The 128,980-nt window shown below is 41.4% G+C and overlaps 4 protein-coding genes, 2 long non-coding RNA genes and 1 other non-coding gene across 10 annotated transcripts; 1 reads left to right on the top strand and 6 right to left on the bottom strand.

Annotated features, from left to right (window-relative positions):
• Window positions 1-9,343: 9,343 nt before the first annotated feature.
• Window positions 9,344-23,886, bottom strand: LOC129784169 (uncharacterized). Its single transcript, XR_008746605.1, has 2 exons — window positions 20,958-23,886; window positions 9,344-9,459 (listed from the first exon to the last, which is right to left on the bottom strand). It is a non-coding gene; the product is annotated as an uncharacterized LOC129784169 (long non-coding RNA).
• Window positions 16,467-19,978, bottom strand: LOC129784167 (uncharacterized). Its single transcript, XR_008746603.1, has 2 exons — window positions 18,803-19,978; window positions 16,467-16,679 (listed from the first exon to the last, which is right to left on the bottom strand). It is a non-coding gene; the product is annotated as an uncharacterized LOC129784167 (long non-coding RNA).
• LYN (LYN proto-oncogene, Src family tyrosine kinase) lies at window positions 20,380-73,817 on the top strand. Of its 4 annotated transcripts, none has more exons than XM_055800272.1 (13): window positions 20,380-20,640; window positions 42,094-42,167; window positions 43,649-43,697; window positions 43,787-43,892; window positions 44,230-44,328; window positions 44,431-44,534; window positions 46,051-46,200; window positions 47,446-47,598; window positions 55,180-55,362; window positions 56,292-56,368; window positions 65,273-65,426; window positions 66,949-67,080; window positions 72,199-73,817. In XM_055800272.1, exons 1-13 carry the CDS (start codon window positions 20,391-20,393, stop codon window positions 72,399-72,401), a joined length of 1,734 nt encoding a protein of 577 aa, XP_055656247.1. In that variant the 5' UTR covers window positions 20,380-20,390; the 3' UTR covers window positions 72,402-73,817. The 4 variants fall into 4 exon arrangements, with proteins under 4 accessions (XP_055656247.1, XP_055656246.1, XP_055656250.1 ...); XM_055800271.1 differs by having other exon boundaries at window positions 20,382-20,640; window positions 42,094-42,230; XM_055800275.1 differs by lacking the exon at window positions 20,380-20,640 and adding an exon at window positions 20,648-20,873.
• On the bottom strand, window positions 73,675-100,028 carry LOC101914293 (kinesin-like protein KIF20A). Its single transcript, XM_055800276.1, is given in 21 exon segments — window positions 73,675-75,966; window positions 75,968-76,095; window positions 77,250-77,369; window positions 79,049-79,113; window positions 79,197-79,317; window positions 81,496-81,661; window positions 83,057-83,196; window positions 83,867-84,040; window positions 85,284-85,449; window positions 86,036-86,182; window positions 88,227-88,301; window positions 89,857-89,968; window positions 90,048-90,242; window positions 90,694-90,790; window positions 90,999-91,016; window positions 94,022-94,117; window positions 94,214-94,398; window positions 94,497-94,635; window positions 95,552-95,671; window positions 98,441-98,515; window positions 99,634-100,028. Coding segments are annotated over 21 exon segments (2,808 nt in total). The 5' UTR covers window positions 99,964-100,028; the 3' UTR covers window positions 73,675-75,827.
• Window positions 100,029-102,623: 2,595 nt separating this feature from the next.
• RPS20 (ribosomal protein S20) lies at window positions 102,624-105,336 on the bottom strand. The gene is made up of 4 exons (XM_055800409.1): window positions 105,171-105,336; window positions 104,089-104,188; window positions 103,259-103,332; window positions 102,624-102,847 (listed from the first exon to the last, which is right to left on the bottom strand). Exons 1-4 carry the CDS (start codon window positions 105,171-105,173, stop codon window positions 102,665-102,667), a joined length of 360 nt encoding a protein of 119 aa, XP_055656384.1. The 5' UTR covers window positions 105,174-105,336; the 3' UTR covers window positions 102,624-102,664.
• Window positions 103,421-103,485, bottom strand: LOC114013053 (small nucleolar RNA U54). Its single transcript, XR_003555894.2, has one exon. It is a non-coding gene; the product is annotated as a small nucleolar RNA U54 (small nucleolar RNA).
• Window positions 105,337-120,171: 14,835 nt separating the features above from the next.
• Window positions 120,172-124,846, bottom strand: MOS (MOS proto-oncogene, serine/threonine kinase). Its single transcript, XM_055799950.1, has one exon. The coding sequence runs from the start codon at window positions 121,287-121,289 to the stop codon at window positions 120,240-120,242; it is 1,050 nt and encodes a 349-aa protein (XP_055655925.1). The 5' UTR covers window positions 121,290-124,846; the 3' UTR covers window positions 120,172-120,239.
• Window positions 124,847-128,980: the final 4,134 nt, after the last annotated feature.

The raw sequence follows: 128,980 nt of genomic DNA, 5'->3' as shown, positions 1-128,980 counted from the left end.
CAGCTACAGTAATTACCATTCTGAGTGTGATTCTGCCACCTTGATGGCTCAAAGAGCTGGAACTGGTTACCGCATACACAAAGCTCTTAGCTCTTTTCCATAAATAGATTATAACCTCCCAGTTTTAACTCTTGGTGTCCCAAAGACCATCCTTTCTGCCTCTGGCTTTTCTGTGGCTTATTCCTGTCACTTTTTTCAGAGGTTTTACCTCACTAAATGATGTATCTCGCAAAGCAGTGCCACTTTTTGACTGAAATAAAAATGCAGTCCCTAAACAATTCCCATCGTGTTGCCGTACAGCACATTTACTCCAAGCGTCCCTAATGAACAGCTTCCATGTTAGCCTCTCCCAGGCCACTTTTACATTTCCTACCAATTGTGCACGCATTCCCCAGCCCCAGGAGGGGACACTTCTGATCATTGCCAGGCTACAGCCCAGAGCAGCCTGAAAATGCTATGTGTGCCCATCTAGCTGGAAAAAAAAAGCTTGTGAGCAGTAGGTACAGCTGAGGAAAATCTTGCTTTTAAAAACTGCCTTTAAAAAAAAATCTGAGTCTGACCTAAAAAGAAGCAAAGAAGCAGAGCAAGTCAATAACAGCAAAGAGAAAGGAGGATTCGATAGTGTGCCACTGCTGAATGCAATGACAGCTTAAGGTATGTTATTAAACCAGAAGAATGTTTTCCTTAAAAACTTACAGTATTTTACTGGAGAAAGCTCTGAAGGGGCATTTCAAAACACAATCAAACCAAAGGGGAAAAAAAATAATCCAGACCAGATGAAACCTTGAAAGATGGTTCACAAGGACTTGTATTAAACTGAGGGAAAGAGACTAAGTTACCTCACAGAAGTGACTGAATTTTTTTTATAAGCCTTGTTAGGAGGGTGTATATTTGTTTTATGGTCCGCCTCCGGTCTGGTGGTGGACCTCAGAGACAATCATAATCTAACTTTTTAAAGACTGGGAGATACTTGAAGCCCTGAAACCATGGCACAGCCAGCTCTGTTTAGTCCAGTAAGCTGTTTTTCTCCTCACTGGACTAGACTTGCATACCATTCCATTCAGAAGCTAAAGGCTGTTTACCTTGTTACGCAGAAGTCTGCTGCTCTCCTATTACCAGACAAAGCATCTCAGCTGGCGTTCTTACAGTATGAAGGTAAAGGAGCTGCTGGCAGATATTCATTATGTCAAGTCATGGGGTTTGAAGCTCACTTCACACCTTGAGTTTGCCATCAACCAAGTCCTTTCACTTTCCAGGCCCACTACAAAGCCCGTGTTTTTCTCACCGCTGATATGGAGGTTTCTGTCTGTGCAATAGCTCAAACTGCCCAAAGAGCAGATGCATCCTCCATTTAACTGCCAACACGGGCAGAGATGAAATGGCCGTATTGGAGATCAGGACAGAACCAGGTCTGTTGATCACTGCCTGGGTGTGTTTGCACACAGGACATCTTGCTTTGGCTGCAAGATAAAGCTGAGAACTGGTACGTGGCTTTACTAAAGTGCAGAAAGAGCCAAACTGACTTTTTGTTAAAAGTGACGAGGCTAGAACGTACTGGGTTTAATTTTAAGGAAAAATAATATACAAATGCTCCTATTTGTAGCACATTTATCTGCTTTCTAGCAGTTCAATTTGTAGTGAGTGTTTCCACCGACACCAGGAGACAGCTCCCTAACCTAACCTGCCAGTGGTCCACTTACTGTGTGCAACCAACACATCCTCCTTTCTGTGGTAATTGGGTCTAATAATAAAGCAAACAGCCACCAGATAATAAAGCTCAAAACCCTGCTCTCGGCTGGGCTGCTGCCAGGAGCCACATTGTACATGTGCTGAACTCAGGCACTTCCTTTGGTGTTTATGTGCTGGGGACACCTGTCTTGAGGTGCCAGAAATGCCGTGGAAGCCTTTTAACTCTTCCCTGAAGGCTTCACCCCAAATCAAGCCCCTGTCCTCAGGAGAACAGAACCCATTATACACTGCTGCTGGGAGAGGTTGTAGCTTGTTAAGAGGCAATGAGTGAGATGTTTGAAAATGTAATTAAAATGTTTTTCAATCATTTGTGAAAACTCTTTTAATGCAGTGTAAAGCTTGATAATGTCTGTGGTTCTACTTTGACCTGATGAAAGCTCTGAATGGAAACTATACAGTAGGTAGTATTTACTCTGGCAGTGTGTCAGTAGGCAATGTCTACCGCTTTTATTGCTCTGTGGAATAAAAGTTTTGAATTTTGCTCTGTACTGAACCATTTATTGTCTTGAAATTGGCAGCAGTAACACCCAGCTGGATGCCGGTATGTTTTGTGTTTGTGAATAGGCTGATCCATGGGAAACAATCTAGCAGACAAATCAACTTCTTTATGAATTAAACAAAATCTTTACTTGGGTATGAGGCATTTGAGCCTGAGGGAGCTATTTTTCTGGAAAAGGCCCATAAAAGGACTTTTCAAGACATGGACTTTTTGAGTCTTAAGTATGATACACTTAGATTGCCTTTAGTTATGCTTTGCTTTGCATAACCCAGTGGATTTTTACAAAACAATATCTTCTATGCAAATGGTGCTGGAGTCCAAAGCTCTGAATTGAGAATCAGAACAGAGCACAGTGTCTGGCCAAGCCACTGAGCTCCTTAAATTCTTCTTCTGCCTCCCACCTTTTTTTCTGCCTGTCTCTGGGACAGGAATGCGATTTCCTATCTGTTTCTCTATTGCATAGCACCAAAAAGTTGGTGCTTATCTTATAAGCAAAAGAGAGACATACAAAGTTTACCCAAAAATAGCCGAGTGTTCAGTACCAAAAATAAGCATAACATGTAGAGATAATTCTGTGTGCTTTGAGCCAGTCTTATCAACTCTCACAATCTTGTGAATGTCATGGGATCTGATATTTTCTTAATTCTCCGGCTGATAAAAATTGAGGAAACACATGATAATCTTGAATCCATTAAAACAATGAAAAAATCACATGTAAATTTCTAGCTTTGTGGTTGCTGAGAAAATAAGAAGCAAGACGGTCGTGAATCCTGAAGGTAAATAAAATCATCTGATGGTCATTCTGACCCTTTATTCATTCCTCCTGGGTTAATGTGCTTAATGTTTCTTGGCTGTTTCTTTGACATGACCACACAAAAAATTAGTTCATCGTAAAATATCCTGTAACAACCTTTGTTCTCACCACATCAGCCACCTTTATGATTTTTTTTTTCTTCTTTACAGATCCAAGTGTGTGCTAGCAGTCAGCCCACAGCAATGTGCATTGGATATGCTCACAACTTACACATGGCTTGTTCTCTCTGTAACTTTAATAACGGGCTCGTGTGCTTTTCTTCTTCCTTACATGCTGCGTGCTCAGGCTATTACACTGGCACTCAATGGAAATAGGCTCCATTCTCGCAGACTTCCCACATGACTTTGGGAAAGTCACTGTAACAGTTCCTCCATTTTTCCTGTATGACATGAGGATAATCATATTTCCTTTCCTGGTCTGTTTTGGACTGCAGAGTCTTTTGGACAGATTGTTTCTTAGCACAGGTGCATATAGGGCCATACCCAACCAGGCTTTATAATAAATCTCTGTTTACTTTATGCATCCCTTGGAGCAAGGACTGGGATTTAGGTTTCCCTCCTCCCAGGCTGGTCCAGAGGAGATGTAACAAAGGGATGAAGCCGACAACAAGCATCCTTACAGCTATGCTCAGGCCACGTGCCAGCAATCTACACCCTGGACATTCATAGGTGAGTAACCTTGCACTGGGTTCCACAAAACATGGACTAGGAATAGCTTAAGGTTGTTAATGTTGGTGTGAAATGTGGCTGGCATTGACTAACCATTCATGGATATTTTTAAATTAAAAAAAACCCCAACAAATAAACCAAAAAGAATCAAAAAATTCAATATGCAGTCCATGTCAAAGAATATGCTCTGGGCACGTCTTTTACCAAAGATCTAGGTGATACCGTTTGCTTTCTTGTAGCACAGCTTTCAGAGATGGGCAGGCACATTTTTGTCACGTGATTTAATCTGGACTATGATAAGCTCCAAAGACAAACTCAATTTCCTTACTCTTTCCTTGAATTCATATAGTTTTAAGATGTCACCTTTAACCATGTTTCAGAGTTCGAATGCTTGATATTTTCAGGAAGAAATGTGAGAAAGAAAGAAAAACATAATAGTTTCCGATCATCAAATATTTTGGATGAGTCATTCGCCTGCATCGCTAGATAAATGCAACAGGACATCCTGTAACCGTTGTGCAGTTTCTTTAACTTCTACTTTTTTTCCCCTACAACGTAAATAATGAAGTAGGGAAGAGAGTGGCAGTGGAGTCCTGTGAGGGCATTTGTCTTCACTTGCATCGTCTCCCACATCGGGAGAGGCAAGTCAGTCACCTCCTGGGGTGACTACACCCCTCAGTACTAAGACACACAGACAGATGGTGGTCTTCTCCTGGCCAGCAGCAGGGAATCCAAAGGCAAAGCCTCCCGAGGGAGGTTAGAGAAGCTGATGTTATTTTCCTGAGGCTTTTGCCTTGTGGAGGGGTTTCTAGCATCAGATGGAGACCATAGCTCTAAGTATTCACTAGAACTTTCCTGGAAAAGACCTGGAAGAGGGGCTTCTGTGCCACCAGTCCTTTCTCTCACCCAGTCTCAATATTAGTTGCCTCCCAGCTATTTTTTTAGCTCTTGCATGCCAGTAGAAGAATTTCTAAGAGATTTCTTTCTTTTGGATGCTCATAAAGGGTTACAGCTGACAAGAATACCAGTAAGAGTAGCATAACTGAAGTAAAAAAAAATTCCTGCTCCTAAAAAAAAGAAAACAATAAATCAGAACACAATAATTCTGATCCTGGAGCTGGCATACTTAAAGGTAGCAGAGAAAGAAGGAAAAGTTGAAAAACTGGCCAAAAAAAAAAAAAAGCTTTCTTCTTTCTGCTCTTTGTGCAAGTACAAACAGAGCTTTGAACCTTAGATCTATCAAAAGTTGATCTGATCTTACCCAAAGGCCTTGGGACAAAAATATCTGATATCAAGTAGATAAACATCTAGTCAGAAATCTTAGAGTAAGCCTGAGAAACAGTTTGCATGTGTGTGCGTACACATATGTAATCACCAAAAATTAAACAGACAGCTTTATGGTGCCAGACAAAGTGAAAGAGAATTAGTGGAGAGATAACAAAAGAATAAAGCCTAACTTGCAGCAATAATTCCTGACAAAATTTCAGAGGCATGACTTCACATGAAATAACTGGAACCCTCTGAAATTCGTCTCCTCAATATCCCTTTTCAAGACTTGTCCCTACTGTGACACTTAGAAGCTGATGAAACTGGAATGGTTGTGTGTTACTGAGGTGCAGAGGATTTTATTTAATTTTTCATTGCCACTTATGTATTCCCTTTACTTAGTGTCAAGCAATGCCTTTTTGTGTTTACACAGTAGGTAGCACAGTGGTCTTCAGCTGTGGTCGTGGTTTCAATAAACTCCATTAATAATTACCAGGAACCAAATCTGTCAATAAATGTCTCATAACTTCATGACCTGACAGCAAAATGAGGAAAAGTCAGTGTCTAACTGCTATCATGCATGTTTAATTGTGGCACAGTTCTTCCTCTCTCTCCCATACACATACAGTCTCAGGAGGCAGAACAATAAAGATAAGGCTCCTTGGTTTTGTTTTCTGTTTACATCAACATATTCTCCAGGGTGAGAAGTTTGTTGTAGCTCTTTTAGTTACCTCTTATCTTCACTTCTCCCACTGCCTCATTCTTTGAGTTTTTTCCTGATCTGGTCACAGGTGTGTTGGCAGCAGGCATTTTGTTCTTTATATCGGCAAACTTTTTTTCCACTTGCCAATCACCGATTCTCCTGTCCTCTTCCAGTGCCATCTTTTTCACAACAGTTTGTGTCAACAGAACATCTTCCACTCCCTGTCTGCTTTCCACATCAGATTAATGCTTTAAGTCTAGACTGAGAAGTCTCTGGGGCAGGGACTGTCTCTAGATTGACTTGTATGCATGTTTACTTACCCTCAAAAAGCCCCAGCTCCAAACCTTGAAGTCCTATTGCAGTAACTAATGCTGGTGTGGGTGGAAAAGCTTCAGCCTCCTAATTCCAGGAACCACTTTAAAGATTACTTTCTAGCCCTGACCAAAAGGTAAATGTTGATATTGATTTCTCAACAGCCCTCCTAACCCTTGAGCTCTTCTTTCATCCAGCTTCAGGTTCTGCAACCTCTGTTGAGGCTGTTCAACACTAGTAGTATAGAGCCTTTTCTTTTTCTCCCTTTTAATTGCAATAACTTTCCTGAATAATTCAGGTTTTCCCTCCTTTTCTTCAAATGTTACCTGAACATTATCTTCCTCTCCTAATTGTTCTCACACTATTGCTTTCTAAAACCTTTGGTTTAGTTGGCTTGGTAAATCATGCTGTGAAAAATGCCACAGGAAAGAAAGTGTTGCTTTGTTCCGGATGCTGTTTTAATTTCTGTAATAGCTGGGAACGCTCTTTAGTTTACCCACTAACCTGCCTTCAGTGTTTGTCATTGGTGATTGCAGTATCACTTTTCTAGTAGGTTCTCATCACCTAGTCTGGTGTAATCACTGCAATCCTTTACTTCTCTTTGTACTTCGGAGCACGCCTAACAGGGTTGTACTCGTTTCCTTTAGCTTTGATGATTGACACAGTTGAGCCAGCTCACAAAAACAGTATTTTCTGACTTGTTAATTGAAATCTTTTTTTTTTAAATTGTCACAGAAAATAAATAGTGAAGCTAGGAAGGGAGAGTTTATGTTATGCTGCTGTTTGTTAGTTTTTACATTTATCATTGTGTTTATATTTGTAAAGCCTGTTTCAACCTAACCCACATACTGGTTAATGTCAAGAAGCACGATACTCACAAAGCATACGCAGCAGCGTGTTCAGAAGCTGCATGCTGGTTTTTTGCATGAGAGAGTAGGTAATTCTCCACCCGCTGTCCCAACCTAGCCTACTTCAGTCGAGCCAAAATGTATCTCTGTCAGAGAACTGGTAGATGGCTTAAATGGGGGTCACCACTGTCCCCTTCCTGAAATACAGCACAAACCATCCTCAGGGTTCACATTGTCTTTTTTAGACAATGCAGGAGAATGATAAAGAAAAGGAGGAAACTGTCCTTTCATGGCTTGGCTTTGTCCCAGTCTCCTGGGGCTGGATGTTTTCGGTGATGGAGCCTGTAGCTGCAGAGCGGCAGTGTCCAGGGAGGTGATGCATTGTTGCCTCCCAGAAGCTGTGGCCTGTGCCTGCAGTTGCACAAGGCTTTGGCAGATGCTGTGTGACCCCTCTGCACAGAAGTTTGATCCCAGCTGATGCACTCAGCCGCAGAAGGCTGTAGGCAGCTGCTGGCAGAGGTAGGCGCCTAGTGTGGCTGTCCTGCGCAGGTGCTTCCTGACCTCCTTGGAGCCGAGTCTGGATTGCACAGCTCACCTCTGCACAGCCTTCCCTTCACCCACACAGCCAGCCGAACGATAATCATCAGACTGTTCTGCAGATGGCTCTGTGCCTCATGAACACCTGCCTTCATGTCCTGCCGCAGGACAGTGTGGCAGTCATACTCCCCCTCACGCGTGTGATACCCAGGAAAGCTGTCCTGGGAATGGGGCTGGAGCTTCCCGCCATAACTGGGGGCCCTGGCTTCCCCTCAGACTTCAGCACATTCACACACTCCCCATCTGAAGGTCCACAAAGGCTTGGGAGCTCCTGGTCAGCTCCCTCCCCGCATATGCCACCGAAGTCTGGCTGCTTGGTGGAGAAGTCCTCTACACCACTGAGTCCCTCTTTCCTGTGGCTGTCTCGTTCAACCTGACAGTTTCATTGAGCAGTGGGAGTCACGTGGGACTCCTTCACAGAGATTTTCAATGTTTTCCTTTTTAAAGAAGTAGCCCTCACTGGTTCCTATTTATCTTCATTTGTTTTCTCCACTGCATAGATGAGGGGGAAGCCACGAGGTCATGGTAAATGGGCTGCTTAGTCCCTGAAGACTTTATCTGCCATGCCTGAGGGATCTGTCTGGCCAACGACATTTCTAAGTGCTATAATTTAATATTTTTATTATTCTTAGCAGTTTCTGTTCTGGGCTAATTCTTTCAGGAAGCATCAGCTTGTTAGGTTTCTCTGTGTGCTTACAATTAGCAAGTAGTCTTAACTTCGCCCTATTGCAGCTTTTTGCTGTAATAGCAAGTTAGTGTCGTTGTTGGTAGTCAAAACCAGATTCTTACTAACTGCAATTCATAACTCGCCTTTCAAGAAACAATATATTACTGACTACAGCTACCAAGCAGTTCTCAGATACTTGCTATTTTGATGTTTGATTTTTAAATGCCATTCAGCCTTTGACTTTAAATGGAGCACAGAAACTTTGCTCTGGCAGGCAAGGTTAACCTATGCAATTAATTAATAGCATTTATTTTTCATACACTTTGCCTGATACATAAGTAATATACCTGGATGAGAGCAAACGTTGTTTAATACCTTTGTTAGTATTTTATGTTTTTTCATCAGGATTTTGCTATTCTTGCCATTATACTAAACTGGATGTTAAGAGCCTTATTTCTAAATCTGGCTTCCAAATATCAAGCAGGGAAACAGCTGCACACAGTGTAAGACAGTGCTGTCCTGTGCCAGCACTGGATATAGCATCTGGGTGCAATCTGGATGGGTGGGCTCAACCCCGTGTGCAACAAGCTGGGTGTGACTCTCACAGAACTTTTCTTATTGTTCAATAGATTTCTTCCAGCCACTACCTGCAGAGCAATTAAGAGCTAAAGTAACTTCCTCCAGTTGAAAGACAACAGGGGATGGGAGAACATGATGAAAAATCGCTGAGTGGAAGGTGTGCACGTGAATCAAAGTGTGATCTCCCTTTGGGGCCAGCGTTGCTGATAGCTGATGGGGTAGGGCAGAGGGCTTGAGTGGGGTGGGTTAAAGGGAATCTTATCTGAGAAGGTGGCCTTCAGGAAATGGAGATTAGCAGACCAGAGATTTGAGGTCAGAATCGCAGATTAATTTACATTGGACTTCAACTTCCCACTCAAATCAGGCTGAGCTTCCAAGTTAGATCAGGTTGCTGAAGTCCCTGTCTAGGAGTTCTGAGTATCTTCCAGGATGAGCTTCCTACGGGCTCTCTAGGCACCTGTTGCAGGTTTAACCACTCTCATGGAGAAAATATTTTTTCTTAGATCCATCTAGAATTTTTGTTGCTTTAACTTTGGCCATTGCCTCTTGTCATTTCACTCTGTACCTCTAAAAGTCTGGCACCTTCTGCTCTATAACACATCTTCAAGTAGCTGAAGACTACAATGAGACCTTCACCGACCCATCTCTTCTCCATGATGAACGTGGGACTCAGCTCCTCCTCATACGTCATGTGGTCCAGTTCTCTAATCATCTTTGTGGCCCTCTGCTGAACCTACTCCAATATGCAAATTGATCCCTGATGAGGAAAAGGGAAAAAATAATAGGATGGGAGAAAAGTTAGGAGACAAAAGAGAATGAGGAGGGAAACCTTCAAAAAGCAAAGCCCAGAGCAATTAGAATACTGTACACAAAAGAAAATGGAAGGTAGGCAAAAAAATAGCATGAGGGAAGTGGCCACGTAGTTCCAGCTGTGCCCTGTATTAGCTGTTACTAGAGCATCTGAAGAATTTGGCCCAAAAAGCTTTTATCTGAGTGCGCTGTTATTCCACTGATTCATTTTAAAGGTTAATGTTGACATGGATTTCTTTCAAAAATGGCTTACTAAAATTCTAATTAATTTTGCAATACTGTGTATAAATTATGGAGAGTATGAAATGGGAAGTTATTCACATAAGATAAGTTACCCAGAAAAGTGAGTGATACTGGTTTTTGCATTACACTTATTCTCTCACAGACACAGATGTCTGAGACAGACAACCGTGAGACACAGGTGCAGGGGTGGCAGATAGTGACGCCCAGGCTCTGATTCCTTGATTTTCTTTATTACAGCAGGCATGGCCATGTGCTTGCTGTGCAGTCACATTCCCATTTTGAAGCATCCTCATCTTCTGAAAGCCACTCTCTAGCTTAGTGGCGTAAGAGCCACTTGGCAGTTTTTGCTCAAAATGGTTGTCAGAGCTGTAGCTGTCACTAATAGAAATTTCTTCTACTGCTTTGGGACTGCTGCAAACCATTCCTCTGATCATGATCTTGACAAATCAACTGGATGTTGTTTAATGACCTCATCACCACAGCTGGCAGACATTAACTTGACACATCAGGATAGGCAGCTACTTTGGAGGCCAGGTAATGTCAGTCCCTGGCAATGCACTACATTTGTGCAGAGCAGAGCAGCATTTTGAGTAATGTCACTCAAAGAGCAATCGGACAACACCTATCACTTTTAAAAATGTGTGCACATATGACTTTTTACAAAAAACATTTGTGTAATTATCTACAAATCTAATCCACTATATGGTTTTAGGGGTTGTCTGATAGTTTTTTTCTCATTTAGTGTATTACTTGGTCAAGTAGATATTTTACATTTGCAGCTATATCTGCAGATTATGAAGCATATATCTTTCTCTGCTGTGGATGTTTTTTTTTCCACTTCTAAAATCTTTTTATGACTAATCTGCTTGCTTAATCATCTAAATAAGTGTCGAGTTATCTAAAACTGTGATCTATATGAAATAATAATGTTAACAATAAAAAGCATTAGAAAATTTACAGAGAGCACTAAAATCTTCATAGCTCTATAAACTCTTATTAAGTCTAAATGCCAGATTGAAGAGGGTATCAGAAGTCAGAGGTGCAAGAGAACATGCAGAGTCAGATATGGTCAGCTGTGTCCTATCTGAGCCCATTTAAGAGCCTGAAAGAGATAGAATCCAGTTGAGCTCTTTCGGTGATGATATCTAAGGTGCTGGGAGACCCTTAGCAGCCACAACTACTTCTGCATGGTTCTGATACCCTCCGCTCTCCTTGTAGCTCCCTGTTTGGTGGCTTTCCTAGGCGGTGGAAGACATGGAAAAGATAAATGAACCTTTTGATTTCTCAGGCCCAGAACAATGGGTTTTTCTACCTACTTTCACCAGCTTTATTTAGCACAAATCAAAAGGTTTGAAAAACTGTCTGTACAGTAATTTGGGTAGTAGATTAGAATTAGATTAGAATCTACTGCGTATCACATATTTTAGTTAAGAACGTTAAAGACTGGGTTCCTTCAGTTTATCTCTGAGCTTGCACATTTCACCAGCACCCTCACAGCCGCACCTGAAGAAATGCTGATTTATATGATATATACACACAAACATCAAATTGGCCACACTTATCATTAGGCAATTTGCATGCCTAATGTAATGTATAATTTCTGTGCATTGGGGGACTACACAGTGCACCTCTGTGTTTCTTTTTGGAGGCAAACTTGATTTACTTCTGAGTACCAGCTCACTTAAATTTAACCCTTTCTGAGCAAGAGGGCTGCCTTAATGAGAGCAGTAGATGCATATGTGTGGAACCTAGTTGCAGGTTGCACTAATATCCTTACGTTAGTAATGTGAACTGTCTGATTTATTCATGAAAGCTATTTAATAACATTTTATGTCACAGTACAGACCACAGGAAAAAAAAATGTCCATATGCTTGCCATTTTACCTCATATGAATGAAAATTAATTTAATTAATCAGACATCTCTTAACATGCATGCCATCTACAAGATTAGCCTAATCCCCCCACAGCTCAGGCTTAAATTGCTTTTGACATTTGAGTTGTATTTATAGTGCCACCCTTGCCTCTAAGGCTGTGCTCCAACACAACAGTAAACCTCATTTTAAGTACTACTGGACCCAAATTACAGTGGCTGTCTAAGACAAAGCTCTGCCCTGATACATACAGTAGAAAGTTTTGATGGATTAAATTCATATCAATGAATTTTAAGCTGGCTTTGCTGTAGTATAAATTCAGTGGGTCTCTCTCAGCTAGCACCATCCCAAGAGTCTGCCTCAATGCCCTCTTGCCTCTGCCCTACTCATTCTATTCAAAGGTAATGATCCTTGGATGTTACTTGCAATCTACATGTGTTGGCCATCTCTAATGGACACTCACCAGTTAGGCTTCTTTGTCACAGATCTTATCCTAGATTCCTGCCTTTCATCAGATCTTTCCTTAACCCTTGCCTTTGCCTCAGTGTTCACACAACCAATCTGCCAGCACACTCACTGACCCACAGCCAAGCTAATTAAGGTCAAGCCATAGATCTAGCTGATGTGCCTCAAAAACCACCCCTTACACTGCACCGTGCTGCAGATGTGGGCAACACGTATCAAGATACAGTTCATCATTTCCCACAGATGCTTCAGTGGGGACATCAAAGGGAGCTGGGAAAGTTAAGGGCAAAAGACATGTCTCAGAAGTTCTGCAAGGTGGTTAGGGGCAACAGTGGAAAGGAAAGAATGGCCCCATCTATTCCCAAATGCTCCAAGGCTTGCTTTTTTTTTTTTTTTTTCCTGGGTTATCTCAGCAATTTTTAAGCATTCATTCTGGTCCCAAGCACTTTACTAACCAACTAACTGGTACCTGAGGAATGCTGCTTCCTAACTCTTGCACGCTCCTAAGTCTGTGCCGGCGGCTTCTGCCTTGGTTTGTCCCAGGCTTGTGCCATATGGTACCTCCTCTCCATTACTACCCAGAGTGTCCCTCCGATCCCTGCACCACCGTACTTTGGTCAATAGTTAGGTTGAACTGCATGTCATACTCCTTCAAGACTTCCAGGCCTGTGATCCCACTATGTCCCAGCGGCAGTCCCCTCCTTTGGAAAGAGCCACTTGCCAGATAATTAAGCGTTAGGCTTGTCTGTGAAGTAGAAGAGGTTTCACCACTGGAGCAATCTGCCTTTACTGCCCTCCATCTTGTTGCAAGTTGGTTTATTTTCTGTCTCAAAGCCAGTAGATCATGCCACACATCGCTTCAGAAACGTGTATGCTTCCACTCATCTTTGGAGATCTCCTTTTCCCCAAGTCTAACACCAACATAGGCTTGCCATCTCTCACTGACTCCAGTCCACAGTGCTTCATGGCTTAGGAGCAACCCACCCAAAGAATATGCACATGGAAGCTGCCAACAGTTGAGCTCATCCAGGCAGGGCAGAAGCTGCTGGTGTACACCTTCAAATAACCTTTGGAAAGGTTAATGACCTGTCTAGCTAAGGAAGGAACAAGGATTATTTTCATTGAGTAACTAAACCAGTTCTGCTGACTGTGGCAGAAAGCAGAACAGCAAGCACAAGGTGCGTATGATAGCCAGTAAGCCTGGTAGTTCTGTGACAGCAAATGTGTGGATGGAGGAAAGAGGTGGTTGTGATGATAAGAACAGACTCTGTCCTGGGCTAAATAAAGTATCCTAGGACATCCAAAGAGTGGAGCCAGGTGATAAATGCAGCTGCTGTTGAGATCACAAGTGTTAGCATAGACTCAGAGTAGGTTGGTAGTGACCATAACAAGCATCAGTCATTCCTACTCCCTCAGAATCTCCTGCTACCTCAGACAGCCTTCCCAACCCTTCATATCCTATCCTAAACACCTCCACACCAGATAACTTACCCAAGGCTCAGCAGCTGCTAAGGAACAACTCCTAATAGAGCGGGCCTCACCTGCAGGAGACACTGTATGAGATCCATGCTACAACCTGTTGCGAGTCAACTTATTTTCTGTCTCAAAGGCAGTAGTTATGCCATGCACCCTTTCAGAAATGTATATGCTTTTTCACTGCACAAGGACTCAGTCAGGGCCCATCTTCCACACTTCAAGTAAGTCTGGAAATAGTTGCTGTGTCCAGTTTTGTCCAAGATTTTATTTTCTTTTTGCCTTTGTTTTTCAATTACCTCCTACTTTTCATTTGTTTCCAGATGAAAGCATTATTTGGGGGCTTTCACAACAGGGCTGGATGGCATCAGAGATGTTAAGGGTTGACATTTTGAACATTTCAAAGCCTGGGGCGAAGAGCTGCATTGCTGCAGCGGACAGGATGGCGCAGCTGGGATTTCAAAGCCAGTAGGGCCTGGCTCCAAGAATGGGATACAAAGGGCTTCAGGGGGAAACAGCAACTGGGAACAGGAAAGTCAGAGAAAAGTTGATTTACTGCTCATGTCCAGCATAGGCTTGATTTCAAGTTACAGCAAACAGCTGTCAGCCACTCAGCAGAAAACCATTAGTCAGGTTGTCCCTGACAATGTGACCCTCCCATTTTTCACAGGAAACAAGAAAGCTGCAGCTGGTAGAGGGACTGGCTGTAGTTCCACTTGTTACACTCCTACCTCTCCACCATCTGCTGTTTTGGATCTCCAAGTTTCTGTGAAGGACACGGCATGCAAACAGGAGCCTGGCTCAGAAAGGCAGTTCCGTAGCTCCCCATCATCCCTTCAGACATACCGCACAGCCATTTTGCAGCCCTACCGTGAGGCCGTAATTCAAGAGGTTCCAGCAACAGCGATGTTGCTGCTAAATGCAAGAGGATGTAAGCAGGCTCACCCAGTATGAGGGTGATTCAGCAGCTCCATTGCTCTAAATGGGCTCAGCAGCAGGTTTGTACTTGGCATGGCTGCACAGCGTCCGGCTGGCAGGAGATATGAAAGATGTGAGTGCTAGATGCCTCGCCAGGCCAGCCAGCCTGAGCTGACAGCAGTGAGGTAACTGTAATGATCCACGATGGCTCCTCTCAGCATTTCTACTGATGAAAAATTGTGCCAGGTCAGGAGACTAAATAAAAAGACCACTCTACCATGTTGCCATTACAGGTAGCAGGGCCTTCCAACATGTCCTCCGTGTCCACAGAGGATGCGTGCTGAGAACTTTATGAGTGGCAGGTGTCACCTCCTAACTCACACAGGTAGCTGTCACCTTCCTGAGCCCAGGCTGATGGGTAATGCACCAGCGAAAGTTAGGTGGTGTCTCCAGGTTTCATATAACCGAGGCAACCTTCCTGTTAATGCTCAGTGGTAGCCCAGTGATCACTATCTTCTGTCCCAGATAAGAGCTACTTCTTACAAACCCTGTGCAACAGGGGGAGGGGGTTGATAACTTTAATTCATACCAAATGTTTTCATCAGTGCTACTAGCTCTGACTTCATTAACTCAACATCCACATACATTGCCTGATGCTCTGTTCCTTACCAGAGGAAAATGAAAGCTGCACTTGGCACATGGATATCTGCTGTATGGCTGTGACCAGGAATGGGACTGCCTGCCTACCACTACTGCAGCTGTTCAAGGGCAGCTTGAACGCTGCGCTGCTCTTGCACAGCGGCAATGCTCATGACAGTCCAGTGCCTCCCCGTGAGGAAATTTTCCGTAGCAACTGGCTGATCTTCGAAAAGGGAAAGCTACCCTTTGAGAACAGCCCACTCCAGAAGCTGCCTCCAGAAACACCATGTTGCTTCTAAACTAACAATTCACCTGTCGTTGCTTCTAAACTAACAATTCATCTGGTGCAGGACAGGCAAGATACAGGCTGGACACCCATCCAGGATGGTGACACTAGGTGTAATCCCCAGAGTACAAGGCAGCAAACAAACAAACCAAAAATATTACCACTGTGTTGCTAATTTGAAATGACCATACACCTGCTCCTGAACTATCTCAAATCTGTTCTTTCAGGTAATTAAATCTCAGCGATCACAGAACGGTGTACCAAATCAAGTATAAATTAAACACATCCTTTAATAGTGTGGGCAGCCTCTTCAGACCAGTAATAATACCTGCAAATGGTCACAAATCTTTGAAAGCAGAGGGCTCCTGGACCCAGTTCTTGTCAGCTCCTCTTAACATTGCCTACGTGAATGAGCTGTGAAGAACCCCTAAGTCCAGCTGGTTTTCTTGGATCTGTGAGTAAGATGATACCCATGAGAACCAAGACGAGTCTTTATTTGAGCTATCATTTCTACAGAAAGGCAATCAGAATATTCTGTAGAGTGCACATAGGCTATTTTCAGTCTCCATCAGGATACTCACCAGTGCCATGCCACCAACACAACCTAGCTCATTGCAACAGATTCTCAAATTGGTTTCCAGTGTTGGGCACATTTTGATTCGCTAACGGTTTTTCTGCTCACAGCCATGAAACAAATGAAAATAAAATGGGAAAGATACCTATGTATAAAAAAGGGTAATGGCAGGTGAGTAAAATATTTAAAATCAGCAAAGACGCAGAAGAAGCACCTTTTATTAACTTTCAGAATTAGAGTACCTCAAAACAAGCACACTTTCTATTATATGCTATATTATTATGGGACGTTCATGGGCATTAGAAATAACAAGATTAAATAAAAAAGGGTGAATTTAGGAATTATGGCCAGAAAATATCAGTGTAATAAAAGGTAAGCAGCTGTGCATTAGGCAGACCACTGTCTACAGGAAAGATGCCAGTTTTCCCTAATTTAACATGCTGAGTATGTGTAGTGTTAGTCTGAATGAAAGGTCAAACGCAGGTTGAGTCAATATAGGGATCTCTGCAGTATTCCCCAAAGTGTCTTAAAATAATTTCCAAAATTTTAGCCATAAAATTAGTCAAGATTGTAAATTAATGGGATACATTTCAAATAATCTCACAATGGAACTACAATTAAAATTAAGATTTCTTTGTTGTTGTTGTTGTTTTCATTTTTCTTCAGTGTTGCAGAACTTATTTTCCCAGGCTCCAAACTGGAAATAAGAACAGGAACTGCTGTATATCCACACATAAGAGTGCATTAACTTGTTGCTTCATACTTGAAAGCAACATGTATTTCCTATATTACTTTTTTTTGAACAAACAAAAGCAAACAGTCTTTATCACACAGAGCACATTTCTTTGAATAAAATTTGTAAATATTCTTCTTACATAGGTCAATATGGCTTTCTCTAAAATCGTAAGTCACAATAAGAAAAGAAACAATGCAAAATGAATGCCAAAATATACTGCTTTTATTTTCTGAGGCTTTGGTGGTTTTTTTTCTCCAACAACATTGTGTGAAGAATGACTGTGTGACTTGGATCTCATTTTTTATAATCCGCTCTTCACTATTTGTTTAAAAATTGCTACATTATTATAAAGCAGGTTAACAATTTAGGCTTTAACTACTTTATGATAATCCCTTGAGGAAGAAATAAAATACAGGGAAAACAATGCAAGCAGTGAGCATGTAAATACTGGAATTTCTAGAGAAAAGACATTTTACTGTGTCAACAAATTGGGAACAAGTTTCCAAAACTCTGGATCATTCAAAAAAGCCAGATGTCTCAATGTTTTAGTTTTACACGTATCTTTGCTCTCTCTTTCCCTGTTTTTCTATGAGGAATTTAAATCCTTGTAACCTAGTTTTGAACAAAGTGATCTTTTCCATGCTTTTTCTTTATTAAGTGAACCCAGGTGGTCCTTGGGATCTCTCTGAAATTACTGCTCTGGCTAAGCCACTTACACTTTCATGACTAACTAGCATTGGTCTATTAGTGCTCTGTTTTTGGATTCAAGCGTACTGTGGAAAGTGCTCAGCAATGATGAGATTAAGGAATGTACAAAAACAAGAGTGTGAAGTTTGCTGCCTGTTTTCATTGTCCGTGACAAGGTTTCATTTACTGCCCAGAGCCACTGTTCCTTACAGTTTGTGCCACTTCATGCTCCCAGATCCAAAGCCAAACAATGATCAGCAGCTACTTACATGGGTGCGTAGCTGGACTGGTCTGGAGTCTACAGGGCTATGTATAGGCCAGTAATCTATGGCGCCCAAGGGAATATTCCTGGACAGTCCTCTGAGCCTACTGACAAATTGCTGAATTGATCCTTGGCCCAGGGCACTTGGCACTTACCACTCTCAAAAAATTTCCAGAGCTGATCTGGAAGTTAACTTGGGCCAGGGACTATTCAACCACTAGTTTGGTGGAGTCCCCATGTTCTTGATGCTGAGAGCAGTGACACAGACTGACAGCGTCCCAGGACTCAGCTGGCCCCAGTACTGAAGCACTGCCTTGCAGCCATGCTTAGTTCAGCAGCGGAGACGTAGTCTGGGAGTCAAATCTGACTAAAGTGGAAAATCAGTGGCTGAGCATGAACGCTAGCTGGCTAATGCATGTGACTCACAGCCCTTTGTACAAGGACTTCCACTTCAGTGCCAGGCTTGAAGTTTCTTTCTTGCCCTGTTTTAAACCACCCCCAAATTTCTTGATCTATACGCAACAACATCTAAAACATGTAATGAACAGCAGATCTACAGATGTAGGGAAGCTGGAACCAGCTTTTTTCCCCTTTTGGTGAATATGTAATGAGAGAGAGTTCCTTCCCTGCTTATGCTTTCTAAGGTAGATTTTGTACATATTCCTCTTACCCATGGGAATGAGGATGTGTAAAACAGTGACTTATTTCAGATGATACCAACAACTTGTCTTTGTTTTTTCTTCTTATCAAGTACAGTGTACTTATTTTGCTCCAACCTTACTTCATATTAGTTCTTTCAGGGCAGAACTGATGAGTTTGTGCTATGCCTCCTCATTCCACTATTACACAGCAGCCTATTTAGGGTAATTCAGCAATTTTTTTTTATTTTTCAAAATTATTCACATTATAGGTAAGATTGTATTTTAGTAGACTGCTAGACTCTATTAAGCATTTACAAAATTAATTTTTGTTTTATTTTCAGTAATGCTGTGATAGAAGAAGTTGGATTCTAAACCCAGCAGAATACTTGATAATGAAAAGAAATAGGGAGGAAACGAGGGAGGCCAAGAGAGGTGTGGGATCTGTGCACCATTTCTCCTCTCCAAGAAGAAAGATACAACATCAAGGTACTTACCATATAGAGGAAAATGGAAACATGAGGCACATGTCCCTTGAGCCTGTGTGATAGCACTTCCAAACAGAAATAGCTCATTTTACATAAACTTTTGGAATCCGAACTTCCAACCAAAGAAAATCCGTAAACCTAAGACAATGTACATTAGACCAGATCTTTCCTTTTTGTATAAACTTTTCATAAAGAAAAAGGATGTTTTGTAGTTTGGTTGTGTGGGGGTTTTGGGTTGGTTTTTTTCCCTTTCCTTTTAAACACCTTTACACAAGTTAGGGGAAGGGAGGAAATATTTACTGACTTTTTATTAATAGAACTGGAAGGAATCCCTTACTGTCTCACCCTACAGTATTTTTAGAGGCTGGTACCTACATGACATGATTTTAATCACTGATGATATCATGCAAAGAAGACAAGCAACTATTGCCCAATGCTTTTCAGAGCGGGGACACCTGGGACTGATTTAGAAATGTGACAGGTTATGGTCTGACTGCTTCTATGGACCGAGTCTTCTAGGGGATCAAGGCAGTGGCCCGTGTGCTGGAGTCACAGCCTTGAGACAGGACTGTAGCACATACTAGAGTAAAGTGATTGTGGCAGTTGGACATCCCCACGAGTGGCAGGCGTTTACATCAGTGCCAAAGATCTGTAAATCATACTGATGTGAATCAGGATTGCCTCTTTAACCCAGAGGCTGTGGGCTGCATTGAGCCATTTTTAGCTATTCGGATGCCCTGCAGAAGTCCTCGCCCGCTCCCCAGCCTGCTTCAGCTCAGTTGGGCCTCACTGGTGGACTTCAAGAAAGGGTATGGAGGTACCTTTGAGCATCTTGCACCTTGTACCCAGCATCACTGGGTTCCACAAATATGTTCTGCTGTCTTCAACGCTTTATACGGAAAGCTTACATGCTTTTCTTTGGAAATTCTGCCTGTGGAATCACAGTCGCCCAGGCAATCTGGCAGCACGCACACCACACCTGACGCTGGTCCCTGCAGAGCTTCTCACCTGCATCCGCTGGGCGCCATAGCCACACATTCATATTTCCTGCGTTGCTGACCTACAAGATTCTATTTCACATTTCAACAGGCCAGTGAATCAATCTTAAAAAATAAAAAAGTTAACCTTACTTGTTCTCTGTTTTCTCCCAACCCAGCCTCCAACGGACCTCAGAAGTTGCTGTAGCTGAGTTTAGAAGCTCACGGTGTTTATTTAGGCTGCTGGTGGCACAAGGCCGCCTTCTCTGTTTTGCCTCTGGGGCTAACGCGCTTTTGTTCAGCCGCAACCGTTACCAGCTGCCGGTTCACCTCACGGCGCTTGCCGCGGGGCACAAGGGCACCCGCTCCCGGGCCGCAGCCGCCCCGCCGGCCCCGAGGCGGCCCGGCACAGGCACGGCCCCGCACAGCCCCGCCGCGGCCCCCCCTGCGCCCGGCGCCCCGCGGTTCCACGCCGGCGGAGCTGCGCCCCCCTCCCCGCCGGCAACCGCCGGGGCCAGCGGCAGGGGCCGGGGGCAGGGCCGGTGGTGGCGGGGGCCGGTGGTGGCGGGGCCGCTGGCGGGGCCGCCCCCCCGCGCCCCGCGCTCCCCTCGCAGCCCCGCATGCAAATCGCGCCCGGCACCAGGAAGTACAGCCGGGCGGCCGCGAACCAACCGCCGCCGGCCGAGCCGGGTCCCTCCGCCGGTGCCCCCCTCTCCCGGCCGGCGGGGCCGCAGCGCCGCGCCCCGCCGCACGCCGAGCCCAGCCCAGCCCGGCCCGGCCCGGCCCCGCCGCCCCCGGGACAGCCCTCTCGGCGCCCCGGCGGTAACCGCGGAGTTCGCTCGCTGCCGCTCAACTTTCGCACCCGGGAAAGTAAGTGCCTTCGCCCGTCACCCCGCCGGGCGGCAGCGCCGGGAGCGGCAGGCGGGGGCGGCGGGGGCGGTGGCCCCGGCTCTCCCGGCTGCTCCCGCGGGGGCGCGGCGGCGGGGGGTGCCCGGCCGGGCCGGCTCCCAGCCCCCGGCACGGCGGGTACACGGCGCTTTCAGGGGCGCCTCGCCCGCGCTTCTGCCTCCCGGAGGAGGTGCTGCCGCCGCCTGACCTTCCCGGTAGGACTGGATGGGGTCTTAAAGGAAATACGGCGTTTGGGGGAAAAAAAAAAAAAAAAGGTCATTCTCGAAAGCACGGCTTACCTGGATGCCGCTTTGCCCGGCTTCTGCTGTGGCCGTGAGGGCTGGGGCGCTTCTGGCTGCTTCGTGCCCGAAAGCGTGTGAAACTGGCTGACCCAAGCCTGCCGTCGGTGCTCCAAGCCAAGCCGATAGCCTTGGCTTAGGAGGGGCAGTGCGGCCTCCGGGTATTCCTTCTTAGGCAGCTTTTTTTCCAGGAGAGTAATTCCTGGAGCATCTTCCAAGTTAGAGCTGCTTTCTCTTAGCTGTCTGTTCAAATGTGCTTTAGCTTAAGAGGAGAAAACGGTACTGTGGTGTTCCATGCACAGTGTTTCTTGCTGACTACTGTTGTAACGGTACAGTGTGCCTATGGAACGGACTTGAGGGGTTTTCTCCTTCCAGTTTTAATGTAGGAGCTGAAAGTCAAGCTAGATCTTCCTAGGTGATGCCGTACCTTCAGTAAAGCAGTTAAGACTTTTCTTTGAAATTGCATCTTTTATGTGTTTGCAGTGAGTGGCTTTGCAAGAACTCATCTTGCTGCCTCACTCCTCTCTGTTGGCAGTGAAGACCAAAGAGATTAACACTTCACACTTGTTTGGTCAGATCACCTTGCTGTGGGTATACACAGGGAGCACAAAGGTTGGGTTATCCTTCTGTTGTTTCGTCTGAAACCCCAAATCAATACCCCACCTCTTGGCTTTCATTCCCACCTTTGAAAAAAAATGGTCTGATCAATCTTAACGTATTTTAGCACATTGTAATACAAATCAGAAATTACATTTTTTAGCTTGATCCCATAAAGTACCTGGAAGACTTTTGTAATTTAGAAATCTTAATATTAGTTGCAAGTATCTGCAGATGTGAGTGCCACGTAGATCAGTCTGCACTCATCATACTATCACTAAAGAGTTAGTTAAAAAAAAAAAAAAAGGATGAAGGTTTTTGTTGGGAAATTGCAAAGCGACGTTGGGAAAATGTAGCTCGGTTTTACCAAAGGGAATGTCAAATTGTGTTTCTGTGAAACTGAACACAGAGTAGGTGTTACTTATCTTTTATGTGTTGGGACTTTGTATCTTTATAATAAGTACCATCAAGAGCAGTGAAAGTATCGAGAAAAAATTGAATAGTTTTCTCTGAAAAAGCAGTAACAGGCTAGAAATAAGTTAGGTACTGTTAATCTTGGGCAAGGATTAGAATTTATGAACTCTGAGATCACAGATGTCTCCTCCTATGGATCTCTTCTGAGATTTATAGCTTTATTTCAGCTTTGTGAAATACAGACTAGTTAGAGAGGAATTCTTGATTTAATAATGTAGTTAAACAAGTTCGGTTTAATTGTGTGCTGTTGAGATATTTATTTTTTTTTAACTGTAAAGTTGTAGAACTGATCTTCTTTCTTTGTGTAGTCGCTGGCTGGCTTGGAGTTGTTCTGCTTTTCTCCTGTAGTTTTTTTGAGTAAAAAGTGTGTTTTTTCCTGTATAAATATTCAGAGGACAAGGTACGGCTTAGGCCTTTCCTTGTAAGTTTCTTGACTGGTGGAGTTACTCAATGACTTTCTCTGACAGTGGAGTTAATCATGAAATTTCACAGACAAAGTTAAACTCCATTGCCGTTAAAATGTTTAATATTCTGGGTTTTAATGTTACCTTTTCAAGACAGTTTCCGTAAATGTGCAATTCTTTCTTGCATGTATTTATGAATATGTAAACATTTATGAATACAGAACTGTCATAATACTTTCTCCCCACCTCCATTTTATCTATGTAATTTATAGTGAGCTTTCTTCCTATGGTCTTGTTGACTCTTGTAAGATAAATGGCATCATAGAGCAGCAAGTGTTGCAGGAAGCAATTCTTGAAATGGGCAGTGAAAAAGGTCGAAGGTCCTCCTGGCTCAGCTTAGTACCTGATCTTCAGGGGGGTGGCTCACAAGACCAGAGATGCTACACCTGACCCTTCTTGTGCTGCACATCAGAGAGCAAGCGTTTGACCTCTCTGTAGCTATTCAGGGAAGTTTAAGAGCTGCAGTTATTTAATCTCAGATGCGATTCCATTTCTGTCAAAAAAAGGAGATATTTTCCTATCTGTACTTTTGCGTGTTATTTGGAATCTTAACGGGCATCTTTGTGGTTTTTGGATGGAAGCATGTTGACCGTGAACCGATTTTTATTTTTCTCAAAGGGCTAGGTGATCTGGCAGGGGGTGTGGGTGGCTGCGTGGGTGGTCTTTCCTCCTTCCCAATATTCTGAGTGACTGAGGGACTTTAATTCATGTGTCCAGGGAATTGTAGAGCCATTTTTACTCTTGGGGTTCAGGGAGCCCTTTGCAAAACTGAATGAACACAGAAAACAAGCAGATAAGGAAGAAAGAAAGAAAAAGACAGACAGGCAGGCATGAGGTGGGCATTAGTTGTACTCTGGAATTCCTAGCACCCTTCTCTAGTAGCATGGCTCTACACAGAGGTGTATTTCTGCAGCACCAGTGATCCCTAAAGGATGTGAGCTGCCACATGCTAATGCAAGGATTGACTGGGGATCTTGAGGGTTTTTTGAGCTTTTTGTGCAGTAGGTGATATAATTCCTTCTGAAGCTATGGAGTTGAGTGTGTAAAGAATTACACCAAACCATGCGGATCTGTTACGTAGTATTTATTGTTATTTTACCCCTATGGGATTTGTATCTCCAAGGATAACAGCTTCCTTCTGTAGAAGAACCAGTTGCCCAGCTAAGAATTAGGATTTTCCTCCTGCTGATCATATTCCTACTTCCTATTTCTCCCATTTATTGGTGTCCCCTCTTTCATGAGAGGGTAGGAGTGCTAGAGATGGTATAGACAGAAAGGCTTCCAGACTTGCTGGGCCATGCCACAGGAAACTATGTAGATAAAAAATGTCAAATGATATTTGTATTGAAAGCAGTCTTCAGTGAAGCATACAAGGAGGAGGAGACTGCCATACTGTAAACACTAATGGCACCTTCTCAAAGAAGTCAGCTTCTGCTAATAAAAGGTAAATACAATCTAAATTTCCTTACTGTGACTGTTCCTAGTTTTAACTTAATTGTCCTTCAGGGAAGGATGGAATGGTCTGTGCTTTCATATTTATTTTTGCCTGATTCAAATACATTTCCTGTTGACATTGTCATTAAATGCTGTAATTTCCGAGGGTGAATCATTCATGGTTGCATTTGACATCTTTCCTGAAAATGTGGGTTCACAGAATGAAATGCAGAGGCAGATTTCATCTTGTGTTGGAAGTATTTCCTCCTACTATTAATGAGGTAGTCATATTTGTTGTGTGCCCTAAAGAACTAATAGAGGTAAATAGATCAGTTAGTTTTGTTGTCAGAATGTCAGAGAGATGGCATTTTAACAGTAACACTTTGCTGGGGAGAGAAGGAGGAAGACACCAGGGAAAGGTGAAGGGGGGAAAGGGTAGATCTCATTTCTGGGGGGGGAAGAGGGCAGGCTAGCACCATTCAGGCCAGCATTCACTATCCCTTAGGTCAGCATTGTCTATCTTTTTCAAACTGCTGGCATCTTAAGTATCTACAATTGGTTCCTGTGTTTGCGCAGCATACTATCTTACTTCTTCAGTTCAAAGGACGCAAATGATAAACAGCCTGAACAATGTGTCCTTCTTCCTCTATGGTCTCAGCTGCGTGTAGCATGAGGCTACTTCTTCCTGTCTGAATTGTGGTTGATATGTTGTAGAACTTGCTACTTCCATTTGCAAAAGCGTTCTTTTTACTTGTGACCAAGCTATTTCTTGAAAGTGCCTGTGATAGCAAATTGTGCGTGTGATCTTAAACTGGAAAATGTGATAGCTCACCACCTCACCACAGGAGTCAAAGTATGGGATGCAGCTACTCCTCTGGAATGGTGTTTTCTGCAGTTTTCTCTATTTTAGAAGGCTACTGGAAGCCTGAACGTGATACGAGTTTGGAGGGAATGGACTCCCTCTGGCATGTGTTCTTAACTACTCCTTTGTTGGTTTAACAGAAAGACGTTTCAGGAAGTTCATCAGCAAAAACCTACTCTGTTAAGTGGGCTTTCTGATGTGGCACCTATAATATATTGCTTTGCCTTTCATGGTTCCTTCCCTAGTTTGTACAGATAGGCGTATACAAACCTGTTTGATCAATTGTTTAACGAAATCTTATTCAAGCTTTTTTTGTGGGCGTAAACTAAAACAATACGGTATTACAGGGCTTAGTGCAGAAATATATTTGGCAGCTAAGAAGGTTTGTTCTTTCCATGTATGAGTGTACTAGAGACTTAGAACAAAATTAATATTGAAAGGTAAAAAGTATGTTTGAGTGAATTTCTACATAATGATAACGTATTTATAAATCAGTAGGTCTGACCTGTGACTAAGTTTTACTCTGTTCAGACAAAGAAAGTATTTCCCAGTGGTATCAACTGAGTAGGAAAAGATCTGGGTAGCAGTGCATCTATTGCATTTAATGAAATTGCCTGCTCGAGTATCCCTTGCTAGCATCAAGAGGCTTATATTCATTAGATCCTGTGGACGGCAAATGGTTTTCTCCAGGGCAACCCTAGCCTTACCATGTGTCTTGATGGGATTTCTAAAACCCTTCAGTACGTGCTGAATGCCCTAGGGTAGTTGTGATTTAGGTGTGAGTGGATGAGAGCTGGAGAACAGGATTAAGTGATCACCAGAGCTGGTGTCGGTACCACTGGGGAAGTGAAAGTTTTTCGTAAACACACAGGAAGGGGATGGGCAGGAGAAAGAGGAAATCCTACGTTGGATGTTCTGGGTTCAGCTTGTTCAAAACACATTGCAAGAATCATTTGAATGTGCTGTCATGGCGTAGCAGAGCATGCAAATGGGATTAAAAGTACATTTTTGTAACTACAGACCTACTGTTGCAAAAGATCTGCTAAACTATGCAAAGGCTAGAGAGAAGCATTGCAGCCCACGAAGGGTGTAGGAGAGTTTGCCTTTTAAGCAACTCTTCTGCTGGTGTGGCACTTTGTCTTCCCTTTTCTGTCTTGCAAAGCCTTTGCTGCATCACTGATTTCCAGCTGTACTAGCACTGGCTGCAAGAGGGATTGCGGCAGCTGTCCTGGCACCTATGGAGAAGCACAGGGTTATACTGAGGTGGATGTGAAGCCCTTTTCTTTTGGGATGTAGATGGCCTGACTGATGGTTTCTGCTAGGCAGGCGGTGCATAGCAGCACTCCTGCTAGGCAGCAGACCAGCAGAGCTTGCCTCTTCTGAAAATCTCCCACTACATTTCCTTGGTAGCAGTTCCCATCCCTCTGCCATGACACTTACCGATGCGTCTGAAAAAATCTTTGAGCCATGCTGCTTCAAATGTCTTCATTAGTAATGATGTGCTGTTTGTTAGGGGCTTTTTCTCCCCAGGTTCCTGGAAATAGCCATGTTTCAGTCTTTATCCTGCTGTAACATTACTCCCTTCCTACCGCCATTTCTTTTTTTCTTCTCCCATCGTTCTTCCATTTCCCCAACACCATTCTTTTGTTTCTTTCTCTCCAGCTTTGTCTTCAGGACTGTCAGTGGTATAAGCTGTTTATTTAATCTCCTGATTTAGAGATGTGTGCGGCAACTTTTCTTTTTCCCCTTCCAGAAAAATAAACCTCAGCACCTTTCATCATAAAATTATCACTTGTAATCTACTTGTGCTACCTTATCAGGGAACTTGTGCCCAGGAATATGTACCCCCAGTCTTTTGAAGAGGTATAAAGTCCAGTGGAATCCCAACCTGGCAGTACTAACATGGTCTTCACAGTGTTCTAAGGAAAGCCTACGCCTCTTTAAAGGGCAGCTTTGTACTTCTGTAGATGGCCAGCAAGACTCTCCTATCTCAAATATGTATTAGGTGTAGGTGTAATCTATCTTTCCGGACAACTGCCACTGTTTACCACACCTGATTTAAAGTGGTGACCTCAACCTGACTTGAAACAGGTTACTTTCCATCTTGCAAATTGTTGGCATGGATTGTCAGGTACCCCTGTGTTGTTGCTTCAACCTTCTCTGGTCAAGTTTCATTTCTTCATTTGTACGCAGGAGGTTTTTCTGTGCCGTCTGCTGGCACATGTGAAAGGTTTTTGAGCCAGCGTGGACTATCCCTGTAAATACACCTGGTTTGGTGAAGCAGAGCATGGAATTACTGGCATGTGTGCTGGCCTGTGAAAAAGAAACCAAGGCTTGGTGTTGTGGGGGTGTGGTTCTAAGGCAGCAGCTCTTGTTCCAGGATCTCCATGCTGTGCTCCTCAGTGTCAACATGACCCATGCGCTCTGTCCTCACAGAAAGTGAAACTTAAGAAATGAAGCTTTGAGAGGCAGTACAAGCTTTGAAGAACTGACTTCAAATTTGGCTGGTAGAGTGAACAAGCGGGAGAAAGGTGCTTCAGGTGAGATGTTTCTGCTCTCAAGGGAGCATTTAAGCAAGGGTGAGGGCATTGGACACAAGTGCCAGAAAATGCAAAATTTGGCATTTGGTTAGCTTATTTGAATCAGAGATCAGAACAGTACTATCTTCTGTTATGTATTTGACTGTGTACATTGGCACTTTTTCCTCCTAGGTTTAGATGGGTAGGAAGTCCTTTTACTTGCTCCTGCAATAAAAGCAAAAATATCAGGATTCTTGTTTTGGTATGACACAGGAAAATAATTTCTCCTTTGAGCACAGAATACAGTTTCAGTGATGTGACTATATTATGTTTATTGCGTGTTTTGTATCTTGTCATACTGATTGAGAAAATAGGCTCTCCTAGGGACTGTAATTGTCTCTACTCTGTTAGTTAACCATCCTTTCCATTCGTATTTGATTGGTTATTCTCCTTTCATCTCTCTGCTTCTGCAGTCTTCTCTCTTCATTTATTTCTCAGCATCAACCCCAATTCTGACTTCTCAGAGATTTCAGCCTCCTGTCCTACGCCTTTTCTAATATGGTTTGTGTTGTCCTAAGAACTTCCCATGCATGCCCAACAACGAAGCAGTCTTACTGGTTTTTGAGGCATCTTCTTTGCACAGTGCTTAATTTTGTGGAATTCAAATGTCAGTTCATTGTGGACTCATTACAGTTCTCCTGAAACAAACTCAGGTAACCATTGTGACCACTGATTTATTCTTGGTTCTTGCTTGGAAAATGAACTGTGTGGGCCATGAGTGATGAAATCATATATAAACAATGGGGCTTGTGCACAGTCTAAGATGATTCTTTTAGATACAGTGTAATCAGATGGCCTGCCTATGAGCTATATATTTGATATTTGAAGTTATAAAGGTTATAAACTTTAATGAGCAGCCAGTATGGTCATAATAATAGTGCTGTGAAATTCTTGTAGGGTGCAGTATGAATGTGAAAATAGTTCTTGTCATGGACGTCCAGTTTACTGCGAGTCTAAATCTGCCAAAATTGTCATGCATGCTGTCCTGCTTTTTAAGGTCTGTGCCCTGAACTTTGTGCAGAAAGTCCTGGTGTGAGTTGCTCAAAGTCTGCAGAGCTCCTGCAAGTTGTGGTCAGTCAATTACAGGATCAGAGCCTGGTTCATGGAACTTGCTATGACCATTAAACAGAACTAGGAACAACAGAAAATACTAAATGCTGTGCAATTCAGTAATGATACATTGTGATTACAGAAATTTTGGTTGTTTTTATAGATAGAAAACAAGAAATATCAAGGCAAAGTCAAAATAGTAGCAGCGGTCAAAGTATTAATTGGTTTCTGAAAATGAAATAAATTAACCTATTGAGCAAGTGCAACTTGGTTCTTCAAATCAGTTCTCTACTCAGAACTTCTGTTTAGTGTAGAAGAACTTCTCTCAAATATAAAAGAACTTTAATCAAGTTAATATTCTTGCATTGCTGCTGTCCTGGTGATTTGGGGAACTCTGTTAATTCTTGCTCTTGAGAAAGATATACATGTGTTTAAAATCCAAGGTCTCCAGTTCATCTTTAGAACGTTTGAGGGAGGAAAATCAAGTGAACTGTCACACCAATGATTCACAACCCTCCCTCAAGAGGATTTCTGAATTCCCACTCTCTCTCCTCTCTGAAAATGGAAAGAATGTAAAATATTTTTAATTTTGGTTAACTGTAGAGAAACTTCTCATGCATGCAACAAATGTGGAAAGCTGCTTAGAAAATTGTATGTGAATGCTTACTCCATGTTCATTCAGTAATGTATTTCCTTTTACACTCTTACTGTCACCCCAGCTTGAGAGTGTAGTTCCCCAAGACTTCAGCTGAAGTGTGCTTCTGTCTTTACACTCCTGGCTTTCAAACCTTGATCAGTGGCAGTTTGTAGTCCTTCAGGATATGTTTGGTAGGCTTGTGCAGAGCTGCTCGTATCTATTAAAAAAAATCTTTTCTCAAGGACTTCATCTAAAAACCTCAAAAAATTGCTCATGATCTCATGATACATCTCTTTTTAGTTCTATTTATCATATTTGCAGCAAACTTGTTGGTTCGCATAATACTCTTTGGTGCCCTCGCATGTATCCCAAATTGCAACAGTTGCTTGGAACAGTTTACTAAGCTGGGTGAGAAATCAACTGGAACACGCTTGCCCTAGATTCATGCCCTCAAAGGAATATAATTAACACAGAGTTTAAAATTAAGTAAAATAAACCATTTATAAATAGACCTCTGTGAAGTGCCAGAACCTAAAGCATGATCTTACAGACTTGGAGTTGAGGGAGGTTCTGCTACTTGCATCAGTGAGGACAAGACAAGGTTGTTTGTCACATGAGTACTTACACAGTTAGTGCTGAATGTTCTTCTAGTATCCCTGTAAAGATGAAATAGCGCAAGACTTCATTTCTGCTGGTGTAATTTACTGGCACCCGATTCAGCACTGCCTGATTTTTTTTGAGAACTCTTGCAACTTCCTCTTGCAACTTAAGAAAACTTCTCCAAGATTTGCAAACTTCCAGGAGGAACCAGATTCTGAGTAAGAGTGTTAGCCTGCATCAGCATGAATGATTTAACCCCAGATTTTCATCTGAGCTTAGAGTTCACTCGTAAATCCATATCCTGTACCCCAGTACAATGGCCTATGTTTCAGGAGGGTTCCTTTGTGTGTATGCAGTGATGTACAGCTAGTCAAACACAAAACAGTCTGCTGGAGAAGTAGGTCTTTATTTGCATCTGAACTATATGCTGGCATGTGAAGAGGGTGAAAAAGGAAATCTCCTTTTCTTTTGTGAAAGTCAGGGCTTTAGACAGGTGCCCAAGGCATAGTATGATGCTGTTATAACAAGAATGCTACATTTAAGTTGCAAGTTTGGTCATGAGTACATCTCAGCATATAAATGTGGAGATGACAGCAGATGAAGAAGCCCTCTGAGCAATGGAGCAAAGTGGTAAATGCAGTGTGGTGCAAAGTAATATGATTTATAAAATGACTGGGGTAGTACAGAGTTAGGATCCATTGACACAGAAGTCATTCTGCACTAATTTATTTGTAACTATCTTAATGCATACTGAAAGCAGATTGTAGAATGCATAAAACCAGGCAAGGTTTATAATAATTCATTTGTTCCATGGGAATATGGTTACCTGAATTTGAGAGAACGAAAGCTAATATGTACTAATGATCTGGTCCCCCTTTCCCTCTTTTATTATACACACTGGAAACAGAAGATAAATCCAAAGGAGAAGTGCTATACTTTCTGTAAGGCCACTCCCAAAACCTTCATCAGGGCTTGTTGGCTGTGAATTTGCTCTTCTCCATTATGTTTTCATTGACATCTTGTGATAATTTCATGATCTTTGAGTTCTGTTTACAGTATAGCAATGGGTTTGAATTACAGGCACATCTCAAAGCAAGACCACATCTGCAAAGGACTTTTTATTGCCAACAACATCTTTAACTAGTGGAAGGCCACATTCATAAATAACCATCTTCTCCCTTTAGTCATAGTAGCTATTGATGATTCTCCCTAACACACGTCCTGTCAATACATTCGTTCAGGGATATGGAAGCTGAGCGTTAGGCCGCCTTACTTGAATGAGATGAAGGTTTCAATTATCAGCTGCTGCCTGCAAATATACCTTCATGTGCACCTTTTTTGGGGGAGGACACACAGAGTGACAAATTTGAGTTGAAGAGCTAGTTGGGGTACAGCCTGGTAATGATATTGAAAAGACACCTTGATTTTCCCCAAACTCACTACATGTTAGCAAGCTGCTCACTTCATCCTGTGTTGTCTTCTGAGGCTCACTGAAACAGGGAGAAGCTAAATCTCATTTCTTTTTTGCGTATCACTTAGTAAATGCAGACATTGGGTACTGCACAGTAGCTCATGCAGGACCACTTGTTATTTTTAATTTGTTTGTGTGCCTGTGCCTTTGGTTTCATGTACATTGATGGGTATGTTGAAATCAACACTTGAGTAAGACCACCATGTGTATGAACTAGGCCTTTTGGACTAACATAGGAAGCCCTGTTGCGTGCCTCTCAGTTGGGCTTGTTTTGGGAGGCGAAGTGGGTGGGTGGGTGGGGGTGGATGTGAAGGAGAAGGGGAGAGCAAGGAGCTGTGTGAGTGCTGTTGGAGGTGAAGAAGGATAGGTCCCAGATCTGGGTTTTCCAAAGAAACTGTGTGAAGCTTGTCTTGCCCTTCTGTCACATCATGTGTTGTGACAGACTGGGCTACTCCTGGAGCTCTGTCTGACACCTTGTCATTTGTATGGGTCGTTTCTCATTTTCTTATGCCACAGTGATTGCTCTAGTCATTAAAAAGGGAGGGGAGAAGGAGCCTTATACTACTGGCAGACATGGACATCTATAAAGCTCAGGGCAAATCTTAGACTACTGAAACTGTAGCACAATGCCATTATTGGCCAAAGTCATCAATTTAAAGGTGAAAAACCCATATGTTAGTCATAGATACACTCACTTTGGAATGTAGATATAACCCTTGGGTGTGCTAGCTAGAGTGGGACACTTGCTAATACTTAGGGAAAATGTTGATCCTCTTCAGTGTAGTGGTTTGGCCAAATTTTCATCTGGAAATGGAGATGCGGTTATATGGAGCTGCTGTTTGTCATTACTGAGGTTTTTTACCAGTAAAGAAAATGACATTTACACTTGCAGTTTGCATGACACTTTTAAGTCTGTAAAGTATTTTGGGAACCTTCCCTTTAAATTGGTTAATATGTTGGTACGGTTTTTCTCTGTTTCGTTTCGTATGATCCCTTTGAAGAATTTGATAGAAGTAATTATTCTGTTTTGTCAAATTAAGATGTAATTTGACCTTTCCCCCTATCTTCAAAAGGTATAGTACAGTGGAAAAAAGCTGAGGAAATGGAAGATGTGGTTGCCTGAGGGCTGGCAAAGTGAATTAATTCATTGTTGATATTGATTCAAAATTCTGGAGGATGCAGTTGAGGCAAATGATTGTAATAAAATGAAGCGAGTGTTATAAGGTCAGAAAACAGATGTTAGCTTAATTTAAGACGTGGTTTAAAATTAGTGCCAAAAATACTAGCTGCATGAATCTGGAACATTTTCATAATATATAAGGTCTATTATGCAACATTAACAAAATTGCAATCTTGTGTGGATTAACTTTCTTGTGTTTCGGTATTTTTCTTCAATTGAATAAACAAGGATCAGTAGTTTCTATAAATTATATTCTGTTTCATTTCAATGTAATGTTTTGTCTCAGAAATTTATTTTCATCCTTTTGCAAGCATAGCATTATTATTCTACGACGCTGACATTAGTTATTTTCAGTGGGTTTTTTTTTTATTTTTGTTTGGGTTGGTTTGTTGGTTTTTTTTTACACTGCCAAAATTCCTGTATGAAGCCAAGCTTTTAACAAATCTGGGCAAAATATGTCGTGGATTTATAGAAAAATAGAAGATGCTTCTTTCTTGGTCAAGTCCCCCACCCTTGTTAGAGCTACCTTTCATGTCATCAACTATGGTGATATTTATTATATATTTTATGCTAGTTTATGAGTTCCAGCAAAGATCATGTATCATTTAGCTGAGGACTGTATAAATTTATCCTCTCCTCAGAGACTTAAAGGCAAGGCAAGCAAAGGTTGGACTGTGGATTAGTGTCATTTGAATATAGAAAACTTTTTTACCTGAACTGATAGGTAGTTTTATCAAAGCACTCCTATCTCAAGGGCTGCAGAGGGAAGTACGTAATCCTCAAACCTCGCCTGACCACACCTGATTTCTGTACAGCTGTATTGGATCACTTCATACTTGGAAGCTTGAGATGTGATAACTGAAGTCACTTATTTTCCATTTAGTATAGCAATGTGTTGATTGGTGTTGGTTATTGAATAGCTAAAATGCCTGGTCTAGTAAGTAAAAAAAAAAAAATATTAAAAAATAGGGGCGGTATAGAAGAAAAGGTTTTTCATTGTACAATGAGATTGTGCTGCTCAGAATGGGTCTGCCTTTCCCAGAAACACATCAATACAGCATCAATACAGTAACTCCGGGCGTTTTATCTCACCAGAAGTTTCCTGTTCTTACATCAGATGTTAGGGGATTTTTTTACTGTATGATGTAATAAGACAGTCCACTTCCACTGTAGTCAGGTGGCAGCACACCTTTCTTCTTGCCTGTTGTAACTTTAATTTTAATTTAATAAATGTTTAAATTAGGAAGTGGACTTGAGTTATAAATATTGCAGAGTCCTACCCCTGATTTCAATATAAAGGCCAGTGTGGGAGAGGGAAACAGGACACCAAAGGGTCGAAGAATGGGCATGGGGAATGTCAGTGGGAACAGCAGCCAGCTTGGTAATGAGTTCAAGAAACTCATTTTCTTCAGAAAGTGTTCAGAAAACAATCTGCCAACCCAGACTGGTTTAGTTGGACTGAGATATTTGTGCAGTAACACTGGGAACCTGGGCTCTGAAGAGGAGGAGGAGAGATAGTGGGTGCGGGGCTTAAAACTGAATGTTGCAGAGAAAGTGGAAATGTGACTTATTTACAACTGTAGCAAGAATGCAAGTGTTGGAGAGCTTGAAGGTGATAGGGTGATACTTTCTGTGACTGATGTAGGAAAACCATAAAAAATAATCTGAAATAACATGGGCAAAGTAGAATTTGTCTTGGTCACAGCTGTGAAGGAAGAAGTTAGGAAAGAAGCTGAATAGGATAGCGGTGCCTGTCTGCTGCACTTCCCCAAACTCCTGGCAAGACCACTCTCTGATGCCTAACGTTACATTAGCTTTACATTGAGACTTTTTTTTTTTAAATACTTCATTTGCAATGAAAAAACAGGAGACTCCTTGTGATATTAGGAGGCATTAGAAACACACAAGTGGCTGAGAATATAACGCAGTAAGAATGGTCTGGCAGAATAATGGGGAGAAATTTAATGTGTATTAATAGGTAAGGCCAGGCCACTGGAGCTATGGAAGTCTGCTGTGACAACAGTTTGTCATTGTGAAAACTGAGACAAACCTGGATGTCTTAACAGATTGCAAGACTATTATAAAAGACTATTGTGTGATGAAAATGTAAAAATAATAAAATAATTTTAGGGATTTTATTGCCCAGAAATTGCAACATATTTCTGTAGATGGAAGAAATATTTATACTGTTTGCTGCAAGGCATTGCTGAAAGTCTTCTTACAACACCTGACCAACTCCAGCCTCCTGTCCTTAAGAGGGGTGTGTTCAAACTGAAACAGATGTGGAAAAGGGATAACCAGGCGAAATAGAAAAAACAGAGAGGGCTTGGTCTTTAAAGCCTAGAAAAGAAGCTGAAAGAGATGTGATTTCTTCCCAGTTGCCGGAGAGGCTGAAGGGCTAAATGCCATTATTGTCCCCAAAACGTGCTTAAGACTGGGAATTATGATACAGCTTCTAAGCCAAGTGGAGTGAGGTTCTGAAACCTTTCATCTATAACTTTTTGTTCTTCACCACCACCACCTATTAGCCTGGCAAACTGGCTTCTGAGCTTGTACAATAGAATTGTGCTGCTCAGAATGGGTCTGCCTTTCCCAGAAGGTAATTTTTAGTCTTGTGCTCTAATCATGAGTGATAAACTAGATAGCTGTTATCTTGCTCTGATAGCGGTGCACCCTTGGAAAATTTGAGGGTTTTGCTTAAATGAGAATAAGTTTGAGGAAATCTCACAGTAACATGCTTGTTGCGTACTTTTCCACTACAGTAATATTTGCATTTTGATGGTTACACTGGGTATTAACTTGTTTCTTTTCTTTGCCTCTTTGTATAGATATGTATGCCAAAATATTATTTTAGTTTTGCCTCCTTTTCCTAAGAAAAGATTGAAGCAGCTAAAGAATTCTCTAAATTTCCTCCTTTTTTTAAAATGCTATCAGCTGGGCTACTGCATCTCACATCACGCGAACAATGGGAATCTACACTGGGCGAGTCTGTCATAGTGAAACACTGAGCAGATTTAGGCTATCCATGTTCCTCTTTACATACATTGCAGAGAGCACATGGTCATTTATGCCTGTACCCATGCCCCTGTGTGTGTGTATTTATATATCTGCTCATAAATATGTGTATCCTGTGAGGGGTAAATTCAGTTTGGGACACATAGAGATGATGCAATCTGGACCCAGAGAAATAAGCCAAATTAAAAAAGAAATTGAAGTACATGAGGTGAGGAGTGACTGAGACACATAACCATTTCAGCAGAAAGGCAAGGGAAGAACAAACTGCTTAAGTTCCCCTAGATGGTCTCCAGTGCAAAAACAAGATGTAGGAAGTGAAACAAGACCACAATGAAAGCTGACCCAGGATTTCTGTGTTTGCAAGAGTCTAGTTTGATAGGCATTCAGGACTTACAGTAATATTTAATGCATGTGTGTATATCTATAATATTATGTATAATATTATTAAATATATGTGCACACTTTTTATATATTATTCTATATATTTGTGATGAATTACAGGTATAAGAACAAGGCTGAACAAAACTAGAACCGATCATTTTTGAGACAGGCAAAGAATAGGAATCTACTTCTGTTCAGTTACTCTCCAGTTTAAATCTTTCACATTACTCCCAACCACAGATAATTTATTTTTGTCATTCTAACTCCGGTCTAGTAGCGCATCTTCACTGGCACAAATATGTACGGAGCAGTACTGATGAGTCTTTGCTGAGCTCCACTACCTCAAATGAAACTTCTCTGTGTTCCCGGGAGGTTGCTTTGCCATTCTGCAGCATGTGAGGAGGGGTCAGAACTGAACCCAGGTTTCCCAGGCCCCTCAGAGATGGTCCTCCTCATAGTCCTGCTAACAGAGGTATAGAAGGTGGCTGCAACCAACACTCGGGTACCACAGATGATGTGGAAGCAGACCAGCATAAAGTGAAAGTCGGTAGTAAAGGTTAAGAGAAATTCCTTAAATTTAAGGTTTTTCCCATTTTTTTTCATGGAATGGGAAACTCAAGCAGTTGGTTTAAGTGATGTAGACGGTTGGATGGGGTACAGAGAAAGCAGGTGCTTGTGTTCTCAGGCAGACAGGGTTTGTAATTCTTCCTCCTCAGCACTTCTAAGTTGATCACACTGAATTTGTTTGTTTATTGAGACACTTGACCTTGAGGGTAATCCTGAGAAGTCTCACATTCTCAGTTAATCAGGAGATCTGATAAAGGCAACGCTTCATCACCTCTGGCTTTGTAACTTTTGAAGTAGTGGTGGACCAGCTGGTATTGAAGGCCAGGATGACATATCTGAAACAGAGGAGGGAAATGATATTATTTTCAATTTTTGAAAGAGATGCTGAAAAAGAAAGTTATGTACACCTCTGCTGTCTAAGCTGCTCTAAAGCCTAGAAACTTTAAGTTTTAAAGTTTAAATTCCAGGTTTAAAACCAGTTGTGTTCTGTGTATATACATAGGTGTGAACGATTGCTCCCTGATCTTTGATTCAGAAACTTAAATATAGAGCAGCGTTCAAGACTCAGGATAATTTAGGGGTCTTGATTTCCCCCCCCCCCCCCCCTTTTTTCTTTATACTTCTTGATTTACTGTCTTTTATTTGTACTGCTAAGGAATGCCTTTTATATATATGCATGAGAAATTTTGTGGCTTAAGTCAAGAGTTTACTGCTTATAAACCTTGCAATTGCATACAAATTTATTTTATTTATGTACCTGTTAAAATACATATGTGTATATCTGTTAAAAGCCTAATCTACCCATAGAACTGGTGTTAGTATACATGATTACCGACCTTTTGAACGACAGACATTTATTTGATAAAATGAGAGTTGCTCGTATACTCAGTGTTGTAGTTCTAGTTCTCTTAGAAGTTATTTTATTATTGGAAAAGCCAAAGTGTAGTGTATTTTAGTTGCTTTATAAAGGTTTGCATTTTCTGCAAAAACTAATATTAAGCCACTCATGAAAAATCTGTGAGGATTTGAAAATCATTTTCATGAAAACATGACTTTGATCAAGGAAAGCCCAGACATTTCAGGTGGATTTTTAGGAAGTGGTTTCTAATGTGTACCATAAATAGTGTATGTAACAGAATCACAAGGAGAAGAATAGCTGTGAAAAATGAGATCATCTTTGTAGATGGTACAAAGGATAAGTGCTGGGAGGAAATGAAACCTCGAATGCTGCTGATGGTGGATGGACAGGTGATGGTCACAGGAAGCTTGACTGCTTGCAGAAGTGGTTCTTGTGTCTTTAGACACACAATGCTGCTGGTTATGTATCAAAAGGCAGATAAAGCAGTAGTATTTTGGGGATAGACAGCAGTTTTTAATCCTGGAAAAAAGGTTGCACTAGTTTCTGACCCCCGCCGCTAATCCATTTTGGAATTAAGACCCAAGTGCTGCTGTAGCAAAATGAAATAGGGGATTCAGAGTGAAAATTCAAGGCAAATACCTCTGTAGACATCAGAATTGGTGTCTGTGGAGCAACCTGCTGCAGAGTGTGATGGTTCTTATGGATACTGCTGTGGCTTTTCAAATGGTGCCTGAACTTAGATTCTTGTCACTACACTGCAGAGGGTAACTGAATTACCTGTCTTTCCCTCTTTGCCATGAAATACAGCATGCTGGTTGCTGGAAGAGCAGCTGTTACTTTTTTAGACACTTGTTTATAAAAGTTAGCAGCTATGTTACATAGTTTCTTTTAATTAAACGTTTATCTTTCATGTCTAGAGGTGTGGACAGGACACCAAATGAAAAGCATGGATAAAAAGTAGTGAATCCTGTATTGCAAAACTGTTGGAATGGGAAATATCTGAGCAGGGCCTGACAGTGATGCCTCTGATGTCTAAATTATTTTAATCTCCGATGAACAATTAACATAGTCTCATTTGTAACGATGCTGTGCTCTTTGGATTCTCTTGATATCTGCACAAAACGCTTTCTTGAAGCCCCTTGTGATATGGCCACAGAGCACTATGCAAATAAACATTTTACACTGAGTGAAATATTTTATTTATGCATGAGTGAACTTCCTTCCTTCAGATTTTCCTTAGGACTACTGTTATAAACTGAGAAAAGTGTACACTGAATACACATTTTGTATTTCAGAGCTTCTTTTTTGTATGGGTAATTTGCTAGGGTCAAACATTTGTGAACTTTGACAATGATACAGCATTTTGTATTTTGAAATCCATTACAATGTGTGTTGATTGAAACTTTCCCATCAGCGCCTGCTGTTTACACTGGCCCTATGAATCTTTACTTTGATACCACTCTCAAAACCCTGGGAAAGACCCGGATCAGATTTCAGTAAAAATGTGTAATACTGTACTGGAAGCAAATACCTCTGGCATTGCAGATGAACTGAGCAGGCATTGAGCAGAAGCTTTTGAAACCAAGACAGTTACATTTGCTTTGGGCACAGGACTGATCTTATGGAATTTTAAATGTGCAGTCTGGAACCCAGTGTGCACAGCTTTACAGAGGGCTAGCATGTACAGAAATATAAGATCTTGTGGCCTTTGAAGAGTTCAAAAATCTTTCATTTCACAGTATCAAAAGAATGTGTGCTCATTGATCCAGTTTCTACTGCTTAAAAACTATTTTTCAGCTTTGTTTATGCTTTGTCTCCATTGTCTGCCTATACTTCTTTAGAAATAATGTAAGGTCAGAAAAATGAATGTTAAATTATGTATCATATACTTAACTATATTGATACATATTAAGTGTTTAACATTTGGTTTATGTTACTCCATATTATACATGTTTCTTTTGCAAGATTTAAGAGGCTTGTTTTATAAAGAAGCTAAAATTCTCAGGATGTGTCTATATCAGCATGTTAGATTGGTATCCCACTCCTGAAGCAGTTGCCCCCACTTGCTAGGCTGTAGTTCATGTTGTGGAGCAGAGTTGGAGTGGAAGAACGAGACTCCTTTCCGAAGATGCAGTGTGGGGCTTACCTTCAGGTAAACCCTTGCTATGGTCTTGCTCCTTACTGGATGTTCAGTCCTTGGAGCTATACTGGAGTGAATGGGGCAGTAACCCCCCTTGAAGCAGATATGGGCTTCAGCACCAGCTGTGGGGGCCATTTGCTAGTGTAGACCTAGCTAAGTCCTGTGAGGACCACGGGCTTTCATGTCCCCGAGGAAAAAAACCCAAAACCCAATGCTTCATGATGAGGCTCAGGATCTTCTCTTTGTTTGGTGCCATCACGGGTGTCATCTCACACATTGTATTTGTGTGATTTCACAGATCATCAAGCAGGCTTCTGTGGGATTACGGGGTGGGGGTGCCCGCACATAGGCATTACTGAGCCATTGTTGTTACTGTCAGGAACAAATGCTAACCTTGAGTTTAACCGCACAACCTCACAGCAGGCTTAAGTTACAGCTGTTCATGTGCTTTAAGATGCAGGAAAAAATCGGAATAAAATTGCTTTTTTCTGAGTTTACACTGGCACTGGGCAAGCTGCAGTCTCTAAAGATATCTTCAGCATTCTTACAGCAATAGGGAAAGGGATTTTTGGCTGACAGCTTAGATCAAATTACAGATGTCCTCCACTTTAGCTGTTTATTCTGTAGAAGCAGAACTATTCAAGAGCAAAAAGGTTAGCACTTAGGTGGCTAAATACCTGATCTTGCAGATGCAGCAGGTAATTAAACACTGGGCTTCCTGATGTCTAGGGTGAACTTGCAAACACCAGCCTGCCTGTGGGTGTACAGAAATTTCCTAGGAACCATTAACTACAGAACAAGAATCATCTACATATCCACAATTATAAATAAAGAAAATATTTGTAAAAAAACTTTCTCGGTATTTTAAAACAAGTATGTAACCCATGTAAAGCTGAGAATTTGGAAAAATCTCCCAATGGGTATTTTCACAAACTAATGTTAAGCATTAAAGATGTTTGCTTCTAAGGGAAGACCCTGGCTGAAGGTGCCCCCCAGTGCCTTCAAATGAATATGGGAGCACTGAAATATTGGCACACAAGAAGAGAAAACTCTTCTCTGCCTCTATGGGATGGTGATGCCTGGTCAGTGCCTATTGATTTTCTGTACGATTCCTTTTATTTTTATTTCAAGAGAAGACGAGAAGGGGAGCAATGAGTTCTCATGCTGCTTTTAAACCAGTATCACAGTTCACTGCATCACTGCTGAAATCTTGTGGACACCCCATATTTGTTGGCAATAGGTGACAGATAATTTGCAGAAATGGTAGGAGAGGAGGTACTTTCCTCTCCTGTTCAGAAAAAAATGTTCAGCCCATGGATAGGAGAGTGCATCTGTCATTATGTGGCACTTCCTTAATGGCACGATGGGAGATTAAATGCAGGTGATGTGGGAAGTTAGGAACTGCATTGTGGGAGTGAGTGCTTGTGGCCTTGGTTTGTTGCTCTAGTCAGTTAGGATTATGATTATTATTGGTATGGCACAAAATTACATCTTAATATGAAACCAGACCGATCTGGCTAATTTTCCTACCTGCACAGGTAGGGTGTGCAAGGCACCACCCCACTGAAACAGTTGAGTCTACAAGTGCACACCTCTGCTACCTTAACTGTTTACTGTGATGATCTTTTATATACTAGAGATGAAGGTGCAAGTGAGATGTAGTGTAGGGTGTTACTGCCTGCTTTAGCTTCTGCAGCTGCATTTTAGTCAGTGCTGGTTTACTTGAGCCTGTATATGCACAGAGCTCTTATTTTAGGTTTTACATTGTTCTTCAAAGAACTGGCTTTAAAGATTAATTAGGGTGGAGAGGGCAGCGAGAGTGTGTGCCTGCAAGGGAAAACATGACTGTGAACCTAGCATTAAAGCACTGACCTGAAAGGAGGGAGAGGGGAAGGCAGGAGAGGTTTGAAAAGCATTCATAGTGGATTCTTGGAAGAGTAAGTATAATTACTGTCCTCTGAGGGAGGAAGATGGAGATAACGTTGTATATCTGCCTGCTGAAGTACTACGTAATTACATCATGGGATTTAGCAGTCAGGTTCCAGTCATGTAGATGCTAACAGCTGTATCTCATCTGATTTAGCATGGATGCACATCCTGAGAGAGGGATCATCCTTCTAAATTGTATTGAAGAAGAAATACTTGTATGGTGATTTGCCATCACTGATACACACATCGGCTGTTTTAGACTGCTGTAACAGACCTGTTTGAACAAGGCAATTCATTACTGAAGGTCACAGTAGCAGCCTATCTACCATGGAGCTGGGACTGCCCAAGTCATCAGCCTCACGTGAGATGGGGATTAGAATCAAATGGAGCTCCCTGCTAGACAGGCATATGTAAAACGGAGCGGGGACATACAGGCATTGCTAACTCCAGCTGCAGTTCTCATCATTTGGACTGGAATTTTTTCCCACATCTTGCAAAGCAGCTTTTTCACTAAACCACACAGAAATCAGTTGTCACTACAGTTATTACGTTTTTCTTGTATCTATTCTGAAGCTCACAGAAGTATCAGAAAGATACAAGGGGGTTCAGGGGCGGGGGCAGATTGGGGAGAAAAAATGGTAAATCTGAAAATGTTGAAATGGTAAATAACTATTCTGAAATATTTACTTCATCTGTAGATGGAGACAAGAAATCATTTCTTTCATTTGCAGCAGAAAAGAGCTTTCAGCATGTGTTCCTAACCTTCAGTTGTTCTCCTCCTGAGCTATTGTGTATGGAAAGGAAGCACGTTTTTGCTGCATAGCCCAGATGACTGCATGGGAAATGGCTTGGTTTATGGCATAATGTTTTTGTTTAATACCTTTTTTATTCCAACAGGAAATATGGGATGTATAAAATCAAAAAGGAAAGAGAATCTGCATGGAGATGGGCTAGATGAGAAGAATGAACCAGTACGTAAAACTGAACGAACTATTTATGTGAGGGATCCAACGTCCAATAAACAGCAAAGGCCAGTAAGTAGATAGTCTCAGGGGAGAATTCCAGTAGCAAGATCAAAGCATGACTGGCATAACTTAAATTTCAATCCAAAGCACATGCATGGAGAAATTCAAATGATCATTAGTCCACAGCTGGGCTTTTAGTGTTGTGCAGTTCACCCTCAATAAATAAGTACTCAAAGAAATAAAAAATAAAAATTGGCGGTTTGTTACTTAATTATTTTATGTTTGTCATAGTTTTCTGCACAAAAACAGTAATCCTTGGCAACACTTGATTTAGATATAGCTATGTCTGTAGAAGAGTGCTAGGTGACTTTAGAAAACCTGAAGTAATTTAGATCTTTATGGGTCCTTATGGGTCCCGTCCTTATGGGTCCCTTCCAACTTGGGATCTTCTATGATGCTATGATGTGCAGACAGGTAGAATGGTGAAGAGGTTTCGATTGCATCTAAACACAAAACCTCATGGATGCAGCTGCAACTACTGCATTCAATTTCTGATGCAGTTGGGAGCATCATCTCTGGTCAACATTCTCTATGCTGCTAAAAGCATCAACCTAGGGTTTTTAATAGCTATGGGAACCAGGTGTTGATTATTCTGTTTAAAAAGGCTGAAGTAATCATGGGCGATTCTTTACCAGCTCCAGTCTACTTTCTTTTTTCTCAGTAAAGGCTACTCAACCTTGCACGAGGTGCGTAGGTAAGGACAGGAGCAGAGCGGAGGGTATCGAAGGGAGCAGGGCTGTGCGGCAGGAGGAACAAGCTAGTGGCAGTTCTGTGTGTGCTGCCTGGCATTAGAAAGGAAGGGTGCTGTGAAGGGGAATCCTGTCGGATACCAAGTTGGTTTGCTGTTTTGCAGACTGACTGGTACCTTTTCCCCCACCCTCTCTGCCGTGCTGAGGAAACCATATGTCCTGACCACCCTTACTCAGGGACCGTGCTCTCTGCGGGTGTGCACAACACCCTTCCCTCTCACCAGCTGACACAGTGGACTCAGCACACTCTCAGTCAATGTACACACGTCACAAACTACCATGATTTTTTTTTAATTACTCTTTCTTTTTTTCTTGCACGATCTTAGCAACATAACTGTGCTTGTAGTTCTTCAGTGTGACAGCTACATGTTAGTAACTGCCCTGCTAAAGTGCCCTGCCTAAAGCCTCATCAGCAGAAGTCACAAAGCTGTGAACTTCCTCCCCATGGCTTGCGTCACGCCTTCCCAACATCTGAGCTGCTCAATTAAAATTCTAGTGAGGACTGACTATATTTTATGTTGTAATTCACTTTTGAAGAATGGCAGGAAAAGATTGGAACATTTCCTTTTAATTTAAGACATATAAGATGATACCAAAGCAACTGAGTAATATGTGATTGTAATGTAAGTTTGTCACAAAGATCTAAAACTGCTTAATTAAAGACATATTTTATTGTAGGCAAATCCAGAAGCACAGCTTTTACCAGGACAGAGGTTTGCCAATGAAGGTACGTTTTCATAGGAATCGTTGCTGCGTGGTATGCCCTGTCAGCCTGCAAAATAATGGAAACATGCCTTTGGCTTTCTACCTTTGTAGAAACAGAGGAGCATGGAGTCATTGTGATAGCTTTGTATCCCTACGATGGCATTCATGAAGATGACTTGTCCTTCAAAAAAGGAGAAAAAATGAAAGTTATTGAGGAGTAAGTATGACAGTACTGATTGTATTGTAGTTTTTCTTTGGGCTCACCTAATTCCCTTTACCATGTTTTCATATCCTACTCATAACACAAGAGTATGAATGATAAGAGAGTACATATGAAATACAACTGCATGTGGAAATTTTGGTAGGACTTGGCATCTGCCCTTGGTGACAGTAACCTTGATCTGATGGAGCCAATGGCTTCTTAGGGGGCTTGAGTTCAGAGGAAAGATGCTTCCTTTGTCTCCAGTGTGGGCAATGTTATCAGCACAATAGGACCCAAGTAATGCTTAATCATTTTTCTTTCCTGTGGATACTACTGTTGTTTCTATTTTCAGGCTGGGAGAATGGTGGAGAGCAAAATCTCTTATCACAAGGAAGGAAGGCTTCATTCCCAGCAACTACGTAGCAAAAGTAAACACCCTGGAAACAGAAGAGTAAGTTCTCCTAGGCTCTAGCAAACTTCTTCTTCACCCTGGTGGTGTATCCTTTGTGGTTGGGGGAGAGAAATAGTTCTGACTCTTTGAAATATTTTTCAGGTGGTTCTTCAAAGACATAACCCGAAAAGATGCGGAAAGACAACTCCTGGCTCCTGGAAATAGTCCTGGAGCTTTCCTTATCAGAGAAAGTGAAACATTAAAAGGTAAGCTTTGAGGTGGGTTACTTTGGAATTAATAATAGTTGAAGACTGTCTTCACCAAAATTGGCATCAGGTGGCACTGGGTGTGGAGTAGTCCCAGTGTGTCCTATTGTGTGAATTTTCTGCAGTTCTGTAGGAATGAGAAGGATCAGAAAATTACCAGGAAAAGGAGAGAAAAGAGTTACAGGTTAACACCCAAAGCTGAGATAGAAATAAAAGAAAAAAAGTGTGTGTGTGTGTGTGTGTGTGTGTGTGTGATTATACTGACAAGAAGCAGGAATGAAGGAAGTGAGAGGTCTTTTCTCCTCCTAACATTTGTGATTCCTTTACTGCAGAACACTTTTCACTGTAAATAGTAGATGCTGCATTTTATAGTCTTCTGTTATTGGGTCTGTATCCTTGCTACAAGTTTTAAAGTTTAGTTATTGCATAATGAGTGTTTACACTTCTGCACTACAGTGTGATTTTTTTGGCAAAAAGCTTTTTGCTTGAGGTTTGTGCTGTAGACAGAGCTCTTGGTACTGAAAAGCTTAGTGAAGTTTCCAGGCTCTTCAGCTGGAACTTTGAGAAGAGAATCTCAGGTTCTGCCCCAGCATCTGGACTCTGACGGCAGCCTGGCTGGATACTCTAGCACTGGATCCTCCAGAAGAAGATGCATGTATCCCTTCAGAGGATCATGTCTGTTCTCTCCTTGGGGTGGCTTTTCCGGCCCTAACAGATTCTTGATCAGGCAGCACTCTGTAATGGGCCCATATCATTATTTCTGTGCTCTCAGATAAGACTCCTAAATGAAGTTCTCGGAATAAGACTCTGAAATTCAACGTAGTCTGCTGAAAGTAAGGCAAAGTGCCCCCAAAACATTTTTTTTCTATCCCCTTCTGTCACTGGATCTGTGTGTGGGGAGAGAGACAGGGTGAGGTGGTTTCTTATCCTTTGAAAATGGATGACAAGAATCATATGAGTAGAAGAAACAAAGAGCCCTGTAGTTAAGGGTAGATGCTGTGCTGCCCAGTCTGAAATCCCAGCTGAGGTTCGGCTTCCTTAGGACTGACAGGTCTGCTCTCCCTCCTGTATGTCTCAAGCCATCTCCAAACTATCCTTTTGCTGGCTGGCCCACCACGTCCAGCATGGTTTTTTTTTTCCAAAACGCTGATCTCCAAATTTCAGCGTCTGCCGGAGTTGTGTGAGAGCCCTGCCCTTGCTTTCCCAGCCAGTTCCACTCGAGCTGGGGGCACTTTCTGCAGAAGTGGCCATTGGATGTGGAGCTGCCTGGATTATGGAACTCCTGAGTTTGTTGAATAAAACTGAAAAAGAAAATGTGATTGTAAGCATTTTGGTGACTGGTTCAGGACTGGCTGTTAGCTAACTTCCTCCTGTTGATTGCAAAACGCTTTTTGAGGAAATAAGGGAGTAAAAAAAAAACCAGATAAAAAGGTGATTTTGTTAGGCTCAGCTGTGTATGTGGTGGACACTGTAGACTTTTGCTATCTGTTAATGATCATTCTTTCTTTATCCACAGGCAGCTATTCTCTCTCCATAAGAGACTACGATCCACAACATGGCGATGTTATTAAGCACTACAAAATTAGGAGTCTAGACAATGGAGGATTTTACATCTCTCCAAGAATAACTTTTCCCACCATCAATGATATGATCAAACATTACCAAAGTAAGTTGAATCAGTTAGTGGTTTACTTAATAGAATGCGTCAGTATCTATCTTTTTTTTTTTTTTTTTAAATAACCCAGGTATGCGTGTTATCAAAGATAAAGTAAAACTGGTTGGAACCCAAGTAATGTTGTTATCATAATCAGACCTAGTGCTGCTTGCTCAGTGGCATACCATTGTGAAATAAAGAATAGTTTTAAAAACACTTCATCAAAGTTATGATGATGGGAAGCTATAGTAAGAATTGCCTGCACTGTAAATAAATTAATTCTGTATTTGAAAGTAAATTTGTATTCACAGTTAGCGGAAATACCTATAGACTTTTGAATGTCTTCCTGTATCTGGTGTTGAATGTGGAATTGTTTTTATTTTTCCTATACAATTATTTATTTATTTATGTATTGTTAATGGCATCTTGAAGGAAGTAAAAGCCCATTGACTTCAAAGAAATAAAATTGTACCCACACAGAATGTACATATATTTATTATAAAAAAAGAAGAGGGGGAGGGGAGGGGTAAGGGACAAGGTTTTACAAATGTTTTTGCTACAGAATTGACTTTTCATCCTGCATAACCTCCTGGTGGGTAGCTCTAAATTATGATTTTTTTAGTCTTTACATTGGGAAGACAAAGAAGAAAAATGTAGGATAGAAGATCATATAGTGACTTTTCAAAGTCACACTGAGAACTTGGCCATGAGATTACTCTGAGTTGTTAGACATATGTGGTAATTCTTTGGCACAGCTGGAAAACCCGAGAATTATTTGATATTTGTATTAAAGTTGTAGCTGGTCAGCGTCTAGAGAAAAAATAATGGTGACCTACTTATGCGTGCATGCACATGTGTCTGAAACCATGCTGCAAGAAAATTTCATGACAAATTCAGAACACAGGTCCCAAGCCTGACTCCAGTGTGTATGTATCTTCATCAACATACTGTCAGTAATCAGATCTTGTACTGTATTTATTTGGTACAAATTGTACTAAACCCCCTTAATAATCTGATGGTAACCAGATGCATATGGCACTTCTTCATTAAATTTGCCCCTGAATACCAAATTTCAGTTCAGAGGCATTTAGTTATGTGAAAGCACCAGAAAGGTTACATTTTCATCAAAGCATCTATTTAGTCTGAACATTATTTTGAACTGGTTAGGGCACACCTGCAATGAAATAATATTTGTCTCAAGTGGAGAGGCACATAAGTGTAACAATTTTTATATTTTGTTTTTCCTTTGAAAACCAGAACAATCAGATGGCTTATGCAGAAAGTTGGAAAAAGCTTGTATTAGTCCCAAGCCTCAGAAACCATGGGATAAAGATGCATGGGAAATTCCAAGGGAATCGATTAAATTAGTGAAGAAACTTGGAGCTGGTCAGTTTGGAGAAGTCTGGATGGGTAAGTTTATTCCTTTGAAATGAGTATTTAAATCTGCTGAAAGAAGTGTCATAGCAGAGTCATTCAGAAAGAGTGGTTACGAACCTTGCTCCAAACTTGTGAAACAGCAAAACCATGGAATCACAGAATCACAGCATGGTTTGGGTTGGAAGGGACCTTAAAGATTACCCAGTTCCAACCCTGCTGCCATGGGCAGGGACACCTTCCACTAGACCAGGTTGCTCAAAGCCCCATCTAGCCTGGCCTTGAACATTTCCAGGGATGGGGCATCCACAATATTAGGCCCAGAATATACCTTCCTGTGAGGCGAGAGGGTTTGTGAGAGGAAAGATACTCGATGGAGATGTGGAACAAATCCTTTGGTGTCTTTTAAAGGAAAAAAGTGAGTAAGCACTGTAATTTAGAAGGCCAGACAACAGGGTAGATTTTGGTTGTGCTTTGTGGGGGAGGTAGAAGGTTATAGTAAGATGTGACTCCTGATTCTCAAAATCAGTGGGCCTCTCAGAATTTTGTTTGAAATCAGAAAGTAGTAAAGAACATGAAATAAAAAGAAATTGTGCATTTTAGTGATTATGTACAGAGTTTTCATTGTCTCTTGGTAAAGAAGATGCTGCAATGTGATACATGGGACTGCTATACTGGGTGAAAAAAGGGGACACTTTATCCAAGATTGCAGTCTGCCAGCTTGCTGCTCAGAAAGTAGGTGACCTATGTAGTGAGAAGATTAGAGACTGATCACCCCCTACCTTGAATTATCATACAAGTCCCCAATAATGAAAGTATCCTAAGACTTACAAGTTGTAAATGTTAATATATACTTGGCAAAAAATGATACCGTAAATTATTATAACCATAATTAGCTTTGTTTGCTTAAAACCAATATTTTCTTAGACTCAGTGACTTCCTGTGGCAAGGGGCTATGACCAGTATCTAATCATATTCTGTAAAAATTATTTGATCTTCTTGCTTCTGAAATGCTGCCTATTCGGGCATCTGAGTATCCTTTTGGGTTCCATATTGCATGTTCTATGTACTATTCATTACTTACACACTTGTTACCTGTTATCATCTTACTTGAGATAAACTGTACCTTCCTCCCAAAGTCTTCATTAGGGTGTTTTTTCAGGCCAAATCATTCTCTTAAACCTTCCCTGAATCTCCCTTGGATGTTATATTTAAATGTTACAGTTATAATAATAATAGATCAGGTGACCATTATTATTATCATCATCATCATTATCATCATCATCATTATCAAGCAAGATTCTATAGTCAGGACATTTCTGAGCAAGTTAAAAGTGCACCTGAAAGCTTTAGAAGACACAAAGCTATGAAGGGGCTCTGATAACCCACAGGACTGTGGCAGTCTGGTGGGAATGTCATTGCTTTGAAGAGATGCTCACATTTAGAAAAGTAAATCACAGAGTGATGCTGTTTGAGTGGCAAATCCCACACACAACTACGGTGTCAATCAGAAAGCTCCAAATCAACCATACATGCAGTCTTTGGATAGAAATCACATAAATAAAGCAAGCAACACATCTCTATAACATAACATAGGCAAACTCGGTCTTTCATCTGCCTTCGTAAGAAAAAGCTTCAGAAACCCTCTAGCTATGATACATGTGAGTGACAACTTAAATACTAATTAAGACAAGTGTCAGCCATTGTGCAATTTTCTCTATCTATATATACCAGCTCAAGAAATGTTTAACTGACACTGAAACACTGTGGAAGACTTTGTGGCAGAAGGTAATCACCTGCTTGAAAATGTAGATAGTTTTGGGAAGCAACTACTTCTGCACATACGCACACAAAGGCATAAAACTTTAAAAGGGTGTTTCTGGTTCAAGATGTTTCCCCTTTGTGTCGTTATTTTAACATCTAAATTGGGCCTAACCCCTGCATCTGAATTGCTGCACTGTGAGAAAAATTAATGTTCTGTGAAAGCAATTGCTGTGTTTCCTCTTCTCTGCTTCCTTTCTGAAGCAAGAGAAGCTGATTTGCATGGCACAGATCCTCTCGAATCAGGAGCACGGTTAATCTTAGTACCAAAGAAGTTCAAGCTGGAAAAGACACATTAGGTCAGCAGTGCAGTGCAGGGTGTCAGCAAACACTCTGTATTTTAATGGTCGAGCAGGGGCATCAGGAGTTAGGGGGAGGTACTGAGGAATAACCTAGTTGTTACTAGTTGTTACGCTATTCCTGATGAAAGAGCTAGTTGTTATGTTCTCTCCTCATATAGAACAAAATTATTTGTCAGCCATAGAGTGAATTAGAGAGAAATACTGTTCCATGATTTAATACTAAATAAATATCTTCTTGATAAAGGGTACTTAGAATTGTGGTTTCAGAGGGAAGAACATCCCAATCAGGGGAACTAGGGTGCCCAGTAAAGAGAGATGCAGAGCTACTGGAGAGAGCCCAGTGAAGAGCCACAAGGATAGTTAAGGGGCTGGAGCATCTCTCCTATGAGGAAAAGCTGAAAGAGCATGGACCATTCAGCCTGGAGAGGAGAAGGCTCATGGGGGACCTCATCAATGTATCTAAACACCTGAAGGGAGGGTGCACAGAGGACGGAGTCAGGTTCTTCTCAGTGGTGCCCAGTGACAGAACCAGAGGCAACGGGGACAAACTGAAACACAGGATGTTCCCTTTGAACATCAGGAAACACTTTTTCACTGTGTGAGTGACCAAGCACGGGCACAGGTTGCCCAGAGAAGTTGTGGAGTCTCCATCCTTGGAGGTATTAAAAAACCAACTGGACACAGTTCTGGACAACCAGCTCTAGGTGACTCTGCTTGATCAGGGAGGTTGGACCAGACAACTTTCCAAACTCAACTAGTTCTGTGATTCTGTGATATGTAGGAAGATGGAGATAATGCTGTTACTGCAATGTGAAGATATGCCACCGTATCTTTTATAGACTTTTTGTTTTAGTTTTTCCATAAGTACTCTTTGGGCTTCCAAGCTGACATCTTCCTCTTGCACATTCTGGAGGGAGTTAGCCTGGGGGGGGACTAAGAAAACCCTATGAATATACAGCAGGCCCATATATCCCAAGCACTCGGCTGTGCTCCTGTGTGACCTGTGCAGGGAATCTGTCACTTACGAAGTGGGCAGGAGAATCTACTCCAACTCTGAAGAGTTTTTTTTTTCACACAGAGAAAACTTGCTATAAAGGACCATCAGTTTTCCATTTCTGTCTGTCACCGCACGTGCATTTAATTTCTTTCTTCATTACAGCTCTGTGTATCTTGATATGTTTTATAAAGACTTTCTGGTTTTAGGCTATCAAGTTAGTGTATATGTGTGTGCTGGGCATCAGCTGTGCTGACACGATAGATGAAAACAGCATGGCAGAGTTGTGTTCCCATGCGATGCCCTCCACCGCTGCAGTGGTTGGAAGGCTGCAGCCTGGGCTTTCTGCTTTCACGTTTAGTGGGTGGGCTGTGTGGAGATGAGCTAGAGATAGAACTACTGTTGCATTCCTCTGTTCCTCAGCTGAGTGATGGCTGTAGTTAGTGAAGGGGGAGTGATGTGCTCACATGAAATAGGATGCAGAGAAGCTGCTGTTCCTCAGTCTCTTCCCCAGTACCTCCTGCAGTCGTAACAGCCTGACACATTGTCTGGCTTCTATAGTGCCATACCTCCGTAGCTCAAACAAGTTGTTCCCAGTACAACTTTGCAGAGAATTACTGCAAAAGCAGAGGAAGGAGAAAGCTGCATCTTGGAGGCTTGTTCACAATGTTGCTCGTCTTTAGTCCTGGAGATCTGGTCAGATACATTAGGCTCAACCTTATTACTGTCTGTTATGAATTCCTATCACAGCTTGGCCCGATTAAGCCTGGGCAAGATTCTGGGGGCAACCTGGATGTCCAAGATACCGCTCTGTCAAAATAACTGTAATCAACTCCAAAGTGAATACCTGAAACACTAACAGTTTTTGGAGTATTCTATTCTGACATGTAGAGAACAACATGGCTCTCTGCGTAAGTGATCATAGCATTTGTCAGACTTGCGTACTATTGCTTGCATCACGTATCATTTTTAACAGAAGTCTAAACTGCAGAGAGACTTGCTGCCTGCTGTGGTAGGAAAGGTTTTTGACCACAGAGTTCAGTGCATCTGGGCAGCTTCTTGAGTGATGCGATGAACCAGAATAGCACTGCAAGAGCAGGGTCTATGTTTTATGCATTTTTGTTCCTAGTGTGCACTGATATGATGTGAACCATAATGCTCTGTGGTATTAATAATCCATGAAGAGAATTCTCAAGCAGGGCTAAGAGAAAAGTTAACATGCCAAACGGAGCCATTATGGTGTATTTTATTAATGAGGCACATCTTGCTGGCATCTCAGGTGTAAAAGATTCTCTCATTCAGTAACCTCCAAATTAGAATATAAGTAATATGCATTTTGGAGGTGTATTTTCTTATGCAGCTGATGGAAAAATCAGAGTAAATCACGCCGTAGAGGTACTGTTAGTAAAATAAAAGACATCTAAAATGAATCAATAAAACTTGCCAGTATCAGAAATGGATTCTAGCTGTGAAGAATCTGAATTTTATGTTAGATGTTCTGGGTGTAAGCAAGAATTTCATTGCTTATCTATCTTTCTGAATTTGTGTTTAGGTAACAAACTGACCGTATGTTCATTCATATCATACAGCAAGGAATACAGTGACTCAGCCAATGCTGGGTTTACACCCAGAGCCGGGTTCGGTTCAGCCGTGGCAGACCTTAGCGAAGGGTTCAGAGCCCCAGGTACTGTAGGAAGTGGGAGTGATGCAGTGCTGTAGCTACCCCTTCCCACAGCTCCCCATCTATCACTCGAATCCTTCTGTGATGTAGATTGAACCTTAAATCTGCTGTTGCTGAAACGCTTTGAGGTCACCAGTTTTCTGTCCGCCTGCACAAAGCCTGGAGTTTCTTACCTGTACAGTAAGACTGTGCTTGTAAAGCAGATGATCTTTATGGAAACTACCACAGAGGTTCTCACAGTAATGGCAAGTAACCTGGCATGAGGACTAGGACTTTGTTAAGCTTTAAAAAGATGCTGCTTGCTCCAGATTTGATGTGGTGCTCAGTCCGAATCAAGCTAATGCTGGTTTTGCTGCTAATGAGTTGGCAAAAGAGGTGACAAACAGCAGCTTTGCCAAACTGTCAAAGGTCTATTTTCTTACAGGTGCCATTGTGTGTGCTCATAGAGTTCACAACCACCTTTCCTCGGTGTGTTGGTGTCCCATCCCTCCCAATACCTGATGAAATAAGTGATCATGGGAGACATCAGTATCAGTTATCTCTAGAGCTCTCATCACCTAATTTGCTTTGTGTGTTACCACCAGAGGGTCAGAGTAGGCTTTCCTCTGGCAGAACACCTCAGTGTCACTGAAGTATTGTAGTAAACTTTCTGTAAGTAGAACCCTAGTTTGGTTGATCTCTTTAGTGAATGTGAAATACTGTTACATATTTAATGTGAAGTTTGTTGGTCGCAATTACTTCACAGAAATAATGATATTAATTGGTGTGTTCAATAGAGTATTCAACAAATTGGGAGTGGAACTCATGCTGTGCTTTAGGGTGTGGGGTGGAATAGTAGAAAAAATACAAATATGCTTTCTGCTTCATAAGCAGAAATATATTTAACATCTGGTTTTCTGGTAGATAGAAATTGTATACCTGAGCTTTAAGAGCAGATTTGACCTGTAGTTGTCATTTCTTATTACTAGGTCTTTGTTATGCTTCGACATGATCATGTTTGGAAAAATAGATTTTATAATCATGCAGGTGAATATTTTGTCATAGATGTAGTGGCCTTTCTCAGGTGATGATTCTTCTTTTAAAAAGGTGATAGAAGATGTAGTGGTTAGAGCAATCCCTTAAGATCTGGAAATTAGTTCCTTGCTTCGCCACTGTTTTCTTATGTTAGGATGATGTCATGGTTTAACCCTGGCTGGCACCCAAGCCCCACGCAGCTGCTCACTCACTCCCCTTCACCCAGTGGGACGGGGAGGAGGATCGGAAAGGAATGTAAAACTCAAGGGTTGAGATAAGAACAATTTAATAGGTAAAGCAAAAGCCGCGCACGCAAGCAAAGCAAAGGAAGGAATTAATTCACCGCTTCCCATGGGCAGGCAGGTGTTCGGCCACACCCAGGAAAGCCGGGCTCCATCACGCGTAACGGTTACTCAGGAAGACAGATGCCATAATGCCAAATGTCCCCACCTTCCTCCTTCTTCCTCCAGCTTATATATTCGGCATGACATCATATGGTATGGAATACCTCTTTGGCTAGTTCGGGTCACCTGTCCTGGCTGTGTCCCCTCCCTATCTCCCGTGCCCCTCCAGCCCTCTGGCTGGCAGGGCCCAAGGAACCGACAAGTCCTTGACTTAGTATAAACATCACCCAGCAACAACTGAAAAACATCTGTGCATTATCAACATTGTTCTCACATCAGAGCCAAAACACACCATTGTACTAGCTAAGAAGAAAATTAACCCTATCCCAGCTGAAACCAGGACAGATGATAAATAGTGTAAGGAAATTGTGGACTCTCATTTGGAAGTGTAGCCATTGTGGCAATACTGGCTGGATTGTTGCTGAATAAGGAAATGAGTCTATTTCATTGAGTCATGAAAGTTTTACCTCTTCCGAGAAATACTTTTGTGATGTTGAAATGGGTATGGTGGGGGACAAAAGGTGCATTTGTATTCCTCAATCTTACTCTCTCTCTCTTCTATTTCTTTTATTTTTCAATTTAAATGACTTCACAAGATAAACTTTAGGATCAGTGCTTGCTACTCTTTAATGATATTTCAACATTTATTTAATGTTTGGAAAACATTAAATCAGAAAATAATTCACTGCTTTTCTCTTTACTGATAGTTGCTTTTTATATAATTAGAATATTACGTTAGAAGGTTTGATAAACAGAGAAATGAAACAGCCACAGTCTCCTCCACTCTTGGCATGGGCTATGTGATAAGAAGTTAATCACGTTTTAAATCTTGTGCTGAACACTGCAGGATTGCAGTCCTGGCAGCATATCTTTGTTGGTCATGAGAACGCTTGTGTGATTGCACTTTCCCGCAATGCCCTGTTTTGAGTGCTGAAGGTTACAGAGAAGGTTATAAGCATGAGACTGGCATGCATAAAATGGCTATAATCATGGGATTTAAAGATGCTCCAGAATCTTGCAAACTATCCATGGAGCCTATTAAATTCTGGGACAATATAAGAGGACATTCATTAAAACATCTCTTGACTGAATATTTTATGGGCAACTTGTAAATGAAAGCTTAGCATGAAGTAAGACAATTTGCTTGGTTCTTTTTTTTTTTTTTTTTCAGATACCTGATTACTGAAAAGAGGGAATGGATTATTTTTCACTGCAATGTTGTATCAGTTGCAAAATAAAAAGGAATTCTAGCATAAATATTTGTGATACATCTGGCATTTGCTCTCAGGCTCTTGGCTATTACTGGAATCTAACCTCACCTGCTTTACAAATTCTTATTAGTCGGGGTGCTGGGCAGCGCAGAGTAACTTCAAGTGCACTGATCGTATTCCCTCCTTTTAGGTTACTATCACAATAGCACAAAAGTTGCTGTGAAGACTCTGAAGCCTGGAACGATGTCTGTGCAAGCATTCCTGGAGGAAGCCAACCTCATGAAAACACTTCAGCATGACAAGCTTGTTAGGCTTTATGCTGTAGTGACCAAAGAAGAGCCTATTTATATTATAACAGAATTTATGGCAAAAGGTGAGAACAACATTGGATCTGCAAGACACGTTTTAGTAAACTCTTCTGCTTCTCCTCAATTAGTCCCTTTTCTTTAAAAAGGAAGGCATAAAAAAAATGAAAACTTGGGATTTTAGCATTATTTTTCTGAGTGCTCTGAATGCAGCTGTCCTAGAGGAGGGCTGGGGCTTTACTTCTATGGCTCATTGCTGCATTTGTGGAAGAAACTATTTTTACAGTTTTCTTAAATGTAGCATTTTTTAATTGTTTCAGATGCAAGAGCATAATGTCCAAAACAGGTCTGGTTCCTTTGGGCTACCGACATAACTTTTTTTGTCTGGTGTCATAGCAAGGCATTTAAAACAAATCTTAGAAATTGCCTTGATCTGGCCCTTGAATTGATAAAAATCTGTGTAATAAAGTGAACGATGAGTGGTCCTGCAAGGATGGCTGCAGTATTAGAAAAAGACAACCTTTTATTAGAGCGTTACTACACAAAATAAGTGGTGTTTCCTTCTCAGGTTGCCTTGTGTAGTAGCTTTTCTTGTTTTGTTCTGTTTTCAAGCAATTCTGCTGGTAACTTCACAAGTGTTGAGCTACTTATTCTTTGTGACTTGGAAAGAATTGATATGTGTGATTCTTCTAGACAGCTTTCCTGATAGTCTGTAGACTAGGGTACTTATCAAACTCAGCACCGCTGAAATAAGGTATGGTCTGATGGGAGTTTCCTACGTCCAGGAAAATGGCAAAACTTGGATGCCTGACATAATGTCTTGGATGTTACTGTTGGTAAATCATGTAGATTAAAAGAGACTGCCTTACTGTAGTCAACTTGAAAATACATCAAAACATTTCACTGTAAACTTTTGTGATCCAGAAAACTGGGAACCTGGCATGACCTTTATTTTGGTAATAAGCTCCACTGACTTAATTTTTCTCTCTTGTAACAGGAAGTTTGCTGGATTTTCTGAAGAGTGATGAAGGAACTAAATTGTTGCTTCCAAAGCTTATTGACTTCTCTGCTCAGGTACATTTTAAGAAATACATTCAAAATTAATGGCGTTTATTTCTCTCTAAGTCTGAAACTCATGCCGGGCAACTTTATCTTAATTTTTTTTGCATTATAAAAGAATCTAATTTTCAAGTAAGTTTTGTTCTGAGTAAATAAGGTTACTTAAAAGGAGGGAATAGATAAAAAAGGTTTCAAAGGGAATATATGAAGTTAGGCTTAAGTCTTAGGTACTGCTGGTGACATGCTCAGGTGGCAGTGATACCCTACTTAGATGGCAGTGGTATGCAGCTGCTTTCCTTTGGGGAAAGCATTCAATTCAAGTGGCTGTGAGTTGAAAGTGTAAGTGCAAGTTTGTGAGTTCGTGCTTATGAGATTCCTTCAGTGTTAATAAATGTCCCTCTTTTACTTTTTAAGTTGGGTCAACTGGTCAAACTGCTGTTAACCTCAAGGGACTATTGTTGGTTTCAGAGTCTGTGTGTAAATTACTGTGAAACAAATGAAATCTAATTAAATGATGTTTCAGGTACTGGTACCTGATTTATGAACCAAGGTGGCTGTTTCAAAATTTGCAAGTTATCCCATGTCATAAATGAAATCTGTAGAGAGAGACTCCAGAGTGATTTGTGTGTCAAAGCCAGGATCAAAGGTGCCGAGCCCAGTGTTTGGCCTCGGACAGTTGCCAGCATTAGATGTCCAGGGAGACATATAAGAAAATAGAGTAAGAATTATGCTTAATGAAGGCATTGCTGGTAGGTTATTGTTTCACCAACCTTTTAGGGTTTTTATTATGCATTAGAGTTTACAGACTGTTATACCCTATTACAGTAACTTGTTACAATTCATGAGGAAAGATGAGAAAACTTTAAAAAGACTTAATAAAACATTAGGGATTTATACCAAAAATTCACTATAAGAATATTATATGACTGTTTTATATAATTATTGCTATATAAATAAATATAAGATTAAATACTAGGAAACATTCCTTCACTGAGAAGGTGGTCAAACACCAGAACAGGCTTCCTAGAGAGGTGGTCAATGCCCCAAACCTGTCAAGTGTTTAAAAGGCATTTGGATGATGCTTTAACTTCTGGTGAAAGTGGCCTTAGGTGGTCAAGCAGTTGGACTAGATGATTGGGAGACTCCTTTCCAACTGGAACTTTTCTATTCTATGGTATATTATATATCACATATTGTTATGTAGTTGTTCAATATATCAAATACAGATTTTTATTTAACAGGTTCAATGCAGGAGCTGGTTTTGCTATAATTGTTAGTTCAGTGTAGCTATAGGGCTTTCTAAGTTTTTTGAACTGTTTGGGTAACTTGTCCTTAAGAATTTAGTGGGGCAAAAGCACTGTAGATGTGGAAAACCTGCGGGATCCCAGGTCAGTGTCTGGAGGGTTGCATAACAGTGGACAGGAAAAAAAATGTAGCTTTGAAGTTAGTGTGTAAAATTAAAGGGAAAGAAGAACATCTGTGAGGAGTGATATGAAAGGAGACGCAGGATGTAGAGGGGAAAGCACATGAGGTTTTACAGCAGAGCTTTTTATTGGAGTTAGGGATGTTGTGTTCATTTTAAATGAATACCGTGTTTTCAGAAATTTAAGGCTTAAAAAGCTTAATGAACTAGAGGTCAACTTGGAACTGTGTACAACTTGGGTAAATCACTTCCAAGATGACAGGGGTCAGCGACTGTCATTTACAGAGCTTTGAAGGTGGGGTCACTTGAAATGGACGTCACTTTGTCACCCTGACCTGACAGCAGCCTCTCAGAGCCAGTTCCTGCACTTGACCTCAGAGACCTTGTGCAGCACAGGTGATATGAGAAGTCACTCTCTCCACCTAAGATGTAGGCTATCGACAGAAATTCCTGAGAGCGAGCCATGCACTGGGTTGCAGAGTGATCTGAAAGGGATGTTCAGAAAGGCCTCTCTGAGGATTTCTAGCTGCAGCCCAAACCAAACTTTACAACAGAGATGCTGGGATTTTTCTTACGGAAAGCATTTGTAGTTTTTTTGAGCACATTTGTAAAGAGCCCTTAATGCCACTGGGTAATAACAGGACTCTGTGGAATACACTTGCAGGCTGCCTGTGGTTCTCAGACCAGAGATTTCCCTCTGACCATCGCAGATGCTCTACTGGTCTTCTCTGATTCTTGACAGTCTGAATGTTAATTGATGGGTCTTTAGGACAAAAGACAGACAAAAATATGTACAAACTCTGTTGGTCTACCGCTAAGGTAATGGTAATTCCACCGCAGACCTGTGGGTCACACTTTTCCAGAATGTAGGCTGTATATAAAGAAGAGAACAAAATGTGTCTATTATTTTTGGTATGAATCTGGTTTGTACAAATAGAACACTAATTTATTCTTACAGTAGTGATGTTAACCTCTCTGTACAGCCTAAGGGGAAAGAAATTTGGAGAGCTATGTTTCAGAACATGTTAAAAAAAAAAACAAAACCAAAAACAAACATAGAAGGAAGCTCATGGTGAACTACTTAAATAAGATCAGACATATTTTGTTTTAAAGGAAGTTGAGTTTTGCAAACGTATCTTCAAGCACGTACTACCTGCTTCAGGCAAGAGGAGAGCTGTGGCATCTCTCATAGAAGTCAGCAGAATTGTCAGTATGTCGGACATGCCAGAAACAGCCAGGAATACAGAGAAAGCAAAACCTGAGCCTGCTTCCCTGCCTGTGTGACGGCTGCCGGTGCATAGGTCCGCAGCATGGCAACCTCGCTGGCTGGGCTTGCAGCTGCTGTGCATCCAGCAGGCATCAGCTGACACAGCTGCCCAGCAGTTCCCCTTCCTGGGGCTCTGCAGTCAGTGGGTTCAGGGAACCCGAAGGTGCTATTAATCATTGGTTCCCAGCTAAGAGAAAGCAAATTCCATTGCTTTGTCCATGAGCTATACCTCCAAGTCTTGCTGATGCAGCAGGCCAAGACAGTCGGCAGGGGCACTGCCCATATTCCCCTTGGTCATCTACAGGCAGCAGCCTGCTCCTTCAGCACTAAAGTGACTGGCAAACTCTGCATTTTACTAGTTGGTTTTTGTCTTGCCCCGGAGGTAATTTACCCAAAAAGCTCCTGATTCTTTTTTTCAAAGTTCTTATAATCGTACTTGTTTCAGTTTGATGAGATCTGCTGAAAAAGTACGACACAAATCTAGTGAACCTTTTGCCTGTTCCTGCTTTTTATACAAATCTGTTATCTATCATGTAGCACACACATGTGTGGTGGCTGTGGTGAGGCAAATGATATCCGTTGTTACTGAACGTACTCACATCATAACTTTCAAACTGGTCAAAGCTTTGTCATAAAAAAGAGTCTGTCTTCATTCAAATGCAGTGCTGGTACTTTCATTAATTCATCTATGATCTACCACCTCACTGGCAACTCTTCTTTGTGACTTCTAAGGCTACCATTCCATTAGAATAATACTAAACTTACAATAAAATTAATAGAGATTTTTGGTGCAGTGGTTTAATCCCTCTCTCCCCTCTCTTTTAAGGGGAGAGGGAAAAGTCCTAAATTAGAATAAATTTTAACCCCTATTTGGCATTCAGAGATTTCCACTGCAGTTTCACCATATTTCTTTCTAGGTTTCTTTCATTTTTAATGATACTGTCTAATGTTCCGGAGTATAATTATCTACGTTACTTTAATAATCCTTTTTTTATCCTGTGGGTCTGCTTTGACTACATAGCTGCTTGACTGGAGCAAGAGGAAAAATGTTTTTGTAACCTTTCCTGACTTCACCTTTAAGATAAGCACTGTTGCAAACTGAAAATTGGTATTACTCTGATATATCACTTGAAGATTAAAATGTGATTATTTTGGAACAGTTTTCAGTTGCCAAATACAAAGGGCCTATACCCTCTTCATAGACAGAGAGTCAAGAAGATAAACTTTCTTTTTGAAAGTTCTGTGATCAGGAAGTGTATTTTATTTTATGATGTGTCTGGACTTTATGAAAGGAACCTGGTTTTGGTTAATGCCAGTCCAAAGACAGACCTGTCTAGATCAATAACACGTGTCTGCTTCAAACCTTTCAAAACTTCAGCCTGTTGTTAGTGAAGCTTTTCCCTAGGAACTGAGAATTATCGAATTTAAGGTAGTGTGAACCTCAGGTTATGCTCCATGATTTCCTCTGCCTAAAATTCACCAGCAGGATGCTCCCTCCCACCCTAAGTGCTTTGCACTCATTTCCAGTCTGTTTTTTCTATCACTTTACCTGCTTTGGCAGAAGCATCCCACCGAGCGGTGGGCCTGAGCAGCCCAGGTGGGCAGCTGAGAGCAGCTCTGAGGCCAGTGTCCCACACCTGCCGAGCCAAGGACAAGGGACGTGGCTGGGATGTCCTGTTCACAGCTGGACTCTCGGAGGCACCCCAGCCCTGGCATGGCCCGCAGGCAGTGGATGCGGCGGTTCAGCCTCGCTGGTCTCGCAGGCAGCTGTGACAGAGGTGCCTGTATCAGAGGTACTGTGTGCCACTCACAGGTACCTGCCATCACTCACAGGTCCCTGCCTTCCACTGCCTGCGGTTTCATGTGTAGTTCATAGTATGAATCCTGAAAAGAGTAAAAGCCGCATCTGACAACATAAAGGGAAATTTTTAAAAGTGTACCTGAACAATCTCTAAGTAATCATTTCTACATTACTTTGGTTTAAAATAAGGCAGGGGAGGGTTGGAGAGGTTCTTAGCCAAGTTGCTTCTTCAAATTTTGGAAATGATAGGTCATGCTCTTTTGGGTTTTTTCCCAGTTGGCTTCATTTGCAACCAGATAAAAGCTATGCTCAGTTTTAAATACTGATTCATCACTTGTATTTTTTTCCCCATTTTGCTTGCCTGCTTTGCAGGTGAGTGAGGATGTGTGAGTTTGGATTTACTGACAGTTTTCAGTAACCACTCATATCCACTTAAACTGTCCTAACCCAGTTCTTCCCTTTTCCATCCTGTGTTCTTACAGTTTTGTCATTCATGTTAACCACATGTGCATCCCTGGCCCTTTCAGTGGAAGCTGAAGCAAAGACAGGCATTTAAAAACTTCTCTGTAGCATTTGTATGTAGTCTTCTCCATCTGTTTAATGTGAATGTTCTCCTTGGTCTTGTCCTGTTACTGATGCACCCCTACTTACACTTACTATTTGTAGCACTTTTTGTGGGTGGGCTCCTCTGATTTTTTTCATATTGGGGTATTTTTTAGTAGTTTGTACTTTGACTTTATGGTGTTTCTGACCATGTACGATATGGCCAAATTTTTCTCATCAGACACTGTCTTCGTGGTAAGTGTGATTTACCCTTGTGCTTATACATTTTTTTGATGGGGTAGTTGTTCCTGAGACTTCTTTCCCATCAGGTTACACTTGTCAGCCCTCCAGGTTGTTAAAACTTGCTTTCCTGGTTTAAAAAAAACCTTCATATTTTGCCATTCTTTCATTCCCTTTTATCTTCATTCCACTCTGTTTCATGATCCCTGTCATTTATTTTTCCTTCTAATGTGATGCAACAGGTTCTCAGCATGATGTAAAAACATCCTATCAGGTTGACCTTAAGCAAACCTATCTGGCCTCTAAAAAGCATCCCACATTTTACATACAGCTTAGAAATGCACCAGCAGAATCCATTACACCTGTTGCCATAACCCCCCTCTCTGCATGAAGAAACAGCATTGCAAATTATGTGCAAAACACGGCTGGTTTGAAATAACTTTTGCAAAAATGGGTCACTGACGTTGGAATGGAAGTGGAAAGCAAACATGTCTTTGAGTAGAAAAACAGAGCTATGAAGGAATCCAGTTGTCTGGTTTTGTAGGGAAAAAAAACCCAACACAAAAAAAACCAAACCACTAAAACAACAACCAAACACCAGAAACCCACTAAAACAAAGCTGAGTTTCACCTTCTGAAAAAAAGAACAGCACAGGACTGCTCGTTCCTCTAAGTGCTGCTTAACGTCAGCTGTGATATTTCACCAAGGAAGGCTGTGGGTTGTGACTGCTTTTGCTTTTCAGGTGTAGCTCTTCTGTGACAGTACAGTGTCCTCTTCTGAAATGCTGGTTTATTAGGTTCTCCCCTCCCTGCTTCAAAGTCCTCTGCTGCTTTTTCTGCTCTCTTCGAACACCTTCAGAAGCTACAAAAAATAGGTGAGAAAGTAGGAAACGCGTGTTTTGAAAGCAACACTCTTTGCTCCATACTTATGTTACCATTTTCTTTCAGGATTTTGAAAGAGGTTTATACCTATTTGTGAAATGACCAACAAGTGTTACGGAAAGTTAAGTAATTCCCCTGTTTCACAGGTAGAAAGAGGAGAAACATGGGTGACAGCTGCACGCAGAACTGCGGCTCCGAGTCATTCATTTATTGCGTGACTTTTAGCTGAAGCTTTACAGTATGGAGGCTGCCTTGTGGAGTAATTTATTTCTTCCAGAAGGCCTTTCTTCCATTGTTACCCTTGGTGCATAGTTCCTAGTATTTAGAGATTTGTTGGTTGCTTGTTTTTAAAAGGATTTAACTTGGGTATTTCTGTAAGTATGTCAGTAGTTCATTAAAGGCGAAGGGGAAACAGCTCCCTTCCTGGTAGTAACACTTGTGCATTGTGGGCAGAATCCTCTCTTAAAGACCACAAAATGTATTCCAGAAGCCCCAGTTAACTGTCCCATCCTGCTCCTGAGTAGCAGCTACATGCAGCAGAACAGTCTTGACAAGTACCAGTTATCATTAAAAGAGCAGGAAAAAAGCTTTAATTTTCTTTTGTTCCCATGAATTTCTCTACCATATCATTCGGCAATGAAAACCCAACAATTATCATAAAGAGTTATCACATGGGCTCTGGCATGCATTCCCTTGATCAAAAAATCCTCTTTTTATTTTATTTTTTTTTTTTTAACCACAAGCAAAGGTTTGACGTGACCAGATATGTGAATTCAGTTGCCCAGTTGCTGTGTTTCCTCTCCATCTCTCATTCAAAATCCTTGCCCATTGTTCTTTTCCTACTTGGGAATTTTTTGCATGCCCAAGTGCTTGCACATATGTGGCTTCTTTGAATTTCTCTGATACAATGCAGTCAAAACCATTGTCCTGGAATTTCACTGAAATGCAGTCTGTATTTGCTGAGAACATAATGGATTATTTGATGTTACATTCTTCATTTGTGACTAATCAGCTGATGACTTCAGTGAGTCTGGCACAAATAAGAGGAAATTAAAAAGGCTTTCCAATGGCTTTGCTTGGTTGGGCTTGGACACTTAAGTATTGCTGTCACAAATGTCTCTTTTTGTGAAGTGGTTATTCATTCCCCAGCCGGCAGTTTGCCCAAACATTAAATCTGTGCACAGGGAAGTAGGAAGAGAGTTGATTCCTTTGTGATGGTTGATGTATTTTAGGTGACACTAGTGGGCCTGTCTGCGTGTTGGTCATATCTGCCAAGAGGGCCGGTCCAACCTCAGCACCGATCTTACAGCAAAACCTTCTCTTTCGTCTCTCATTCCTCCCCAAACCCAAGTTGGGCATGGGGAGGAGAGAGAGGCAGAGCAGGCTCTGCATCAAATACTGCTCTTCTCTTTCATCTGTGAGTCTCTAGTAAGGCTCTCTGCGGCAAGTATTCACTATAGCTGCTTCCTTCATTATAAAACATCTTTCTTCTAGAAAATATGAAATGCAGGTGTTCTTTATTCTCTTCATCATCGGAGTTTCTTTCTGGTTTAGTGTGAGTACCCCCCTGCGTTGTACAAGGGCACCGTAATGCTCTGCTCTGAAGAAGGTATTGGTTTGTAAGAAGAGGTTTGCAGTGGGTGGGCAAGTGGCTCTATTTTTCCATTGCCTAAACCAAAAAAGAGGAACAAAGACCATGTGGTTTTGTGTTGTAAGTGGTGACAGCGTGTGCGGGGACTTTTTAAAAATGGATAAGCAGAAGTTATGTTAATGTTTTCTTAAAACTTGGTCAGGTGCTCCTGCCTGCTTTACTTGCAGAGCTGAAAGGAGCTCCTCTGGCACTGAGAAGGGATCCGTGCACTTGCCTTCTCCGGAGGTGGGGAGGAAAGAGCCCAAATATGAGTGTGCTGGGGACTGGCACTGGAGAAGGACCCCTAGTGCTGCTTCTTTAGCAAATCTGAGAGCTTGTGCATTCCCCAAAACCTGTGGCTGAGAGCAAGGGCTCTGCCAGCCACCCACACGTGTCCTGGAGAGGTACCTGCGGCACAGGCTGGACCGTGCGCCTTGCCTGGGAATGACCCGTCACCAGAGTGTCACAAGGAAGAGGAAAACTGACAGCTCCCAAGCACTGGGAAATTAAGTTGGGCTGCTGGAATACAAATGAAATTTACTTACGATAGTATCTGAGAGCTGGCTGTTGCCAAACACTCCTCATGTATGAGCAGGTACATGTTACTGTAGAAGAAAGTAAAGGTTTTTTTTCCCTATCTTACTAATTGTTTCCTTACTGCCCAGGCCTGTACTGGGTAAATAGAAAGCTGGGTTTTTTTAACTCTGTCTGCGCTGTTGCTTCATCAGTCTTTAAGAGAACACCTGTATCTTGTTTAACTTAATTCTTTCGATTTTCTTAGTATTTAGGAAATAAACTGATGAATAATTTGGACAAGAGATTATTTTAGTAGAAATCTTAGGAACATTCTAATTGTTTCAGGAAATGTCTCTAATACACGTCTCTAATCCTGCCAGCTGTTACTCACCCAGACAATTCTTTTGAAGTTGCTACTGTAAAGTTTTGCAGGACTGGATCTACACATAGGTTTTCCATGGCAATCACCCTTTCCTTGACTCCATCTAAAAAATGCTCCAAAGATACTGGTAATGGATAAATGAGTGCAGCTTTCTTGATGCCTTGAAAGAACAGAGGTCTGACGTGCTGATGGTGATGTGTGGTGTTGAAATATCAAAATTGTTGTTTTGGTTGCAGATTGCAGAAGGAATGGCATACATAGAAAGAAAAAATTATATCCATCGAGATTTGAGAGCAGCAAATGTTCTGGTTTCAGACTTACTGATGTGCAAAATTGCTGATTTTGGATTAGCGAGAGTCATCGAAGACAACGAATACACAGCAAGGGAAGGTACGTATTCTTATTTTGTCTTTAGAACTTCAGCCCCTGGGAGGCACTGAGGCTGTATCTAACAATAATATGGTCACCACAGACAGCAAATGCCTTAACAGCTTCCTAGAGGCAGCATTCTAATGCAAACAACTGTGAAAAAGAATAACTGTGAAACAAATAACCCTTTCTGTGCTCCCCAGGCTTTTGGGAAAGTTTATTTTAAATACATTTGAAGAACAAAGAAAACTGAAGCGTACTTAACTGCACACCATTTTTTCTAAATTAAACTAATTAATTGCACCGCCACAGCTTCCAACCCGCTGAATTAAATGTCAAGAAAATATGATCTTATTTTCTCTTCACATCCTTAAGTGCCATATGCACCTCCTTGCACTTAGGGAAAGGAAGACACCCTAGCAGGTGTAGTTGCTGGTAACAAGAAAACCTTTAGCAGAACAGTTTATTTTTTGAAGCTGCTTTAGGAGCTGCAGCACACTGATTTGCATGTTCAGTGGCATTGCTGCTACGGGTAGGGACACTGGGAGACTGGGTCACATCCCTGTTCAGCACACGGATGGGAGGCAACATCGCAGCAGGGCCGGGACTGTCAAGAGGGGAAATTATACTGTTAAAGATATTTGCCTGGGGTTTGCTCTGTGTGTTTTGCTAATGTTGTCAAGGATCCTTTCAAGAAGTGCGTAGTCAGTTTGTTGTAGTGAAAAATTTTTGTTTATGCTCCCATGCACAGATTGCATTAGAGTAACTTTGCAGAGCTGGTTTGCTGGCTGGCTTTCCCCCTCGTTTTAAAGACACTACCTCATATTTTCACACAGTCTGGGTGGAAACTGTGGTAATGTAGGATGAGAAGGGAAGAACTGAGGTACGAGGAAGAAAAAGAACAATGCACTACAGTTGTGATTAAAGGAAGACGAGCTATTCAGCAGCCACTAACAGTATGCAATAGATCAGAGGGAAGGGGCTGATTAAGCACTTTTCAGAGGTACAGAACCCATATCTGTGGGTTTTAGCTAGATCTAGACATTGTATATTGATTAAATGAATCTTTCAGGTTACAAATTCTTTATGCTGAGTTTTCTTGATGTGTTTTCTGCCATTCAGAAAAGTTTCATAGCTTACCTGATATTTTGTGCCAGAATGATAGAGCAGGCTAAAAAGTGCACGGAGAGAATCATTAGTATTACTCTTCGTTGTCTGAAGAGCTAATGTAATATTGCCCAACAAAGACTGTTTGAACTTTTCTTATGTAACTGGAAGGAGTTTGCTTTTATGTGCGTTTTTTTTAAAATCAGTTAATTATACATGAAAGACAGTATTTTAAGGTATGACTTGCTACTGCTTTTGTATGTAAGGGTGAATGTGAAATGCAGAAATGCTGATAACTCTTGGACAGAAGGAGATGCTGGTAACTGCTAACGCAGGGGTGTCATAGGCAAGTCATCTAAGACCTTTCAGTGACGACGTTGAGTGCTTAAATTTGCCTTTGACTAATTGAGACTGTACTGTTTTGGGGTTTTTTTAGGCGCAAAATTCCCTATTAAATGGACAGCACCAGAGGCAATTAACTATGGATCTTTCACTATTAAATCTGACGTGTGGTCGTTTGGGATTCTTCTGTATGAAATCGTTACATATGGAAAGATTCCTTATCCAGGTATGGCGTGTGTTTATACCGTCACTCTGTATTTATACTTTGGCATTAAAACGCACAGAAAATATGCAGGGAAAGAGCTGGCATCTGACAGTAGCAACAGCAGTGATTTGGAAAATGTCTTGTAGGTAATGTTACTGCTTTGAAAAGTCATAGCCACCATATGTGTAAACCACATGCCTCTCTGGGGTCAATTTTAGCAAACAGAATAATGGCACCGTGAACACAGTCATTTTTTTATATTTAAAAGGTGTTACAACTGCAGCAAATGCTGCGTTGTCACAGATCCCAGCTTTATGGTCAGAAGCACAGTCCCATAGTGAGGATGCAGTGCTTACAGGTTCTAATGGTGCTGTGTAAGCTGCTGGGGTTTTTAATATTGTAATATGTGAAAGTACTAAGAAAGCGTGTTTTCACAAGCAAATAGGCTGTAATAATTTGTCAGTGTTAGCTAATCTAAACAAATATGAAAGCAGAACCTAAAGCAGTGTCGATGTACTGCTAGGAATATTTACTCTTTTTTGTTCCATGTGGTTCAGGTGCAAGACCACAGAGGACTACATCAATTATGGTCGCATTAGGTAGCTGTGAAATGGTTATATGCTTCATGTTTCATTTTTCTTTCTGTAAAACAAAATACATATTAATGTTTCCAGCACACTGAGACAGCATGTATGAAGGGTATTTTTATGCACACAAAATCGCCACATCTCAGGTGTAGCTGATAACTCCGGGCAGCAGACTGCATTTATTTAAGCTTACTGAGGTCATAGAAAGTTGACCTAAATTGTCTTATCTTGCGGGCAAATGGGGAAAAGTACATATACTTACATCTCATAGAAGGAGTAACTTATGAGAAGAACCCTTAAGATCCTGCAGTTTATAGGCAGTAAAGGGAGAGAAGGTATTTCATCCAAGGAAAGCTTTCCCAGTACTTCCAGTGCAGCAGCTCTTGTTGTTTAAACAGTGAAAACATTTTCACCACCACTTCACAAGTAGCTGGAATTCTGCGTCCTGAACTGCCAGAGATGGCAAAGGGGCAGACCCAAGTCCCTGAAATGACAGTACAGGGCACAGGGAGACCAGAGCTCCCCTGAGGCTGGGACAGCAGGGGAGGGATGACGGCAGCCAACTTTTACACTGTGTTACAGAAGAACATACCGACTTTCCATATAAGAGGTAAAGCCAAACCAGACATTCTCATTGCTCGGTAAGGCTCCAGTCCAGAAAAGCACTTAAGCTCAAGAGTAGCCCCCTTAAACTTCAAGAGGTGATAGGGCTGCTTGCACAGCTAAGCGTTTAAACATATGCTCTGGGTTGGTTTTTAGGTAAGGGCTATAAAATATGTGACTGACTAGCAGGTCCTCCCAAAGCTATTCCTAACACTGCTGATGTCCCCAGGAAGGATCAGATGGGCATTACATGCAGCCAACTAATGCATGGTTCTTCCCACAGTTGGAGTTCTATTTTTTCCCCACTAGCACATGCCTACGTATCCAGACAGTTGCCTACGCTGAGCTGGGCTCACAAGGCTATTTCTGGATGACTTGAAAATTGTCCTTCCCTGAACGAACCTACAAGCTCACCTGGAAACCAGCACTACAGAAATACAAACCCCAATCCAATACTTAATTCTGCAGCTAAGTCTGCTTTCTCTTTACCTCCATAAAACATACCGTATTTTTATTTCAAGAACAAAATCAATCTGTACAGCAGACACAGTACTGATGTGCTACTGTGGGAAAATACCTCTTCTAGGGGAAGTCTGGGCAATATGTTTTTCTAAATATGGGAGCATTTTATGAGCACCATAAATAGGCCATACACGTTGGATTCATTAGTCAACCAGCAATTAGAAGCAGAAGCCTCTTGACTGCATACTGAAGATTCCAATATTTTGCAGGCATTGCTTGCATTAAACTGGAAGAGGGATATATGTCTATTTTAAATAGAGGTACAAATTGAAATAGCCTGTTAGACTGAAGGTTGATACTGAAGAATCAGAAGGACAGCAAAATAAATGGGTGAGCAATTTACTTTACATATAGAGAGGTGACAGATTTGGGCAAATTACCCCGGCATGGCAAGAGTAACCTGGTGATAGGCTGTACCCAGCAGCCACTGGAGAGAAACAGTGAATTGGTTTTTCAGTTCTAATGGCAATGCTTCAAAATATTATTTTCAATTATTAACCAGCTCCAGCAATTAGAGAATATTCAGCATAAAGCTACTTATGAAACAGTTTGAGTTGAAACTGGCAAGTAGTTAATACCTATGAAGAAAATCTAGGCAGGCAACTTGGTAGGAAGCATTTCCAGCCAAGAAACTTGGAGCTTTTGTGATCTTTGTTCTTAAATTCCAACAGCTGTTTCTCTTCCTGAGAAACTCAATTAGTGGGACCATAGTTTCAGGAACTACTTCTGGAATATGAAACAAGTATCTGATTCTCTGGGAAAATAAGTTGAATTGGTTGTTAAAACTAATTTCCAGGTGATTATCTAGTATGCCAAATACTGGCAACATCTATACTTGCATTCCAGTTATGTCCACTGCTTTTCACAAGATATGCTGCTTTCTGTACAGTGGGATTCTTCCTCCACACCCCTGTGTTCACATAATTTCTCAGGCTCTAACATAAAGAAATAAGTCTTTATCTGTGAAGCTTAACAGGTACCACAGCACGAATTAACAGACACGTATCAAATCTTTAGCGCTAATGCCCTTTGCCAGAATTTAAGAGGGTGTAAGTGTGGGATATATTTATTTTACTGATTAGGATGTAGTTTTGATGAGCTAGGTAATTAGCCACAACAACAACAACAAAAAAAAAAAAAAACAAAAAAAAAAAAAGGGAAAGTTAAACCAGTAGCTATTTTGAGAATACTGTTTGGACTGTGGGGTAGACAGGTAAGCCTTCTTGTTTTGAGTAAAACCCCAAACGTATGCAAGTATGTTCACGATGTATTTACTATGTAATACTGATAAAAGTATTTTCATTTTTTGTCTCGCGAACTTACTTAAATGGTTTTCCTGCAGGGTAGCTGAAGCACAGGCTTTGTCCTAGACATTCAGAATGTAACAATCAGTCCTACAGACAGTAGATCTGACCAGAATCCTGTAAAAACATTTAAACCCACAGAATCAGCCCCATTCTTCACAAAAACCCAGTAGCTGCAGTCCTCATGTAGCAACACACAGTTAACTAAGAGTTTGCAAAGTATAACTATTTTAGTACATACTTTACATACAATCCATTTCTTTAAGCTCAAGCAGTCAGATCACTGTTTTCTGTAAAATGCTTTATTGACTTTCTTCCTCTATTTATTTTGTCTTTATATAGCAGTAATTCCTTATTCTGTGACAGCATGCCATTCCACTTCAAATATACTTTTTCTACACATGTGGGCAGGATTAGCTCAGGAAAACTTCACTCCTCCTTCCAAAGAGGGACAAAAAATATAAAACATGTGCCCAAAGCAAGCACTCCGATCCAGACTCAGATTACATGGCTAACAATATTTCTAGAATAGGTTAAAGCCAAAAGGCTTGAACTGGAGTCAACTATATGAACTATAGTAATCTTGAATAATCCAAGTAGTCATACCGGATAAAGTTGTCAGTGGTTGTAATTCAAATGTGTCCTTACCTGCCAAGGGGCTTAAATCGTAGCTTTAGTAGTCAGATAACACAGAAAAAGATCCACATAGTAGTCTGCAACAACAGAGCTACACAGTCACCAAGTACTCGGGGAAGCTCCACATCTGCATCTCCACTGCTGACCTTGCCTGGAGCAGGACGCGTCCTGCCTCCATTCAGCAGAGCGGAGCTGCTCTGGCCATGCCTCTGGGGAACTGGTGTATATGCAGGAGCAGTCAGTGTCACGCTGCTCCTGACCAGAGGCAGGGTCATCTGAGAAAACCATGAGATACTGTAGTCTTAGGCAGAACTGCACCACGTGGAGCATTTAGCCTAAGGAGCAGCCACTGGCTGTGGGGTCTGGAATAGCTTTCTCAAAAGAGAAAGTCTTCACTGGTGCTTCCTGCATGCCCAGTCATCAGAAGGAACAGTATTCACTGGAGTACAGAAAGCTTAGATTTTGTGTCCCGGAGAAGGTAATCCTGGCACAATTACTCCACTGGGTTGCATAAGATTTGCAGAGGAAGGGACAGGCTGAAACCTACCAGGTTTCTGGGTGGGAAGCGTTGGTCCCGGCATAGCTGGCCTTCTGAGAGTAGAGGTCGAAATCGCTCTGTGAACCAACCTCTCAAGGATTTTTTTTTAAAAAAAGGGGGGGATGACACCAGAGGTGAGAAGAGAGGAGGAGGAGGATGGAGCCCAGGGCAGGCCTTTCTCACTTGACATTAGTTGGCATGTGAGGCTCAGGATGCACTTCTGGTAGTTACAGTTCTTATCCTCTGAAAGAAAAACATTAACGGAGAAACAAAGCAAAGCTCAACACAGCTGGCAAGATGGTTTCACACAATAGGAATAGGATGATGAAGGGAGAGGAAATTGCCCGTTACAAGTAATGGTATCATGAGTGATTATGTCCAGGATCTTGCAATCAGCAGCACTTTCACACAAAAGCTGATGTAGAAGACAATCTGGAAGCGCATTACTACACTGTGCAGGATGACTGGCAGTCTGGATAAGCAGGTAGGCTGCTGTCTGGCTCAGGATGGATGGGGTCTACAGCAAGCACGTTAGAATTTCCACAGCTAGAGACAAAAGCTGATGCCAGGGTGGGCTTTTGCTGTGCGTATTAGCACTGCTGGAAGCAGAACAAACGGTGGCGGGACCCCTCAGAGGAACAGAACAGAGCTGGTTCTGGAGAGAAGAATTATGATCGCTCCCACAGTCATCTTAGACTTGGCACTAAAGAGATTGTGACACTCAACAGGGGAAACAAATCTTCCCCCCTGGCTTTTCAGAGCAAGTCCCTTGTTGCTAGTGCAGACCTCAGCCTTGTTTCCTTGTTTATTAAACTCATATTAGTAGCTACTTTTAATAAGCAGCAACAGTCTTGTATTATTAGGTGAAGATCTTTAGAGTGAAGTAAATAAAAATGTTTCTTCAGGAATTTAAATAATTTCATCAAAACTTTCTCTTTTTTTGTTGAAGGTATGAGCAATTCAGATGTGATGGTTGCTCTTCAGCGTGGGTACAGAATGCCACGCATGGAAACCTGTCCAGCAGAGCTTTATGATATCATGAAAACGTGCTGGAAAGACAAAGCAGAAGAGAGGCCAACATTTGATTATCTACAGAGTGTGCTTGATGACTTCTACACAGCAACAGAAGGGCAGTATCAACAACAGCCATAGAACAAAGAACACTTTTTCTATTGACATGGCTCATTGGCACAGACTATTATTTGGACAGACTGCTCAAACCAATTACTTCATGAGTTTGGATGTCTTCACCAAGTGTGGAAGCTGAAATACTGAAGGAAAGAGTAATTCTGCAGAAACAGAATAATGTTTTTATTTGGTTAAAACAGTTTCTCTAAAGCATCAAGTTCTCCTTAAATGTTTTGTTTTGCATCTGCAGAAACATCCCAAAACAAGCAGGCTTTTTGGGGTGGGGAGAGAGAAGGAAGGAAAGCAATCACACACTGGTACAGCTTGACAACCCCTTCTTAAGATCCAAGCCAGGCAATACATTACAAGGAGACCTTTATAAAAGGGGAAAGAAAATACAGGAACAGCTGTTTTCAAAAGAAAGTCCTGAAGGATAAACATACATATTTAAGATGTGGTGATGTCTTATTTTTATATCCTTGTTATTTCACGTTAGTATCTGGAGTACTGTCACCTCTTGTAAGGCTTTCTAAACAGTATCATGGTTTCCTTTAAGGAAGGTTTGTGTATGTAATTCTTTACACCGAAGATGATTCCATTTTACTGCTGTATTACTCATACTAAACTTAAAATCCTTTCCAAAGCATCGCACAGTCATCACAGATGCAGAAGTGCAATATGAACACCCATGATGGCAGAAGCAGCAGCAAACCTAGCTCTGTGTTCAACCTTAGTTTCCCACAAGGCTAAAGTCATCATCTGAAATCTATGGGAAAGCACAGGATTTTGAAGGAAGTTAATACTTTCATTGCAGTCACTAAGACTGTTACCAATGAAAAATATCTTAATCTTAATTTTTAATCCTCTGATTATTCAAGAATATTCCTTATATTTTTGCTGCTTTAATTAACTAACCTCAAATCTGTTTTAAAGCTAAAACCAGCTCTAGCACTATCAAAAACAATTTGTGGAAATATGCAATAGGATATCAGGTTACATTGCAGTGACACTACAAGTTTCATTGCTCAGTAATCTAATTCATAACAGTGAATGTAGTTTGCCAAGCTCTACATATTGAAATGTTCTATCAATTCCTTACCAAAACAACTGAGCTAGTGTAATTGCAATGTAACTAGAGCAAAAAGTATTTTTTTTCCCCAGTGACAGTGGTTCTTACAGCTGAAACCCTGTACATCTTTGCCACCCCTCAGCCCAATTGTTTAGGCAAATGGTACTTTGCAGAAGCTTAAAACCCCTTTTGATGTAGCTCTTCAGTGTGCCTGCACTGCAGTTGAAGTTCAGCAGCATAAATATTCATTGCTTTTCTCTTCCATTGGCTTCCTTCAGTCAAACTGTGCAGTTTAGGCAGACTATCAGTTAAATATGTAAATAGTTTCTATTGTATGGTGATTTTTAATTTTAATAAACACTTAATCTGAAGCAAGTTGTATGGTAGTAATTTGAGATAAAACAGATGGCTGATGTTCTATCTAGAGTGGTAGCTTCGTGTGGAACAGGGAAACATCTGTTCATCACCACTAACAAGATTAATGGATTCTGCTTTCCTTATACCCATTCAGCTTTGAGAAGCTGAAAAGGACAAAACCAGCCATTTCTGAATCCTTTTGAGTGTTGCTTTTTGGTCTGGAGGGCAGGAAGAGAAGCAGTCAGCCCTCAGCTGTCCTTAAAAACAGCTTCTCAAAAGTCTTTAATGTAATAGCAATACAGTCCCTTGAAACTCTTTGGAAAGTATTACAGTTAAAAACTGGTCAGTACTTCGCTACAGGCTTCATTTTATTTTAAAAAAAATTGATAGCTTAAGGTAATGTAACCTTGTCTTTCAAACCATTTCCTGTAGCCAGCCAAAGTGCTCTGGGAAGTAGGAGGGAATGTGGAAACAGCAGTTGCTCAGGGAATTAGAGGTTATAGTTAGCGTAACAAACTTGCCAACATAAAACTCTCAGACAAGTGACAGACAAGCCATGGTATAGCACTAAATCAGTTGAAATGGTATTATAGAAAGTTTCCAGCATTAGCCTGTTCTGATGATTTTATTTTTTTAACTTCTGTTTGAATATTGCTGCTGTTAGATCAATTTGTACATTTACAGCTTTCTTATTCAAGGGATCAACACTGGGTGTATTGTATCACTCCACCAAAATATTTTTAATAGCTAGAATAGTTTGTGTAGGAGTAGAATAATATTTTAGAAATTCTACCTGGGAGAGATTATAGGCCTTTAAGAACTACTAGAGCCGGATAAGCTATATTTAACAGAAACAGTTCAAAATATGAGAACCAGCACGGCTCAAGTGCTACATCTCCAGCCCGATTAAAGACATATTAGAGAGATTACTTACCACTGCATTTCCACAGACAGACCCAAAACTGGAGACCTGACAAGAGTCACACCAGAGAAGGGCTGTTCTGTGTCACACAGGAAGGCTGCACCACCTAGTGTCTCCACAGGGAGGGTGAGGTTCTTGCTCTGAACTGGGTCCCCTTCGGCCGTGAGAAATAGTGTTACAGGGACCGATCAAAACTATTTACTTACAGATTCTGCCTTGTTCTAAAGCAATTCTCCAGCAGTTATAGGCGCGGTACTTCACAGTAGTCAGAAAAAAACACACACTGAAATTGCTCCAAGAAAGCGATTTCAAATTTTATCATGCTCTCATCTTCCTTCCTTGAGTTACTAGATAAATGTAATGAGGGTTATGATCCTTTCAACTTAAAATCATCATATGCCAGTCACTATGATCATTTGGCCTCCAAATTTATGATCTTTCCTTATCTTGATTTCACAGTTTCTCACTGGTTTTATAAAATGAACAGTCAGAGCTTAGTTTAGCAGTAGAAAAATTTTATTATAAATAGATTTTTCAAAGTCTAATGCATTATTCTTAGTGGAAATCCAATTGATATTAAAACAAGTTCCTTTATAAAACCATTATCTGGCATGCTATTTTTCAGCTAAGACCTCATTTTGTTGCCTCTTCCAGAAATTTGCTCTTTCATCCCAGGATGGCAGTCTCCAGGTCAAAGCCCAAATATTAACTGAAGAACCAAGCTATTTCATCTACTTGATATTAAGTTTACAAGCCATCTGATTTCTAGGAATCAACAATGAAATTAAATACTCAATTTAAAAAGGTAACAAGCAGCAGGAGGAACATCTCACTGCATGAATCACACATCAATATAGAAGACCATACATTTACTCAAGAATTAAAAATATTATTTCTCAAATCACAACACTATAACAGTAAAAGCACCAGTTTAGACTTAAACTTAACATGGCTCTATATTCAACCCTGATTCAATTTAAGAAGTTCTGTATTAAACATTTTGCTCTCAGTTAACATGACAGTGAAGATGGCATTTAAGAGTGAGAAAAAGCTACCAACAGTTTGATTAAGCAGCCCAGTAATTGCATACTTTAAACAAATATTATTCTTTTGCTTTATGAACCAATAGTAATTGTTTTCTTGAAAAGGGTGAAGCATCTTCATACTTCCCCCAGCCTTTTCCAAGAGGTGTACTAGCAGTGGCTGCTGCTGTGGATTTCAGGTTAGCCAACAAACTTCTGGGTTTGTTTTGACTCCTCTATAGAGAAATGTTTTTTCTGTTCATCAAGTTCTTTTTGCAGGGAAGACACTGTTTCTTCAAGCTCAAGAACACGTTTAGCCCAGTTCTGAAGACTATTCACTTCCTGATCCTATGAGGATAAAGCTGCGTTAGGTATGTGAACACTCCAAGGGCATTTTCATGTCGTTGATTTTCTGCTTCAGACTATTTTACTACAACAGTACACATCTTGTTATTACTATGCCAAACGGTGATTCAGTACTCACTTCTTCTGAATTACTTTTATGTAATTTAGAGGACAGCAAACTATGGGGCCATTGAATTAGTTAGAGACCAAGTCTGACTAAGAAGCTGATGCTTAAATGCTTAAGCACACTATGCAGAGAATTGCTGTTGTTCTAAGAACCAACTAGCGAAGGTTTTCCTGTCCTAACCTGTAATTAGTGAAAGCAAAACTGGTCAAATCAAAACTCTTACCATAGTTCTAAGTCCGCTAACTAGGACTGCTTTGAGTGGGCAGAAGATGCTCTCTAATCCTTGTGGTTAACAAAGTCACCTACCTATGTCTTAGAACCAATTAAGAAACAAGGTTCAAGATGAATAGTTTTCAGACTTAGACCAAGAAGCACATGAAAGGTAATTCAGTGTTCAAAGTAAAACATCACTAAGCAGTCTTACACCTGCCTTGCTTCACTTGCAGATTACAAGTGAGGCATAGATGCAAAGTGTCAACAGTTTAAAATTTTCATTAATCTAGTTGATATCTAAGGTTAGATGCTGTCAATTTTATTAAATCCCTGCTTTTGAAGGGAAGCTTACTTCTAGTTCAGTATTAAATAGTTTACCTGCCCATATCTCTTATCTAGCTTTGTCACCTCTACAGGAGTATCAGTATAGCTTTAAAACCATAGATCCTTAAGTCTCGTACTAACATTTGTGCACTGACACCTTGCTTGCCCTCAACAAAACACTTTGTGACTAGAGTTCTGAGCAGTATTTACTTTGCTTGACAGTAATTGGTGGCATCTTTAGATTAGCAGGTTAACTCTGTGCTGACAAGTTATAGACTTGGTCAACAGGGTAAGTTAAAAAACTATTCTTGTCTTACAAGACAAAGTCAGGGGGTGAAATGCAAGGGCTCTGAGCTCATAATTCAGGAAAATGCTAACATCAAAAGAATTTAGTAAGATTAAACTGTGTTTTTACACATACAACGATGCAGAAATAGCCAGTACCAACTACAGATACAAATAGATTAAAGTTGCTTTTAAATTGTTGACAAACCTTGAGCATGACTGTATGCTTCAGTTCACTGTTCTCTTCTGCCATTTTTCTGTAGCCTTCAGTAGCTTCTAGCAGCATTTCATTTAATTTCTGTATTTTAAACTTCAGAGATTTTATAAGCTGAAAATAAACCCCATACACACTGAAGTTCAAGACAGCATGTTTTACATTAATTTTGTTTATGACTAGAACTCAGATACTGTAGGTATTTCCGATTAATACTGAACAGTGCAAACAAGATCAAAGCCATGAAGGAGTCTGCTTCTCTCAAGCTCTAATGTCCCAACCTCTCATTGCTAGTGATAAAATGGTGGAGCATTCATGTGCTATTGTGCTGAAGCTACTACATTTACAGAGACCTGTCAATCAAGAGACCAGCACAGACTAAGCAACTTCTGGAACAGTCTGTTCCTTTTCAGTAAAGGTAGTTAAAAGAATGCTCTTGTCTCATTGACACTATTCACATAGTGAATTGGAGCACAGTTACAACAGATAACCTCACCTTTCTGATGGGAATATTGATGGATTAAGTCTTGAGAGAGAAAAACTCTAAACCAGCAAAATTAACATTATAACTATCACTAATTTACTTCTACAAGGTTGGAAGGAAAATATATAGGTTGCTAAAACCCCACACACTCTTTGTCCATATTTAATGGCTGAATAGGAAGGGGCGGGGAATGCAGGGAAAAAGTAGTGAACTGTTCACACATCAACAGATGTGAGGCAAAGCAGCAGACAGGCACTGATGGAATCAGCTGCTCTAAACTGCTCTCACTTCAGTTATTGCCAGGCAGCAATCCCATCATTCTAACACTTCCTAGCCACACAAAACAATCAATATTGTATCCCCATATCAAGCATAAAAGCCAGACTTTCAAAGTTTGAAATTGACATAGGAAATGGAAAATGATGTAGAGCTCTCAAGAACAGCATTACAAAACAAATGCCAGGGCCATAACATGAGACATTAAACTTGGTAAGGAAAAAGTTATTTTTGGAGCACACTTTCTCAGCAGAAAGGGATTAAGTTCACTTTCTATTTACATGGTTTATTAGAACCAGCTGGAACTATTTCTCCAGCCCCTACTCCTATTTGTCTCTAATGAAAGGAGCAAGGCTTCTCTCTTCCCTCCTCCTCATACCCTTTAAACATGGGAAACTAACTGTAGCCTTACAAGAAGCTCATCCAAGGTATAAATTAAAAATGCAATACCTAAAAATTTGTTTTCCATAACACAGCCTAAAGCTTATAATTTCTGCCTCTATATGTTATTCAGAACACAAGGATCTTGTTTGTTTGAAGAACAGACATTACCTTTTCCTTACATTTAAAAGGACAGTGGAATTCAAAACTTACAGAAAGGACTGGTTTAAGGCACTATTTTAGCTCTAGGTCTAAACTGTTACCAGGTTCTATAACCGTTCCCTTGAGCACAAGCAGGCAGCATTTCAGGAAGAAAAGCACCGAGGCCATGGCAGAAATGTTTGCAACAAATTCCAGTACAAGGCTATATACTTCCCCACTTCCAACTTGCATCGTGTTCACAATGTGACTTGTTACAGTAGTAGGTACCTTTACAAACTAGAGTAAAGCCAGAACACAGCCAATCTCTCACAAGAATAATCTACAATTACACAAGGGCTTTTTTGTAGACTTGATACCTATATGCAGGATTCTTCATGCTTTTGTCTACAGCATGTTGACCTTTCGCCTACATGTCTACCTTTAAACATTGAACCATGCCAGAGTTTAGGACCATTACCCCCACATTTGTTAAATACTAAGCAAGAGCTACCTCTTCTTTCTCTTTGCATTGTTTCTGCAGTCCTTCATTGGCTCTCTTCATCTTGTTCATAAGATCTGTAGTCAAAAGAAAAGTTTTCTTGTTTATATACAATACCAAAAATAAATTGAACTTTGAATATCCAAGATTAGATTCCTACCTAGTTCCATGTTACTTTCAGTAGTCAGTACATTATCTGAATTCAGACTTCCCAGAGCCAACAGCCTCCCTGACTGTTCATCAAGTTGCCTCTCCAATTGCAGTATTCTTCTCTCTCTATCCTGAAAAAAAGGCACATGGTAGAACTAGTCTAAATTCCTGCTTAACCTGATGCACTACTGTACATCCTTCAATTATATTACACATGTATACGCAGATTTAAAAATAATTTCACAGGTGGAAGTTATGATGTTATAGTTGAGAAATTACAGTAAGGAATAACACTCTGATTGCAAGACCTTCTAGGAATAAGTTACTTTACACAGGAGTCAATTCTTCAAGTCTGCAGATTTCCAAACTGTAACCATACAAGTTACATACAAGGTACAAGTAACCATATGGCAGAAAGGAAACTTTGGTGCATCTGTGTTAAACGCTGTTGCCAGTTAGCTTCCTCAATAAGTAAGAAAATATTTTATAGAACTGAATTTTAACCTCAGTCTTTTTTCAGTACCCATCAGATTGCTAGGGTGGTATTTCAGAGTGAGAAATCAGACATGTCACCATCAAGTTATTCATCTAATTCTGGCTCTCTGAAGCTGCCTACTCAGATTCCATGTTGTGCTCTCCTTTGTCAATTAAGAATTTTATATCTTAGGTCAGTTTATCATCTGACTTGCTACCAAGGCCATCTGGTTCTTTAATTCTTCCTTTATGCACCCTCATGGTCAGTGTGAGAGGCAGCCATAAATACAGAGAGCCCTATTAACGCTCTTTTCCTCCACCCCAAAATGGTGTATACTAGGGGTTAAGTGAACATAAAAACAGAGCCTAAGCGGGGAAAACACACAAGTGTTAAGGAGCTGGAAAGCCAGAGGTCATTACACAACACAGTGTTACTTATCACCACCTGAATGGAGAGCTGCAAAAGCAGAAATGTTTAAGTATCAGAATCAACAACAGAAACCCACTTCCCTCATGTCTTGAAAGGAACTTGACTACCAGTGGAGTGAGACAACTTGTTGGCTCCTGGACAGGAGAGGGCAGGGAGAAAGCACCTCTGGCATACACGGCAGTTCTGTTCTTCCACTACAGACCTTCTGAAAAGACTGAGACCCACAGGCCTCATCTGTTGCCTGGATACACTGAGCCATCTATGCAGAGGCTAGAAGTGAAGACTGATAACAGCTGCACATAGCTAACAGCTCAGTTGCAAAAGGAATAAAAACTTGCTGATGCCAACTTTAAGCAGTTCTAGGTGTAAGTACATTCAGGAGATTAAGTTCTCCCCTGCATAAAGTTTAATTTCTCATCACAGTTTCTTATCCCACAGTCCTCCCTCTAGACCTTCAGAGGTGAGATCCATTATATTGAGAATACCTACCCTGTACTAAGTTCCCCACCAGCTTTTCAGGCTAGCTTTTTACTCTTGTCCTGGTTTCAGCTGGGATAGAGTTAATTTTCTTCCAGGTAGCTGGTACAGTGCTGTGTTTTGGATTAGAATGCAAATAATATTGATAACACATGGATGTTTTAGTTGTTGCTAAGCTGTGTTTACACTAGGTCAAGGACTTCGCAGATTCTCACACCACTCCACCAGCAAGTAGGCCGAGGCACACAAGCTGGGAGGGGACACAGCCATAACACCTGACCTGAACTGGCCAAAGGGATATTCCATACCATATGATGTCATTCTTAATATATGAACTGGGAAGCTAGCCACTGGCTGCTGCCCAGGAACTGGCTGGGCATCAGTCAGTGTGTGGTGAGCAATTGCACTGTGATTCACTTATTTTGTATATTGTAATTATGTTATTATTTTCCCTTCCTTTTCTGTGCTATTAAACTGTCTGTCTTGACCCACAAATTTTACTTTTCCCCAATTCTGTCCATCCCACTGGGGTGGGGGAGCGAGCAAGCAGCTGCATAGTGTTTAGCTGCCTGCCAGGTTAAACCACAACAATTTTATAGCCTACAATCCCAAGGATCTCCACAAAGCCAGTCTGCTGTATACACCATCACTCTAGGTGTTCCAGTTATTGCACTACAGAGATAAAGATGACTGATTTAATTGAAGTGTGCCCTCAACATCAGGATGTTTAAGCATACGCTACAGGTAGCATTAGACAGAATGACATCTCTATCCTTGGTTTAGCATTGGACACCAGAACAGCCAGGCTGAACTGCTAGTTATTTTGACCATTCAGTGTTGCATTTAGGATTCCTGAATGACTGTTAAGGGAAAGCAAAATTTACAGTTAAGAAGGTAGCACATTTTTTTAGCAGCAGTCAAGTCTTACCTCAACTTTCTCTTGTTCAGCTAGAAATTCTTCTATGGAAACATAGTGGTCTTCAATTTGTTCCATTGCGCACACATATGCATGTTTCTTAATGGCCTCTTTATACATTTCAAATTTGCTCTCCAGTTTTTCTTCATAACTGTCTTTCATATCTTCCAAGCGGTTGCTGAGGAGAACACGTTAGTTTTATTTAGTATCTTAGCATTGCAGCCATTACAATTTGACTACATGTGTTCAACTAGCAATATCAAAGATAAATATCTAATCATAAACAGTTAAGAAATCAAGAAGTATTTTTCTCCTTTTTATTCTCAATGATCACAGAATCATTTAGGTTGGAAAAGACCTTTGAGATCATCAGGTCTAACTGCTAATCCATGACTGCCAAGTCCATCACTAAACCATGTCACTAAGCACTGCCTCTATGTCTTTTTGAAATGCTTCCAGGGATGGTGATTCTGCCACCCACACGGGTAGCCTGTTCCAATGCTTCACCACCCTTCTGGTGAAGAAACTTTTCCTAATATACAATCTAAACCTCTCCTGGCATAACTTAAGACCTACAGACTTGCACCAAAGCATAACCTGCACTTGGCATATACCACAGAAAGTCCTATAGAAGAACACATACTTAAGATCTGTCAAAAGTTTTATAGAAAAATCCACCAACATCCAGTAATAGATACAACTACACCCAATCAGACCTGGTACTTGAGGCATAATTCCAGGGAGTATCTTTCACATTGGGCAGGTTGGGTTTGGGGTTTTTTCCATTAAAGATAATAAAATCCAAATTCATTTTGCCTTATTTCAATACATTAAACTATTCCTGTCACAATTAAAAAATATTTCCCAGCAGTGACACAAAACATCAGAGAAGCATCACTGCTGTTTCATGTGTTTGGCCAAAGGCACCCAAACAATTTTAAAGTCAGTGCAGGTGTTAAACCATAGCGTGTTCAGCTGGAAATTTAACTTGGGGTTCGCTTCTGTTAGCAACTAAAACAGCAGAAAACTGATTTCAAGAGAACAGTTACGAGGAAGTGAGTTCAGCTTCAGCAATATAGACACTTGAAAAACAAAATCCCCAAGTAAGTAACATCAGTGCAAGCAGCCACCGTAAGCTACCAACCAGATCATAAATCATCCAGGAGGAAGAATTCAGTAGAGCTCAGAGAGATACAATTAGAACTACCTTAAGCACATGCATGCATATTAACATGACCAAGTGTAAGTTTTGGAACAATCACAAGCCTCAGCAGGGTACCTGTAACAATCTTTTTCATCTGCTAAATACTAACAGCTAGTCAGGACAATCTCCAGTAATTACAAATTAAACAGAGAAAAGGTCAACAAAAAGCAGCATTATTTTTTCATTGTACATGGGAAGAGGCTGAACTGTACAAGTTACTTTAACGTTCTTCCTTCCCTTTTCATCAGAAGCTTTGAAACTGTCCAGCCTTAACTTCTCTAAGTAACAAGAGTATGCACGCCTTGAATATACGTATACATTTATATATGGGGAATTCTTCCAGTTGAAGCCGACTGCAACATGACTTGCCTCCAGGCTTCCTCTGTCTCCAACAGCTGTCGAAACATTGCTTCTGCCATTTCTCTACGTATCTTCACCTCCAGAAGGATTTTACTTTGCCTTTCTGCAACTAGCTTCTCCTTCAGATTCTCTGTAGTTTTCAAGAGATCCTAGATTTAACATATTTCAGTTCAGAAAACAAGCTAGAAATACATATTAATATGCATGTCAAATGAAGTATTCACACAGCCAGCTATTTGCAGGGCACTTCTATAAGCCTATAATTTGCAGGGGGACTGCACCAAGGGTTAAGTATCTGCAGTGGAAATCCACATTTAAAAGAACCTTTCTCCATCTTGATGGTTTCTGCTATCAATAAGTTTACTACTGTTTTAGCATTTAAATATTAACTTGTACAACTGTTTAACATAAAGCCTACTTACAGTTTATTATTAATAATAACAAACAAGTTTATTCCTATCAGATTGTATAGTTTCATTTTCAAAATGCTGCATCTTAACTTGTTCCTGCTATTCCCAAAAAAGCAATCAACTAAATGTTGTTTTAAACACATATACTGCTTCCCTACTCTTCTTGAAGAATCAGTTGAATTCCAAATTTAGCACTTGACCTAACTAGAAAGCCACAGGCAGCCTTCCACAACTACAGTTGTTCCCTCAGAACCAGACCACTTTAAGCCTAGGTCTGCCCGACACTGAGCGGAAGCTTACAGTCCTCATTTGATACAACTTCCAGCACATCTCTTATGGTAAAGATTCTAATATTAGAACTAGTAGCAATGATTTTCTTGGGTACAAATTTGAGTAGATTCACATCTACCTCATGACTCAGAATGGTGATGTCCACTTCCTCTTCTGCTGCAGAGGTTTCAGTGCTGCCAGGAAAGTCATCTATAGATGTGCTAGCATCAAAGTGGATGATAGGTTTGCCATTGCCTCCAACTAGCTTGGGTGGAAAATAACCAACATTTTTGGGTAGGACTGTCTGGATTACCTGGAAATTGATTTATCAATGCCATCAATATTGCAGATATCAGAATACTGTGAAGAAGTGGCATGAATGCATTGTTGTATTTAGATTAAAATTTTGTTAATGTTCTTGTGATCATTAATTGTACATGCCTTTTAGCAGACAAAACCATTTATCAATACAAATATAAGACTTCAGTACTCTAACAAAGTGAAAATGGGAAATACTATCCACTAACAAACTTAGTGTGCTTGTCTAGAACAGTGTTTTCTCTCCTCCTAAAATACAAGGGTTTTTAGTAAAAAGCAGAAAATCCCTAAAACATTTGTTCCTTCCTGAAATACTGTGACCAGGATTCAGCAATTCATGGTAGTTATGTAAAGATTTTATGTATGTCATAGGACAACGTATCAAAGAAGCTTGTCTCCGCAGTGCACACTTACCTTAGGATGAAATTTGCAGCTGAAGGGAATTAGAAAAATCTTGCTCTCTGAGATCATATTAGAAATGCCATTACAGGCTTGAAACCTGTCAGAGCTAATCCATGGTTCCAGGCTAGAAAAGGACTTAATTTCTGCCATGAAACACAGCATAGCCCACCATCCCACCCCTTGCAAGCAGCAGCTTCCAAGGAAGCTGAATAAACTGAAGACCAAACACATCAACCCCAAGTCTTGAATTTAATGGGCTGACAAGCAGAGCTAGCAGAAAAAGCATGAAAACATGTAGATTTAGCAGCGGGGGTTTTGCCTTCAAAGGAGAAGAATACACTACCTTCAAGCACTAACTTACCAATAAAAAGTCTTCCCTTTTATTTGTTATTAATTACTTGCACTTAGCCAAATAGGAGCAATGCAGACACAAGGGATCTCATTTAAGACTACAAAATAAGAAAGCAGCTGCTACTTTCTGTCCAAAAAGTTTTGAAGAGCTGTCATCTTGTGCAACAGATGCTTAACCACACACAGGTTAAACAATTCATTAAAAGCTTGATTCAAAATCTTGCATTTGCTCAGACATATGGTATAACTGCTCATATCTGAAAGTGCCCCAACTACACAGAATTTCAGTCATGTAGAACTGAACCAAACCAGACAGCTGCAGCTATCTTAACTTCTTACCACAGGCAGGTTTGAGGATGGGCAACTCTACTAGGAACCTTTTAGAGGGAAGCCACATGCAGAATATGTGTCAAAAGTCCAAATCACACTCAAGTTCATACAACCTGACAAAGGGCAGAACAGCAGGGAGAGGAGTATGCTCTTACCTGTTTGGCTAAAGCTGAAAATTTCATTACATGTAGTGTTTCACCATATGTGGAAGCATGCTGATTAATGTTTACAATCATACAAGCTTTGCCTTTTCCACAAAAGAATGGCTGAAACAGACGAGTCAATTTGCTCTCTCTGAATGGAATATAGCTTGGCTTCGTCCTCACAGAGAAAGGAATAAAATTGTGAAACAAAAAAATTGTAAAATTGTGATACTTAACTTGGCTTAATAATCTTCCTCTCTTTCAGGAAAGAGACCCAGTAGGATGCTCATATTTAAGCCTAAGCTATTTCACATCAAAGAGCAAGTTCTTTCCTAGATCTCATGAGTTTTCCAAAATCCAAACTGTTTAAAAGTAGTACCGCACCACAGTTTCCTAGTGTTACAAAGCAGATACTGGAACAAGTCAAAAGCTAAGTACAGGACATATGTCAGCTGTCTGATGAATCCACCTGTATAACTTGGAGGTGGAAGGGAAGAGGACAAACCAGGAACTCTGTACACAGAGTGTATTGCTCATACACACACACTAAAAAAGTGTGGCAGTTGGCTGCTAGTTGCCCTTTTTTATTTTCCACAAACAACAGTTTTAAAGAATGTTCATTTCAGGTATTCCAGTGACATCTGTAATAAAGAATTTTGTAGAGTTCCATTTTCCTCAGACCACACAAACCCCTTGTAGAAACATAAAGGGATGCTTAGGTTTCAACCCAAAACTTGGCATGTTGTTTAAAACTTATCACTTACTTTGGATTTTGATTTTGCTTCAATGCTGCAATGCATTTTCCAAGGATATGAAGAGAATTATTAATATTTCCTGCTTCTTTTAGTCTGTCTCCAAAGGCTTGTGTTTTATTGCACCTCTCTGATCCAGCCAAGTCACAGAAAGACAACCTGCATGAAAGAATTATCCAGAACACACATATAAACTTTTTTCTAAACAGTATGAAAAAAAGAACATGTCTTTTTATTTATGTGCCTGAAGTGTAAATGAGTGACTCATTTCAGCCTTCACAGAATAAGTTGTACTTTAATGTTGACATTTTGTCCAGGAGACTATGCAAGGTACTTGGGATAAATGCACTAAACTACCTATCTTCCCATTGTATATAAAGGTACTGGAACATTCAAAATTGCTGCTTCTAATACAGCCTCTTTAGCACATTCAAAAGAAACCTGCTTGTAAGCATTCATACAAAACTCTGCAGGCATTTTTACATAAAGAATTCAGTTTAGGAACCCAAACTTTGTTGCAATCCTAAAGTATTTCCAGACAAGATAAGAGGAATTTCTGAAACAGTTTTACATAGCAGTACTATACTACAGAAACAGTTTAACAGCCACCTTCAACAGTTCCAGCACTGAGAAGACTGCAAGACAGTAGCATGCTTCACTACACGGCACTCTGCCTCTTTTGGATACAAAGCCATTTGTTCACTATTGCAAATAAGGGGCCAGAAGTCCTTCCCAGATCACCTCAGAGGTCTTTGTTTGGCTATACACCTCAGAGGTTTTTGTTCAGCTGTAGCAATTGTGTACTACTAAACTCAGGCCACTGAATTGTCCCTCACAGTACAATAGGTTACTGTCAGAGGCAATTATCCTGGATAACCAAGAAATTTCATCACTTTAAAAAAGCCCTTGAAATACAGGAAACACTGCAAGTTAGATATTTTATATAAATAATTGTATGTATCAGTGAGTAATAGTTCAGTTACATAAATTAACACCTTTGTAAGATCATAGCTGTTTACACAGCTGAAATAAGCACATATTAATACTATATATATTAAGGCACACGTTTCAGCTGCGTGAAAGGCTATGACCTTATGATCTTTGTCTTTTTCATTACACAATGAAGAGCTTTTTTCTTCCTTAAGCAACATACAAACTGTCATTCAGGTAACAGCTGCGCTGCTGCAAGCTTTACCAGGGGACTACACCAAGACAGGGAATGGCAAGGAATCTCCTCAAATTATCTTTCCTTAGATTATATACCTCACTGTCAGAACACCTCTTAATATCAGATCTTATAGTGATAAATATATTCATTACCACCTCTGCTTAGCAGAGGCAAGTGAGAAAACAGCAGGAGCTAGGACTGAACTAAAACACTGTTACAAGCTGTCCTCATTTTTCCACATCAAGCTAAAATGGACAGTTAGCTTTTTTATTGTTTGGTTTTTTTAACTATCTAAATGACTTCAAGCCAAAAGATTAGGCCACTTCCTCTAAACTACAAAAGAACCGAAAGGTGTAAGGACTTAGCACTACTCTCACAGGGTACACCTATATTAGCATTTTAGATTAGAACAGTTTTTAAGCAAATTGCTTTGCTCCCTCTTACTGTAGATTGCATCATAGAACAGTCCCAGAGCATGTCGTCATCTACATTCTTTTTGGATGATAGACTTGAATTTGCATTCCAGAAACTCATCAAATGTGCTGCAATAAACATTCAACCCATAAACTCTAGCCTGATGCCAAAGTAGAAAGATATACTGGCACAGCTTGCACCTGGAATCTTCAGCACCAGGTGCTGCACTCCAGTGTCAGAGACTGGCTTCTATCAGCCAGCCATTGGAATTCTGCTCACCAGAACATACAGTGTGGTATTACATCGTATTTCTCTGTCCCCACCTCCCTGTTACGTCAATCAATATATGTGTATTTCCCTCATTTTATGTACTACTGAGAGTTTTAACAGGTTCCTTCAGCCAAACTTTAACAGAACCAAAGAGTCAGGGAAGCACTTCTATGCCTGTCCCTGCTGGGCTTCCAGTCAGTTTTATGCAGCCAGTGGAGATGCGATTTTCTTCTCAGCTCTCAGAGGGTTTGTTTGCTTATTAAAAGAAAGTTCACTGGTTTAGCATGCTTACACCTTATCAACTTTTCTAAAATATTTACATTCTGACAAAGAGCTGAAGCATTCACTTACTCTGAAACTCCAAGAACACGCGGCTGGTGCTCATCAGCAGTTAGCTTTAGTAGCCTGATTGAAAATATACTGTGACTGGAATGGAAAGAGGTCCTTTTTAATAACCACAATTAGGAAAATCAAATTTTACTTCAGTGACTGTTTAAGGTACAGAAAGTCTAATGCTGAAGAAAACAAGAATTAATTCACTAATTTACATTAGTTACCTTTACAATGCATTCATTCAGCAGCAAAAAACAGCACTAAAAGTTGTATTTTGTGACTTTCCATTTTTTTCAGTACAGCAAAGGGCAAAATATCACATGAAGCCTACAAGATGTCTTGGAAAGAAAAAAGCCAGTTCACTTAAGTTCACTAATCATAAGACGAGTACTCAGGTAGCTACTTCTTACTCAAACTGCAGGCAATATCTAAACCCAGTAAGTCTGAAAAATTAACTCCTTAGAAATAAATAGGTGGGGAAGGGAATAAGTTGAGGACCGATAGTCCTGTAGTTTTGCCTACTTCAACATACAGATTTGTTCAGTTTTGAAGTTATTCTGTTTTCTAGAAAGGTTGAATTTTTAACACATGAAAATCCAGTTATTCCATTTTAGACAAAGGTACAGTCAACACACTGTCTGAAACAAAAGAGAAAATCCCAGACCAAAAATGCCCTGTCCCCAGTTTATCCAGTAAATCAGGAAGCACAGAAGAAGCTTCTCTAGTATATATTTAAAGCAGTGCTTTACTCCTCAGCACCAACCCACAATTTAAGAATGAAGTTTCAAAAAAAAAAACCAAACAAAACAAAAAAAGCCCAACAAAACCAAACCACACACAAACAAAACATCCAAACCCAAACAAAAACAAATTAGAAAACAAGCTAAGTAGAAGAAGTCAGCATGAAACTTAACGGCAGCTGTCTTCAGCCAATACAGAACAGCGTTAACTCCCACTTTTTAGAGAAAAAGCAGGCTTAACACTATATTCACTAAATATGCAACAAGGCCCTTTCACACTTAAAGGACGAATTCATAAGAGGCCTTCTTACTTGATTTTAATGTCATTTTCCGCAGAAGGTATGCCACCTCTATTTCATCTCCCTCCAAGACAGATCCTCCCTGATCCCTCTCCAGAGCTAGCAGCTTAATTCTTAGGATACCAAGTAAACTCTGTTAGATCTTCTAGATTGCTGTCCTCTAATCTAGCAGCACTGAAGGTACTGCATGACTCACTCCTTCCTGCATCCCCTACTGACAGGCTCCATGTTTCCAAGAATTATACTGCCAGTGCTGAAGAATTATCCAGCTTTTCCTTCAGCATCCTTGCACAGCCATTCCCACTCAGCACCATTAGCATTTGCCAAGATGTATAGCCCTGCTGGCACTCAAAAGTGAATACGATTTGGTCTTTTTGCTTGTCCAATGCCATGAATAGCAACCCAAGTCCAGCTACTGTTGAAGTCATAGGGCCTTTTCTAGCTTTCTTCCAGAAAGAATGTCATAATAAAACCAGAATAATCACAGAAAGTCTTGAACTATTATTGAAGCGGTTAATTTCAAACATTCTAAAGTTTTCTCCTCCCTTCCCCCCCTCCCTCTCCTTAAAAGAAAAGGAACAGAGTATGCTTATGATTAGAGGAACAAACCTCCTACTTGATTGCTCGTTCATTCTAGTACAAGCAAAGCTTCGGTTCTTGTTTCCTATTTTTAGTATTTTGCGGGCTTCTTCAGTGCTCTGAACGTTAATCCACTTCAAGTCTGTGAAAAGAGACCCTTTACATACACTTCTTATCAAAGCAGTTCTGTGAAACTGCTGAGGTCATACAACTGTTATTACCTTTAATGTAAGAATTTCCTCCTTGATCCTCACAAATTCTTAAGACTCTGCGCTTCGGAGTTTTTGATGTAGATAATACATTTAATAGGTCATACACATATTCATTGTAAATTTCACAAAAGGAAATCCACACAGATGCTTGTGTTCTTTGGTGTATATTAGTCCTATATATCTCAAGTGGAACAAAGTTCTTCTCTACCAACCCAGAACAGAGAAAAAGTTCAATCAAACTCATTGATAAATTTTATTTACAGTATACAAAGCCTTCTAAAAGGAGGAGGCTTGTGTCTGTTGTACAGTATCTTGGATTAACTTCTGAATTTATCAAAAAACATTCAAATTTCTCAGCAGTCACCTGCAACCAGACAGTGCCCAAGTTCTAAGCCATTGCCTCCCTCTACCACAAACTTCCAGCAGTCTACACATGAGCTTTGCAGAACTAAGCCTCCCTTTTCCACCAAAAGGAGCAAAGCTATCAAAATATTTTTACATACTCTTTCTCCAGAGCTGAGCCATTAAACTTTGGTTGAAAACTATATACAAGTTATATAATTTTATATATATACACTTTGTAGTATAGTAAGAGTTTTTAATCCACCAACAGTTACCCACTTACATTCCTAAATTTCTATTCACTTTATTTTACCTAGTGAATCAGAAGGAAGATTTTCCGAAGTACAGTTGGAAGAATCCGACTCCACATCACACATATTTGTTATATTACTTGAGAGGTTTTCTGTCTCCTTGAAAAAATAAGAGACCATTACATCCACATGAACAGACTACAATAAGAATTGAAGCTAAAATTGACAGTAACTCCAGTATTTGAGATTTAAATATTGTAGTAGTATTAAGCATTAAGCTACTCTTCCTCTGGCTGCAAATGAAATGTTTTTAACAATACTGAACTAAAATCAATAAATGCTCTTTCCTTCATAAGAATTATCACACTCTGCTACTCCCAGCAGCCTGTTCTGAAGGCAAATTGTTGCTAACTTAGGAGACTTACTCTACAAAAGAAGGTCCTCTGTCAGACTGCAAATGCACAGAATGCCTTTATGAACTACTGGACAAATCTGAGTAGTACTTCAGTCAACCAAAAGAACTGGAGAAGTAAGTTTCTTTCAGGGAGAGATGGCAGGGTGGTGGGCAACGGTGACACTAAAGCAGCAGAGATTCCTAAATTACTTTTGCAAATCACAGGCTTGTGCCAGATCTGTGAGAGTATGAGTCAAATTTACTTTAAGGCCTCAGACAGAGTGTAACAATAACTTCATAAAGGACTTAAAGACCTGATAAACTAACAGTCTATGTTGGTTTATTTCACACCAAATTAAAAGGCCATTAAAAATCCTGTACGGATAAGAGCACAGTTTAAGTACACACATTTGCCAAATTTCTTTAGATCAAAAAAAACACAAATGCCAGGACTTGTCAAAGCATAGGCTTCAAATTACCCCTAGGAAAACTAGTGTAACAAAGTAGAAGCTTCCACTGTTTAGAGATTCCAACCACACACACCTCCCTCCCCACATTTTATACACCAATACAAATGTTCATTAGGACATTCACCCTGATTTCCCAAACTCCAATCCCAATAGAGGGTCATCCTAAAGAGGAAAGGGGAACAGATTCAAAGTAGTTTAATGTTCCAGCTATTTGAATGCAGTGCTAAGTTCATTATGGATTGTCTACCAATGCCTCTGTTACTCACCTGCTACATCCAAACCAAAATGTTTTACAAACAGAAAAGTCTGAAGCCATACTTTCAGATCTTTCATCTTAAAAAGCATAGGATTTCATTGTCATTTATAAGTGACTGTTTTTCAAAGACTGCACTGTCTATACATTTATGTTCTTGAGTAGTTACAAGTATAGCCACAAGCAAGGATTCTGCTCATTCTGTTTGTGAAGTATAGAGCAGAATTCTAAAGCAAGGTATGGGACTGACATGCATTATACATCCATGCATGTCAAAACTAATGGAATGTAAAAAAAACCTCAATGAAACAGTACTTGTGCATGTGATAAGTTTTTGTAAAGGTATTTCAAAAAACTAAGTGTTAGCTGTGAGTGAATCGCTAGCTGTGCTGCTATACCGTTCTTCAAACCATCTTCAGAAAAGAACATGAAGATGACTGCTTGAAAACAAGTGGGAACAGGAACTGACATTGTTTGCCAGCAACAGAAGCTGACATTTAATAGCAAATACAAGGACAGGTGGTAACAGGAATGCAAGTAAAGAAGCTTTTAATCCAGTAAAAACCAGTATTTAATCCCATGAATGGAACTAGTAGGGGGAAGGAAAGAGCGGGTGTTAACCACTCCAAGCAAGCATTTTTGCAGCAGTACTGCATACAGAAGTCAGTAAAAACTCTGAGCAGTTTAAACAGAAAACGAAAGGAACAGCAAGCTCTTTCTGTATGACACATAAACTGAGCCTGGGAAAAGGGCCTACAAAAATCCACATAAACTAAAACCAAGCCCACCAAACCGTATCTGCTCTCAGATTACAAGCTTGAGTGAGCATCCAAACAGTGATGCTATTCATTCACAGGCTATCAAGAAGCACAGCTTCAGTGCTGGGGATAGCTGAGCTATCACTATAGAAGCATTGTAACACATAAGCAAGGTCTTGTCACGTATTAGTTTCTAGGTGCATTTTTCACATTTCCTTGCTGGTGGTGAAGTCTTGCTTGCTTTTCACTGTGGTGCATCAGCATCTAGATCACCTACTGCAACATTCAGTAACTAAAAATCAGACTGTGATTTAACAGAAAGGAATATTTGTAAAGTATAGACTTATCTTCAAAATAAGATTTGACCTCCTGTTCTAGGCCTTGAGGTCTTGTGTTTTCCTTCTTGCAAGCTTGTACGTTCCATAAAGTTTGTAAAAATGTTTACCTACTATCCTCCTGGTAATCTCAATTTTTCTTTAAAACCCCCACCCCCTGCACATGCACACACATACACAGTGTGACTGAGCTTCTGAGACACTCAAAATAAATACGCAATCTTTAGCACCTTTTAGATTTTTCACCTGAGATCTTTCCTCAAAAGTTAACCAGACTCAGACTAAACAAAGTTTGGTTTGCAAAATTTAAATTAAGCAACAGAATGTAGACCGGAACTTTACATATGAATTTGATTCATAGAAAGATATTCTTTCAGAGCTAACTGGAGTACTTTAACACTAGTATTAAAGGCCACAGAAAAAAGAAAACCTAGCCAATCATTACTTCTACACTTCGCAGAATTCAGAGTTGCTTTGAATGACAATCAGCTGAGCCTACTGCCTTTTGGGATTAAATGTACAGAATCACAGTTTGGGTTAAAAATGTTCTGAACAAGAGGAAGAAGCCAGACACCTTGTCACAATTTGCAGCTTGGCTTAGAAGCCTAGAACAGTCACCCACAAAAGGGTGTCCATTTTCTGGTTAGACCTATTTCTTATACTGGAAAGAGAAATAACTAGATAATGAGAACAGGAGGCTGCCACAGTAAAGACTCCTGTATTTTACATACAATCTTTAGAGACCAGAGTTAACAATACATACAATTCTCTAAAGCAAGCTGTAATCCTTTCACAAAATTAATTTTGTGGCATCTCACTTCACTTGCTGTATCATAACAGTTTCTTTATGAAGTTACATAAATCACAGTTTAAAAACTTTTCAATATGCCCTAAGACTGCCTTCTGCCACAAGGGACTCTTCTGCCTTCTTTGCTGCCCCTGCTACTACACTGCCATCCCCTCTGCTAAGCTAGTATTGGAGTCTGAACAAGTGCCCTGAGATCCAGCCTAGGAACTTGATCCAAAATAAGATTCACTTAACAAGCAGGCTTTTGACAGGTCAGTTCTCAGAGACTTTTCAAGGGCTAGTGTTACCACAGCACCAGAACTGCTCCTCTATAAAGATCCAGGCTTTGTCTTTGCAGTGGTTTTTTTGTTTGAACTGCGCACTGCCTGCTACAGAAAGTTCTTCTAGTTTACCCTGAGCTCCAAAGACAGCCAGTTGCCTTATTATGCCAAGGTTCACCAAGTATTCATACTGTAGGCTTATCTAAATCTAAAGAATCAACAGTGAAACAGATTTTATTAGTCTGTTAGACAGGAAGCTTTGAAGAAGTTTCATTCAGTAACAAGGAAGTATCTTGTCACTGACCTCTTTCAGTGACGCAAGAATAGCGTTTTTTATGGCTTCTTCTTGCTTAACTTGTGCATCTTCTAGTTTCTTAACATCATTACTTAAATATGGTTTGAAGTCCATCTTCAGGTAATGTCTCCCCCTTATGTGGTTAAAAATCACATCAAGTGAGCGAGGTAAAATACCAGAATCTTTTGAAGTCCCTTGAAAATAACGAAAGATAAGATGTGGACATTCATATAAACTTCTCATTGGATTTTGACTTGGTTGTTATATATGCTTTTTAACAAACATTTTATACCTTGGATAGTGAATGTCTTGCCTGCATTTGTCACCCCATAAGTAAACACCAGTCCACTCACACCATTAACGTACGCTCTTACCATCTCTTTCATTGAGCCTTCAAAAAATTCACTCTGAGTAGTTTCTGGTCCAAAGACCTTGGAGAAGGGGGTTAAAAAAATAAAAAGAAAAAAAAGGAGTGATAAATGGCACAAAGAGGTTTAATATATCAAAATATTAAGCATTGATTAATAGTGACTAGTTTTTCAGAGCAAGCTGACTAGGAGATACCAGCTTAGTTTTGTGTCTTGACTGAACCCCTTCTGGTTCAACATTTTCCGTTGGGTTCTCACAGGCCGCCTGCTTAATTCTGAGAGGCACTCAGGCTTGCACTTATTTTGTAATATTTTCCTACTCCTAAAATAAACTGCTGAGAATGCTACTGAGCACGTACTGTTTAGTAGATACTTTCAAGAGCTCTGCTGGTGATGCACAACTCCCTCCTCACCAGTCACCCACAACTGGCAAGAAGATCAGCATTACAATGGGCTAAACGATTCAGTGCCTGGAGCTCTCTATCTTTTGATACTGTGAGAACAGCATTTCTTGCAGTATGTAACAGAGTTATGAAATTTACTTTCAGTATAAAAAGTTTAAGCAGTTAGGCTGCTATTCTTTCAAAATAAATGTTCCTAAATACATGCTTACATAAGTCCCTTTAAACATGTGGTTTCCTGTAACACTCCCCAGATGAGGGCATCTGCAGGAACAGCACAACCACAGTAAGTCTGTGCCTACAAGAAGCTTCTATAGCATCTAATCAAAGAACACAGAGCTGCCACAGAAGACTCCTAGTCTCATCTAATAGGCACCTCCATTGTAATACAGCTTTCTTGACAGTCTAACAGTAAATAATAAGCAAGCTTTTTCTTTTTTTAAGGCATGTACCACCACACGTAATTCAAAAGAAGAAAAATCACATTGCGTGGTATAGTAGAAAATTCATTTTTTATCATAACAGTGGGGAAAAAAACAAACTATATCTAAAAATTAGGAAAATAAATATTTGCCTACCTGAGAAAAGGTGAACCTGTGTACAGGATGACCAATCCCTTTTTCACTGTTTTTTGTTGCAGAAGACTCTTGGGGCGCATTAAGAATTACTGTCTGGGCATCTTCAATAGCTACACAACCCTTAAAAAAAACAAGACAAGGTAAACCAAACCACCACATAACATTATTCATGAAGAAAGCTATCTGGAGGGGGGAAAAAAAACAACAACCAGAACAAACAAAAAAAAAACCCTAGTGTTTTTATCTATTTACCAGAGCTACAAAGAGTTGCAAAATTTACATATAATCTCTCAAGGCATGTAACAACTACAGAGATACCCATTCCATATGAAAGCCAGTGCGTAGACAAAGTTAAGGCAGTTGTCTGGAGTTTTCTAAAAGGTATAAGGTTTTTCTAGGATTTTTCCAGCATTTTTTTAAATACTTTTAAACCCTGGTATTTTGTGATGGTGGCTTGCACAAACCTAGCTATGAAAACAAAACTATATAGAAATCTACTGATTTCCCACTTCAGTCATTTTCAGTGTGAAACAAGCTGTGACCAGCACAAACGAAGTAAAATATTAGGTCTGAAGCATTATCCTTTGACCGATAGACAGCGTTACCAGTAATGAAGGAAACTGAATTAGTTTCAAATAATTTGATTGCTATTTCTCAATTTATTAAAGATGAGATACAATTACCTAGCACTCACTAATTAGATAGATATAGAATGCAGTATCACAGGAAAATTGACAAAAGAGTTATTTTAGACCAGACAGGTTACCAACAATACAAACTGAACTACCCGTATAGCTTAAGTGTCTTGAAAAACCAGTTGCAAGGACTGATTGTAACTAAATCTGACATTTATGTTTAGAGGCTAGCCAGGGCCAGTAAAACTAATAATCCATGTGTAGCATGTACATAGGAAGTACTGCTCTTCCTAGGAGTCTCAATTAACAGGTCTGTTTATCAACTGGTATAGAAGCTTTAAGAAGCTGCATACTGAACTTAAACCAACCGCTTGCTTGCTGTGCCAGGCTTCAAACCCACATATTCCTCCCAGATTACCAGGAACAGGTATGCAGGTCAGATGTACTAAATTCTAGAGAGCTACAGAGGAATGCAGTACCTGCAGCATGTGCAATCAGCTTCCGCTGGCCTCATAAATGCTCTTGAGTACAGAGAGGCCTCGAGGTAGTCAGATCTGCAGAGCTGGAATCCAGCTGGTAACATGTCATTCTCGTTGTCTCCCCCAGCTAACCCCACAGGTAAGCTGGCAGGAGTTGGACTATTTCTGGCACTGTACGTAACATTTATGTCCAAAGAACACAACTTCCCGCTCTCCAGCGGGTGGCTCCAGAGAATCACTTGGCATTTGTATCGCGCATACAGAATTTCATCCAGAGGTCTTAAGCTTTACTTGCGTATATCATTACCTCTATGAGCAACAACAGATCAGTTAACCTGCTGATTGTCTCTGCGTAGAGCATCAATCTACAGCTATAAGAAAAAGGGCTTGGGTTTTAAGTTTTTGTTTTCTTGTATGTATTTGGAACAAAGATACTTTCCTGAAAATTATGCATGACAGGGATAGAAAAAGGACCTAAAAATTAAGTTGATCTCTCATTGATTATAGAGACGGGAAGGGTTTGTTGGTTGGTGTCTTTTAGGGGGGGGTTGGGTGGTTGAGTGGGTTTTGGTTTTTTTTTCCATTTGTTACCAAGCATCTTCCTCACAGATTCAGGTGATAGTTAAGAGTAGAAAACACTGAATACATTGAAGACCTTTCAAACATTCATAGTTTTTGGAGGCCAAGGAAAAGCCTTCATACCACGCAAAGCAAGTGACACAGCTAGTATGGTGGAAGATCAAGGTTAAGACAAAAGCTTTAAAAAAAATCTAGTACAAACTTCAACACATATTTTTTCTGCCTCCCTGCTTTTCAGAACAAGTAGTTTGACTAATGGTCAGGTAGCCAGAAATTTCCCACTCCAAAGAGGAATGAGATAGATAACTTTTACAATAATTTGATTTTGTAAATCAGTTTACCCTTACAGCCAGCTCAGGTTGCTGAATGATACCAATCTGGAAGCACTGTGGCAGTGCATAGTACTCAACAAGAACTGCCTACGGAAAGGTAAATGGAAGTTGGGGGGAGAGGGGAAAAATACAGCGAGTGAAAAAAATACAAAGGTTCCAACTGCAGCAGATTAAATGCAATAACTCATTTTTAAAAAGCAAATCAGAACTAATATTAAATCCCTCTCCAAACAGGTCAGGAATAAGAGGTCTACCAGAGTCTGTGAGGCCTTCCAAAGACAAGGGCTGAGGGAGATGCTGCAGAAACCTTGCCCTTCAAAGACAGCTAAATTAATTCTTTGCATCAGTGTTTGCATTCCTTGATACTTTGCATCAGCATCATCCCCCAGTAGGAGCAAGAGTATTTCTGAATGAATGTGCACATGTATGCATGTAAAATACTGAGGCATCTGAATCTGACAGTGTAAACTGTAGAAAAATTTGACGGGATGAACAGCAAGTCACAGGGACAAGGTAGCAGACTACTCAGGCATTCCAAAGAAACTCAAGGGTCAGATACCTCACTTGCTGCTAGAATTGCATACTCTCTTCCATGAAGTTCCTTTGTTTCTTAAACACTGTGCAGAGTCAAGAGTGACACCAACTTTCAAACAGTTTACCCAGTGGAATTTTGCAGAGCTACAGGTGTGTAAGTCTTTACCATGCAAAATTAGTAAGAACTGATTACTTTCCTAATCACCTTTATCCATATGCCCAGTAATTCTGTTTGGAAGTAGTACGTTACTTTCATAAAAGGAAGTCCTAGCTTACAATAGTAGGTGTTCTTTGCGGGAGAAGAACTTACTACTTAATTCTACAACTAACCTGAGATTCATGGTTTTCAAGCTCTGTTATAGAAAAGGGCCTCACTCTCAAGAAGACCTTCAAAGGTTGATACTCCTATTCATTAAAAAAAAAAAAAAAAGACCGTTATAATGGCCATTTTTAGAACAAAACACCCCCAAGTCATATCAGCATACATCTGATGCAGTATTTCCTGTTTTACCTTACTGCCTCAGTTTCTCCTTCCTTGTCAAGTTGAGACCCCAAGCCTTCATTTGCTTGTTTACTTCCTAGTGTTCTTAAGTAACCCTTTTTTATTCCCCCTCATTAGCGTTCTTTTATGACAAAGACAGTATTTTGATTTAAAAAGAGTATGCTATCAGAAGCATGAACTGCACTGCTTCCACCTTCTGGTCTCCCTTTGTATTGAATTCAAGATGCATTTTTTAACAGCTGCTCCATAGTACTGCACTTCCATTTTGCATGGAGCACATTCAGTTAATAGATTGACATATTCTTAGCCTCAAGAGACTGCTTCATTACCCACCATCCAGGCACTAGCCCCTCATAGTCCTCAAAACTATGAGACAGTTCTCAGTTTCTGTAAGGTGGGCTTTTCCATCCCATCCCATCATACCAAGGTCTCCCCATGCAGGTGAAGTAACAATAACAAAGAGATTTAGAGGGAATCCCAGCATTCCTTCCTTTCTCACAGAGCTTCCAAGTCCCTACTTTGGCAACTTGCTCATTCAGCAGATGGGTTTACTAGACTGTGCCACAGCGCTCCACTAATCATACAAAAATCAAGTCACCGGAGAGAATTCAAATCAGAAAACCTACCATTCCAAAACAACAGAGATGACTATACTATCTTCAAAAGTGTACTGCAGTACAGCATTATAGGTTTTTCATTTCCAAACACCTAGCAAGCTTTCAACAAGGACCAATACGCTTTTTTAGCTTACTAAAAAGAATGGTACAGTCGCATTACATTCAAAGTGCTGTTACTGACATCCTTTACTTCCTTCTCAAAAACAGCACAACACATCATGGAGCACTGACCATGTGCATTTGCTACTGGCTATGATCTATTTGTAATCAGTGAGAAGTAGAAGAATCAAACACATCTTTGGGGCAGGGGAATGCAGCAGTTCTTACTAAAACAATATTTGCCAGAATTAAATAAAAAAAAAAGCACGCATTATCAGAAGATGCATTGCAAAACCAATCCACACCTGCTGCTCCTCTGCATTAGGCAATACTGTTGACTCCATGGGTGAAGGTTTACCCTCTACATTCAGAAAAGAGACCAATTCCAACATATCAGATACTTCTGCAGAAACACAGCTTCTCCCCTCATCATCCATTGCTCTGTACAAAGGAATTTGTTTAAAAGAAAAAAGGCACTTCATTTTCCCACAGAACAGGCAAAAAAACAGAGAGCAAAACAAGCCATCAGGGTAGTGTGCATATAAACGTGCACTTTTGAAGTAAATACAGTCCACCAAGTTAAGTTTGGGAGCCTGACAGAACCTTAAAAAAAACCAGCTGCTTTTATAGTACATATATATATAGTATATATATATTTTTTTTATAGGGTTATAGTAAGAAACGTTCAGGTGAACGCACACTAGCTGCCACTGCTCTCACCCACCGCCTGCCACCCCACCCCCGCAAGGCTCAACGCCCCCCCGGCGTCAGAGTCCCAGCCACGGGGCCCAGGCCGGCGCCCCCCGCCTCAGCGCGCCGAGGGCGGCTCAGAGAGGGCGGCTCAGACAGGGCACCTCCGCGGCCCCGCCGGCCGGGCGCGGCCCCTGGGCGCAAGGGCGGCCCCGCGGGCGGGCGGGCGGGCAGCGGGGGGAGCGTGCCCGCCGCGCCGCCACCGCCGGTACCTCGCCGCGTACGGGAGCCCGCGGCACGCCAAGGCGGGCGGCGGGGGGAGCATTTGAGCGGGGAGCGGCGGGCGCCGATTGGCCGAACGGGGCGGAGCGGGGCGGAGCGGCAGTGACGGACAGGCCGGTGGCGGGCGCGGCTCCCTCCGCCCGGCAGGGGGCGCCGCCGCACAGCGCAAAGCCCCCGCAGCGCCGCCAGCCGCCGAGCCGCCGCCGCCGCCGGGCCGGGGTGCGGGTGGCGCGGGGGTTATTTGTCGGTTTCGGTGAGGCACCGGGGAAAGAAACTGTTTGACCGAAGTAAGACGGCGCCGCGAGCGGCAGCTTAGCGGCCAGAGGAGGGTTGTCCTGCCCTGAGGGCGGGCTGGGTAGGGGGAAGGGAGGAGGAGGCGCAGATACCTAAATATTTCCGTCAAAACAGTTATATAAAGTTACCGTGGGCGTTACGTAACCGCTTTGACACTACGCGGTGTCGTCGTAAACTCAGTAGAAAACAAACATGACAAAACCGCCCGGGTTACACAAAGCCAGACCAGGGGCCGCGCCGTGGGGACAGGCCCTCTGCAGGCGCTGGCGGTACCCCTGGCTCAGCCTCCCCGCACCCCCGGGTCACCCTCCCCGCACCCAGAGGCCTGCTGCGCTGGTGCGTGGGGAACCTTCAGGCTGAGCCCGTCTATTCGGAGCGCAGGGAGGCAGTTCCATTTCTGTATGGCGCAAAACCCGGGTGCCAGGCCCTTCGGAGGAACCGGAGGCAGGTGGACAGACAGACAGACACTCAGCACACCTCAGGTGGCTTCCTTCTGAAGGGCCACAGCTGCTCGGAGGACATAGCTGGCACTTCAGGTCACTTAGGTATGTTTAATGGGCACGGTGTAAGTCAGAGGTAGCCAGCTGTAAGCTGATAAAAAGCCGTTTGATAGCAATAGGCTGTGACCAACAGGAAAGCACAAAGACAGAAGTAATGTTAAAGCCAGCCAGGCCTCCCTGGATCCCTCCGAGTGCCTTCAGTCAGGCTGTGGGGTTAAGCAGAGGGAAGACTACTCGGGTGAGTTAATAGCTAATCATACATAAAGGTCACTCAGCCTCAGCTAGTAACGCTTCCAGCCTGTTACTTGTTCACTCATTTATCCCCTTGTTCATCTGCCCAGTGTCACAAAGTCAAGTTCTTACCATGCTTTTCGGGGCACCCCATAAAATACAAATGACTTTAAAACTAAGGCTAGAAGTATTTGTCTGGCAGCTCGTATTTATAATGTATTACCAGAATCTGACCTTTAGGAAGACACAGTTGTGTTTGTTTCCCAAGGAAGTAGGCTTGTCACAATCTGCATGTAAATGCAACTAGGTTTCTCACCTTTCTCTTCTACCAAAGCTCTTCAGCCTGCTAGAGGGCCAGAATCCTTCTAAGACTTGACATTTAATGAAATTACAAGTGGGCAGATGAAGGACTCCTGAATCCCTTCAGTTCGAAAGCTCAAGCTTTGGCCACTGTTTTAGATCTTAGTAAATGTAAATGGGACCTCAAAGCTCCACACACTTTGCTTGTTTAATTAGAATTCAAGTTCTCTGCTATGCTTGAAGCAGAAGCAGCAAACCAATCTCAAATGGATGAAATTAAACAGTGTTCTTTCATTTAACTCAGGGCTTTGTCTTGTTGGTTTAAGAATTAATCATAGGTCCTTTAAGAATTAGTTTGCAAAAGAAAAAACCCCCTACCAAGAGAGATCCAAGTAGCAGCAATGAAAATGGCTGTTCTATTGCATTACATATGATGCTTACCTTGAATATTCAGATCTATGAAAATCTAAACCTAGAATGACAACTGAAGAGTTCCACAGCTCAGTTTTGTGATTCTGCACACATGTCTAAAGAACAAACTTGCTGAATTCAATGTATTCACCACAAATTATGCAGTTTTATAACTAACATCCCCAGGACCCTTTGACCATGAAAAGCATGGGGAAAAAAAAGCCAAGTAAGTTAAGTGTTAGTTCAGCCTTGCACACCAAAAACTAAGAACTGAAAGCTTGGTAATTTACCTAAACATCAATTTTAATGCTACTGCTTGCCTGGGTACAGACTAAGATTTCAGCCAAAGTTACCTCCTTTATGGAAAATATATTTTTAATAATTTAAGTGCTGCACATCCATACAGTCACCAACCTCCAACGAAACTATGATGCCCAAGTTTCATCCTCCTTATAACTGGCATATTCTTCCTTAAGTATCATACAATCCTCTCACACAGCATTTTGATTACAATCTCTAATGTCCATCATAAAAATCATCACAGAACTACCCAAGACACCTGGCACAAACACGACAACAAACAGCGATGAAAATTTGTAAATCAACTTTATTCAACGATGGCCATCATTTAGGCATCGGCAATAGTAACTTCAACTTCTACACCTGGTTCAATGCTGATGGAAGTGATCTGCTTCACAATCTCAGAAGGGCTGTGTAGGTCAATGAGCCGCTTATGGATACGCATCTGGAAACGATCCCAGGTCTTGGAACCTTCACCACAAGGAGTCTTCCTGGTAGTGATTCGCAGAGTCTGAAGAAAAATCATAAACACGGGTTATTCAGTTGATGCATACAGAGAAGACTAATCTACAATCAAATTGATCCACGTAAAAATACTGTATGGTATCTAAGTCATCTGGGAAGTTAATTCTAACACTCCTTCACTATATTCAATTTAATTTTAAAAGAATTGCCGATTAAAATGAACTGAAGCTTTGACAGAAAAAAAACTTCAATGTTCAACATGTTTTGTAATAAACAGTTGCCCCAAGTGTCGAAGCAACTTCTGAAGTCATTGCCCATTTACACTGAGTCACCTTCAATTTAGTAGTACTGCTTTTCATCTCAACTCCCCCCCTGCCCCCCCTCAAAAAAAGATGTTTCAAATGCACATTTGCAGAAAACACCCAAACTTTTAGGACAGGAAAACAGTGTTAAGTACCTTGGTGGGCATGCGAACAGGTCCTTTCACTTTCAGGTTTTTTTCCTTAGCACCTCTGATCAGGTCAGCACAGACTGAAAAAAAACCCCACAACAAAATAGGTCAGGTTTGTGTTGGTTTTTTTTTTTTTGCTTGTTCTTTAAGTGAAGATTTTAAACAAGACGTTGGCTCAGAATAGCGTATGAAGTGATCATTGCCATTCATTTTAAGGGTTATCCTCATAGCCAACCACATACTAGTGGAAGTATTACACCATGGTGAGCAAAATCATGTTACAACAGTAGACAAAAGCCATTACAAGTGTAAGCCATATTTAAACTGTTACCAGCCTGAAGATCCTGCATCAGTGATTCTACTACATTTACATTTTATCATTAAAACACTGACAAAACCAGTTCCTAAACAAGATTAAATAATTTCTGAAGGAATGTGAAACTTCTAAATGTAACTCTTCATAACAAGTGACAAAGTACCAGTCAAGAAACAGCACATTTCACATCTTACACATTCAAACAGTGACAACCGAAAACCCCACAAGGACTAAAGAAAGGAATCTGCACTACCTTACATGAGTCATCACAACATGGAAGTTTTCAGCATGGTGAAAACCCCCAAACACTAGCTTCCATTACAAATTAAATCAGAATCTACTTGTCAGTGTATGAAGTGCTCTGGGTTGTTAGCCAAGTCACATGCAAACAGGGAAACACTAACATCTTTAACTACAACTGGTTTCAGTACATTCTACTTTGCAATACATGATGTGATAGCATACATATCACTCATTCTTAACAAACTACTCCAGTTAAAAAAAAAAAAGTATCACTCACCCTTCTCAAGTGATTTTACATTGCGACTTGTCAGAGTAATTCTAATGCGATGAATTGCTACCTCTTGTTCCACAGGTGCTTTGCCGGTATCTTTAAACGCCTAAAACGTTGAAGTTCCAAACATCAGACACTACAGTCAACACCAACTAACGATACCCGCAGCCTCTTAAAACCAGGCTTCTAGAGCCTAAAGAACAATTGAACTACGGGACTATTTTGTTCTCCTGACTAGACGACACGACCGAAGGGTACAGCGGCACAGAGAAATGGTGAGCACTGCCAGGAAGGGCACTGTCCTGACTGCTCTGAGGGAAAGCAGCTTTTTAATGTCTTAACTGCACCTCCCGGTGGGAAGCTGCAAGAACGTGCCTCCCTACACAGAGCATGCTGTCCAGTCACGGATATTCCTCCTCCTCAAAAACAAGCCATTTTTGATTTCACGTCTCTTACAACTTAACCTCACCAGGAATTAAGTAACAAAGACAGCTACAACTTAAAACAGGGAGAACAAAAAGGGGCATCTGGCCAGAAGGGCTAATTCGGCCGCTCAGGGAACCGATTCGTAGAGTTTATGCAATTTGCCGCCTGCAAACCACTGGCCACTGACGTGGATGAGAGAAAACGACAGTGCCGGTGCGGAGGCGGCAAACACGGAGCTAACAAACCGCGGGCCGCACGCCGATGAGGTACTTACTACCTGTCGCACACGCCTCTAACACCGGCCGGACTTGAGGGCACACGCACGAGGCCCTGCGCCACCGCCGGGCCGAGCCGCCTCCGCTCCGCCCGCGCCTGCCCCGCCGCTCCGGAGGACGGCCCCGCCGCGGCCTGGTGCGTGCCGGGCCGCCCGCCCCACCGGCCGGCTTCGGGGAGCGCCGGCGCCAGGCCCCGGCCGGAGACGCCCCGCTCCCGCCAGGCGCCGCCCCAGCGGCGGGGACCCCGCGGCCCGCAGCACGCGCAGCCCTGCCCCCGGGCCAGGCCCGGCACCGGCGGGGCGCACGCGGCCGACCCGGCCCGGCGGCCACGCGGCGCTGCCAGCTGCGCGAGGCGGCGGCCCCCCGCCCCGCCCCCCTCCCCCTCACCATGGCGGCAGCGGCGCCTTCCTGACCGACTTATTCCCGGGCGAAGGGCGCGCGGGGCCCAGCGAACAGCGGTGAGCCAGGAAGCGGCGGCGCGCGGCGCGGGAGAGGAGGCGCGGCGGCCGCGGGGCGCTTATATAGCGAGCGGCACCGCCTCCATCCGGGCGCTGCGGGACCTTTCACCCGCCGGGCTGCGGCCCGGAAGCGGCGCGGAGGGGAGGCTGGGCCGGCGTGGCCTGCTCCGCTCCGCTCAGCTCTGCTGCGTGGCGGCCGGGGAGCGGTGGCCGCCGCCACGCGCCCGGCGGGGCCGAGCTTCGGGGGCTGCCGCGGGACGTGCCGGGCTCCGTGGCCGGGCGGTGCGCGGCACTGCTGGGCCTGGCTGGTGGCCGGCGGGGCACAGCGCTGTTCCCTCCCGGGCCCCGCGGGCGCCTGGCGCTCCTGGCTGCCTTTACCAGCAGCCTTCGGCTTTCTGTTGGGGGAGGTACCGGCGTGTGATGTATAAGCAAGTCCTTATTACTTCCAGTGGTAACGAACCCATTCCCATCTAATTTTATAGTTTGGTTTTTTGGTTTGTTTTTTTTTAAGTTATTCCTGAAAGTGGAGTTGTGGGAATGGAAGCTTTAAGTAAAAACGCTGGTTTCAATCTTTCTTAATTTTAAGAACTGAAATCCGTTTTATTGAAGCCCCTTTATTTAATCAATGATGGGTATTGGAGGGATGTTTTTTAACGAGAGCAGCCATGGATTTGGCCTGACGACTGACAACTGTCAGCCCCAAAACTTTTTTTCTGCTGGGAGCATGCTTGTTTCTAGTTATGTCCCTACTTGACAGATTTATTGAAATGGAGAAACAGACATTATATGTTAGAAAGTGACAGCTGATAGTAAGGTCACTGTGATTATCTTTTATAAATAATATTTTAATTCTAGTTTGGGTTTTTCTCCAGTACTTGGAGGCATGTATAATGTTAGCAAAACAGCTGCCACCTTTGGAAGCTTAGTAATTACTACAGCTATTCAAAAAAGACTGCTTGGCCTGTTAATATGATGTCAGTTTCAGCTATCCCACTAAATACTCCACCGCCCCCCCCCCCTCACCCCCAATGCTTTGTAGGTCTGAATATAGTCCTTAAACCTCACATGATGCAGTTAAATTTTATATGCCAATTATTACATTGTGATGCTCAGTTTCAGACTTGTCTTGCACTTGGATCATTTGTACTCACTCTTTGAAATCTCTGTTTTACTAATAACTTATTTGGGCTAGATACTACATTCTGATAAAGCGGTTCCAATAAACATGGTTACAGAAGTTGTCATCCCGTTTCTGCTTCCTGAAATGCAGCAATGTCTTTTGACAATGGAGATCAGTACTTAAAAAATCTGTTTTGATGATAGTGCTGTTTCTCTGGCCTCTTCCTGTCTGTAATGAGAGCAGTATTTGGTGCTGGTGCTTTGTTTTTCTGAGCCATTTAACAATTAACAATTTTCAACTCACTTATGCATAAGGAACCCATGTTTACTCTGTTGTCAGCTATTCCAACTGTTTACTGAGGAAGTTTTCCATCTATAAGTGTTTATTTATCACTTTTAAATACATGGCCTCACACTGATCATGCCAAAACAATTTTCTGGTAATCCAGATGGTTGTCAATCAACAATATTGCTACATTATTTACTTAAAAGTTTTATGAATGTTCTTAGTAAACTATTTCCAGATAAAATATTGAGCAGCTTGCTGCTGAGAACTGAATCCTGTGGGATTCAGTTAGAAATATGTCCATGACCTCACTGATGACACAGACCTATAACCTGTAAGTTTTCATTTACTTACCATGAACTATATACATGCATAACTATGCCAGTTTCTGTGTCCTACTGAACCAGTCAATCTACGAATGTGTTACATCAACACCGTTGCTGTTGTCTACTAAATGTATGCTGTAATAGCATGAGGAAAAAAAGTCAATCTGCAAAGATACGTTTTCTCATACACTTAAGCTGTGTAAGTACAATTTCCTCATTTATTTATAGTTCCTGTATCAAGAAGTCAGTTTGAGTTTTGTTTGTTGGTTTAGGGCTTCCCCCCCAGGATTAATGCAAGGTTGACAATAAGTTCCTGAATTTGTTCCTTTACTTACTTAATTTTCTAGTATTGGCACCACCTCAGCTTTCTTTGCGATTTTTTCATTTTCTGAGCTTCCCCAGATTTCTCAAAGCTTATGGAAAATCCACATTAACAGCACACAAGTCATCTTTGCCAGCTCTTAAAATTCTTGGATGCAAGCTATCTGGAGCTGCTGATTTAAAAACCCCCTTCTGTTCCTATGTTTAAGGTTTTCCTTAGCTATTGTTAGAATTCTCTGATATATGTTGGTTTTCTCCACAAATGTAGAATAGAAATTGATCTGAACTACCTGCTTTCTCTGAAAGACACAAAAAAATAAAACACTCCAAGCTTCATGCTATTCACAAGTAAATATCCATTGTCAATACAACTTTTTGCTTATCTTCTGATTTTTTTTGTCATTTCTAGATTCCAATTCATATTTTGTATTATGTCTGGTTTTCCTTTGGTTACATATTGGTTTTAACGTAGGTTTTTCTCCCCAGCTATTGCTAATTTTAGTTGTGTGACTGAGTTTGGACTTATTAAATACACTTCTGGCATATGCTTTTTAGATGAAGCATCCAGGAGTATTTTCCTCATGTCATGTAATTAAGAAGATAAACAATAAAGAAGCAAGACATGCTTTTAACATGACTTAGTAGTCTGTAGCAGAAACAGTTTAATACCTAATTTCATGATTTATTACACAGAATGTTGTTCCATGTGCATTCATTACACTTTCTGACTTTTATTTTGTTTTTTATGGATTACTAGCATTATTTTTTTCTCCCTTGCTTTGACCGGTTTGTCCTTCAGAATCAATCCTGAGTAATTAACTGAATATTGTTATCCATATATTTTCCACTAGCTTATAGTAAAGTAAATAAGATTACATTTATGCTTCCAAATTAGTAACTCAGTTCCTATTAATTAACTATATATGTGTAGGGTTAGGTTCTTGTCAGGTGTTTGGTTTTTTGCTTAATTTTAGCCTGATCATGTTTGTGCTAAATGAATGGTCACCTGATTTCTTCAGCTACTTAATGCGATTGCATTTAATCTTGACAAGTTTTATCTGGGAAGCTTTTTTATTCCTGTGACAGGCTAAGTTATACAGTTTTTTTATGCAGGAGAGATGTCCCAGTGTTCTGCAAATCTAGATCCGTTTGTCTAGATGTCAGTTAGCCTTCCATCTTCCTATGTTCATGTGACAAAAAGGATCTTTGAGGAGATCTAGAGCGGTCATAATTCAAGAGTAGATCCTGGTATGAGTCTACCTATGTGACTGAAGAGTTAACCGGACGAGCATGTGCTTGCTGTGACTCAGTATCTTCTGAAGTATTGTAATAACTTCTTGACGTGAAAGCTTGTGCTGTCTTCTGGTGAACGCTGGACTCTGGTACACCTTTGGGTGGTTCAAAGGACAGACATATTCCCCAAGCTTTGCAAATTGGCTTGTGAACACCATTTATTCTTTTGAGTAGATTTATTCTACTTGTTTCACACAGGTGCCCTGTGGATGGTTTTGACAGGGCTCACAGTAGCTACCTTAAATCTGCTTTGTCAGCTTTCATAGTAATGATCTGATGTGGAAGCTACCTGGGTTATGCCAGCCTAATGCCTCTAGTCTTTGCTTTCAATGGTGATTAAGATACGGCCAAAATATATTCCAGCTTCCTTCTCCAAGGTCTTTGGGATCTGAACAGACCTCTAAAGGTTTTGTTTGAACTTCTGGTCATAAGATAACTATGAAGCAGGATCACACTCGAGGCTTCTCAGGAAATCATCAGTAGGTGGTAGAGTATCTAAACCAGTCAGCAGCAATGCAATGAAAGCTATTTTCAAGCCTTTTAAAAAAGGCTTCAGCATCTGCTTGGTCTTAATTGTAGGTATCTGCTGATTCTCTTATGTTAATGTGAAGTTACTTGGTTGTATCGTGTCTCAGAACTCTCCTCACAAGTTCTTTGCTCAGCAGTTAAGTATTACCTGTTAATATCCCTTTGTTGTCTCTAGGTTTTGAACATCTGTAATTACTGTGGCTACAGGTGCCTCAGCTGCAACTGAAAATATCCCCTTTTTAAAGACTGATTTGTGTAGCTGGGTAGTTGCTAACTAGTAACTAACATTCTCTGCAGGTAGCAGATGGGCAGAAGGCACAGTGCATGAGTACCAGTCTGCAGCTTGAATTCTCATAGTGCACCTTGCCCATCCAATTTAGATTTTCTAAATTTTCATGCCAATTCCGGCATAAAGCTCATCATTGTAAAAATTGACACACACCCCTCAAAATACTAGGTTGTCTTTACCTTAAATTTTTTTCACATAACATGGAAAACATGAACTAGATACATTACTCAGAAAAAAAGCAATTGTGCTTTGATGGAGACCTTTACTGTTGGCACATGTTGCGGCAAATATTGATCATTAAGAGATTTTTTTTCAAGTGGGCAGCATGAACTTTGTAGTTACCACTTTTTTACTTCTAAATATGTACTTTATGCCTGAACAGATAATACACTTGGCTTCTAATATCATTGGCTTGGCTAGACCAAAACTTCTCCTTTGTCAGCCTGTTTTGCCTAGTTCCTCTGACACAAATCACAGTAACAGAAAATACATAGCTGCTAATACGCTAGAGCATTTCTAGCGACACCAGCTCTGTGATACATCACTGCAGTATGTCTTTGAACACTCGGGATTGAAACAAGATTGTACATCTGGGCTGCTTTCAGGAGATACTATTTGAATTTGTCCTGCTATAGTTCAGTCTTAAGATTTTTTTCAAATTGATGAATGATGTCTTCTCTGCTTGTCTGGAAGAATGTTTGTTGCTTCTCCACTCCTTGCTCTGCAGATGTGATGCTTCTGTTAAATTTGCAACAATGAAACAGCAACTTTTTGCAGAGAATAACTGTGCAACTCATACAGTCTTGACAGCACCAAGGTAATTTATTGATGAGAAACATGTAATTTGCCAGTAACTAGTGAACTGTATGTTGTGGATCAGTATCAGCAATAGAACAGAAATCACAGTACAGATGCTTACAAAGTGTTAATAAGCACCTACAAATTTCTTGCACACCCTTCTACAACTCATCCCACTTACGTATTCACACAGTTCTATATGCACATGCCCTCTCTTGTGAGAAGTGTGGGTTACAAATGCACACTCGCTGTTTCTAAATCCTTGTTGGAAATGTGGGCACATGTGCCTGTGCAGCTAATCCACGTGCAGTGCTGGTGGGAAGCATGCCCTGTGAGTTCCCGTGCGCACTCCTGAGAGGTGGGTCCCCACTAATCCTGTTGGTCCCCTAGCCAGTACTGGGAGTGGTGTGGCAACTACTTACCATGTCCAGTGGGGAGGATGCTGTCAGGCCTTAGAAATACTAACACCTGCTGCTCCAGTACTGCTTTCCCACCCCAAGGTTTCATGCTATTTACACTCATGTTCCTACCATACCATCTGTTGTTATCCAGGCTACGTTACCAAAAGGGGGGCATGCAATTCCTTTACAAAAAATCCCCAATATCAGTCCAGTGAAAGCAGAACTGGTGGACGCACAAACAAAACTGTGGTTTTGCATCTTATTTTCATTTTGGAAATCACCTTGGAAGACTTTATGTTTGCAAAGGTTAATCAAGTATAAAAAATACATTCCAAACTGCACAAATCTCTCCAATGCAGATTTGGCCACTTGAGGCAGTACCACTTGGTACTGTTTCTCATGATCTCTTTTATTTTGAAAAAGTAGGCAGGTTGAGAAGACTGCAATAGTTTGTAGCGTATGTTAAAAAGTTGCATCTGCTCAAATAATACCCATGGGACTCTTTGAACATAGCAAGCTGGTTTATCAACTGATTTGGAAATGGCTTCCAGGATGCAGGTGGGAAGAATACACTTACCTTGCTGACTTCTTTATGGGTGCTTTGTACTCCCAGTGCTTAGGAACTAGGGGTGCGTGGTGGTACTTACAAACTAATGTGATATTGTGCTAATAAAGACTTTGGAGCTGTCTTCTCCTTAGGTCTGCCTCCTGCAAAGACTTTGTGGGAAGCTACCAGCAGCAGAATGTTTGCATGGTTGGATGTCTGTCCTTGACGAAGAAAACGTTGATTCATTTCACAGCAATTATGTTTACCAATATATGTAGTCCACATATTTTTGCCCATGACCCTCTGTCTGCTGTTTCAGAGCCCAGTTATGAAGTCACTGATCACATTTTTTTCTTCCAAAGACCAGTTTAATCTAATCTAATTCTTTGGCGAGACAGAGTAGGAGGGAATCGTTTCACGGTGCTTGCGCTGCCTCTCTATCATGGAGCAGGGATAATTTAAGGAATGATCCCAACCTCACACTGCCTTCCAACAAGAGGGAAAATTTGTCTTGATATAAAATGCATCACTGCACCGTGTTTGTTGGTTTGGTTTTTTGTTTTGTTTTTCTGAGAAGTTTTCCCTTAGCCCTTTAAAATCAGTTTCCTTTTTGCGATATTCTTGATCCAACTGGTTTTTGGATGATGAATGTTTGCAGGCATAAAATTTAGCAAAAGCTTACCACAGATGAAGAGGAGATTTAAAGCAAAGGGGAATCACCATTTTAACGATACAGGACTATTAGAGATTAGCTGCATCTCACGGTTTTATCTAGATTACATCCAGGTGTCAGGTTGACTTCTGTGGGACTTGTGAAGAAATGCCCTTCTAAACCCTGGCATCTGTAAAGAAAGACTAAATCCAGTTCAGTAATGCATGCTCTGTTGTGACCTGACCCCCTGTGAACTAGCCAAGTTACGTTACTCAAGCCCTGGCAGAAACAGGAATAATAACATAAAACTTAGGACCTGGAACTAAAGAAGATACCATGGTGTTAAAAATGTGCTTTAGAAACAGGAATTATTAGCCACTGAGGAAATCATTACACCGTGATTGTTCAGAACAGCTGGTCGGATCCACAACATAACATGAAAGTGATTCAAGAGGCATCAAATACTAAGTTTTGGTTTCAAAGCACTTGCTGACTTCTCTGAAAAGCTAATGTGGCAAAGTGGCAGCTGCAGCTTACTACATAGAAATTATGAGGTTGTGGTAGGGGGGCAGGAACAACAACCATAGAGTCTGTAATGTCATTTCATAGAAGACCCAGAAGTTCTGTTTCAGAGAATAACTGACGGGAGAGTACAGCAAGGCTATTAAACTTGTATTTCATCTAAATGTACAGCAGTAGTACTGTTACTGTAGGAACTTCACTTGTAATGAAAACAGGGCTTGTAGATGTCCTTTCACACCAGTCTGTAAAACATTGTTACATATGTGGAATATGGTTTGGTTAGTCTCCCAGGGAATAATATAAAATAGAAAAGTCGTTTTCCCACTTAAGTGTTGTAAGAGCAACTATATGTAGATGCACACAATCGCGCTTCCAACATTCCTACCTCTGTGCACAGTGAAAACTCTAGCAACAGGTTTTGCAGATGCAGATCAAGGGGAACAGTATTGTCTACTGGTTTAAAACTGAGGAAGAGATAGTATTTGCGCTTCAGAGAGTTGTGGTCAAGCAATTCAATTTTTAGGCAAATAAAATTAATTATTGTGGTATACTTAGAAGGTGGTTTTGAGTATGGTAGCCGTGTCCCCTGGAAAAATATCCACCAATATTAACATTTGTAATTTTTTCAGCATTATGATCTCATGTTTTTCTTTTAAGTACAAAATATATATATTACAAAATAATCTTTCAATAACTATGACTGTTGGAAGATGTGACTCAATGATCTTAAAAGTCTTTTCCAGCCTAAATGGTTCTATGATTCTGTGTTTCTGAGAGCACCCAGCAGGTACTTTGCGCTATCAATGCCCCCTTCCTGCACCCTTGCAGCAGTGTATTTCCTTTTTGAGAGTCCCTGATGTGGTCAGAGGAAGATCTGCTTCTCATACACTCTTGTGAAATGTTCCTGGGTGAGGTAGAGCCAATCACTTTGTTCTGGCAGGTACAAATGCTTATACTAAATACCCAGGGACTGATTCTCCTCTTTCCTTAAAGAAACAACATACCTTTGATATATAAAACTGTGTTTTTTACTCTTAAAATCCATATATAAAAGATACTTCTTTTCCAATGCGAATCCACCATTACTTTGTGTACTAGTATACATTGCTAAATCATAAAAGTATAGCATTAACTAATCATCATTGTAATTAGCACATAGTGCAATCATCAAGAAAAGAAAGAAAAAACCCTCACAGACAGTTTGGGGCAATGATAATAAATAATAATAAATAAAAATAATTTTGCTGAGCATGTAAAATTAGCCAGCTTTTCATTCTGATGGGCCAGGACCATTGGGTTTTTGGGGGGCTGGGAGTGAGGAGAAGAAGGCCGTGCTTCTTTTAACTGAACAAGAGACTTCCACGAGTTGGTGGTAATGCATGACTGCTCTGAACCGAATCAGTGTCCTTGTCTAATTTTAAGCAGTAGTTCAAGACCTTCAAGTCCAGTAAGTGGGTGGGTGGCTCTAGCATCAACACAGAAATTCACATGCCAGCATGAACTTTTTTCAATGAGAACTTCAGTGATTGAAAGGCTTGTAGCAATTAGGTTTGGTTTTGGGGGTGTCTCCCCTCTTCCTGCTTCTGGCTTGTCTCCTTGCCTCCTCCAGCTACCTCCCTTGTCTCCCTGTGGAAACGGCTCTTTCATACTACACTTGCGGTTATTAGTCAGGTAGTGCTAATTTGTATCGTTGGGACACTAACCAAATGCTGTTTGCAATTCAATACACAACTTTTTAAATGAACTGTGCAAGTGTGAAAACTTTTTAACATAATTTAAAGAAATATATTTCCTCTGAAAGTCAGCTGTCAGCAGGAATGATTAAATTTAAAGAATATCTTTTTCTCCCCTTTAAATCAGAGACCATCTAATAGTGATCATTTCGCTCCCAAAAGCTATGCAAGGATTGACAACTTTAAGGGAGGTCTGGAGAAGTTCTGTCACTTTCTCTGTTCAGGTGCAACTTTCCATACTTGTCTCTGGGGCCAGTTTCACTTACACCATGTCTGAATCAAAATCCTTTCACCATTTTTGAATGGTGAGTGGTAAGCGGTTGAGAAAAATACATGGCTTGAAAAGAAAACTGGTTTTCCTTCCGCCCTTTTCAGGGGAGTAACTTAAAAAGAGCTGGACATTTATGTTGCCAATTTGCAACCTACTTTGCTCTTTGTAGCCTGGCACATGTGCAGTAGAATATTTATTAAGTTATGAATTACCCTATTATCCCAGGTGCCCTGCAAAGGCAAATGCAATCACCTCCCAGCTCTGCTGAACACTCAGGCTATTGAACTTCAGGCTGGGTAGAGAGCAAAACTCAGCCTCGCACTTGGAGAGGTCCAGGGGCGGATGGTGCCTGTACTATCAAATTGTCCCATGGCATCCTTAGCTGATGGCAGACTGGGATAGATGCCAGTAGACTTTTTTTGTTCCATTTTCCTTCTTTAACTGGTTTTAGGGCTTTTCATTTGACAGGCAGACAAATATTTGGCAGCTGGGTTAACTGAAGCATAGAAAGAGGCTCTTTGAGCACTACATTAAGGTATTTGCAGCTGATAAATGGCTAAAATAACGTATAAGTAAAATGTTCAAAGTACAGTTAATTTTAAAAATAACCATTCATTTTCTACCTCTATTTTCATCTTTGATCTAGTAGATGAATTTATAAACACAGATGCTGATGCTGCAAAAATTGATACACAAGTCAAATGCTAAGCATCCACTTAAGTCCCACTGATTTTACAAATATCTGTGGTATATTCTGTAAAATAATTTCTTGGGATTTTTTCTTTGCTGCAAATACGTCTTACCACAGAATGCAGAAACAACCTGTACATCTTCACGCTTCATCCATGCCATCCTACACTCTGTATTAAGGATGTGCCCATCTCCAAGCTATATAATATTTTTATTATTTGAAGATAGATTCTTTCTGGGTTGAGATAAAGCATGCCACCAAAAAAAAAAGGGGGGGGGGGGGAAATGTAAAAATAGATGGAAAAAACCTTTAAAGAACTAACATAAACACCATAATTTATAATTTTCAGAATATCAGGAACAAGAAATCTGTCAAGTCTCTCTGATAGGTCTACTGATGTCAGGTTTTTAAAAGAAAAACCAAACTAAACAAACCTCTAATCAATGAAGCCTGATCCCAGCCAAGACAACAAAGACATTGCAAAGAATCAAAGTGTGTTCCTTGCATGTGTGTTGTCCCCGGAGGAACCACAAAATAGGTTCATGCTAGGAACATTTTAGCAGAACTCAGGAGCTGTCTAAAATTCAAGCATCTATAAATGTTATAATTGCAGAACTTTTGTGGTTGAAAGGGACCTCTGGAGATTGTCTCATTCAACCTCCTGTTCACAGCAGACTCAGCTACAGCAGCTTGCTCAGTACCGTGCCCAGCTGGGTTCTGAATATCTCCAAGGATGAAGACTCCACAGCCTCTCTGAGCAACCTGTGCCAGTGTTTGACCATCCTCACAGCAAAATTTTTTTTCTCTTGCATTTAAATCAAGTTTCCTGTCCTTCAGTTTGTGTTCGTTGCATCTTGTCCTGTCACTGGGCACTGCTGAGAAGAGACTGGCTCCATCTTTACTACCTCCCATCAGTATTTATACAAACTGATAAGATCCCCCTGAGCCTTCTCTTTCCAGTACCATTTCTCAGCCTCTCCTCACACACAGAGGTTCCAATCCCCCAATCAGCTTAATGGCCCTTCGATGCAGTTTTGGTCCAGTACATCCAACTTTTTTGTTCCAGCATAGTCCCGAGCTGGCCACGGTGCTCCAGATGTGTCTCACCAGGGCTGAGTGAACAGGGGGGAGTTATCTCTTCTGGCAGTGCTCTGGAAGAGCTGGAATCACCCTTTGTAGTGCACCCCTGGATGCTGTTGGGCGCCTTTGCCACAAGGGTGCATTGCTGGCTCATGCTCAACTATGTCTGCCAGGAGCTCCAGGTCCTTTCCTGCAAAGCTGCTTTCCTGCCAGTCAGCCCCCAGCCTGTACTGGTGCATGGGGTTATCCTCCACCTGGTGCTGGACTTTGCAATTCCCTGCGTTGATTGCCATCAGCAGATTTCTCCAGCTTGGTAAGGTCTCTCTGAACACCAGCACAACCATCTGAGGTATTGACCACTCCATCTGATTCTGTATCATCTGCAAACTTGCTCAAGGTGCACTCTGTCCCATCATCCAGGCTATTAATGGAGATGTTAACCTGTACTGGGCCCAGTATTGATCTCTGATGTATACCACTAATGGCTGGTTTCCCATTGGACTTCATGCCACTGATCACAACCCTTTGAGCCCAGCAGCTCAGCTGGGCCTGTACTTCATCAGTTTCTCTGTAAGGATGTAATGGGAAGCAGGGCCAAAAGCCTCACTAAGGTCAAGATAAGCAACAGCCACTACTCTCCCCTCATCCAGCAGCCAGTAATCTCATTGCAGAAGGCTACCAGGTTGGTCAAGCATGAATTCCGCTTCATAAGTCCATGCTGACTGCTCCCAATCACCTTCCCATCCTTCATATATTTTGCAGTGATTTCCAAAATTATTTGTCCACTACTTTCCCACGGCTTTAGGCGAGGTTGACTGGCTTGTAGTTTCCCCAATCCTCCTTTTTAGCCATCTTGTAGGTAGGAGGTATATTTTCTTTCTTCCAGTCCTCAGAATTCTCTACTGTCCACCCCGACCTTCCAAAGAGAATAAAGAGTGGTCTCACAATGACATCAGCAAGTTCTGTCAGCATTTCTGAGCACATCCCATCAGCTCCCATGAACTTGTGTATGTCTTGTTTGCTTGAAGTTCCTTAGCCCAATCCTTCTCTATCAACGGTAATTCCTCCTTGCTCTAGACTTCCCATTGGTCTCTCAACTCTTGCATGTTTATTTTTTATGTTTGAGTTCAATCAGGAACTCCTTGTTTATCCTCGGAGGCATCCTGCCACCTTTGATTTTCTGCTTATTGGGATGGACCATTCTTACGCTTGGAGAAGGCAATCCTTGAAAATCAAGAGGTTGGGCCTCTCTTCTCTCCAGGACAGTACCTGATGGAAGTCGTTAAGAAATAACTTTCCTAATTACATGACTGGCATCCGCACAAGATACATAGATTAGCAGATACTATATTAAAGGAATTAACAGACACATAGATATGATCTATTTAGAGGGAGCCATTATTGCTTTTGTTGGAAGGACTTGCTTGTGCTTCACAGTGGTGTTGAATTGTATTGGAATTCTTTAGGAGCACCAACAGCATGCAGATAAGGAGCTGGTTTATATGTTCCCTTTGGGTTTCCAAAGGTATTTGAAAAATACTTCACTGCAAACTTTTTAAAGCAGCCATGTTTAGGAGAGAAAATCCTGGGCTGGATAAGTCAAAAGATAGGAGCAGAGGGTAAAAGTAAAGTGTCAGTTTCTCTCAATTCGAGAAAGCGTCCACTGGTGTTTCAGTCTCCTGTGCTGCTAAGACATCCATAAATGAAGTGCAAGAGGGTGAGCCATAAGAGAAATAAATTTGCTAGCAGTGGAATTATTTAAGACACTGAGTGCAAGGGCTAGCTACAAACTGGCAGAAGGAAATTCAGGGTAGATTGACATAAAGTAAGGCAAACAGGTTAAATAATCCTCATCGAACAGAACCATGGATTCTGAGCTATCAGGCCTGAGATGTTTCTTGATTAGTTTTAACTCAAAGCTCATTAGCCATCAAAAAGCAGCAAATCAAATCTTAGAAGTTACTAAACAATAGAACATCATTATGCCAGCAGATTATGACATGGCTACATCTTGAGTGCCGCTGCAGAGTTCTCACTCTCAAAAAAGTATCCAGTAAAATTGACAGAGACCTCTGCAGAGTTGATTATGCTACAAGAGTAGATCTTGGCCATCCAGTATTCTTCTGTCCAGCATAACAGAGAATTTGAAGGGTGCTTGATTTTTCAGAGACTCAAGTAGCACTTATTGGTGCTAAAGTATCATTAAGCACAAAATAGCAAGTTTCTAGCAGTCTAAGCAACAAGCTACCTCGACTGGCAAAATAAATACAACACATAAGCATCTAGGAACAACTAAAAAACTGTAATTCCATTTTTTTTATTATATTCTTTTGAAGACTGGAAAAACATTTTTGTCTAAGGGTTGATGTTAAGATGAGGCATGCCAATGGCTTTATCTGACATTTTGTCTTACGTGCCCTCAGCTAATCATTTTAAAAGGTAACTGGCTTATTATATTAACTTTTATAAGACATTTCTTGTTTATTAGAAGATGTTCTGCAACACAAAAAAAACTGAAGTTCAGGGTCTATAACATAATTATTTTGACAGAGAGAAAACAGAAAATATATTCCAGAATTTACCTTCAGGTTTTTCATTCCAGTGGGCATTTTACAGTTTCCACTTAAGGGGAACAGAAAAGCAAGAAATATTTAAGCTTAGGTATGCTTTAGAAACCATTAATTTCAATGACCAACCCAAGACCTGCAGGATCATCTCAAATTCAAATAGCTGCTCATTTCGAGGATTTCACGGGGCTAAGAGCAGATGTGTGTCAGAAATCAGGAAACTGGCTCAATTCCTTCGGGATTTTTTTTCCAGAATGGAAGCATGGGGGAGGAAGGGAAAAGAAGAAAAACAATTTGACTGAAACCTCACTCTTTCTCCTGTCTTAAAGAGAAGTGGGAGTCTTTAAGCAGAATGGCAATATCAGCTACAGCAGTCAGATCTTTGGAGCTCCAGATAAGGGTTGAAGTAGACAGATGTATATTTATCAGTTCTGATAAATCAGGGATCAGAGCTCTTTGTCTTCCCCATTGCCTACAGCACTTCCTTCCCCAGACACCTTACAACCAGATTAGGAAAGATCGTAGATAAGACATAAGCAATGCAGAGGATAGTTCAACAGTGTCTATTTGGAGCACGTGCAGAGTATCATTATTACTGCTTTAAGCAATCTTCCTTTTCAGTACTTCCAGTATCTTGTCTAATATGGATCCATGCATTACAAAGGGCAAGTAATCCCTCCCCACCACCACCACCACCTTGATTTATGAGGTTTTTGCATCTCTCCATCTCCCTTCATGCTTCCGCAATTATTTTTTTTTTTTTCAACTCCCACTGTACTTCCAAAACCTGGAAACTTTCTGTTCCACACAAGATGCTCTTATAAGAGCTAAAGTTTACAGTATACCAACTAGCAAATTAGAATTAACGAACCTGGTAGCATGGAGGTCTTATAAAAGCACAGGTTGTTAAGGTATCTTCTTACTCTTAAGAGCCATAGACTGACAAAAAAGGTTTCTTATTTCAAGCAGTATGTGGGTAGTTCACGTTTTCCATTTCAGAAACAGCATACTTACTGAAATTAAGTACACCTAAGAACAAGGAAAAATCCCGCTGACACTCCGTATTTGTTTTTCTGCATGCATTGATTTGTGATGCATACTCATTCCTTGGTAAATGAAGAGGAAAAGCTCAAATGCACAAACCTAGCTAGTGTAAAGAACTGCTCACATCTGACATCTTGGAAATACCAAAAGGTATTATGTACAAAGAACCTTCCAAAAGCAGCCCTTTTTCGTACTTCACTTATTTGAAAACAACTTTTTTTCTGCACATCACATTCCCCAGTTTCTCCCCGAGCAAGGCAGCTCACAACAGGTCAACCTTAAAAAGCTGTATTTGCCAGCACCTTGATCCTTGCCTCTATCCCCTCCCATGGTAAAAATCCAGTTTTGTTAAATCTCTTTATTTATAATCTTTTTATATCAAAACAGTTTTGTGCTTTTGGTTTGTGGTTTTTTTTTATATAAAAAACAGCAACAAAGCCTTTAGATCACACAGGGGCTAAATTCGTTATGTTTGAAGGAAAGGGAAGAAGAGACAACAATAAAAGAAACTGTAAGAGTCCTGCATTTTCCTAGAGGCTTCCCTTGAGGGCCCTGAGGCTGGGAAGCAGCTCAGCCGCACTCGGGCGCTCCTCTACATTAGCCTTCCAGCAGCAGCTAATAATGCTCTGGAGTCTCTGGCCCACTGGTGACTCGTGGAAAACAGCAGCAGCCAGTGAAGGGCGTAAGTTATAGGCTACCACAGCATAGAGCACATACTGCCGCTCACCCTGGTAGGGCTGCTCTCGCATGACAATTTGCCAGAGGGTGATAGCAAACGAGTAGATGTCTGCTTTGGCAGTGACCCTCTCCCCTTTGAGGAGCTCTGGGGCACGGTGTGTGTACGTGCCCCCTTGCTGGCAAACATGGGAGCTCTGGGACAAGCCCTCCTCCAGTTTCTGAGAGCACCCAAAGTCTCCAATCTTGCACACTCCCTGCTCAGTGATGAAAATGTTTGCAGGCTTCAGGTCCAAGTGTACAATGCCCTGTGAGTGAAGAAAGGCTAAGCCCGTTATAATGTCACAAGAATAGCACACAGTCTCTTCCATGCTCAGGGCCTTCCTCCCACATCCGCCTTCATCATCCTCACCCTGTCTCCACGCATCACCAGTGCCATAGATTACATGGTGCAGAGTGATATTACCCACATACTCCATAATGATGGTGCCCAGGCTGTTCTGGCTGGCTGGGGCACACGTGCTGGCAGCCACCACACGTACCACGTTATTATGCTGTAGCCAGGCTACGTTCAGCTCAGCCCAGAAGCTCTGTCGTGATGCCAGCCGGTTTTTGCTGCTCTTCTTCACCTGCTTCACAGCCACAGTTGCACCGTGGTAGGTGGCTTTGTAGACAGATCCAAAGCCCCCAGAGCCTAGGGGCTGCAGGAGGCAGAGCTGATCCCAGTCAATGGAGCACCAGGCCAGGCGTGGAGGCAAGCGGCGAGTCCTGACCGAAGGAGTTCCTCCCAAAAAATCTTTGCTGCCTTTGCCAGGGATAACTAAGGGGCTGCTGCAGGGTCGCAAATCCACAGATGAGGAAAATTCCCAGGGAAGAAAACAATTAAGAGGAATGGGTGATGGCATAATAAGATGGAGAAAACAACAAGCAGTTACTAAGACAGAAAACTAGAAAGATTCCCTGACAGAAAGGACTCTGCAGGGGCTGCCAAAGCCTTTTATCCCCTCTTCACCATTTTCCTCCCTTACCCCAAATGAACTGCATCTGTCACAACTAGCTGAACCCAATCAGGCTCACCTGGAAACATTCTCCTCCAACCCTGAAGCAAACCTTTAGAAAATCGAGGTAAATGGATTTAAAGCTAAAAAGATGTTAACTCATATGTATGTCACATCATTTGTAATCTCAAGAGAAAAGAAAGATGTTCTGCCCATTGAATGCTTCTAGCAAAATGCCCCAGGAATAAATAAAGCAATGATTGGTGAATGCATTTCACCATGGCTCCAGGCAGGAACGGTCATCATCAGATGCATTAAACAAAGTCATTATCAGAGGAAGCAGCTGAAATGGTGAGTGCTAGCGTTTCGTGATGCTATGGCAGGCATAACTAATATAAAAGCATGTTTGTAGAAACCCTGCCACTTAAACACGATTGGGACAAGGGGACTGGTTTGCTTGCTCAGCTCTGCTCATGCAGGACAGCATCCTTATTATAGCAGCATAAAGACAAATGATTGCTCTGTATCATCTACTGATATAGTAACTAGAATTATACATAAATATTTGGTCATCTTCCCATCACATCCCACACAGTTACTACAGGTGTGTATTTTATTTCTGCATTCTCCTTAGTAAACTTATTGCTAAATTTACAGAGCTGTTCTGGTAGAAGACAAACATAATTTTGCCTTGCTGATCCCAGTGATTTTCAGAGGGGCTTTTGCTCTTTTGGCCCTGCTTCACCTTCTCATAGTGCTCATGTTAACTGCCTTAGTCTTCAGCACCTGCTGCCCAAGCATCAGAGCACCCTCATGGGACCTATACAGCTTTTGAATATGCCAGTAAGTATCTTTCTGTACGTGTTGACAAACATCTTTGAAAGCTTGGTACCCATTTCCCACTTTCTTGCCCATCATAACCTTCCTCTGGATGTCAGTTTTGCCAACACAGATCCTCCCATGGGACTTCAAAGGTCGGCGGTGCCCGTTTCTCCAGAGTTTACCTCTGGGCAGCACTGGCTCAGCGGGCAGTTCTTGCAGAGTTTTCCTGATGTTTCCTGTTCCTTTTGTTTTGCTCCTCTGGATGAGTAAGATGCAGCACAGATGCACTGAGGGAGGTTTCAGAGGTGCTCAGAATATGTGCAAGCCCAACTGGAGTGTTCTCCACTTCGAGACTGGTTTGATTGTTCACCTCAACAGACAAACCTGATGTCCCAAGGTTATCTTCAGACCCTAACTGAACTCTAGATCAGCTCAGCCAGAGGGTTTCAAAGGTACCACTCTGTGTAGCAAATCAGTGATAGAGATCTTCCTGGGTAGTGAGACTTAGGACTATCAGGAGAAATTTGTCATTGCAATTCAGAGGGAAGCAAACCTGGACCAGAGATGAATATGAATGGGGAATTTGGGTTATCACCTGCCAGTGTGAAACTGATAGGCTGGGGAAGAACTAGATAAATAGGTGCTAATATGCATTGTAGAGTTGCTAACAAGTGAGAGTTGCAAAGAGTTAGGGATGCCAGAGGGCCTCTCAATGGCCCTGGGTGGGACAGTCCCTGCAGATAGGACTGCCTGACAACACCAGGCTCCTCTTCCCTTGCCCCACCCAGAAGAGACTCTAATAGTGCCAGAGGCCCCTGGACTCCTCTGGTGTTACCACACCCTGAGAACCTCGTGCTGTAAAGCACAAGCCAGCTGGGTAATACCCTGCTGCTGCCCCTGCCTAAGGGCAGCTATCTGGCTTGAGGCACCGTTCAACATCAGTTATGCAGGGAAGCTCTGGGGGTGGGGGGAAGACCACAGGAGCTTTAGTTTTAAACAGGCAGTGAGGTAAGCTGTGGAGACAACAGGTATTTTATACTCCTTTTCTGAGCAACACTGTGATTTTATGCTTGTATGCAGAAGTCTTCACTTCTAATCTTTGCAGAGAATGTTTTCTAGGCAGGTGGGTTGTGATGGAAATCAAAAGCTGCAGTAAGCAGATGAAACTGTACTGGAGGGAGAAAGGAATTTTTATGCCTATTTTCTGAGTGCTATTAGGGCTCTAATTCTTGCATGAACTTATAGAATGGTTTGAGTTGGAAGGGACCTTAAAAATCACCTAGTTCCAACCCTGCTGCCATGGGCAGGGGAACTTCCCACCAGACCAGGTTGCTCAAAGCCCCATCCAGCCTGGCCTTGAGCACTTCCAGGCATGGGGCATCCACAGCTGCTCTGGGAAACCTGGCCCAGTGCCTCACCACCCTCACAGTAAAGGATTTCTTCCTCATATCTAATGTAAATCTACCCTCTCCTAATTTAAACCATTACCCCTTGCCTTACTGCTACAGGCTCTACTAAAATGTCTGTCCCCATCTTTCTCATAAACCCCCTTTAAGTATTGAAAGGCCTCCCCTGGAGCCTTCTCTTCTCCAGGCTGAACAACCCCAGCTCTCTCAGCCTGCCCTCACAGAGGAGGTGCCCCAGCCCTCTGATCATCTTCATGGCCCTCCTCTGGACTGGTTCCAACGGGTCCATGTTCTTCTTATCTTGGGGGCCCCAGGGGTGGATGCAGTACTCCAGGTGGGGTCTCACAAGAGCAGAGGGGGCGAATCGCCTCCCTCGACCTGTTGGTCATGCTTCTTTTGATGCAGCCCAGGATACGTTTGGCTTTCTGGGCTGCAAGTGCACGTTGCACATTACAGCATTGCACGCTGCCTCTCGCCCAACAACACCCCTAAGCTTTCTCCTCAGGGTTGCTCTCATTCCATTCTCTGCCCAGCATGTAATTGTGCTTGGGACTGACCCAACCTACATGCAGTACTTTGCACTTGGCCTTGTTGAACTTCATGAGGTTCACACAGGTCCACCTCTCAAGCCTGTCAAGGTCCCTCTGGATGGCATCCCTTCCCTCCAATGTGTCAACCACACCATACAGCTTGGTGTGGTCAGCATACTTGCTGAGCGTGCACTTGACCTCACTGTCCTGTCACTGACGAAGGTGTTGAACAGTGCCAGTCCCAGTACGGATGAGGAATGCCACTTGTTACCAGTCTCCGCTTGGACATTGAGCCATTGACCACAACTCTCTGAGTGCAACCATCCAGTCAATTCCTTATCCACCGAGTGGTCCACCCGTCAAATCTGTGTCTCTCCAGTTTAGAGACTAGGATGTTGTGTGGGACAGTGTAAAAAGCTTCTTCTGTGCCATATAGTATATAAAAGCAGCAGAGAGACGTCTCTGCTATGAATTCTCCAAAAATATCAGCCTTCTCATGGAAGAAATGCACTTGTTCCAACCTGTTTTCACCCGGTTAAGGCGGCAAAAAAAGTTCAAAGGGAAAGTTGGTTGAGGAAGAGGAGTAGATAGAAGGATGCATGGATGAAGGGCCTGAGAGTGGACCTGCTAAGCTGACAAATATAGGAGCATATCTGGAGATTGTGAATGCTACAGAACACAGCAGTAAAATCTATGTTCGTAAAGCAGAGGGTTAGGATAGGGCTGTTCCCAAATTTCTTTGGTTGAAGTCTCATTCGGAAGGATACAGCAGAACTTCCATATAATTTTTTCCAGCTTCCATGTCCTCCCCACTCCTTCCAGTTGTCCCTCTTTTGGTAATTTTCATGTCACCTTTTTCTCTTTGAAACCTTTCTGGTTTTGCCTGTCATGGCAGGTGTATTGTATTGCTCTTGGGGAATACACTGAATTTTTGAGCAGGAAGAGGGGTGTATTTTAGGATCTAAAGAGCCTTAACATAACTTACTGTCCTGTCTCAAGCTGACTGCGAGCAGGGGGACAGCCAGTGCCTTTCAATGTGAACACAATTAGAGCACATTTAAAAGCAAGTAGGCTTTTATTCTTAATAAATGTTATTTTCCTTTAATCCATTGATGACTTGGCCCAGTGACTTCCCAGGAGACACCACTGGCTGAAGGAGGGGGCTACAGCATGGCCTGGGGAGACATTTTCAGAGGGAAGCAGGGCTGCTGGGGACAAGCTGCTCCTTCCCTCCCAGCCGCCCTTCCCCAGAGGAACCCCGAACATTGCACTGTGCACCCACAGCAGCCTCCTACCACACCGCTCCTGTTTCACTGCTATTTCCACAAGGAAAGAGGAAGCTGTATGAACCAGAAGTCATCAGCAGAGAATGCAACAGGAACTTTTACAAGTGACAAGAGGGAAACACATTCTGTGTCCTAAGGGCTGCAATGTGTCACAGCTATGTAATATGTCACAGCTACCATGACCTGTGGCAGCAATGGTTTTGTTCCAAGCTTGTGTGTCGTATTTCTGCAAGTAAAACATGCTTGTGCACCTGATGCTGCAACAGCTGCCCAACCTCATCTGTGCTTCCAGCTGAGAAGAAATACAGAACCAGTCTCACTCAGTTCACCTGTTTATATTTCACTTGTATATCAGGAATACAGAAACTCTTTATTTGCCAATAATTTTAGTTACCACTGCTGTTTGTTGCATTGCTGGACAGAAGTCAGCCCCAATACCAAGAGCCTCAGAGGACTGATATGGATGTAACTCACTACAACTGAGGATGCATATCAAACACCATTTTGATCAAGGTGCATCACTGTTGTGGTTCTTAACAGCCAAAGTTTTGTCTAAAATAAGAGAAGGACAGAACTGGGGACTGGAAGTGATTTCAGAGAGTTTAAGAGTGTATAGTTATATTCTTCTCCACAATCATTACTTCATTTCTTTGTACGTCTGGTTCGTGTACCATGTAACAAACCCTTGAAGACTTGGCTGTCCAGTGGCTTCTAAGAACTGCTTTACAATTTAGAGGTAGCATTGTGTTTCTAATAAATTACGTTATAATCTTGCTAAAGGAGTAAAATTTATCTAAGTACTTAAGTTACAGTCCTATGCTCAAAACTACACAGTTCCTTCACCTGTGCCATAATGATTTCTGAGAGGTTTTCTTCCCAGTTTCAAATAAAAGTTTTCTCCATTTACTGTCAGTCCCTGTGATCTCAGTTTAGGATTTGATGATGAACCTACATTCTTCCTTAAACATACAGTGTTTTTCTTCCTTAAACATACAGTGTTTCACGGTCCAAATGTTGCTTCCAGTCACACCTCATCGACCTCAAATGATATTCAGAGTTGCCTGAAAGCAGTTCTGATATGATCAATTGCACAGGTGTAAGCCATACCATTACTGGAAGCCACCCCATACACAGGCTTGCTCTGAAGGTAGGCAGACTACGAAGATTAACCATTTTTTTTTTTTTTTTTTTTTTTTTACTACAAGCACAAGCCAGAAAGGAATCCAGTTCACGTTTCAGAGTTTGGCTGTTTTGATGAGACAAATGACACCTTGGAGTAGCAAATACAAGCAAGTTTTCATTAAAGCAGAGGTAAACCCAAATGCAAAAGAACAAATACATCTGCAAGAATTGTGGTGCTAATTTACTGCTGAGAGACGTAATAATAAACATTTAAAAAGGTTAAACCCTAGTTTATAAATAATAAGATTACGTTTCAGACACACATTGCCAAACAGCTGCTTGATGCTTTTTTCCTTCCCAGTAAGGTTACTCCACGTGTTCAGGAGCAAAAAGCAAAGGCCCTCCTTATCTGAACACAGGCAGGTTTTAGCTGGAGGCACTGGCATGCAGGTGAGCTTTCACAGCTGATTTATGGGGGCCTCAGGGACCACCACCGACCAGGGTGGACCAGGGATAACAACCTGGGACCAGCTGCTGTAGACTAATATCACAATTGCAAAACAGCACCTTGAGACAAGCTAAGAGAACCTACACTTAGGAATAAAGATAGTAAAATGTGAAGTACAGGCGCTCACCCATAGCAATACATTCTGGCCATGCCAGGCCAGGTACCTATCCTGGGCGGGTTTACTGCTGTCACATGGCTGGCACCTTATGCAGTATTTTCAGTCAAATTGCCCGAGATTGGTTTTGCGGTCTCCCCCCTGGCACAAAGCTGACTTTGCTGGGTCACAGGGAGATGACAAAAGGTAATTTGAGACTTGCAGCTTAAGGACTAGAGAACAGCTTCAACGCTTCGTGAGAAAAATGATTCACCTACAGCAAAGGGCCTGGGGGGTAATGTCAGCGCTATCCCACTGCTTGGAGACAGCTGCTTTCCCAAGTCCACAGATTTAATGCTGATGCCTAGAACTGAAGTATAAAAGGGTCAGTCTCTCCCAGCAGCTCACAATCCTGTTAACACAGACCGTGCCCAGCTCTGTGACTCTCCGTTAAACACACTGCCATAGCAAATGCAGTGGCTCCCTGCAAACACCACATCTTCAGAGTTGCAGAGGGGAAGAGACAAGAGGATCAGCTACATCTGCTGGCTCTGAAATGATGGACTGGGCACTCTGGTGGGCCACAGCAAATTATCAGAGGTTGCCTTAAGTTACAGGGTTTTAAACCTGCCTGATTAAAATGGGTTGTGCAATTCAAGTGTGTTGTTACAACGTCTGCATTAGTGAATAAGCAGAAGCGCCTTGTAAAAATATGGCTGAAGAAAAATATGTCTAAACTGAACAGAGCACATAAACTACGGGGCAATCCTGTAATGCTTTATTGCATTTAGGAGCCAGGCACTGACAAAATATGAGGAGACAATTTTCAGGTGAGGACAGACTTCATTGAGTTTGGGAGTTTTGTCTGTGTTTATTTGCCCTTAATGTTTGCTATTCCCGTTACAACTCTGATGTTGCTTGTTTATGGCATGCCCCTTAATTGTACAGAGCCTGTATTTTATTTTCATTGTTAAGCACTTGTGAGGGAACTTGAAAAGATTTACCCATGACCATGTGTGTAACAATTTTAACACAAAGGCAGCAAGCCAGAGTTGAGCTTAATTTCAGAAGCACAGCCTACAGAACTTTTCTGCTGAAATTGTATCCAATACTACACAAGGATAGCTGACAAACACCTTCCTCGTGAGAGTCTGTGCTCCCCTTAGATAAATTGCTGTCTCTCATAGATTAATCACGTATTTGGAAGAAACTCTTCCAACTTGCCTGGCAAACCACATGCTGTGTTAATTAGGAGATACCTTTACAAACTGCATGATTCATTTTGGACTTGTAAAACACAAACAGTTCAGACTTAAACTTTTTGAAGTAAACCAAAACAAAATAAAACTGATTTCTCAACTTTTTCAGGTTTGATTGCTACCCTCCCATGTATAAATACATGAACACATACATATACAAAATTTTAAGCAACGTACCAATTTTCTGTGAGTATTCTCTCTGTACTCTCAGGTACTCCACATTATTCCTACACACAGTGAGCAGAGATCTGACTGGTTTATATGAAAATGACACTAAACCATTCTTCTTCTTTGTTCAGTGCAGCAGCGAAAATCAGTGCCATGGGCAAACTACCAAGGATCAATTCAAATGATTTCTAGCCCAGCCACAGTGTGCATCACTATAGTCCTGTTTCCAGAGTACTCAGGTGATTGCCGATGTCTTCAGTCCCCTCTGAGGCAGACTAGCTTTGTAGCTAGTGATCTTACAACACAAATGTTCCCAAAGGAGACAGGGTTGTGGGATGATGATGACATTGAGGAACACAACTGTCAATTATATTTTTTTAAATACTATTCTGAAAATGTTCAT

This window comes from Falco peregrinus, chromosome 3 (genome assembly GCF_023634155.1).
Source record: "Falco peregrinus isolate bFalPer1 chromosome 3, bFalPer1.pri, whole genome shotgun sequence".
Classification (NCBI taxonomy): domain Eukaryota; kingdom Metazoa; phylum Chordata; class Aves; order Falconiformes; family Falconidae; genus Falco; species Falco peregrinus.
The sequence above is the reverse complement of the archived record's forward strand: the minus strand, read 5'-3'. Positions and strand labels throughout refer to the sequence as shown.

Excerpts from the sequence above, each read along its gene's own strand:
- LYN (XM_055800271.1), top strand. The coding sequence starts at position 20,391 with ATGCAAATCGCGCCCGGCACCAGGAAGTACAGCCGGGCGGCCGCGAAC. Across the intron at positions 42,231-43,648 it reads CCAATAAACAGCAAAGGCCA|GCAAATCCAGAAGCACAGCT; the intron begins GTAAGTAGATAG and ends ATTTTATTGTAG. Across the intron at positions 67,081-72,198 it reads TGGAAAGATTCCTTATCCAG|GTATGAGCAATTCAGATGTG; the intron begins GTATGGCGTGTG and ends TTTTTGTTGAAG.
- RPS20 (XM_055800409.1), bottom strand. Across the intron at positions 103,333-104,088 it reads TGTAAAATCACTTGAGAAGG|TCTGTGCTGACCTGATCAGA; the intron begins GTGAGTGATACT and ends GTTTTTTTTCAG. Across the intron at positions 102,848-103,258 it reads CTGTTCGCATGCCCACCAAG|ACTCTGCGAATCACTACCAG; the intron begins GTACTTAACACT and ends ATTTTTCTTCAG.
- MOS (XM_055799950.1), bottom strand. The coding sequence starts at position 121,289 with ATGCCATCACCCATTCCTCTTAATTGTTTTCTTCCCTGGGAATTTTCC.